Source organism: Jaculus jaculus, chromosome 8, assembly GCF_020740685.1.
Source record: "Jaculus jaculus isolate mJacJac1 chromosome 8, mJacJac1.mat.Y.cur, whole genome shotgun sequence".
In the NCBI taxonomy this organism is placed as follows: domain Eukaryota; kingdom Metazoa; phylum Chordata; class Mammalia; order Rodentia; family Dipodidae; genus Jaculus; species Jaculus jaculus.
This window is the reverse complement of record NC_059109.1, coordinates 135,801,696-135,943,824: the sequence shown is the minus strand read 5'-3', so window position 1 is coordinate 135,943,824 and position 142,129 is coordinate 135,801,696. Positions and strand designations below refer to the sequence as shown.

Below are 142,129 nucleotides of genomic sequence, written 5' to 3'. Positions count from 1 at the left end.
TCCCCCATGTCTTGAGCCCCAGGGTCACTGAGCTGTGCTTCCTTCAGCCTTTCCAGTCAAGTCCATTGCCCAGTAAGTCTTCTGTTGAGAAGTCTGCCAGTCAGTGCTCTCCAGCTTGAAGGGGCGCGGCTGCCAGTGCCACCTACATACGTCATGGTGGCTGCATGGCCTTGAACACCCCACCTCTCTCGTCCTTCATGTCCACTACCCCAGGCTTATGCCTCCCCCAAAGCCACTTAATGCCTGCCTTGAACTCATGGCGATCCTCCTACCTCTGCCTCCCAAGTACTGGAATAAAGGCATGTGCCACCATGCCATCTAAAATATTTTGCAAAAAGACATTTTTCAGTCCTGTGCAGGTTTGCACTGGGGGAGAGACAGGCCCAAGCGGAACCAATAAACATTTTTGAGTGAAGAAACTGACACTCTATGTGGCATCCCAGTTGCCCGCCGCCACCCACAGCAACTCCTGAGTGGGGGGTCTGAGCCCATTTCCTTCCCCCCGGGGTCAAGCACAGAAGGCGTTAGACACAGACAGCTCCAGAAAAGCCTCTCAGTGGGGCAGCACCAGAGGCATGCAGGGAGCCACTGGGCCAGGTGCCCGAACTTGCAGCCCTCTGTCGGAGCCATTTCCTGCCAGCACCGCGGGCGAGTGTGCCCGCTGTCCTCTTCTTCTGTTGGGCAGTGTTGTTCACACTCTCCACAAAGCCTGTACCCGGAGAGCGGCTTCCCGGACCCACCGCGGAGGAGCCAGCGGGAGCAGCCCCAGCCCAGGAGAGCTGCCAGGGTACGCTCCCCCGGCTGTGCGCAGGCAGCTCCGAAGTTGTCGCCTCCGAGACTGTATGGGCTGCCGCCTCCACGCGTTTCCAAAATGTTTGGCTGGAAATAGGAGAAGTGGAGCCATGCTGTTAGAGAGCAAAGCGGAGACGCTGGGCACATTCCCTCCGCGGGTTCACAAAGAGCAGCCACCTGCGCAGACCAAAGGAGATGCCCAGTCAGCCATGGCGTCCCTGGGCCATGCTCACAGGCTGACCCTCCGATGATGGGACAATGAGAGTGCCCGCCGCGCTAATTGCCACCAGGGTGGCGTGACGTGCTATATGTGGCCATGATTGGCAGGCCTTAAGTCTAAGTGTCCTTCTCCTCATCCCCGTGACTAATGGCTGGGGTACTCAGCTGGAGACTGTGCCGGGCATGGTGGTGTGTGTCTGGAATCTCAACCCTGGGAAAAGAAAAAAATAAGCAGGGCACACTGGCCTGGGGCACGCTGGCCAACCAATCTAGCCTAATTGGCAAACCACAGGCGAATGCAAGACCCTGTCCCAATGAGAGGTGCATGATGTTCCCGGGAGCATCACACTGAGGCTCTCCTCCAGTCTCCACACACCCCACACAGAATACACACACGGGCACACATGTGTGCACACAAAAGACAGTCTTCTTGTTGATCTCGCCAGTCGTGTGCCAAGAGGGTGTGCTTCCAGCCCCCTTGTCCTGGAGCAGGACTCAGAAGGGACATGGCCCATGGCAGTGACTGTCCTACCTGCTAGACCAGGAAAGAAACAACAAGTGAGAGCCCAGGGCTGCAGAGATGGCTCAGTGGTGAAAGGTGTTGGCTCACAAAGCCTGATGGCCTGGGTTCAACTCCCCAGCACTCACGTAAGCCGGATGCACAGAGCTGTGCATGTATCTGGAGATCATCTGTGGTGGCAGGGGGCCCCGGTGCACCCACTCTTTCTCTCTCTCCCTCTCTCTCTCTCCTTTTCCCCTAAAAAATAGTATTTTTAAGTGAGAGTCACAAAACTCGCAGGCTGACCCCACCGCTGCCACGGCTTGCTGCGTGTCTCTGAGCAGGTTACTTGGCCGTCCTGCTTCTTCCATAGGAGATGGGCCTCCCACCCCCACCCCTGTGCTGCCTCTTCCCAGGGGGTGGTCACTTCACATCTCCGGTGACCCCAGAGTCTAACATGGGGTGACAGTGAAACAATCCTGCAGGAAGCTTCCTGGCAAGTCCACATTGAATTCCAGGTCCACTTTGAGAGATGAGAGTCTGCTTGTGAGAGACGACGGTTTTCTGGAACGGCATGACCAAAGACCCAGGCGGCCAAGAGCTCATTTCATCCATAAGGAGGGAACCTAAGGCACAGAGAGGAAAAGAACTGGCTGGAAGGCACATGGCTTAGCAACAGTCAGAGCTAGAGCTGTGGCCCCCTCTTCGTTCCACATGTGACAGAGGGAAGGGAGCTCCCTTTTCTCTCCTGGAAAGCAAAAAAGAGACAAATAAAACGAGACCTGGTGGCACCCGCCCAGGCCCACCTCCCTCGCTCCCCCCACCCCAGCCCAGCACTTCTGAAAGCTAATGAGGAGTTTAATGGTCCCACTTGCGCGGTCACAGCAACAGCGGTGTTGCCTGGAGGAGGATGAAGCCCGTGCCCCCAGCCACCTTGTTTTTATTGATGTGAGCAGTTAACTTGTCTGAGAAAAGCCAGCGCACCGCCAGCGTCTCCAGGGTCCCCCGCAACGCTGCACCGCGCAGGCGGGCCACGGGGGCCTTGGTGATGCCTGTTCACAAATGCAAAGTTAACGACCTCCCCGCGCTGGGGGCTGCCGCACCGGCTGTGGCTTGGACGTTGTTCTTCCTCTGAGCACGTCTGTCTAGACGGGAGGCTGTGCTACCTGCCTGACATATTAAAACGTCACATGTTCCGCTCTCATGAGGGGCCCAGGGTTGTGCACACGCGAAGCCCACCAGGACCCCTTCCTCCTCTTCTCTTGTGCTTCTCTCTCCACCAGACACACGAGGCACAGCCAGAGAGGCCCTGCGCGGTGACTCTGCACCACACACTCCAGGCCTCTGCCGCCGTGTCCTGGGCTCCAACGGCTTGGGACAGGTGCTGTAGCTCCCCGACAGCTGTGTGGGCCCCAGTTTTCTCCTCTGGAAAATGTGTAATAATGCTGATGTCATCGGGTCCTTGCAGGGTTTGGCAGGGCCATAACAAGGTGGCCACTGTGCTTGGTGGAATAACACCCCCCCCCAAGTACCACCACCAATGTCCACTTGGAGCCTCAGAATGCCACAGTGTTTATAACGATCACTTCACATGTGAGAGATCAGAGGCAGCCATATTGGAGTAGGGAGGTCCTTATGTGTGACAGGTGTCCTTAGAAGAGGAGGAAATAGGGCTGCAGAAAGGGCTCAGCAGTTAAGGCGCTGGCCTGTGAACCCTAAGAACTCAGGTTCAATTCCCCAGGACCCATGTAAGCCAGATGCTCAAGGTGGTATGAGCATCTGGAGTTTATTTGCAGTGACTAGAGACACTGGCGCACCCATTCTCTCTCCCTCTCTCTCTCTTTCTCTCTCTCTCTCTCCCTCACTCTTTCTCTCTGTGTCTATCTTTCTCAAATAAATAAAATTTTTAAAAAATAAGAGGAAAGGGCTGGAGAGATGGCTTAACCATTAAGGCGCTTGCCTGCAAAGCCCAAGGACCTAAGTTTGATTTCCCAGGACCCACATAAAGCCAGATGCACAAAGTGGCACTTGCATCTGGTATTCGTTTGCATTGGTTGGAGGTGCTGGCATGCTCTCTCTCTCTCTCTCTCTCTCTCTCTCTCTCTCTTTCTCTTTCTCCCTCCTTCTACCTCTGTATCTCAAATAAATAAATAAAAATAAAATATGAAAAAAGAAGAGGAGAGAATACATAGAGATGCAGGGACAGAAAGACAGAAAAAGACACAGTAGGGCAAGCCACGTAACCACACAGGCAAAGAGTAGAGTGAGGGGACTTTAGACCCGGAACTGCCCCTGATGGCTGTTGGCAGGCATGGGAAGAGGCTTTCTCAGACACCTGACTTCAGTATTCTGGCCTCCAGAACGGGGGGACAGAATCAATTTCTCCAGTAAGTCATGGTTTGTGGTGTCTTATCCATGGCCCTGAAAGACTAGACAGTCATAGGGAAAATGCTAGGGGTCTGTGGGCTGCTTAGCACCATAGGCACAGCCCTGGTCCAGCCTGGTGGAGGAAGTGCCCTCCACCTCTGCCCAGACGCACTCGATGGCCTCAGCCCTTGGTTCTGGTGACAAAACAGGGTGGACGCAGGAACACGCCCTCTGCTGATGTCTTGAGTTCTCCCCGGAACCTGCACCTGCACCCCTCGTCCGCCAGCAGCGTGTTCCAGGACTATGGTTCTGTTGTTCAGGGGCACACTGTCTCACCGAACCCCTCACCCCAGGCCTGGGCACCCGCCTGCTCCCTCAACAAGACTGAGCCCTGGGCTGTCACTTCCTATGGCACACGCAGCCCTGTCCACACTGGGTGAGGAAAGCTACATGCCAGGACGAAGAGGGAAGGATGGCGGGGGAGATGGCGAGACCTAAAGATGGAGGCCCAGGCAAACTTACGGAAAGCGTAGCAAGCGGGACTCTGTGTGACTTAAGCTACACGTGGCCCCTTTGCCGGGAAAGCACTTAGCAGTCTGGGACCCTCACCCACATCAAGCTGCCACATACCCTTTTCTACACAGCGATGCTGGTCACTGACCTTCAGCTCCCCGGCAACCCTTGGAACCCCTTTCCCAGTCAGTTTCCATTCCAATACTATCCAGAAACTACAGCCAAGGCCAAGCTGGCCCGAACTGGTTGTGGGTGCAAACTGTGTCCTCTAAGTGAACTTTTAGGGAAAACACCCTGTTTGCCATGCTAACCCTATGCGTGGTGGGATAGGCATATAATTAAAATCAGGAGCATCAGGGAAATGGGCGCGTGCTATAAACAAAGGCTTACATAAGCCAAGCATGTCAATCAAGACAGAAAACCATCCTCAGTGCTCCCTTAGCAACCAACTCCTCCTCCTCTTAGGCCCCAGGGGAGGTTCCCCGGCAGGAGCCCCCACCCTTGGAACTCTGACTGAAGGACCAGCCGCTCCTTCGCTTATATTCCTGCTTTGTTCTGTGACAAGCCTTCTCGCCGCATCACTACTCCTGTGCGCATTTTCAGCTCTTTGCTTAAGATGCCAAGAGCCTGGAAACACCCCATCCAGACAAAATCACCAGGCCCAAAATGGAACACCAAATTCAACTTGAATTTCAGATTTAATATGTCCAGATACACATCCATCTTAACTGTATACTCTCAGCGCACAAATGTAAACGCATGTGCTGTGTGTTTTAGCAGATACAATGCAGATTAACCACTTTTAGCTTATGCGTGAGGCATGTTAATCTTCCAGCAAAGCATGCCGTGCTCTTTCTCTGGAGTCTGAAGTTCACCTTGACGCCCTGCTGTTTAGTCCGCTGCTGCTGCTGGTGGTGGCCATCCCAGCTAAGTGTGACTGTACCCTCTCTGAGGGTGAGCCTAGCCAATGTCACACATCCTGCCTGGCCTAGCTGTATGGCTGCTTTCAACACAGCCCCTAGCCAGGAAGGGTCTGTGGAGGCCAGCAAGGTGCTATGACTATGAGGAATAATCTGTCTTTCCTGAGGATGGCTAACCCTGGAGGCACACCACAAGGGGCACTGGGTGTCACCTTGGGAGGGGGATGTTCAGAGGATGCCATGCATGCCAGACGGGGAGGACTGGATCAGCTGTGCCGACCCTTACCTAAAGCAACTCTCACTTTGCACTCCCGGAGGACCGCAGAGCTCCGTGGATCCCCCGGAGTAATGAAGTCAGCTCTATCAGGGAGTTCTGGGAAGAGTCCATCTAAGCCAGCCAGCAGGAACCTGATGCAGCCCAGGCCGGCATCCAGATAAGATGGATGCCCACAGAGGATCTCTCTGTCCCCAAACACCCCACAGGCCACTGCCACAATCAGACATCTTCCCCGGAGGCCTGGAGATTAAACTGTATCAGTTTGGGCTTCACCGAGCCTGGAGGTTGGGTCCGCACTCGGACGCTTAGATCGACACAGGGCCATTTCACTCAACAGTAGTTGTCGTTGGGAGAATGCCTCACCTGCGCGCAGGCATCCAGCCCAGGTCCGCGTCCCAGGAGGGAGGCAGGTCTCAGCCTAAAGGTTCAGAACCAAAAGTTGGATGTGGGTGGGGGCAGAAGAGACATTCCACTTTCGGGAATTCTGGAGTTCAACCACAGGGCAGCCTCGTCAGTCAAATGAGAAGCAGATGAGAGGGGCGCTGGCCTTGCATGAATCCAACCACAGCTGCAGTCCACCAGGTTACCTAGGCTGTTTTTCATTCTTTCTTCTCTTTCTCTGTCATGTGGGGGGGGGGGGGTTTACACATGTTTGTATAGTGTGCAGGTACACATATGTGGGTGCAGGCCTGAAGTTGATATTGGGTGTCTCCTCTAATTGCTCTCTACCTTATTTTTTTTTTCCAACAGCATCTCTCGTTGGAGCCAGAGTTCATGAATTCAGCCAGAGTAGCTAGCCAGCAAGCCCCGGGTCCTCCTCTCCTCTCCCCGCCTCCAAGTGATCGAGACATAGGCACACTTGCCACAGCTGACTCTCACCTATGTGACTGGGGCCTGAGCTGCGGTCCGCAAGCTTACACAGCAAACACTTACCAACTAAGCCATCCCCCTGGGCCAGCATTTACCTTTCTGACTCCACCACTTGGCTGCATCTCTGGTGTGAAGAAGGCTCACCCACTGGAGAGACATGGCAGGTTTTGTTGCATGAATGAAAACATATTCCTGGGCTAGTGAGAGCTCTGCGGTGCCCTTGACTCTCCAGCAGGCCTGGGACAGGGACTCGTTGGGACTTGCCATGTGTGCCTGGACACTCACCATGCAGAGAACCATATGCAGGCTTATTCTTCTATTTTAATGTTGTACATATATGACCCACTTGTCCAAACAAGTCACACAGCCGGGTGTGGTGGCACATGCCTATAATCTCAGCACTTGGGAAGTAGAGACAGAGGATGGGGAGTTCAAGGTCACCCTCAGTTAAATAACAACTTTGAGACCAGCCTGGGCTACATGAAACTTCATATCAAAAAGAAAAGTCAGGCTGAAGAGATTGCTAAGTGGTTAAGGCACTTGCCTGCAAAGCCTAAGGACCCAGACTCGATTCACCCCCAAAACATGTCAGCCAGATGCACAAGGTGGCACATGTGTCTAGAGCTTGTTTGAAGTGGTTAGAGATCCTGGGGCACCCATTCTCTAAATAAATAATTTCTTTTCTTTAAAAAATAAAAATGTTTATTTCACGTATGAAAAGTAATATCCAGACATCCAAAATCTGTGTTAAATTTAACAAGTATAAACCAAGACTTCTGAAGAAAAAAAAAAACTAGAATTAAGTACAAAATACTTAAAATATACTTTGACATTCACAGTGGGCATTTCTGAAAGTTGTGCTAATATAATAAAATAAATATCAATTTTTAAAAAGAAAAGAAAAAAGTCAAAATGCAGAAAGAAAAGTTGGTAACTCCCATTTCCCTTCCACCCTGCAAGCCTCATGTCCTTCATCACACTTCCTCCACATCCTCCTTGGTGATCCCTAAGTGGTAATCAGACTTCCTACACTGCTCAAAATTGCTATTGTTCCTTAAAGCTCTGTGATGACATCTTTCCTCATCCTTCTGTATGACTGATGTGTCTCTTCCTAGCAGCCACCATGCCTGAGAACACGTGTGTCAAGATTGCCCCATGCATCAGGTGTAGGTGCTCCTGGTTTTGTTGTTTGGGCCACAGACACCATGCGATCAACATCTGTGCACAAGTGTCCAGGTCATGAGATTGACCAGCTGTTCTTGGCCCAGGCCCCCACGTGGCAGCCGGAATCGCTGGTCTTCCATGCCCTGGAGAACGAGCCGGCAGGCAGTTCGCAACTCTGAGGAGAACTTCGGTGTACAAGATTCCATGACTTCTGCCACCTTTGGTTGTGGAGGTCTATCGCCCCAGGAAGCTGAGGCAGGAGGATAGCCAGTTAGATCTGCCTGAACTCCAGAATGAATTCAAGGCCAGCCTGAAAAACTTAGTGAGATCCAGTCTCAAAATAAAAAGCACAAAGCGGGATAAGGATGCAGCTTAGGGGTCGAGTGTTTGCCTAGCATGTCCTAGAGGTCTTCAGTTCAATCCCCAATAAAAAAGAAAGTGAAAGAAAGAAAAAGAAACAGAGAAAGAGCAAGAGAAGGCAGGAAGGAAGGAGAAAAAAAACAAACATGATTTTATTCCTTTAAATTAAATTTAGAAATAAGATTGCTAGGTAGAGAATATGCATTTTCTTCTTAATATGAGTTGTCAGAATATTTTTTTCTGCAAATAGGATACAAAAATCTGACCCCAGTGCTAGATGGTTAGGTCACGGGGCTGAAATGGCAGCGGTCTCTGGCTGGCTGGGGCTGTGCACTGAAGCAGGAAGCACAAGGCAGCAGATCATACTGAGGCCGCAGTCAGGAAGCAAAGATGGGTGAATGCTGGGGCTCACTTCGCTTCCTCTTTTTGATTCATCATCTCCACTGCTTTATAGAGCTCACCTTGACAGCTTCTGACAACCTCTCAGGAACTCCGTGTGAGGACTCGCTCTGCAGGGCTCCAGCCGCTCCCAGAAACCACCATGATCCCCTTGCGCTTGCCCGGATCATTCCTGTAAGACCAGCACCATGGGAATGCTGCTGCCAAGCTCTGCGGCCATCTTGGAATGGATCCTGAACCTTGGACCCCAGTTGCATCAGCTTCTTTCCTTCAGGCTGACCCTAGGGAAGCTCTTCAGTAGGCAGGGTAACCTGGAATTCACTATGGAGTCTCGGGGTGGCCTCAAACTCATGAGGATCCTCCTACCTCTGCCTGCCTCCCGAGGGCTGGAATGAAAGGTGTGCACCACCACGCCTGGCTGGGCGGTTGTTTTTGATTGGTGTGATGGCTACCTTTCTAGCTGTGGGGGAAAAACACCTGACAAAAACCAGCCTGAGAGAGAAAGCCTCCTTCAGCAAGGTTTGACCAGCTGTGGATTGGGTGTAAGGCTTAATCACAAACATATTAGGCTAGAGGGGACATGTTACATTCAAACTACCACAAGGGTCAATTTCAGCTTAGAGCTTGAGGTTTCAGTTCGCTATGGAGGGGCTGACTTGGCATTAGGAGTTTGGAGCAGCTGGTCACATTGCATTCATAGTCAGGAAGCAGACAGGGATGAATGCTGATGCTCAGTCAGCTCTCCCCTTTGCTTGCAGCCCCAAATGCCATCCCTAGAATGGTGCTGCCCACAGTTAAGATGGGTCTTCCTACCTCAAGTAACCAAACAGGTGTGGCCAGAGGCTAGTTTCTTTGCTGATTCTAGGTCATATCAAGTTGACAATCTTTATAAACTATCATAGTTTGGGAGCTCTTTCAGTGATACTCTCGTTCAGGCTCTCCTGTCCCAGGGCAGAGCAAAAGGCTTTTTCTTTAACGATGCTAATCTCTTTAACAATCACAGCTGGCTTCTTAGCACTAACCTCTCCTGCGACTTTAAAAACTCCTCTTTCTCTCCCAAAGCACAGATGTTACAACTTTCTGCTCAACTTGCTGCTCTCTCAGTATAGACCTGGATGAGATAGTGAGCAGTACCTTACCCCAGCCTGAATGCTGTCCTGTCTTGCAATTTCTTCCGACAAACACATTAGTCCATTAATTTTTAATTAAGCCTCACTCAAGTTCTCAGGACATGGGCCGAAGGCAGCTACACTCTGACAGAAGAGAGCATGAATGGTCTCAGCCTGGTTCCCAATATTGTCCCTGTGCTCCTGAGAAACCTCATGAGCTGAGCCTTCTCTCTCCTAAGTTCTCTTGGCATCCTTGTTTTCCAAGCACACCAAATGGCACATTAAGCTCTGCTTACAGCATTCTAGGGCATTTCTAGGCTACAAATTCTTCCACATTCCTATCACAAACCAGCTCCAAAGACCTACGAACCACATGATTAGGCTGATCACAGCAACAAAACCCTACTCCTGGTGCCACTTTTCTGTATTGGTCACCTGTCTCCTTGCTATGACAAAACACCTGACATGAAGCAGCTTCAGAGAGAAACGGCTTCACAGTTCAAGGGGACACAGTCCATCATCTGGGGAAACAGAGAGGTGGGTGTTCATGCTTCCATGCTTACTTCCTTCTTCTGACTCAGCCCAGGACCACTGCCCATGGCACGGTGCCACGCACATCTTGTGTAAGTCTCCCCACTTCGATTAGCCCGATCTGGAGACTCCAAGACATCCCAGAAGTTTGTCTCCTAGATGACTCTAGATCTTGTCAAGATGAAGATCAATATTAAACATCACAATGGTCTATGGGTTCGGCCCCTAAAACTGAGATGAAGAAATATGCAGACAGGAAGAAGAGGGAGGAGGAAGTGAGAGACCTTGGAAGACCCTGGAGGGGCCCCGGAGGTCCTGTAATGAATCCCCATGTTCCAGATTTTATCTCAGAGCACTGGAAGTGCTACAAGGAAGTGCCAAACCCTCCTGAAGATGGCTCCGTCCTTGCCCCTGTTTCTCAAATAGCGAATTGCCCAAGGCCGTGGGCTGCGGTTGTTCCTGGTCATATAGGATGGGGCCAGCACAGGCTCCTCTCCAGCATGAAGGTGGAGCACTGAATTCTGGGTCCCATGAAGCTCCTCTTCAGAATCCCCTAGTCCAGTCTCCATAGACCCACCCCACAAGACCAGCAGATGGGACATTTCCTCTCTCTCTTTCCCATCACCCTTGGAGTAAAGACCAAGTCCTACTCCCCAACCCTTCCTTCTTTCCCCAGACCCTCCTGCTTCAATAGCCATCTCGCTTTTCCTGGAGGTTTCTGAAGGGGTTCGCACCCCTGGCTCTTTGCACGTGCTGTTCCTTGCCTGGACTGTTTCCACTTGTGGGCTGGTCCCTGCAGACTACAGAGAGCCAGATGTCAGAGAGCTCTCTGCCCCAACTGAAGGTGGCCTTGGCAGCACAATCCCAGTTTGTCATTATTCGGTATTTGTTTGCTGACATTGCTTGTCCGTTTATAAGTGTGTGCATGCACACGCACACACACACACACCTGGAGCCCCCTGCTATCGGTTGCACCCCAGAGTCTGGAACAGCAGCTGGAATGGAAGACGTGCCCAGCAGACAGTGGCTGAGCCACACTCCCTTCCCCTGCAGAACAGGAATCATGGGGCCCCCTCCGAGCAGGACACTACAGGAAACTCCTGGGAGGCCATGTGGACAGTGACACAGTGAGGTGACTACCAGCCTTCACTCCTAACTCCCTGACTCATATCACAATAAACAGTTGACTAAGTATTCTGGCCCTGAACTTCCTGGGGTCATATCCTGGTCACCCCTCGCCACCCCCCCCCCACACACACACATCAATGCTGGTGCCTGGGCGCACTGCTTCCCCGCAGGGGCGGAAGCTTCCTCAGGGCAGGAAGAGTCATTGGGTACCTGCCTCCCAGACTGCTTTGGGGAGGCCAAGAGGCAGATACACATGGAGGAGAGGAACAGAAGGACAAAGGGAGAGAGAGAGAGACAGAGAGAGAGAGAGCAGTCACAGTGACCGGCTTAGCAGGAACTCCCTGGAAACAGCTGGAGGCAAAGCTGCCCACTCACTCCTGGAGGAGCCCCAGGGAAGTGCGGATGATCGGAGGGGGTGCGAGGTCAGAGGAGGAAGAACAGTCGGGGGTGTGTGACCCCACCAGCCATGGGTGGTTTAGAAGACAGGAATGCTTCCAGCCAGACTGGATGTCCCCTGAGCTCCTTTGAAATCCCTGCATCCTATCCCAGCCAGACCCAGACCAGAGGCTAGCTAGGGACTAGCCTTTAGGCTCCTGCACACCATCTCTCGTCTTGCTCAGAGTTCTGTCCTGTCCCGTCTAATTCTCCTCTCTGACTTTTGGGGTATGTTACTCTACTCTGGAATGGCCTGTGTAAAAGTAGAGTATGTAAGGGTCCCTCTAGACAAAACTGGGACCGGAGCATCTGGAACCTCTGTGGGTACAATACGCCCAAGACCCACGCTCCTCCACAGGACACAGGTGCAGAGATGAGGTCCAGCCAGGAGCCGGGTTTCTCTCACCCCGGAAAGAGGACTGTGCAATGCTAGGGAATATTGTCTAGACCTGGGGGACAGGGGAGGCTGGGCAGCACTAGGGAACATGTGACCCTCCCCCACTCACACCCCATCTCCAGGATGGCAAGGTGACCACGCCTCACCATAAAGCGACCAGAGCTCAAGACCAGCCTGGGCTGCCTGGTGGTTTATTTCACATGTAAATAGGGCTCCTGGTTTCTGAGTTAGGTGCTGAGCTGGTTCGCTTCCCCCTGGAATCTGGGGTTGGTGGACGCTGGGCTGGGGTGACGAGTGCAGGCAGTGGGGTGGACAGATCCTGCGTAGCCCCTGACCCGCCCCTCACCTGAGACGCCGTCCCCAGCCCACTTGGCGGCATCAGCCCCTCCTCTGTCCCTGTGGCCGCGGCGGTGGCTGCCGTATCCTTCCAGACTAATGCTGACAGCCAGGGTTATTTAAAAATAAAATAAGTCAGGGGACTCGTTTGCTCTGAGACCGCGGTATTCTCCCAAGCTACCTGCAAGACGGAGCAGTAAAACATTTACCCTGAATTGCAGGTCACGTGACTTCAACACCAGAGAAGCCCTGCGGTGCTTGCAAGGGCTCACGTCTGTGTGTCTGTGTGTCTGTGTGTCTGTGCCACGTCCCGCCCTCCGTCACTCCGCATTCTGCTCACTGTGGTTGCCCTCGCAGCTGGTCAGCCTGCTTCTCTTCCTGCCTCCACAACAGAGATGTCTGGAACTATCTATAGCCACTCTGCCCTGAGCACCCTGATCTCGGAAGCTAAATGGGGCCGGGCCTGGTGGGTACTCAGATGGGTGATGTCTGGAACTGCCCGTGGCCTGGGGAAGTGGAAACTCAGGCAGCCAAAGTGATGGGCTTCCCTCCCTACCCTCCTCCCGGCTGCCATGCCCAAGTGACCCAACACAGAAAACAAAGGAGAAGCCAAATGGCCAGCAGACATCCGTTCCTAAGAGCTGGCTCAAAGGTGTTAAAAGACACTGTCCTCTGACTAAGCCACGGCCATTGCCATCTTGAAATTAGGGCCACTTGGTCACCCACAGGAGACCCTTGTGTTCCCTGGGAGAAGGAGAGAGTGGTCGGTCATAAGACCCTCACCTAACGTTCCAGCCTCCCGCCCTTCTCCCTCACCAGCTGCTGGTCACACTGCCCCAGCCTCACGAGGTCTCCAGAGGCTCTAGAGTTTACGGGAGGGTTAACGAAAGCTGGGAGAAGGCTCCACTCTGCATCTCTCTGAAGGTCGTCACCCACGCTGGGGTGGGGTTTCGGTGATGCAGTAGCTGTCTTTGAGTCACCCATGCTCCTGCAAGTGACCCCAGTGGACTCACCCATGCAAGACAGCCTTGCGTGGGATCACGTATTTGCTCTGTGGTTACAGCCCAAGCTGGGGTGCATGGACACACGCACACTTCTCCCAGGAGAGGTCATGCAACATGAAGGAAGCTCAAACTCTGCGAAGGGGAGGGAGGCAGCGAAGCAAAGTCATGAACAACATCCATGCAGCGTTTAAAGCCAGCGTGAGATTACAAGGGTGCAGGACGCAGACGCATGAGGGGAGCCTAGAAGGGCACGTTTTCAATTTGCGTTTGTGTATGTGTGTGCGTGGTGTGCATGCGCGTATATGGTATGTAGGAGAGTGTGTGGGGAGGGGTACAAGTGCATGTATGGTACACATATGCATGTGTGTATGGTGTATGTACATGTATGGGTGCATGTACACATGTGTACATGTATGAGGAAGCCAGACGATGTCTTCCTCAGTTGCTCTCCATCCTTTTTGTCTCTGTTCAGACAGTGTCTCTCCTTGAACCCACAGACCACAGCCCTGACTAGCCTGGCCGGCCAGCGAGCCCTGAGCAGCCTCTGTCTCCACCTCCCAGTGCTGGGACCCAAGTGCGTGTCGCCGCACCTTGCTTTTAACATGAGTCTGCAGATCTGAACTCAGGTCCCGTGTCTGTGCAGTGGCAAAACCCAAACAGGAAGAACGGAGAGCCTGTCTCAAGCAAAGTGGAAGGAGAGGCAAACACCCCGAGGCGGTCTTCAGACCTCTGCATGCGTTCTGTGGCACACACACACCATACCTGTCCACACATAATCAAAACTAAACTTGAAAGAAAAAGTATTTCCATTTAAAGTTTGGAGTGTGGATCAGGGCCACTCCACATGCTCCCAGCATGCAGTCTGGCTGGTCTGTGAGCTTCCAGGTTTTCCTGGCTCCACCTCCCCTTGCTCTACGTTCCCTGGGATCACAGATGCATGCACCATTTTGCATCCAGCTTTATGCGGGAGCTGGGGAATTGAACTTGGGCCTGAAGCCTTGCAAGCAAGCACCTTTAAACATTGAGGTATCTTTCTAGACACAGGAAAAAAAATAACTTTTTTTTTTGTTTTTTGTTTTTTGTTTTTCAAGTTAGAGTCTCACTCTAGCCCAGGCTGACCTGAAATTCACTCTGTAGTCTCAGGGTGGCCTTGAACTCACTTTGATCCTCCTACCTCTGCCTCCCAAGTGCTGGGATTAAAGGTGTGCATGACCACGCCCGGCAAAAATAACTTCTTAAAGAAACGAAAACTACTGGAGATGTAACTCAGTGATAGACCACGTGCCCGTTGCATCAATCCCCAGCCCTCCTGTTCTCTCTCCCTCTTTCCCTCTGTCCTGTCCTGTCAAGTTCAGAGTCCCTCTTCCACCTCCTGCTCTCTGGAGAGTTTCCTTCGACCTGCCCAAGCCACCCCACTGCCCCCCCACTGGGCCAGTAACAGCCTCACCTCCTCCCCCCATCAGGCTCACCCCTCCTCTCCCCCTCTGAGCCATGCCACACTCTCACTGGCATGAAGTCTGATGTTCTCCCCCCTCCTGCTCTGAGCCATGACACTGTCACACTGACGTAAGAGAAAACCTCCGTTGTCCAAGGAAGCCGCCACCTCAGTCCTCTATTTCCAAACCTGGCAAGGGTGTTGCCTTGGGGCGAATGGAGACAGATCCTGGGCAAAAGCAAGCAGATAAGGAAACAATGGTTGTCAAAGGTGCATGGCAGAAAGGGTGGGCAGGGGGGACTAGAGAGAAGGTGGCCGAGACTTGAAGGAGATGCAGAGGGGCTAGGCCGTTATCTGAGGACAGACGGCACAGCCAGTGCAAAAGCCTTGGGGTCGCTAAGTGCCTGGCATGTTCAAGCACTGCGGCAAATCTGTGGCACTGGATGTCATGAGCAAGAGGGGAGCAGAAGGAAGCGGACTGGGACAGGTGGCAAGTGGGGGGAAGGGCGTGAAATGGGAACTTGAGGAGTTTGTCCAGCAGTGGAGTGACCGACTCTGACTCTTGGGCATGGACATTTCAGAAGGGGCTACCAGCACAAGCTAGGGGATGGGATTAATTACCCAGCCAACCGAATAGAGGATATTTATGGTGGTTTGAATGTGAAGTGTCCCCATAGCCTCACGTGTTTGTGAGTAAGCTTCATGCTTAATCCCGCGGCGGTGGAGCTTTGGGAGGGGAAGCCTTGCTGGAGGAGGCGTGTCTCTCCACTGCCCCCTGTTGGTGCCAGTGAGCCTGTGCCGGCTGCTTCCTTCCTGCCGATGTGACAATGGGAGCCATCTTCCTGCTCCTGCCATCCTTTCCCTGCACGAAGAAACTCCACGGGAAACCTCAAGCGAAACAGACCCTCTCCTTGCATCAGCTCTTGCTGAGCTGGTGTTTCCTCTCAGCAATGACAAGGCAACTGCTACAATGTTCTAAAGAGAGAGAGCCGGCATGGTGGTGCACACCTTCAATCAGCACTCGGGAGGCAGAGGTATAAGGCCTCCCTGAGTTCCAGGCCACCCAGAAACAACATAGTGAATCCCAGGTCAGTCTGGGCTACAGTGAGACCCTACCTGGTTGGGGGGGCGGGGATTTAAAGAGACATGTCCTCATTTCCTTCTGCTGTCAGATTACTGAAACAATGAACCCCTAAGAAACTGGAATTTCCCCAGGAACCTCATGTTGTGAGAAAGAAAATCCCCCCTGCCTGGTGCCAGTCAGAGGGAAAACTCCAGAAAGGGACTTCACACGGTGTTGACAACTCATCAGGCTACCTTCCAGGAGAAATGGTGCCCAGACAGTGTTAGGGTGACCATACCTTGACCAGTAGTGCTCAGCTATGCATACCTTTGGCCCTCTACTTAAACCTTAATGCCATGTCAGGACAGCAGTGATGGACTTGGGGGAGGGCTCCTTGAATCACTTGGTCTCTCTTGCCAGTGTAGTTACATTGACTAAATCTCACTTCTCTGCTTTTCACTATTGATTTGGGTCTGAGTTGGCTTTTGAAGGATGGGTGACTGAGCCTGGTATGTTAGGGCAGCCAGGGCCAGTCTCTGACCCTAGCTCTAGTAACACTGGCGGCTGGACCCTGGTGGCAGCTCTGGAAGTGGCAGAAGTGTCGTGGCCTGAGTGGCTTTCAAAAAGAGCCAAAGGTAAGACCAGCAGTGCTCTGACTGGACTCGAGTCCTGCTCCATGGGAGGGAATTCATGCCTGGTACTGGAAACCTAATCACAAAATGATGGCTGGAAGGGCATAAGCCCTAAGGGGAAACTACTATTGTTGTCTGGCTAAATGGATATGTCATACCCACCAAACTGCCCTCTAACTATTTATGTTTATGCCCATATATTAATATTACTGTCGCTTTTGGTTAGAAAAGCTTCTCGGGCTGGAGAGATGGCTTAGCGGTTAAGCGCTTGCCTGTGAAGCCTAAGGACCCTGGTTCAAGGCTTGATTCTCCAGGTCCCACGTTAGCCAGATGCACAAGGGGCACACGCATCTGGATTTCGTTTGCAGTGGCTAGAAACCCTGGCGTGCCCATTCTCTCTCTCTCTCTATCTGACTCTCTATCACTCTCAAATAAATAAATAAAAAATGAACAAAAAAAATTTTTTTTTTTAAAAAAAGAAAAGCTTCTCTGTTCAAATGGCAGTGACTACTAGGGAGACTCAAAACTCACCAAAGTGCTGAAAAGAAATGACAGTGGCGTGTGTTCAGCGCCACTAAGGCTCAGGGACCATAGCAGAAGAGGTGGTGGAAAAGAATGTAAGACAGGGGAGTGCATCGCAGTTCTGTCCTCCAGACACAGCGGGGCTGCGGCACTCCTGAGCTCTCAGGCCGGCACTACCCCACGGGACCTGCATAACAAGAGGGGAGAAAGTGATGACATCAAAACAGAAGAGAGGCTAGTTGGAAAGAAGGGATTCAGTGGATTTTGGAGGGGGGGAAAGAGGGTGGTGAGAAGGGATTTTAATCATGGTACATTGTTTATATATACAGAGGTTGTCATTAAAAAGATTTTAAAAAATGCTGGGCATGGTGGCGCACACCTTTAATCCCAGCACTCAGGAGGCAGAGGTAGAAGGATCGCCGTGAGTTTGAGGCCACCCTGAGACTCCATAGTGAATTCCAAGTCGGCCTGGGCTAGAGCGAGACCCTACCTCAAAAAAACAAACAAACAAACAAAAGTTAGGAAAAAAAAAAGAGTCAAGGTGGGGGTGTGGCTCAGTTGGCAGGAACTTGCCCAGCACACACAAAGCTCTCTGAGTGCCCTCCATGTCACTGCCCATAACCAGGTGTGACGGTACGCACCTAAAATCTCAGCACTTGAGAAGCAGAGGCAAGATGAACAGATGTTCAAGGTTTGAGGCCAGCCTGGGATACGTGAGGCCCTGCCACACACACCAAAAACAACAAAGCAGTGTAATATTCTGTCCCATGGGCAGGGTGGGCACAAATGAGGCACTTGTATCTCTCAGGAGAGACTCAGCTCCACCAAACCAGACCAGCCCAAGGAAAGAACCTTCTGGACAATGGGGAGCTGCTGTGTTTTTGTCCCAGGAGACGGTGCCCAGCGGGGTGTGAATCTTCATCCAGCAGCCTGAGGTGGCAGACACCCCCTGCTCTGCTCCAGCTGCCTCCCTGGCAATTTATTTGTTTACAGAGTGTCTAAACTGTCTAGACAGGTTTGGGGGATCAGACACTGAAGTCCCGTGGTGGCTTCTGCGTGGGGCGAGGACCTGGAGTGGAAGGCCAGCCAGCCGGCTGTCTGGAAGCTTCTTATGCGGGAACACACTAATTCTCTTTTTATCAGCTGACAGCTTCTAGCAGATAAAGCTTACTTTATTTAAGCTTTCCCACACCGGGCAAGATCAACATTCTAGTCTCCATGGGAGAACAAATTAAACATGGATGAAGCCAGAATTGTGAGTGGGTTTTTGGAAATAGCAAGGGTGGCCCACAGATAGTGTGACCGAAGCCACACGTGCGGGGTGAAGGGGGGACCTGGGGAGTTGAAGGAAATAGACTCGTCCCAGTGAGGGACAAAACGTTCGGGCAGGTAGCAGTGGCTCTGAGAAACGGCTCTGCTGGCTTCTGTGAGGGCCTGAAGTCAGGGCAGGAGAGCGAGCGGCAGACCCCTGCAGTTGAACTGCCGCTGAGCACTTTCCACCCGTGAATGTGTAAGCATGTCCCTGTGCCTCAGTCTCCTCACCGGGGAGGCAAGAATGATAGACGATCCTCTTTGGATAGGCGTCTGTCTTAGGGAGGTGTTTATGTGCCGTCCCTCCTGGAGGCTGGCACCGGGAGCTGGATGGAGAGGCCTGGTGCCAAGGCAGTGGCGGATCCTGAGTTTAAGACGCACACCGCTGCTGTCCATCAGGACAGAAGTCGTTCACAGAGTGCATGGCAGCTCCCAGAGACTCTGAGGATTGAACTTGAGCTTAAAGGGGATGGAACAAAGCAGGATCCTACCGTGGAGAAATTCGTGCAGAGGCCCACTGACCACCTGGTGGGGACCAGTGGCTGCTACCAAGGTCAAGGTACAATGCGTCTTAGTCCAGACACTGATCCCTGCTCCCCCGAGCCATGGCCATCCACCAGGTTTGACCCAGGGCCCCTTAGCTCATGCACAAAGCTTGGAGAACCACCCCTCAGCTCACATCCTGGCCATTAGCACTGGACTGGGGCTTTCTGCTTTTCCCCACCTGTAGCATGAGTCCTGTATGCCCAGCATACACCCACAGAGACAGGCACAGAGCAGGGATCTCTGAGGTTGGGCACTAACACCAGGTATGACCAGCCACCTCCGCAGAGAGTTCTGAACTCCAGTGGTCTCTTCCCAAGTCTGGGCAGCTCCCTACAGTGGAGTCTGGTGACAGGCGCACAGACAGAAAGACAGGCAGTAGCCTCCACAAGGCCCATGGTTCAGAGGCCGCGGTGTCCCCCAGGCTCTGAGAAGGGATGCTTGCTCAGACACCACCCAGCCCCACAAAGCAAGATAGATAGAAAACACGAACAACCCAGAGCACACAGATGGATACAGCACCTTGGGTCTGCTGACTTCAAGAAGTCAAGACACAGGCTGTGAGCCCCACACTTGAGAAGCAGGGGCAGCAGGACCTTGAGTTCAGGGTGTCCTGGCTGCCTAGTGAGACCCTGTCTCAAGTATTCTCTCTAAAGGGAATGCCCTGGGGAGAAAAGGTAAGGAAAGAAACATCCCAGGGCTGGGCAGATGCTCTGTGGGTAAAATGCTTGCCACACAAGCATAAGGACCTGAGTTTAGAGTCCCAGAACCCACATAAAAATGCAAGGCTTCAGGCTGGAGGGATGGCTTAGCGGTTAAGGCATTTGCCTGCAAAGCCAAAGGACCCAGGTTTGATATCCCAGGACCCACTTTAGCCAGATGCACAAGGGGGTGCACACGTCTGGAGTTCATTTGCAGTGGCTGGAGGCCCTGGTGCACCCATTCTCTCCCCCAGCTTTCTCTGTCAAATAAATAAATAAATAAAAATAAAATATTTTTTAAAAGTGCCAGGCTTCATGGTGAGTACCTGTTACCCCAGTATATTGCGAGAATAGACCAGGAACCCCTGAGCCCACCAGCCAGCTATTCCAGCAAAATTGGTGAGCCCAAGGTCCAGTGAGAGACCCCCATCTCAAAAAACTAAGGTGGAGAGCAATCAAGAAGGCCACCCAGTGGGCTGGAGAGATGGCTCAGCTGTTAAAGCAGGATTCAGTGAAGTTCCCTTGAGTCTTGACTGTCCTATGTTTACATCAGAGATGGAGTAAGAGAAGGAGGGAGAGAGGGAAATATGGTTACTATGTAACCCCTACCACAAGCAGGGAAATATCAGAATCCTGATAAAAATGAGACGCTTTGCCAGGCATGGTGGCGCACACCTTTAATCCCAGCACTCAGGAGGCAGAGGTAGAAGGATTGCCATGAGTTTGAGGCCATTTTGAAGCTACCTAGTGAATTCCAAATCAGCCTGGGCTAGAGTGAGACCCTATCTAGAAAACCCCAAAACAAACCAAAAGAAGGCACTTAATGCATTCATGCCCTGTTCTAGTACTTTTAAATATAATAGGTTTCTGGTCAAGATGAAGGAATAGGACCAAAAGCAACAGGTAAAAATAGGAACAAGGCCACACACAATAAACAGTCTCTTCTCTCAAAGCACGAAGATGGCAAAGCAAATTCAGGCTACCCAGGATCCATCAACACAACACAATGAGATAGCTGACTGCCTACCATGGGAAGTGCCCTCTTGGCTGCAGCTTCTGGGGACCATGACAAATGGCACAGGAAGCACTCACAACAGTCTAGCTCCCCCTGGCAACCGGCTCCAGAGGAAAGATGACCAACGCCAGTCAATCAAAACATATGGCAGGGCTGGAGAGATGGCTTAGCGGTTAAGAGCTTGCCTGTGAAGCGTAAGGATCCTGGTTCAACCCTCGGCGCTCGATTCCCCAGAACCCACATAAGCCAGATGCACAGGTGGCGCATGCATCTGGGGTTTGTTTTCAGTAGCTGGAGGCCCTGATGCACCCATTCTCTCTCTTTCTCTCCCTCTTGCACTCTGTCTTTTGCTCTCAAATAAATAATAATAATAATAATAATAAAACATCTCACCAAGCATTTAATCCCGGGAGGCAGAGAACTTGGGAGGCAGAGGTAGGAGGATCGCCATGAGTTTGAGGCCACCCTGAGACTACATGTCAGCCTGGACTAGAGTGAGACCTGACTTCGGAAAACCAAACAATAAATAAATAAAATAAAATAAAACACATCAGACCAGAAACTTAGAACCTAAAGAGAACTCATCAGAAAACCAGATAGCTTTAACCCGCTCAGGCTCAGGGGCCACTGAGGAAGAGAGAGTGATTGTAAGAGTAACAGAGTGTGTGGAAATGGCCTGGGGAACAGCCTCCTCTCAGAGACTGATTGGGGTGAGGCCTCAATCACCCAACAGTGAACACCACACGCCACTAAAAGAAAGTGGGATGGGGAGAGAGGGCAAAAAACTATAATAACCTTTGTCATAAGAAAATAATTAAGAGCAGGGTGTGGTGGTGCATGCCTTTAATCCCAGCACTGGGGAGGCAGAGGTAGGTGGATCACTGAGAGTTCAAGGCCAGCCTGAGACTACACAGTGAATTCCAGGTCAGCCTGGGCTAGAGTGAGACCCTACCTCGAAAAACCAAAAAAAGCAAAATAAATAAATAATAATTAAGAAAAGAAAGATTGTATCTTAACATAAAGATTATGTTTTAATGTAATAAATATCACTTTCATCAAAAAAACATATAATAATATATCTTGTCAGAACATTCTCTGACCTCTTTCCACATGCACCCCTCTACAAACAGTAACAAATAAGTAAATAAGCCCACTTCTTTTTTCTCTTTTTTTTTGTAAACATGTATGTGTATGTGATATATATGCCTGTTTGTGTGTGTGTGTGTATAAGCCAGAGGTTAATATCATGTGCATTCTGCAATCATTTTCCACCTTATTATTTGAGACAGGGTCTCAAAGCAGAACCTGGAGCTCTAGCAAGCCCAGGGCTCCTCCTGGCACTGGCTCACCAGTGCTGGGATTGCAGGCGTACCACCTGGCTTGCTTTTCCATGTGGGATCTGGGAATGGAGCGTGGGTCCTCACGCTTGCTGGCTTTACTGACGGAGCCACTTCCCTTGGCCCTGGCTTTGCTTCCCAGCGGTGTCTTTTGGCCCTGTCCCCACAGGCAGGCTGGGTGGTGCCGTAGAGAGCAAACATGAGAGACAACAGCAGCCCCCAGGCCCCAGCACCGTCAGAGAGAGCCTCAAAGTAAGGGGGGGCACTGATAACACTGCTAAAAAGATTGACTCCATGAAGTGAGTCAGCAAAGAAAATAAAGAGAGCTGAAAAGGTGGCTTGGCAGTTAAGACATTTGCCTGTGAAGCCAAAGGACCCAAGTTCGATTCCCCAGGGCCCATATAAGCTAGATGCATAAGATGGCACATGTATCTGGAGTTTGTTTGCAGTGGCTAGAGGCCCTGCCATGCCCATTCTGTCTCTCTCTCTCTCTCTCTCTCTCTCTCTGCGCTCCCTCTCAAATAAATAAATATTGGAAAGAAAAGAAAGAGAACCGCAAGTCCCCCCCCAAGCAGAGAACGAGTGAGACAGGGCACGATCGGTCTGCTCATCTGCGGCCCGAGCAAACCCAGCGGGCTGCCTGTGCCCACCAGAGAGCAGGTGTGAACAAGCCCTGGCCCCTGGTACTCCAAGAGAAGTCACCCCTAAAGTGCTTGTGGGGGACTCTCCCCTGCAGGCGGGAGGGCTGCATGGGAGTGACCTTGAAATCATTTTGGCCTTTGCGATTTAAAAGAGGTTGATTCTAAGCCACTGACCTGAATGCTAACAGCTGGGGAGTTTCATTTGTATTCAGACAGGGAGAAAATGAGCCACTCGGAGGAGATGGAGCTGTTTAATTAGGTCTAGCAGTTAACTTAGAAGAAAGGCACCGCGTAGCCAGCAGGAAACCTCCCGGGAACTCCAGCTTCAGAGGAGCTGCGGACACAAGGCAGAGGGTTAGAAGTGATGAGTGTACTTCCTGGCACACACGCGTGCGCGCACACACACACACACACACACACACACACACACACACACACAAGGCCTCATGTCAGGCGCTGGGGCACCGGCTCCTGACATAATCACAACAGGAAGGGGACAAGTGAGGAAGCATAGCTCCAGAGTCAAGTGGAAAGCAGGGGAAGGAACTCCCAGCCCTGGGGAGACTGAGGCAGGAAGAGTGCTGCAAGTTCAAGGTGCCTGCACTGGGGCGCTCCAGGGTCTCTTGCCCCTGCCAGTTTTGTCTGGTCTTACATGAATACCGAAGAACTGTAAGCAAGTGCCTTTAGCCACGAGCCATCGCCCCTGGCTTATTTTTTAAAATAATTTATTTTTATTTTTATTTCTTTACTTGCAAGCAGAGAGAGAAGAGAGACAGAGACAGAGAGAGTGGGCACGTCAGGGCCTGTAGCCACTACAAACGAACTCCAGATGCATGTGCCCCTTGTGCATCTGGCTTATATGGGTCCTGGGGAATCGAACCTGGGTCCTCTGGCTTCGCAGGCAAATGCCTTAACCACTAAGCCATCTCTCCAGCCCGCAGGCTTATTTTTAAATATGATTTATTTATTTATGAGAGAGAGCACGGGAGAGAAAGAGAATAGATACACCAGGGCCACCTGCCACTGCAGACGCCAGACACATGCACCACTTTGTGCATCTGGCTTTATGTGGGTACTGGTGAATCAAAACGAGGCCACCAGGCCCCCAGGCTTGCAGGCAGGTTCCTTTAACTGCTGAGCTATCTCTCTAGCCCCAGCCTTATTTTTTGAGGCAGGGTCGCACTCACCCTAGAGAACACTGATTCAGCTACGCTAACTTTCCAACGAGCCCCTTCTCTGCCTCTCCAGTGCTGGGATTGGAGGAGTGCACCATTTTACACTCGTTTTGGGGATCCAAGCTTGGAGCCTCATACTTGTACAGCTACCACTTGACCCACTGGGCCAGATCCCCAGCTCCTGAATTATATGTCTTGCCAGTGCTCTGTGCCCATGTGACTTAGTGAAGTGGAGATTTAGTGCTTCCCACTTTCCTAAGGCTCGGAGGGGCCAAAGGCAACAGGTGCTATAATCCCACCCAGGGGACTCCTCAAGGGATCCCACACAACACAAGGGGCTGGGGGTGTGGCTCAGTGGGTAGGGTGCTTGCCTGGCATGCACGAAGCCCTGAGCTCCATCGCCAGCACTGAGTGTGGTAGTGTCCACCTGTAATCCAGCACCTGGGAGGTGGTGCCAGGAGGGTCAGGGCTCAAGGTCATCTGAGGCTACGTATCCAGGTTGAGGACAGCCTGAGATGTGTAAAACCCTACTGAAAGGAGGCAGAGACCACAAGCACAAAGCTGTCCATGGCGTCAGGGGGCGGGGAGATGACTGATACGTGTGGTGAAGATAAGGAAAAGGATTAAGACATGCAGGCTGTTTCCAACTCTGTGACTCCTATTTAAGAACACAAGGGTTCCCCAGACAGGAGTTTACAAGCAGGTGTGAAAACACTTCCACTGTCCCACCATCCCAGGGGCAGAAGGGGGGGTGGCGCCCATAAACTCCACATTCACAGACAACCAGACCAGAGGTAACGCACAGGCCCCATGAAAGGTGCAGCCACAAACACAGCAGGATGCCCCTCCGCTCGCTCTGCAGCCTCTCTCCCACTGGGCCGCCCTCTGGGCTTTCCTACAGGCACGGGAGGCTGGCGGTGGTTGGCACAAGGACTGCAGGGATATCAGGAGGCGAAGGTTGAGAAGCAGGAGGTCTGCGAAGCCACACGGAGGTGTCTTTGTTGCCATGGTGGAGGGAAATGTGGGAAGGACACAGGTCTGTATCCCAGTTCGAGGCTCGATTCCCCAGGACCCACATTAGCCAGATGTACAAGGGGGCACATGCGTCTGGAGTTTGTTTGCAGTGTTGCAGTGGCTGGAGGCCTTGGCACGCCCATTCTCTCTCTCTCTCTCTCTCTCTCTCTCTCTCTCTCTCTCTCTCTCTCTCTTTCTTTTTGGCTGTCGCTCTCAAATAAATAATTTTTTTAAATGACAGGGTCTCATTATTTTTGTTGCTGTATGACATCCTGCTATGGATAGAGACCACATTTTCTTTAGCCCTTATCCACCCATGGCCATTGAGGCTGATGTGGCATCCTGGCTGTGGTGAACAGAATTAGTGGACAAGAACAGCCTGTGTCTCTTCAGCATGCTGATGGCATTTCTATTGGAAGTAGGATTCTGAATCTATCATCGTTTTAACTTTTAGTTTTCTGAGGAATTTCCATCGTGTTTTCCATAATGGTGACACTAATTTACATTCCAGCAAGAGCAAATAACAGCCCCCTTCCTGTGCAGCTGGAGAGACGGCTCAGCAGTGAAAGCCTGAGGGCCCAGGTTCAGTGCCCTAATATCCCTGTAAAGTTAGAGGCACAAAGTGGTACATGCAAGAAACCCTGGTGCACCCATTCTCTCCTTGCAAATAAATAAAAATATTTAAAAAAGAATTCCCTTTCTTCCGCGTCACCCATATTTATTGATTTCCTTATTTATTTATTTACTTATTTTATTTTGTTTTGTTTTTTGAGGTAGGGTCTCACTCTAGCTCAGGCTGACCTGGAATTCACTCTGTAGTCTCAGGGTGGCCTTGAACTCATGGTGATCCTCCTCCCTCTGCCTCCCAAGTGCTGGGATTAAAGGTGTGTGCCACCACACCTGGCGGTATTGATTTATTTTTGATCATAGTCATTCCAGGTAGAGGGAGGTCATATGTCGCCATAGCTTCTGTTTGCAGTTTCCTGATGCTCAGTGTCATGAAGCACATTTATTTTATTTTTATTTTTTTAGCATGTGCATATGTGTGTACATGCTCATGTATGTTCACAGATGTGAATGTGGGTGCATGCATGCCACTGCATACATGTGGAGATCAGAGGACAGGTTTCAGGTCAGTCCTCCCTTTCCATGTGGCTGTCACAGCTCCATTCATGAACCTCCCAGAATCCTCCTATCTTCATCGGCCTTCTCACTTCAGGAGCTCTGAGACTATGGAAGCCTGCCACAGCACCGACCTGTTGTTACATGAGGTCTGGACATCCAAACTCAGAGGCTCAGCGTTGTACAGCGAGTGCTTTACCCACTGAGCCATCTCCCTAGCCAGTGGAGTGTTTTTTGTTTTCTGGGTTTTTTTGTTTTTGTTTTTGTTTTTTTTGTTTTTTTTTTTTTGTTTTTTTTTTTGAGGTAAGGTCTCATTCTAGCCAAGGCTGACCTGGAATTCACTATGTAGTCTCAGGGTGGCCTTGAACTCACAGCAATCCTCCTACCTCTGCCTCCCAAGTGCTAGGATTAAAGGCATGCACCACCATGCCCGGATCAACGGAGCACTTTTTAAAATATTTTATTTATTTGCAAGGAGAGAGTGCACCAAGGCTTCTAGCCACTGCAAAGGAACTCCAGATGCATGCACCACTTTATGCATCTGGCTTTATGTGGGTACTGGGGCACCATTGGGCATTGCAGGCAAGCACCTTAACTGCTGAGCCATCTCTCCAGGCCCCACTTTTTTTTTTTAATCATATATCTGTGTTGCAATTTATAGCTCCTTCTTGGAGAAATATCTATGAAGAAGACATTTTTTAAACTACGATTATTCATGATTTTGTTTTGATCGTGCTGTTTGGATTTCTTATAAGTAGATATTAATCCCGGGCTAGACTCGCAGTCTGCAAATATCTTCCCTACCCACGGGTCATCTGTGGTCGCTGTTCTCTGCACCAAGCAGAGGCCGGTGTTTGATGTCGCTTGACCTGTCAGCTTTGCCTTCGCCGAGGCAGCTGGCCCAGGTCGTGTTTTCTCCTAGCAGTTTTATTGTTTCGGGTCTTTAGTCCATTCTGAGCTGCTGTCCCTTAGTGAGGAAGGCCACACCTTCGTAGTTCTGAACGCGGTATTGTTTTCCAGCACCATTTCTACGCAGACTGCCCTGACTCTAGGTCTGTCCTGACAGTCCAGCTGTGAGTTCATCGTGTCTCCACGTCACACGATAATCTGCCCTTGTCCTTCCCTCCCCACTCTCTTGCTCCCTACCTCTCTCCATTCCTTCCTTTGTCCTTCTACTCTTCCCTCCCTCTCTCCCTGCTTTCCTTCCTTTTCTCCCTCTCTCACTTTCTTCCTCCTGTTGTTTTTCCCTTCTCTCTCTCCTTTCCTCTCTTCCTTTTCTCCTTCCTTCATTTTGTTTCTCCCTTCCCTTCCCTCAGTCTCTCATTCCCTTCTTTTTTTCCTCCCTCACTTTCTTCTTCCCTTCTTCCTTTTCTCCCTTCCTCCCTCCCTCATTTCCAGGACAAGCAAACTAGGACCCCCAAGTTTTGCTTGTGATGTCAGAAAAACAGTTGCCCTGCAAGCATTCATTACTTTCCCGTCCCTAGAACCAAAGCAACTGACAGAAACAAGTTAAGGGAAGACTGGGTTACTTTGGCTCACAGTTCTGGTGAGTCCCACGTTGTCACAGTGGGGAGGCACTGTGGCAGGAACATGACGCCATGGCTGTCACATGGCATGGATAAGAAGCAGAGACATGGCCAATACCAGGGATAGGTGTCAGCTTCGATGGCCTGTCCCTCGTGACTTGTTTACACCAGCCAAGCCCCACGTCCACAGGGTTCCACAGCCTTCAAAACAGTGCCACAAACTGGGGACAGAGGGACTTCCACATTCAAACCGTGTCACTACGTGAGAAAGAAAAGCCAGTGTGTGCCTCAGCTCACAGAGAGCGCACCAAGTTTGGGGGAGGAGTGAGGGCCATGCGCTCTTTGGGGTGGGAAGGTCGGGTTAACTACACCTGGGTGTGGGTCTGGCCAAGACACTGCTGCCTCTTCTAGCAGGCTGACCTCTCAACTACCGCACGCCTCTGCACAGAGGGACAAGGTCTTTGTCCCTGAGGTCACTCACTCAGTTTCAGCAGGCTCTCCTGGCACAAAGCCCCTTCCTCCAGCTGGTGGAGAAAGTTCCCTTGAAGTGTCCCTAGGCCCTGCCTGTGGCACGGGGTGGGTGACATCTGTAAAGGGCCCAGCAGAGGGCCAGACACAGAGCAGTGCCCTGATGTCAGAGCTGAGGACAGAGACCACCAGTGAGGCCAGAAACAAGATGTGCCTGGAACAAAATATACTTCACCAGGAACCAAGCAGAAGTCTATTATTGATGTATTTATTTATAGCATTTGCGTTTTGTTTTGAGGGGGTCGTGAGGTGCTTTTTGCTGTTTGTTTTTTGTTTATTTTGAGACAGAGTCTCATACAGGCTGACCTCAAACTCACTACATAGCAGAAAGAGGATGCCTCGGAACCTCTTTTTAAAGATATTTTATTTATTTATTTATTTATTCAAGACAGAATGGGCATGCCGGGGCCTCCAGCCACTGCAGTCGAACTCCAGACACATGCACCACCTTGTGCATCTGGCTTATGTGGGTCCTGGGGAATTGAACCTGGGTGTTTAGGCATTGCAGACAAGTGTCCTAACTTCTAAGCCATCTCTCCAGCTCTGCCACTGAACTTCTGATCCTCTTGTCTCCACCTCCAGGGTTCTAGGAGTACAGAATACATCACTGCTTCCAGTTCCAGGAAGAACTTCATAACCACCAAACACCGGACCAAATGCCCAAGACCTCCAAGCCCCAGGGAGATGCAGATTAAAATCCGGATGAGAGACGACCTCACACTGCTGGCAGAGCCATGAAGAAAGGTAGAAGGACAGGGCAGGATCTGCACAAAGGACACCCTGCATGCTGTTGGTGGGAATGTGAGTTATGTAGCCATTTGGGGAAATACCAGACACATCCCTCAAAAAATAAATAAATAAATAAAACCAGGGCTGAAGGGATGGATTAGCGGTTAAGGCATTTGCCTGCAAAGCCAAAGGACCCAAGTTTGATTCCTCAGGACCCACTTTAGCCAGATGCACAAGGGGGCGCACGCATCTGGAGTTCGTTTGCTGTGGCTGGAGGCCCTAGCGTGCCCATTCTATCTCTCAATCTCTCTCCCTCTTTCTCTATCAAATAAGTAAATAAATAAATAACAAAATATTTTTTTAAATGATCCCACTGTACCCCATCTCTCTGAGAAGAGCCCACAGCAAATGCAAAGGCCCTGGGGTACAGGCACAGTAGCAGTGCCTGAAAGAAATGACCATGAGATGGAGGACGTTATCAGGGGCAGGGTGGCACACAATGGCAGCGATGGGCCAGGGGAACGGGCCCTCGGGCCTGGACAGCCATAGCGAGTGCTTGGATTTGCCTTTGGAGGCCAGGGGCTACTCTGATTCTGATAGTTTGTGAGGCCATGCCAACTCAAGAGGCCTTGTTCCCTGGGCATCTGTCCCTGCAGGGCCTGAGAGCTGCCAAGCTTGGCCTGGGGCACCGCAAGTTGAACAACAGGTCACAGATCCAGCCCGCTCCGCTGGCCTCGCTTCTTCCCCATCCCCCAGCAGCTGTGTGCTTTTGGGGGGAGGGGGCCGCATGGGAAGGGCCCAGTACCCTGCTCAATAGCTCCCAGGGCATCCAGGAGGCTCCTGACTGGCCACATAGCCACAGGCCTGTGCTACTTCTGGGGTTCAACTGAGGGGTCCTGACCTCGGCAGGGCTCTAAAGAGCCCAGGCTTAAAGCACCCCTCACCTTCTCCGGTGCGGGACCAGCATCGGCCCCTCCCCAGAAACCGTTCCTTTCCTCTCCGGAGACACCACGGAGAACTGCAAGCCTTCTTTGGCCACTGATCACTTGACTCTGCTCACCCCCCCCCTCCCGGGCCTCAATGTCCCCCATCTGTTCAAATCACATCCCGCTCTGTCACACCTCCAGTCAGTCTAGAGAAGCCCCACGTCGACCTGCTGCTAGTTCACTGGGTGCAGACAACCTGCCGGGCCCTGTTTGATGGCCAGAAACAAGGTACAGAGGGTCAGGGTCCCACCTTCATGGGCCCAGCAGCCAGAGATCTGTAACTCAGGCCCCAGATGGAAAGAACTTTAAGAAGGGGCGGGCCGGGCGTGGTGGCGCACGCCTTTAATCCCAGCACTCGGGAGGCAGAGGTAGGAGGATTGCCGAGAGTTCGAGGCCACCCTGAGACTACATAGTGAATTCCAGGTCAGCCTGAGCCAGGGTGAGACCCTACCTCGAAAAAAAAAAAAAAAAAGAAGGGGCGGGAGCAGTGCTGGAGACACATCTGGAGAGGGATGGAGTGAGCAAATGGCCCTGACGGAGCACCTGCCACCTCCAGGTCACCGTGAAACCCACCTCTCTTAGTCCTCAGACAAGCCCTGAGAGAGACACAACTGTTACCATTTTACAACCAGGAAACGGAGTCACATGAAGGTGAAATAATCCCCCCCCCCCCCGCGCCCCAGGAGTGAGGATTCGCCCTCAGCGCCCTCCAGCCCTTTGGGTTCTCACACTGATGAACTGACCCCGCAGATGCCATGCTGACCTTTGAACCCTGGCAGCTCTGGAGAGGCACCACTCCCAGCCAGGAAGCCCTGGGCACACTGGGCCCGGCGGGAATGACTCATTTTTGAATCATAAAAACAAACAGAGGGTCAGAAGCCTGTCTGGCCAGGTGGCTCTCGCTGGAGGGGAGGAGGGGCAGAGAGTGGTGGCTGCAAGGGACATGAAACCACTGAGGGCTGGCAAGTGATGGCTACCAGGCAAGATGACGCTGACGGGAGCCCTGGCCAGTACTTCCCCTGCCGTCCACCGCCTCGGCTCCCGTTAGCCCCCTGCCCCACTTCCTGCGGCTGGCAGCTGATCGCTGAGCCCGACTGCCCCAGCCCTGCCACCCGGGCCCTGGGCTCGCTCCTTCTAGACTTCACCAGGCAAGCCAGAACGCCTGGGGAACGCTGAATTGGAGACAAACACCAGTCATTTTTAGTGTACCCATGATCTAAGTGTGTCCCACGCAGCACTTGAGACATGATTCCACCAAAAAGGTATTTGGCACTCACCTGAAAATCAGATTCCACAGGGTTTTCAGCCTGTGTTCTTCTTTGCTAACTCGTCACCCCTCCTTTCTATCTCCAGTCACGCCTTCCTTCCTCGGCCCCTCCCACACGTGCTCCAGGGCCCCTGACCTGCCTTTACTTCTAGGACCCATGATGCCCTCTCGCCACAGGGCTTGGGCCCAGGCTCTTGTGGCCTTCTCCAATCCTTGCCCTCCTGCCTGCCTGGCCACTCACCCTCAGAGCTCACCAAGCATCACCTCCTCTTGTCCCTGAACATACCAGGGCCGTGTCTTAACCACACAGGTGCCCCTTCCCCACCATTTCCCATGTACATGAGTATTCTCATGTCCAGCTCTCACACCAAATGTCCACTCTGTTTACTTATGTATTTATTTATTAATAAATACTTTATTTATTTATTTATTTATTTATTTATTTATTTATTTATTTTGAGCGAAAGAGGCAGAGAGAGTGAATGGGCACGCCAGGGCCCTCCAGCCTCTGCAAATAAACTCCAGATGTATGTCCCACTTTGTGCATCTGGCTTACATGGGTCCTGAGGAATCAAACCTGGGTCCTTTGGCTTTGCAGGCAAGCACCTTAACCACTGAGCCATCTCTCCAGCCCTCCTTTTGTTTTTTGAGGCAGGGTCTCATGTATCCTCGGCTGGCCTCCAGTGATACGTAGCAAGGGTGACCTTGTACTTCTGATCCCTGCTTTTATTTCTCCAAGTGCTGGGCGGGGCCACAGGCAAGCGCCACCATGCTGGGCTTGTGTGTCCTTATTTTTTTCCCCTTAAAGAATAGGAACTTTCCTTTTTTTATATTTATTTACTAATTATGTATTTATCGGCAAGCATAAAGGGATAGAGGGAGAGAACAGGTGTGCCAGGACCTCTAACTACTGCAAATGAATTTCAGATGCATGTGCCACCCTGTGCATTTAGCTTTATATGGGTGATGGGGAATTGAACCCAGGTCATTGGGCTTTGCTGGCAAGCGTCTTAACTGCTGAGCCACCTCTCCCGCCCCATGTTCTTTTTTTTTAACATTAGTGCATGCATAGGCACGTGTGCGTGGGGGTGTGTGGAGACCCAAACTTGATGTCGGGCGTCTTTCTTGACCACTCTCCGCTTTATTTATTGAGTCTGGTCTCTTGGCTGAGTACGAACGAGGCTCATCAATTCGGCTAGTCTAGCCAGCCTGCTTGCTCCCGGGATTCCTCCACTGAGCCCTTCCAGGTGCTAAGATCACAAGTGGGCTGCTGTACTGCTCAGCATTCATGTGGGAATGAACTTCAGTTCTCACACACTTGATAGATGCTTAACCCCCTGAGCCCTCTCCCCAGCCCCACATGTCCTTTCTTCTTTTTTTCTGAGGTAGGGTCTCACTCTGGCCCAGGCTGACCTGGAATTCACTATGGAGTCTCAGGGTGGCCTCGAACTCACAGTGATCCTCCTACCTCTGTCTCCCAACTGCTGGGATTAAAGGCGTGCGCCACCGCACCCAGCTCCACATGTCCATTCTTAAAGTCCTATTTGCTGTCATATCTCCAGTGCCCAGCAGGGTGACAGATACATGACCAACTTCCATGACAAGTGTCCACCAAGCAGAAAAATCCAGGCCTGGCCTTGAAGAGTGGATTGAGGAAGAGACCCCACCCAGGCCCAGGGCCCAATTCCACAGGCTCTAAGGGTCCAAGATGGAGTGGGGAGACATCCAGAGCCCTTCTCAGTGCCCTGGGAAGTGTCTTGGGGAAGAGCCCACTGTACATAGCTGGCTTGGGGAAATGTGTCACCGCACTGCATCAGAACTCAGGCTCCTTCAGGACACCATCTTTAAAGTTTCATTTTTTGTGGCAGCAAAAACATCCCCCTTTCCCAAGAGCTTCCCACAAGGAGGAATTTACCAGCTAGAGAGCTGCATGGCATTTAGTTTTGGGGTTCTTCTTCCATGAGCAGCAGAGGGGTGCTGTGAGAACTGAGAGGGCCAAGCCTGGGCCCAGCACTGTAGGAACACTACACTTCCTCCACTATTCAGACCGTGCCACTGGCATGGACCCCACAGCAGAGAAATCCAGACACTGTGGGCTCCTCAGCCTAAGGCTGAGCAAGTAAAAACCATAAAACAGGGGCTGGAGAGATGGCTTAGCGGTTAAGCACTTGCTTGTGAAGCCCAAGGACCCTGGTTCAAGGCTCAATTCCCCAGGACCCATGTTAGCCAGATGCACAAGGGGCACGTGCATCTGGAGTTCATTTGCAGTGGCTGGAGGCCCTGACATGCCCATTCTCTCTCTCTCTCTCTTGTTCTCAAACAAATAAATAAATGAAACCATAGAACAGAACAAAGGGCTGACAGCCCTGCTCTCCAGTAGCAGAGAAGGACCCCACTTCTGGTCCCTGAGCCCATCAGCAGAATGCCCTCGTTACTTTTCCTTCTGCTCGGATGAAACACCCTGGCAAGCCGGGCGTGGTGGCGCACGCCTTTAACCCCACACTCAGGAGGCTAAGGTAGGAGGATCGCCAACAGTTCGGGGCCACCCTGAGACTCCATAGTAACCGGTCAGCGTGGGCTAGAGTGAGACCTACCTCAGAAAACAAACAAACAAAAAAACCAGGTGCAGTCCATCCCAGCAGAGAAGCGCAGGGCAGGAGCCTGGAGCGCCGGTCACACGGCATGCCACGCCTGGAAGTGCAGAGATGGAAGTGTTCTCCTCTGTTCTCAGTCCAGGACCCCAGCTCATGGGATGGTGCCACCCGCAGTCAGTGTGGGTCTAAAACTCCCTCACAGACATGCCCACAGATCCGTTCCTATGGCGATTGTAAGTCCTGTCAAGTTGTCAGCAGAGATGAACTCTGGCCATCCCCTGTGACAGATGCAGGCGTGGGGCCCAGAACAACGCCACTGGGAAGCTGCCGAGCGCACCGCAAGGCCTGCATGCAGGCAGCCAGCGCCGGGAGCACTTGGCTTCGAGGCATCTGACCTGGGGCTAAGTGCAGCTGGCCGAGAGCCGAGCCCAGGGCTGCAGGGACACCGGGAAGATGCTCACTGTGACGGTCCAAGCTTGGACACTTGGTCCCCAGCTGATGCCATAGTTTTGAAAGGGGCACTGAGGGGTGGGGCCCGGCTGGTGGCAGTGAGTTGCTGTGGGTAGACCAGCTCAGCATCTTCTATGTCCTGGTCCAGGGCCACAGTGTGAGTGTCCAGTCCCCTGTGGGTGGAGTTGCTCCTTGTGACGATGGACAGAAATGCTCTGCAACCGCGAGCCACAATACATCTTTCCTCCTTAAGTTGCTTCTGCCAATTATTTTGTCACTGTGATGAGGAAAGTAACCAATAATGCTCTTATAATTACCTTGATATGAGGACACAAGCCCCAGCCACATGCGCCTTATGGAAGGAAAGAGTTTGCTTTGGCTTTTGGTGTTGAGGGGAAGTTCGATCAGGGGAGGGAGGGCACAGAGGCCTAAGCAGGAAGCCTGCGTCGCATCTCTCCTTCAGAGGGAAAGAGCTAGTCTTATTGCTAGGCTTGGAGCTGGGCTAGATTACCCCCAAGATCCCCCCCAGGGACACACCTCCTCCATCAAGGATTCATTTCCCTAAGGTCCCAAAACCTTCCCAAACTGCCACCCTCCAGGTATCTAATATTTAAAACACATGAGCTTGTGGGGGACATTTCATTCACACCACCACATATAACCCCTATAACCAGAACTGGGACTGGTGAGGAGAGAGAACCAGACGGTTCTGACTGGCAAAGGTAACGACAGTCGATCCCCACCTCTCTGATGACCCAACCACACACAGACAGACCCAGTCACTGGGACCAGAACTGCCAGCCTAGAAACAGAACGTGACGCACAGACTCCCCCACCGGCTGGGGATGTGACCCAGTGGGCAGAGGGCCTTGTCTAGAGGGCACGAAGGCCACAGTCCATCCCCAGCACCACATAAACAGGTTGTGGTGCACGCTCGTAACCCTAGCGTGTGAGAGACAGAGGCAGGCCGATTGGAAGTTCACTCTCATCCTCAGCTACATAATTCTTTTTTATTTATTTATAGAAGCAGAGAGCAAGCGAGTGAGAAAGAGAGAGAGCAAGAGTGAGGGCTTCTAGCCACTGCAAACAAACTCCAGATGCGTGTGCCCCCTTATGCATCTGGATAATGTGAGTCCTGGGAATTGAACCTTGGTCCTTTGGCTTTGCAGATAAGCACCTTAACCGCTAAGCCTTCCCTCCAGCCCCTCAGCTACATAATTTGACACCAGCCTGGGCCACATGACACTGTATCCCAAAAATACATGATACACACATGCATAGACACATACACCTATACATGTGTGCACACATAAACACGTGTGTACATACATAGACATACACACATGCATGCAAGCATACATACATGCATGTGTGCATATGCACAAACAAATATATATGTGCATATGCATGAATACACACATGCCTATGCTTACACATACATAAACACATGTATGCATATGCACATATGTACCTGCCGGAATACAGGGAACTTCCCTCATCAGAGAGGTGATAACAACATCCCAGGTCAGTGTCGTTCATTCCTGTCACCAACAGAGCACAGCACCACAAACTTGATGTCTTAAGAACACACCTTCAGTACTTCACAGTTCACTTTGTTAGAAGTCTACAATGAGGGCTGGAGAGATGGCTTAGTGGTTAAGGCACTTGCCTGTGAAGCCTGAGGACCCAGCTTTAATTCCTCAGGACCCACGTAAGCCATATGTACAAGGTGGAGCATTTGCCTGGAGTTCATTTGCAGTGGCTCAAGGCCCTGGTGTGCCCATTCTCTCTCTATCTGCCTCTGTATCTCTCTCTCTCAAATAAATAAGTTAAAAAATGTTTTAAAAAGAAGTCTACAAGTAATCAAAAAGGCTGCCATCTTTCTAGGGTCTTTAAGGTTAACTCCATTTCCTTCCCCTTTCCAGCTCCCAGAGGCAGCCTGCATTCCTCAGCTCACGGCCTTGCATCCCTCTCCCCTGCCTCTGGCTCTCCTGTTCCCCAGAAAGGGAAGATGTGGTGACAGTGAGCCCACAGGACAATCCAGTGACTTCTTTCCTCAGCATCTTTAATCAGATGGGGTGGAGGTGTTCCACTCCCCCAGGTAGCAGCTTAGATGCACAATAGGCCCTTCTCGCTCCAGCCCTGAGGGAGGCAGCTCAGGCTCTTGGACTTGCACAAACAGCGCAGCACAGGCTCCTCCCCGCCCCACGCCCCAAACCCTTTAGTAGCTCAGTGGAAAAAACAGAGGAAAGAGTGAGCTGGTGTGAGGCCCAAGCAATAGCGATTGTTGAGTGTGAGAAAAAGAGAGCCAAGGGTATGGTATGGCGCAGGGCAGAGCGGTTGTCTCCCACACATGAAGTCCTAGATTCATTTTCCAGCACTGCAAAAAGAAATTTTGAGTCTGGTAAGTGATGCATGCTTGTCATCCCAACACTCAAGAGGTGGAGACAGGCAGATCAGTGGTTCAAATTCATCAGTTACATAATGAGTTTAAAACCAGCCTTGGCTATATGAGATCCACCGAAAAAGAGAGAGCTGGGAAGATAGCTCAGTTGGTCAAGTGCTTGTCTTGCATGCAAAGACCTGAGCTCCTTTCCCAGGGCCCATGTAAGATGCCAGGCTTGGTGGCATGCACCCATAATTCCAGCACCGAGGAGGCAGAGACAGGAGGGTCCCTGGGGCTTGCTGACCCACAGTCTAACCTAATTAGCGAGCTCCGAGCCAAGGAGAAACGCTGTGTCCAAAAGAAGAGGGCCGTGTTCCTGAGCAATGACACCCAGGCTCGTCCTGTCGCCTCCATGCACACTGCACACACTTGCAAAAAAAGAAAAGGAAACAATAATTTTTTTAAAAAAGGAACAGAGCCTCAAGAATCCATTTAAATAATAAAATGCCCCAAATACATATAAATGGGACCCTAGAAAGAGAGGAGGAATAGAATGCTGCAGAATAATGTGTGAAAAAATAACGGCCCCAACTTTCCCAAGTCATTGAAAGACGGACATGGGCCAATGTGAAATGTCCAACAAACACCCAGAAAATTCAACACTGAGGACAGAGTCCCTGGCCTTGGTGAGACTGCCCAAAGCCAAAGTGGGCAACACAACTTGAAAGCCACAAGAGAAAACAGCACGCCTTATCCCAGGAGAGAGGGCAGAGTCGGCAGCTGGCTTGGTCTCCGAGACAGGGAGTCCTGCGGTGTGGAACACATCTTCACAGCGATGGGCAGGGAACAACCAAGGGAGAGCCATCTACCCAGGGAAAACGCCCTGTGGGAAGAGCATCTCAGAGAAGAGAAGCTCAAGCCACCACTGCCAACTCATCTGCTGTGCTAGTTCAAACGTAAACTGTCCCTGGTGTTTGGAGTATTTGGTCCTCAGCTGGTGGCAATTTGGGAGGTGGGGCCTGTTGGAGGAGGCGGAGCCGGATCGAGTCCTGAGGGCTATTGATGCAGGCCCACCGGCTGTGTGCTAGCTGGGCACCACGACTACTTCCTCTCAGAAGATGTGCCAGGGTATGATTTCCCCAGCCTCTGCCCTGGCCTGATTTCCCCGCCACAGCGAAACATCCCCTCGAAACTGTAAACCAAAATAAATCCTTGCCTTCCGCCAGCTGCTTCTGGCCCCATGTTTTGTCCTTGCCCCGCAGAAAATGCTGGAGGAAGTTCTGACCCTTGGACAGTGATGGCAGACGGACGGTGGATCTTCAGAAACAGGAAGTACTATGTCTGTGGGTGTCTGTGATAGGAAGTACTGGGTGGATGGGTATCTACAGTAGGCTGTGGTGCTATGATCTCCTTCCCCTTTCTCTTTTCTGAACTTCTTTTTAAAAACACCATGGAACTACTCAAAGGAAAAGCTGTCAACTTTGTGTTGTGGGGCTTATTAATTTGTGTATGGAAATATGAACTGAAGAATGCAGAGATGCAAATTCAGATGTAATCCTGGACATGAACTGTGAAGGTGTGTACACTCGAATCGCCGTAGCAACAGTTACCAATGGGGAGGAGCTGGGCTTATGGCTCAGTGGTGGAGTGCTGGTCTAGCGGGCCCAAGGCCCTGGGTTCAATCACCAGCACGGCAAAAAAGAAAAAAAAGCTTATGAAAGTGCAGCTAAAATGTTAACAGGAAAATAAAAATGGAATTCTAAAAATGTGCAGACAATCCAAAAATCAAATCACAAGAGGAACAAACAAAACAGAGGAGAGAAGAACATAAAAAAATAATACAATAATACACCAAACCACATCAGCAATTTAGTTAAATATTAATGAAACAAGCATTCCAAGTAAAAGCTAGAGACATAAGGAAGGATGAGGGGATAAAACTATGTGACCCTCAAGGGGACAGTCAGACTCAGACAGCCTCAGAGTAAATGGACAGGAAAAAATTCAACATGAAAAGCGTAGGCATCAGAATGTGCCTGTGTTGTGGGGTGTGGAGTCACACTTCTGTCATCCCAGCAGTGGGGAGGCAAAGGCAGGAGGCCAGCCTGGGCAATGGGCAACATACTATGAATGTGTTTCAAGAGGAAGATGAAGGAAGAAAGGAAGGAAAGAAGGGAGGGAGGGAGGGAGAGAAGAAGGAAGAAAAAAGAAAAGAAAGGAGAAAGAGAGGGTAGAAGGAAGGAAAAAAGGAGGGAGGTTGGTTAATAGTAGGTTAAATAGATATCAAGTCTAAAAGTATTTCTGGGGCTGGAGAGATTGCTCAGTGGTTAAGGCACTTGCCACGTAAAGCCAGATGCACAAAGTAATGTAGGCACCGGGAGGCTGTTTATAGCTGCCAGACCCTGGTGTGTCCATTCTCTTTCTCTCTCTCCCTTTCTCCTTGGAAATAAAATGTCTTTAAAAAATAAAAGTATAGCAGATATAAAGATGGAAAGCTCAAGATGATGAGCCAATTCTTCAGAAAGCCATAATGATTATAGCTATGAACATATCTAATATGCCATGAATTAGATGAAGCAAAAATAAGGGGGAAATAAATTATAGCATAATCGCAGTGGGGTTTTTTTAGTACCCCTCTCTCAGCACTTATAAAATAAGTAGGCAAAAAATAAAGATAAGGGCTGGAGAGATGGCTTAGCGGTTAAGCGCTTGCCTGTGAAGCCTAAGGACCCCGGTTCGAGGCTCGGTTCCCCAGGTCCCACGTTAGCCAGATGCACAAGGGGGCGCACGCGTCTGGAGTTCGTTTGCAGAGGCTGGAAGCCCTGGCGCGCCCATTCTCTCTCTCTCCCTCTATCTGTCTTTCTCTCTGTGTCTGTCGCTCTCAAATAAATAAATAAATAATGAACAAAAAATAAAAAAAAAAAAAAAAAAAAAATAAAGATAATAACAGTGAGCAAACGCGGTACCACAAACACCTCCGCAAACCACCTCCACTGATACCGAGACTACCACACTCACGCCAGCAGACCCACACTCGAGCGCACGTGTGCGTTCACAGGGGCAGACCACAGGCCAGGCCATAAACAAATTTCAGTGACTCTTTAAAAGACTGAAATCACAGAGTCCATTCTCTGACTCTAATGGAATTAAATTAGAAATCAATAACCAGGTCATCAAGAAAATCTCACATATTGGGAAAGTAACACTTCTCCAATTAATCTACAGACAATAAACCACAATTGAAGCTTGCAAGTATTTTGACTGTATGAACAGGAAAATACAGCAAGTCAAAATGTGTGTGGCCTAGCCAGACCAGTGCTTACCGGAAAAATGAACAGCTTTCAATAATTATATAAGAAAAAAGATCAGTGATATAAGTTCCTATCTTAAGAAATTAGAAGGTAGGGCTGGAGAGATAGCTTAGCAGTCAAGGCACTTTCCTGCAAAGCCTAAGGACCCAGGTTCAATTCCCTAGGACCCATGTAAGCCAGATGCACAAAGTGGCACATGCATCTGGAGTTCACCTGCAGTGGCTGGAGGCCATGGCATGCCCATTCTCTCTCTCTCTCACACACACAAATTAAAATAAAATAATTCTGGTAGTCTTAAGAAAGAAAAGAGAAGGTAGACATGGTGGTGCATGGTGGTCATCCCTACAGGATTTAGAGACAACAGGATTAGGAGTTCAAGGCCAGCCTATGCTACACTGTGAGCTCAAAACCAGCTTGGGCTGTATGAGACTCTATCTCAAACTTATATATATGTATATGTATATGTATATGTATATGTATATGTATATGTATGTATGTATATGTGTATGTATGTATATGTGTATGTGTGTATATGTATATATATATATATATATATATATATATATATATATATATATATATATATATAGAGAGAGAGAGAGAGAGAGAGAGAGAGAGAGAGAGAGGGAAGGAGGGATAGAACAGATTAATCCTATAGTAATATAAGGAGGAAAATGACAAGAAGATCTTAACTTAATGTATCAGGGAAAAAAAAATATGTAGTGGGCAACTGGTGAAGCCAGGAGCTAGTTTTTGGAATGTTCTATAGTGATCACTACAAACCCACAAACGTGATGTGGGTGGTGAACAGAAACCGTGAGCAGTTGCGTGCCCTTAAAGTCAGCAGCTTCGATGGGCTAAGAGGACTTCCTCCTAAAACGTCTCTCCAGGGCTAGGGAGATGCCTCAGTGGCTAAAGGCACTTGCTTCCAAAGCCTATCAGCCCAGGTTCAATTTCCCACATCAAGCCAGACGCAAAGTGGGACGTGCGTGGCTCCTATGTGTCCCCTGCCCACCAGTGCTACAAACACACAAGTATGTAAGTAAAGTTTGTGACGTCCTCACCCCAAAGGGGCTCCACAAGTCCAGAACATGATACTCCGAACCCACAGGTTAAACTCTTTGAGAAGATTTCCTCTCAAAGAGAACCTTTCCGATGTAGGCATCGACATTCGGGAGAGATGAGGCTGCACACAGATCACGGGACACGGGACAGCCGTCTCGCACCTGTGGTTCCCGGCTTCTTCAGGGACAACAGTGCCCCACACTGAGGGAGGCTGGTGGTAATGAGGATCAGCTTGGGAACCCCACGTCACCTCCGGAAAGGTCAGCAAAGAAGATGCTGAGCATGTTACCAGAGGTGGATGCTGAAACACAGCTTCTCAGCCCAGAGAAAGTTCCAGGCTTGTGGGAGGAATGGAGGAGGGTCTAGCTACTTAGTCAAACTCCACCTCTCTGCAAGGGGACCATCCTCCTAAAGGAGCGGAACTGAGGTGAGTCTGTGGATAACCTCAGCCCAGAAGCCAGATCCCTCCAGAAGATGGGGCACAGTTTGAATCACACCAAACCAAACGCTGCAGGGGCACCTGAATGCAAAGCCCATGGGCTCTCAGTTAGGTTTGACTTGGTAGTGCCTGCTGAAGGCTCCTCTGTGGAGAGCTTGTGGCTAACCAATAGGGCTCTGGGGAGGTGAATGTCTCGGGAAGATTCTGATCCCATCAATGTGTCCCTCCTTTTATGGAGGAGTAGTTGGATGGCATTGTTGGCCTGATTGGTGCCTGGTTGGGAGAAGTATTGCTGGAGTAGTCATTTGGGTCATGTCCCCCTTCCAGCCCCCTTCCAGCCTCTCTCTGCTTCTTGGCCTTGTCAGGTAAGTATCCCTGTTTACCAAAACCCTTCAGCCATGACGTTTAGCTCAACACAGGCCCAGAGCTGGCCAGCTACAGACTGAGACCTCTGAAACCATGAGCCAAAATCAGTCCACTCCCCACTCCCCTCCCTGTACACCACCCGAGGGTGGCTACACTGACTGACCTTTAAATGGACGACAACAAAGGCTGGGGAGGACATGGAGAAGTTGGTGGCTTCATACCTTATTGATAGGTATACAAAACAGTCCAGCCATTGTAGACACTGCTGGTGAGTCCTGGAAAGGTGCAGAGAATTCCAGGGCGATGTGGGAACTCTGCTCCCATATCCACTCATTTAAAACAGGTGCTCACACAATTGTGGATGCACCAATGCTTCCCATGGTGCTGTGCACACTACCCAAAAGGGACAGACCATCCCACATCCATTAGATCGGCTTGTGAATGGACAAGTGCAGAGAAATTCCCATATCCAAGAGGAGAGACGCATGGCTTCAGGCTATAACCTGGAGGATCCGCATAAGCCTCATATTGGGTGAAAGCCAGGCTCCCCGAGCACTGTGGCGTGATTCTGGCAATCTGAAACCCACCTAAGGGGAAAAGCCATAGACAGGAGGCCAGGGCCTGAGGTGGGATGAGGGAATGTCCACTCACCAGGTACCAGTTTTCTTAGGGGGGGATGGAAATGATGGAAGACAGAAATGATCATTCTAGACCATTATGAAAAATTGAAACCTCTAAAATAGTTAATTTGCATTATGCTAATTTCACCCTGATTTTTAAAAACCAGTACGAATAAATTCCTATTTGAGAAATCACAGAGGGGGATTAGCAAGTGGACAAGGACTCATAGACACAGATATTATGGTTTGGCCCTAAAGGTCCCCCAAAGGCTCTTCTCTGGAGGCATGATCCGCTGCCTTGACATGCCGAGAGAATGGGGATCTTTAGGAGGTGGAGCCTAGTGGGAGAAGATGAGATCACCCAGGTAGCATGTTCTTAGAGTACTAAGAAACTGTCCCCTTCCTCTCCTACCCCACATACTTCTCTTCCTCTTTCCTGCCCAGAGATAGGAAGTTTTCCCCACTGTGGGCTTCCATCCAGGAAGGAGCAAAGCAATGAGGCTGGAGCCCAAGAATGAACCCTCTGAAACCACAAACCTTATCAAACCTTGCCTGCTTTAAACCTTGTGCCTCAAACATTTTGTCACAGCAACACAAGCTGACGAACATACCTACTTTCTGATGCCTTATTTGTGGGGTATAAGTTACCCAAAAATTAGTAGCTTCAGGCTGGGGAGATGGCTCAGTGTGTTAAAGGCACTTGATTGCAAAGCCTGCTGACCCAGGTACAATTTCCCAGTGCTCATGTAAAGCCAGATGCACAAGTTGCTGCATGCATTTGGAGTTTGTCTGAAGCACTGGTGAGCTTACTTGTTCTCTCTCATAAATAAGTTAATTAATTAATTAAAGTTAGTACTGGGCTGGAGGGATGGCTTAGCAGTTAAGGAGTTTGCCTGCAAAGCCAAAGGACTCAGGTTCAATTCCCCAGGACCCACATTAGCCAGATGCACAAGGGGGCACAAGTATCTGGAGTTCACTTGCAGTGGCTGGAAGCCCTGGCACACCTATTCTCTCCCCGCCCCCCTTTCTCTATTAAATAAATAAATAATTTTTTTAAAAAAGTACCTTAAAGCAAATGGGAACTCAGTTGAGAAGAGATTCTTCTGGAAGGTTCTTCCCTCATGTACCTGGCTACTGGGCTGGGGCAGCACATAGACTAGACCTAGCTGGGTTCAGGAGCCCAAGCACCTGCCTAGGAACAACCCAGCTCTGCCTTCCTCTTGGCCCAGAGGCCCCAGAGTGTTGGAGCGTGCAGGCAGAAGCCCCATGGCCACTGACAGCCCACGACGGAGCCAGACCATTTCATTCTGCCGGAACCCATTGGTTCCAGCAGCTTCGAGCCCACCATAGTCCAGGAACCGGGCACAGGGACTTCCAGAGAGCGAAAGCAAAGAGTCCAGGAGTGGAGTCTGAAAGGCGCATGCCCACCATGAGTGTATTAAGTCACTCACAACAGGCTGAGCTTTAAAGTACTAAGGTGAGGCTACTAAGGACTGATTGGTCACTGCTCTGACGTGCGTGGACGTCACAGGGAAACTCAGGTGCACACTGCTCAGGAGCGTGTCTGGGGAGGAGCGGCAGGCTGGCCTGGGTTGGGGGAGGAAGAGTGGCAGGGACCTAGTCAGGGAAAGAGGTATTTCTTTTCTTTTCTTTTCTTTTCTTTTCTTTTTTGTTTGATATTTTGTTTTTTCAAGGTAGGGTTTCACTCTAGTCCAGGCTGACCTGCAATTTACTATGTAGTCTTAGGGTGGCCTCAAACTCATGGCGATCTTCCTACCCCTGCCTCCCAAGTGCTGGGATTAAAGGCTTGTGCCACCATGCCCAGCTTTTTTAAAAAAATTTATTGACAACTTCCATAATTGTAGACAATATCCCATGGTAATTCCCTCCCTCCCCCCACTTGCCCTTTGAAACTCCACTCTCCATCATATCCCCTCTCCCTCTCAATCAGTCTCCCTTTTATTTTGGTGCCATGATCTTTTCCTCCTATTATGATGGCCTTGTCTAGGTAGTGTCAGGCACTGTGCGGTCATGGATATCCAGGCCATTTTGTGTCTGGAGGAGCACATTGTAAGGAGTCCTACCCTTCCTTTGGCTCTTACATTCGGAATAAAGTATTTCGTTATCACTTTATTTCTATGTCCCAGGTGCCAGGAGAACATTTAAAGAAATTAACAGTGAAAGAATAAGAAGGCCAGCACTGTTCTGGAGGGAAACTGAGGCACTGGGAGGCTGGCCATTCTGCTGGCCACAGGGCCACGGCCGGGCGCACGCTCACACAGGTGCCATAACGGCGAGAGCACCCACGGGGGGGCTCCCAGGGAGCCCTCATCTGCCCCTCGCTTCTGAAGTTCCTCCCGTCGTCAGCGAGAACTAGCCTGCGCCATGCTCACCAAGCGCTTTAAGTAAGAAGGCACAGGGCTTTCTACAAGAAGCGGCATCATGCTACTGGTCCAGCCAGGACCGCAGGGCGGCCACCGCCTGCAAACCCCAGTCCCATTGTCCTTGCCTCTCTTCCCTGTGGCACGCATCTGTCTCTCTTATCGCCGGGGCTTTAGATTAATTAACAGTCGCTGTTTTGTGCCAGAGGGTTGAGAAGCACTTTGTCTGAACTCAAGGAGGAAGTCTATCATGATTAATGCCTCAGTTTTACAGATAAGGAAGCAGAGGCGCAGAGAGGTCAAGTGTTTTGCCAGAGATCACACAGCTGGAGAGCCCAGAGGTGGGATTTTAAAGCCCCTCGCCCGGCTCCGCGGTTGGGTTCTCCTTCTGCTGCCTCACTCCTCCCAAAGCCCCTGACCCCCGGGCCTGCTCCTCCTCCATCTCTCTCCCTGCGCTCAGCCTCTAGCCTCTCCCCTCTCTCTGGCTTCCTTCCTTAGAACTGCCAGACTGGCCTTGAGGGATGTCAGCTTCCTTGGGCAGACAAAGCACATTTTGCTAGATCAAGTTCTTGGAGGCAACAGTCCTCTCAAAACATTTAAAATTTATTTACCTAATTAAAAATCTCTCAGCAGCCCAACATGCTTGGAGACTGCTTCAAGTTGAACCAATAGCACACCAGGATGGATGGCCCATTCCAGGAGCATCCTTGGGCTCTGGGGGCTGGGCGGGGTAGGGCCACCGCGGCATTCCTTCACCACAGAGGCAGCCCCAGCAGCAGGCACCTGGGGCAGTGGCCCAGTCCCAGCCAGCTGTGCTTCTGGCCCATGAAGCTATAGCCCAAAGCCTCGCTTTTAATTAGCTCCTACCTCAGGCGGCCAGAGCACGTGGGCAAACTTCTGTCTACTTCACCACGAAGACTAAACGCATCCTGGTTCGCTTTCTAAGAATAGAAATGAGAGATGGTGGGGAGGGAGGAGGCTGGAGTCTAAAAATGAATTTGCAGCCCAGAGCTCAACAACCTATCCCAGAGAAGGGAGAAAAAGCAATGTGCATGAGTACACACACACACACTCTCACACACACACACCCTCAGGCACGTGCACACGAACACAGCCAGACCTGGTGGGGGCTGTCTGCTGTCTTCCGGGTGAGACTCAGCGCCGGGCCTGGCAGCCTGCCCAAGTGTCTGGCAGGGATGGGGGTGGCGGGTGACACTGCTCCTGCCAGGACCGCAGCTGGGGATCCTGGGGGAATGGGGCTGTCTTCTGGGCTGACTGGTGTTCCCGAAAGGCAGAGGTGACTCATGGGCTGGCAGGCTGGGCTCAGAGGTGCCCAACAGCCCCAGATGTGGCTCAAAGTTTCAGGGTCACAAATGCCAAAATGCTTCCAAAAGTAAGGTGAGACTCAGCCGCCAGGAGACCCTCCGCAGTGGGAGGATGAGATGAAAAGGGACTGGGGTTCCATCGCTCAGGGCACGTGGGAAGGAGTTCTTGGCTCCTAATAATAATAGTGCAGAGGCGGGCTGGGGCGCAGTGCACACAGGGACTGCCCGGCAGCCATGAGGCCCTGGGTTCCATCCTGACCACTGCGTAACTGCAGCCGCCTGTGATCTTAGCCCTGTGAAAGTAAAAGCTGGAGGACCGGGAATTCAAGGTCATCTTGTGCTGAAGAGTGAGTTTGAAGCCACCCTCAGGTACGTGAGACTCCGCCTTGACCTAAATGAATAAATAAATAAAGTTTCAAAAGCCGGGCATGGTGGCACACGCCTTTAACCCCAGCACTCAGGAGGCAGAGGTGGGAGGATCGCCATGAGTTCGAGGCCACCCTGAGACTGCATAGTGAACTCCAGGTCAGCCTGGGCTAGAGTGAGACCCTGCCTGGAAAAAACAAACAAATAATAGTAAGTAAATAAAGTTTCAAAAGCAGTATCAAGGAGAGTCTGCGCTTGTCGCAGGCTCGCTCTTCCCGGCACTGTCTCCAACGCCACCTGACACTGTTCCCAACACTCACCTTAGAATTTCATGCCTGAGTCTCACAAGGGCCACGGCTGCCCCTGTCTCTACTGGGACACAGGAAGGCCCAAGTTCACAGTAAGGCAGGGGTGCACTGGGATCCGAGCCACCCACAGTCACCTCACAGCCACACTGCTCCCCTGAGGCTGACTTCCCTTTGCCTGGGCATCAGGCCATGGGGTGCTCGGCGCAGCACCCAGCCACCATGGGCTTCCCAGGACCTAGGTTCAATTCTCCAGGCCCCACATAAGCCAGATACACAAGGTGGTACATGGGTCCAGAGTTTGTTTACAGTGGCAAGAGGCCCTGCAGTGCCCATTCTCTCTCTCTCTCTCTCTCTCTCTCTCTCTCATAAATAAATAAGTAAATAAATAAATAAATACATCTTAAAAAGAAAAAGAAATGATCCTAAGGGTCAGCAAGAAGCAGTTAAAAGGACAAATGACTGCAGCTATGACAATGGAGCCCAAATGACTAGTAGGGGCTTCCCATAACTCCGCTTGTTCTTCCTTCCATGGAACAGGGGACATGGACCTCACCTGCTCCTCCGCAGCTCTCCACCCTGGCCCTGGTGGTCCCTAGATAGGGGGGTCTGCTGTCATCTCTGCAGATCTCAAGGCAGGGCAGGAAGGAAGCAGAATCTCCCTGTCTTCTTGTTTCAATGATATCAAAGGGCAGCGCCCCCAGGAAAATCCCTGTGCAGCTGAGGGGTGAGCGGCATGGCCGTGCACAGACCTGCTGCACCCAGATCCCAGGAGGGCGGAGCTCTTGCTGGAGCTTGGAGTGGCCTAGGGACCTCACAGAGTGCATACCAGGAGCCCTTTAGAAAAAACATGAGGTTTCTCACCTCCTGCCCCCCATGTCAGATTCCTTCCACCTCAGCCCCTCCCAAGAGCGTTTCAAGCCCCCCAAACAACAAATACCCCCTTCATGTGAGCATTAGTTTCTTCACACATTTTATTATTAACTAGCAATTATTAAGTGTCTGCAGCATACTGGGTGTGGTTATTGGAGCTGTAAGTATGTTGATAAAGATACATCACATGGATTCATTCCAGTGAGTTGTTGGCCAGGGAGGTCCCTGATGCCCCCAAACATTACAAGCCATTTCCAAGGCCCTTAGTTTCCCACCAGGAATAGATAGTAAGACCCTGTCTGAAGACTCCACATACTTGGGCTGCAAAGTCACTGAGAAACCCTGCTGGAGCTAAGTTGAAAACCTCCTCCGTGTAGACCAGTTGACAGAAAGCTAGAAAAAGCCATGCTACATGCAGTTCAATGGTAGAGAGAGAAATCACCAGGGAAGATACCCAACAGTGGACGCTGCAAGCCTTATATTTGGCCAGCCAGGCCAAATGAGCCAACAGTTACAATAGTGGCATGCCTGTTATAGGGGAAATCAACTGCCCTCTAATTGGACTGGAGGCCCACTTCATGGGAAGGAATATAACCCTGATATTGAAAACCTACAACAGGGGTAATCATGAGCTCTAGGAGTGTAACGTCTGCTGCTTTCTGACTAAATGTATATACTATGCTCGCCAAACTGCCCAGTAAGCACTTCTCTTAATGTTCATACCCATATATTAATGCTACTCTCACTTTTGGCTAAAGAATATTCTCTTTTCAGATGGCAGTGATCTTGGGATGACTCAGAAGGCACCATGATGCTAAGAAGAAGTGACAGAGGAGTGCTCAACACTGAAATATCTCAGTCACACCTACCAAAGTCCAGGGTTAATTGCAGAAGAGGTAATGTAAGAATGTAAGAGCCAAAGGAAGGGTAGGACTGCTTACAATGTGCTCCTCCAGACACAAAATGGCCTGGATACCCATGGCCTCACAGTGCCTGACACTACCTACACAAGACCATCATAATAGGAGGACAATGCTCATGACATCAAAATAAAACAAAAACTAATTGAGAGGGTTAAGGGATATGATGGACAGAGGAGTTTCAAAGGGGAAAATGGGAGGCGGGAAGGAATTATCATGGGATATTGTTTACAACTATGGAAGTTGTCAATAAAAAAAAGTAAAAAAAAAAAAAAAAAAAGATACATCCCATGACCCTAACACTGAGGGGGTGACAGGGTCCACCATTGCCTCATGTAGGGGTACAGGACTGAGGCACTAGCAGATGATGGCAGCTCTGAAGGAAAGCAAGGCAGTCAGAGCCACAGGGACTGACCTACGGTGGCACCTCAGAGCCTTCACCCGCCAGCCACCTCATGAGGCAATGGCTGTACATGCTAAGCTGAGGAGCAAGCACTTGTCCAAAGCCACTCAGCTGGTGTATACAGAGCAGTAGGTCTGTGTGATCACAGTAACGGTGCGGTGGTTTCAGTGTAAAAATGTCCCCTGTAGACTCGTGTGTTTGGACACTTAATCCCCAGCTGGCGGTGCTCTTCTGGAAAGTCGTAGAACGCTTAAAAGCAGAGCCTTAGTGGAAGAGCTGTGTCACAGTATGCAGGCCTGTGGGCTGAGGGGTTACAGCCCAGCCCCCGCTTACTGTTCTCTGCTTCCTCCCTACAGGTGTGATGACCTGACACCAGCTTTCTGCTCCTGCCATGCAGTCTCCACCACGGTGAACTCCACTTCTGGAACTGTGAGCTCAAGGAGACCCTTTCCTTCCTTCAGTTGCTTCTGGTCAGGTCTTTTCTTCCCCCTCCAGGAAAAAAAAAAAAAAAAAAAAAACTGATATAGATGAGTTTGAGGCCACAACCAGTATCTGCGGCACCAGCATGCCAGGGAGGCAAGTGCCATATAACCGGGCCTTTGGAAATTAAGAAAACTGAGGCACAGAAAGAAACCAACCTGGCTCCAAAGTCAAGGGCTGCTGCCAAGTTCCAAATATCACCAGAGGGCCCTGTGTTTGGAGCCTCATTGCCCACTGGGATGGTGTGGTGGTTTGTATCAGGCGTCCTCCATAAACTCATGAGTTTTGAACGCTTGATCCCTAGCTGATGGCAACTTGGGAAGGGGAGTCTTGCTGGAGGAGGTGTGTGGCTAGGGGCAGATTTACAGGTGTTGTAGCCAGCTTGTCTTGGCTAGAACTTGGCTTACTCTCATGCAGTGGTGTTCTGCCTGCTGTGGCAAAGAGGCGATTTCCAGCCTTCACTCATGCAATGCTTTTTCCCCTTGCCATTGTGAGCTTCCCCTGGAGACCGTAAGCCAAAATAAACCCTTTACTACCGCAAGCTGCTTTTGGTTGGGTCTACGTGCTCGATATGTGAAGGTCTGGGTTGCCACGTGAGATGTCACTCATCTGAAATGAAATGGGGGACAAACTGATTCTCACAAAGTGTTTGGAAACAAAAGGAATATTAGGTATTTTCTGACAATATCTTATTTGATTGCATGTGGAAGTGAAAACATTGTGAGTATATTAAGTCCTATATAGCATTTGTTGCTATTATTTTAGAGCCAAGCTCTCACTATGTAGCCCAGGCTGGCCTCAAACTTGCAATCTTCCTGCCTCAGTGTCCCCAGGGGTGAGATGAAAGCTGTGTGCTGCCACCCCAACTCCTAAACACGTCTTTAAAAATAGTTTAATATTATCCATTTGCAGAAAGAGAGAGAGAGAATGGATGAGAATATGGGTGTGCCAGGGTCTTTTACTTTTAAATATGTCCACTGGATGGCTTGGGAAATGGCTCCATAGGTAAAAGGCTGGCCTTCCAAGCATAAGGACATAAACTTAATCCCTAGAACTCACATACAATGCCAGGCATGGCATTGTGTTCCTGTAACCCTAGGTGTGGGAAGGCAGAGATGGAAGGGTCCCTGGAGCTCGCTGGTCACCTAGTCTAGCCTATTTGGTGAGCTCCAGGCCAGTGAGAGCCCTGTCTCAAGGAGGTGGGTGGCATTCCTGAGGACGACACCCAAGCTTGTCCTGTGGGCCCACCCACATCCAAACACATGCACCCATCACACATACACACGTGAAAAAACAAGGAATGATTAAGTAGGGGTACTGGAAATGTTTAAGTGACAGATGTGTTTACGTTCATTTTCTTGATGAAGAAACTGTGGACATGGAGAAGAGAGAAGGGGACAGGTGCAGGGAGCAGTTTCATGGGCAGGAGATCCTTCTGGCTGCACAGGCCCCAGGCTCAGAACAGTTCTGTTGTCATCCTCTCAAAATTCCTGGTCAGTGCTAGCCGGGGCCACATGCTCACACTGTGTAAGCAGTGAGGCACATGTGCAGGGAGAGGCCTGGCCTGTGTTCCAAAGTGACAGCCAGAGCCCAGGCGCCAGGGACACGCGGAGCCAGGCCCCTGCCCTTCCCACCTGCTCTGTACTTGGGAGACCAGGGTTCCCTGAGGAGCCAGAAAAGGGCTCTCTCCTCAGGATGTACAGGTGGCTTCCCTTAATTTTTAATTTGACCAAACCAGGCATGGCTTCTCCTAGGCTCTAGAAGGTTCCAGAGCTCTCTGTCTGCCTTCTGGTGAATTCCTCACTTCCTTGGGCCAAGACTGGAGAAGAGGACTAATTGGGAGCAGTAGTCTGTGATAGGCAGAGATATTATTAAGGCACTTAAGAGGTTCTTCACACCTTTTATGAGCCTGTTGTCTACAAGCCTGTCACACTGAATCATTTTAGCACCATTAAAGCCATATTAGCAGCAGACATCACTCCAAAATGTCAGCATTTGAGAACACTCATGAAAGGCAGTGTCTCAGGAAGTCTCTCCGTGCCTTCTGCAAACATGCCAGCTCAGGTTGGCAGGCCCCAGACTAAAAGAGGAGCTTCCTACAGAACATACTTGAGGCTTTGGGATAAGACCAACCTCTAGGGTGTGGCCAAGGAATGGACAGAATGCTGTATCAGAGTTATATGGGCCCAGTCATATTTCATTTTTCATACTTATCAAACATATAGACATCTGCAAACTAAAATGTGTTTTTCCCCCCACAGTTAAAGATCCAAGAGACACAGGTTGGAACCCTACCTCTGCAACTTGAAAGCTGTGTGGCCTCAGGCTGGTGACTTCACCTGTCTGTACCTTTTCTTGTGTGGAAAGGACATCTATCTTGCAAAATTAAGCAAGTGGACTGGAGAAATGGCTTAGCGGTTAAGGCGCTTGCCTGCAAACCAAAGAACCCAGGTTCAATTTCCCAGGACCCACATAAGCCAGATGCACAAGGTGGCTCATATGTCTGGAGTTCATTGCGCCCTGGTGAACCTCTCCCCGCCCCCTCTCTCTCAAATTAAAAAAAATAAGAAATTTTGAGCCCGGCATGATGGCACACGCCTTTAATCCCAGCACTTGGGATGCAGAGGTAGGAAGACTGCCATGAGTTCAAGGCCACCCTGAGACTCCATAGTAAATTCCAGGTCAGCCTGGGCTAGAGTGAAACCCTACCTTGAAAAACCAAAAAAAAAAAAAATCAAAATTAAGCAAGAGACTGTGAGTTCAGCAGAGTGTCTCGTGTCTAGTTGAAATTCAGCAAGCTGTACTATGTCTGGCCTCCAGAGGTGCCAGTCAGGCGCAGCACAGCACGATCGCTCAAAAGTCCGTGCGCCCAGCAAGCTGACCCACACGTGGGTGTCAGTGGCTTCGCCCTGTACTTGCCGCTACACCCCTGTCTTTGGTATTTCTCCCACACATAGTAGGCCATGAGGAGAGCAGTGGTTTGAATCAGATGCTCTTCACAGACTCGTGTGTTCTGAATGCTTGGTCCCCAGCTGGTGGCAGTCTGGAAGGTGGAACCTTCCTGGAGGAAGACAGGATCTGGGCTGTTACAGCCAGCTCCCCCTCGATAGAATTCAGCTCGCTCTCCTGCAGCTGTTTTCCACTTGCTATGGCAGGGGTGATGTCCAGCCTCTGCTCTTTCCATGTTTTCCCCCTTAAGACTTTAATCCGAAATAAACCCTTTCCCCCCATCAGCTGCTTTTGGTGGCATGCTCTGCCCCAGTTAAGGACAAGGTAATTACAACAGGGAGCCTTCCACGTTGGTGGGTACTGATGTTGCCCAGTTGGTCAACAGAATTTTTTCTGAGCAAAAGATAAAAGGCTAGCATGTTAACTTTTGCAGACTTGTTTTCTGTGGCAGCCACTCTTCAGTGTGCAGACAGAAAACTGTCTGAGACAGTTTCGGAGACAAGTGGGCGTGGCTATGTCCCAATAAAACTTTATGGACAGAAGCAGGCAGGGGGCCAGGCCAGGGCTGAGGGCCATAGTCTGGGGCTCAATCCAGCTCGGCCCCTGTGGATAGCTTCTACTGTCCACTATGTGCTCCTTAGATGCATCTCCTATTAGTAGACATTTAGGTGACTTCCCAAGTGTGACTTTCCAAATGAGGCTCTAGACTGCTGGCCCAGGTCTCTGGATACTTGTGTCAGGAGACAGTGTCCTCCTCCTCAAATGCTGGAAAATGGGTGTGGGGCCCTGTCTCACAGGGCAGGAGGGAGAAGGGACGTATCCTTATCACTGTACTTGCAGCTCCAAGAACTGTCCCCAGGATGTAGCAGGTGCTTAATAATTGCTAGTTAATCACAGAATGTATCCATGCATAAGGAAACAAATGCCCACATGAAGAGTGTTTGCAGCCGGGCGTGGTGGTGCATGCCTTTAATCCCAGCACTTGGGAGGCAGAGGTAGAAGGATCACTGTGAGTTTGAGGCCACCCTGAGACTACATATAACATTCCAGGTCAGCCTAGGCTAGAGCAAGACCCAACCTCAAAAAAACAAAAGAAAGAGAGAGTGTGTGTGAGAGAGTATGTGTGTTTGTTGTGTGTTGAGGTTTAAGTTCTGTTCCTTGAAGGGGAGAGGATCTGAGATGGGGTACCTGTCTTCCTCAGACAGGGTCCTGCTGTCTGTGAAGCTAGTGACCTCCTCACAGAGGAGCTGCCGCCCCCCCCCCGCCCCCCCGTGACTATCAAGAGGGGATTTACAGGCAGAAAGCAAAGCCAGGCTAAAGGGTCCAGGAAACCAGGTGTTTCCTGGACAAGAGTCAAGGCTACTTCAGGAACATGGTGGTGCATGAGAGGTGGTGGGCAGAGGTGAAACAGGGCACACACTCAAATAACTACAGCCAACTGTACCCATTCCCCAAGGTGGGGACCAGCATCACATGCACTGTTAAACAGAGGGGCATAACCTATCACCACTCAGAACATGCCCAGTCACAGCCCACGGCTGCAGCTGGCCCACAGAGTCGGTCCTCCACACATGGTTTATTGTAACTTACTTTGAACTGGTGGCCAAAACTGACATATCAGGACATTTAATAGGATTTCATCTTCCTTTGCATCTCCAGAAGGTGTGGGTATGGAGCATGACCTGTGAAGAGCACAGACTCGGCTCCCAAACATCTGTAGTGAAAGGCCAGCTGCATGCTGACCAGCTGTGACTGTGGCAGAGAGTCATGCCTCAGCTTCCCCTACAGAAATCCCAGGCCACCAGGATTGTACATTTCCTCCACTCGCTGTCTGTTTCACAACAGGCCTCCTTCTTCCTTCCAGTTCCTCACCCACCAAACCTGACCCTTGCCACAGGGCCTTCATCATGCCAGGAGTCCCCACACCCCAGCTGCTTTCCCACAACTCCTTTTCCCTTGTTGGCTGGCTGAGCTCAGCTCAGAAGTCTTAACTTCAGGGAGGCCCCTCTCTCAGGTGCTACTGGCTTTCCTCAGTGGACATCCCAGAGTCCTGGCACCTCCGACGCCCTGAGCTCATCACTGTTTTCATTCCTAGCTTCACATGACGGCCTCTTGGGCCCCCACACAGGGATTCCAATCCTACCACACAGTTCCTGGCCCGCACAGATCTCCAAAACCTTGGTGCAGGCTCCAACCAGAGCCCTGTTCCTCCTCCTAAATGCTCACTCAGTACCTCAACCACTCACTCACCTTGGAAGAGGTGGAGCCAGGATTTGACCTTGCCCCTGCATGCCAACCATGACAGATCAAGCCACAGAGCCACCACAAGTCACAGTTCCAGTCTTTCAAGCTTGACATCAACATCTCTGGGTTCCATGGCCCTCGCTTGAACATGGACCATGGTGCCCATCCTCTGGGCTCCTACAAGGGCTGGATGAACTGGTACTGGGTTCTAAACAGCTCCCTGAGAACCAGGAACACACACCTAGCTACTATTATGCTCTCATGAGCCTCCATTTCCTGGCAGGTCCAAAGCATCCACCCAACCAGTTGAGCCAACTGGGACCTCTGGGTTTTCAAGGGCCTGGTGGATATCGGTCCTCAGAGTCTTGAGACCTTCTGCAGGCATGCACCCCTCCACCCAACCAAGCTAATCCATGGTACAGATAAGGAGACTGAGGTCCTGAGATTGAGTAAGAAACATGCCTGAGGGGCTAAGAAGATGGCTCAGTGGTTAAAGGTACTTGCTTGCAAAGCCTGTCAACCTGGATTCAATTCCCTCAGCATTTGTAAGCCAGATGTAAAAAGATGTGCAAGTGTCTGGCATTCGTTTGCAGTGGCAAGAGGATCTGGCATGCGTACACACACACACACACACACACACGCACACACACACACACGGGTTTTATTTTAAGAAGTATGCCTCAAGTAAGGTAGCTGATAAGACAAGCCCAGACCCACCACCACACCCTTGACTCCAGAACCCGGGGCTAGAATCCACAAGAGGGCACTGCACACGACCCGATAACATCCTGGGACACAGCATTTTCTCCTGTGACGGTTCATCCCAAGACAGAGGTCAGACGCTTACCTGCAGAGCAATGGGGATGGGTGTGCTCTGTTACAACACCCTGAGGGTCCAGCCACAGGAGATGGCGTCCCACATGGCTGCTGTTGCCAAAGGCGTGTGCTCCTTGGCCCTGAAAGATGACGACATACCTGTATTCATTAGCATGGAAAACTGTGAGAGTTAAGTGGGAAAAAAGCATTCCCAGTGTGCTTCTATTTTTGCTTCAATATATATTTAAACACACACATATCCACCCATGTGTGCAAAGATGCATAGAAATGAGCCCGGAAAAAGAAGCATCGGAATGTTAAATGTAGCGTTGCTGGGCACTGAAATCCTGAATCCTTTCCACTTTCCTTTTCCTTATAATTTTCTGTTTTCTTTCTTTTTTTTTTTTTTTTTTTTTTTTTTACCATGAACACATACTGCTTTTATAATTGGGGGTGGGAAGAGATTTAAAAAAATACTTAGCTATTTTCCCTTTCAGAAATGTGCAGCTTGCCGTCTGTCCTTCGGGGCCTAGCTCTACAGCCGCGGGGGCACGAAGCTTTCTTTACCCTATCTAGGCAATGGATGGACAGTCATGTGAGGAAGGGAAGAGCTTCAGGATGCCTCCATCTTGGAGACAAAGGGGTGTCTTGGGGGAAGAGGAAGAGACCAAGTGCATCAGGTCAGGGCAGCCTGAGCAGTGAGTCAGGCGCGGTCCCGAGGCCTCTGCTTGTCCAAAGCAGCCCACGTTTCCTGGAGCCTTTAGGTCATCAGGCCTCGCGGGTCACTCAGAGAGCCAATGGCTTACGCAGTGGCCTAGTAGCTGCCTGTAGCTTCCACTGATGCCGTCGCTGCCATCCTGCCCATTAAAATCACCCAGGGGCTCACCCAAAAATTCAGCCCATAGGCATTTACTCTTACAGTTTGTGTGGATCAGGGACTCAGGAGGGTGTGGTCAAATGGTCCTGCCCCAGGGAGCTCCTGAGGTCTCATGGGATGGCATTCATGCTGCAGCTGTCTGAAGACTCCAAGACCCCAAGCACTGTCTTACCGTAAGATCCTGTAAAATCAAAAAGTTAAAGACTTCCAATAGCATGATGACACAATGTAAACATTCCTGTTCCTAAAGAAGTCAGTGGGGGCGCAGCAGGGAAAGATCGTATTAAAGCAAAACCAAAACCCGGCAGGGGGGCTGGAGAGATGGCTTAATGGTTAAGGCCTATGACTGTGAAGCCTAAGGACCCAGGTTTGATTCTCCAGGTCCCACATAAGACAGATGCACATGATGGCTCATGCATCTGGAGTTTGTTTGCAGTGGCTAGAGGCCCTGGCATGCTCATTCCCACTTTCTCTATCTCTCTCTCCCTCTTTCTGTCTCTAATAAATAAATAAAAATAATTTTTTTTTAAAAACCAGCAGGGCAAACAGCTCCCTATCTGGTACCCACAGCTTATAGTGGCATCATCTGGCTGATGACAGCACCCTCCACACACATACCAGTTTGTCACCCCCAGCACATATAGCCTCTCTTTGGGGTCTACTCCCCTCCATGCTTGCAGCTTTCCTCAGTGGGTATCCCACAGTTCTGGAATCTCCAACACGCTGGGGTCTCCACAGCAGTGTAGACCTCTTACCTGCACAGCTTCCCCTGGTGGACTCTCAGCACCTCCTTGCAGGGAGACTGCACATCTGCACAGCTTTCTGGAACCTTGATGCCAGACTCCATGACTCCACAACACTCTATCTTGCATAGCTGGAAACCAAGACCATGTGAATGACACCAAGCCTGCTACCTGTCCCCTGGAAACTCAATTGAAGCATTCTCAGAGGGCCACTGCCATCAAGCCCAGGAAAACACTTCACTAGGCTGCTTTGGAACAGAAGACCCTTGTGGTAGCATTCTCAGCTCAGGCGCTCTCTCTCTCTCTCTCTCTCTCTCTTTCTCCTGTCTCCTTTCTAATGCATTTGCATTTTCACAAGCTGGAACCTGCCATGGGTGAGGGTTTATCTTCAGAACACCTTTTCTCTTGTCCCAGTGCAGAGTATAAGGTTTCCCCTTAATGCTACTAATCTCTTGAACAATTACAGCCACCTTGTCTGCACCACTGCTGTCTACCTTGTCCAAAACTTTAATCACATTCATGCTCCTTTCCTAACCAAACTGGAGATTTTTCTCATCTTCTTTTAAACAAAAAACAAAAACAGCAACAACAACAACAAAAAAAAACCAGTGAGCAGTAACCATACCTCAGCCTGAATGCCACACTGGCTTGAAATGCCCTCTCCCAAGCAAATGAGCCCAGTACTTTCAAATTCAGCCTAGAATCAGACTAAATTCAGTCACTCCAAGATTTGAACACATGCCAGATGCAACCAGGTTCTTTACCAAAAGATCACAGAATGATGTCGAGCCCAGTTCCCAAGAGTCCTTGTTCACTGTCTGCATTTCTTTTGGCACTCTGGTCTTTCAAACTCCCACCAGAATGACTCCTTGAGATCTGCTCATAGTATTCTGGGGCTGCTCTTGCCCAAAATTCTGAATTCTTCCACATTACCCCCCAACAAACCAATTCCAAAGACCAACATGGTCAGGTTTATCATAGCAATAGCTCCATTCCTTGTGCCATTTTTTTTTTTTGTATTAGTTAATTCTCGCATTGCTTTCAGAACATACCTGATAGGTAGGAACAGCTTTGGGGAAGAAGAGCTTATCTGTGCACTGTGGGAAAGTGTGGCTGTGCTCACAGCAGCAGAAGGATTTATTTCAGAAGGTTCATTTCAGGTTTACAAGTTCCAGGGGAAGCTCCACCATGGGGGGAGAAGCTGGCTCACTTCTATCATACATCCATAGCAGAGAGACTAAAGACAGCACCTGCAAGTCTGAATGATTAGCCAGAGTTCCAACTGGCTCAGAACACACCAAGTAAGTAGGGCTGTTCTCAAGATCCAGCCCCCAGTGACATACCGGCTCCAGCAGGGTTCTGCCTGCTGAAAACTAAACAGAAAGCTTAATCAAAAGTACTATAGTTCTGGCTGAAGAGATGGCTCAGCAGTTGAGGTGCTTTCCTGCAAAGCCTAATGATCTAGGTTTGATTCCCCAGTACCTACATAAAGGCAGTTATACAAAGTGGCACATGCGTCTGGAGTTTATTTGCAGTGACTGGAGACCCTGGTGTGCCCATTCTATCTGTCTCTTCTCTCTCTCTCTCTCTCTCTCTCTCTGCTTGTGAATAAATACTTTTTTAAGTGCCTGAGTCTATGGGGGACATGTATTTACATTCAAACCACCACAGCCTGCCTGTTCATGTTCAATTCCTAAGCCATTCACCTAAGCCAAATGCAAATGTAGTACAAAAGTCCGGTGTTCATTTGCAGCAGGAAGAGACCTGAGTGTGCTTGCGCGCGCACACATACACTTTAAAAGAAAGCTTCACCTAGTCAAGCTTAGTGGCATCTGGTTGTGATTCCAGCACTCAGGAAGGGGAGGCACCAGGACCAATTCAAGGTCATCCCACTACATAGCAAGTTCCAGGCTAGCCTGGGATATATGACACCCTGTCACCTAGAGATGGACGTGAATGGCAAAATCCCAGATGTGCATGTGAGGGCGAGGAGAAGCAGACAAGGAGCCTAGACCCAGCCACGGGTCACTTGTCAGCCAGGAACGCAAGCTGACAAGTGAGGAGCAGAGTGTGTGAGCATGTGAGCCACATGTGGGATACATGTGACACACACAGACGGGCACCACACGGGATCCCATGCACTCACAGCCCACAGCACATAGACCAGAAACCATACCCATGACACATTAATCACTGCAGAGAAAGCACACACCACTCATCACACACAAACACCACACGGAGACCAAACAACACACACCCAACACAGAAGCCCACAGAGACACACAGCGCACATGTGCACATACAACATAGCACTCACACATGTGGGCAGAAAGACTCAGGTGCATGACATGTTCACATTCATGATGCATGCCACATTAATCCACAGACAAAATTATGCACACCACCTGCACACGAAAGCACACATATACGTGGCACAGAGCAAAGTTACACATCCCACACAGCACATACACACATGCATACAAGCACGCATGGGACAACACACAGCAGTGCCTATATTCCACATGTATACGCATGTGACACACAAGACCACATATGTACCAGACACGTGTACATGCAATGCCAACAGTGTATAAGCAACCACCACAACATATACACACAATCCCATACATGCTTATAACAGACACATGACATATAAGCAGGCGTACTCACCCAACACATGCCCATGTCCACATATAAGCCCACAGTGACACATGTAACATGTACAGACCACATAATGCAGAAACGAACACAAAACAAAGACACACAACGGAGGCATCTGAACCCAAAGTAGGTATACAACACCCACAGCACACACACACATAGCACACGCTACCCAGAACACACACACAAGAGCAAGCACATGGTTGCAGACCCCGCACACGTGTGCCTAACTAACGTCGGCGTTTGTCAGGAAAGTGTAAGATGATATGCAGGGTTCTAAAAATAATTAAATAAATAACTAGAGAGGCCCGAATTAGCCGTCTGGTGGTTTTAGCATGAAGATTTGGTACAGCTTGCTCTGAGCATCCTAGTTGCCTTGGATACCTTGGCCACACACTAGCTGTCTCAGGCCAAAAATAAAGGATTTGTGAGAGAGGAGCCACAGGACGTTGCCACGGCCACTGCGGTAATGCTCCTCATTTGAGAAACAGGCCAGGTTCTCACTCCTCTGAGCACAGTACAGGGACTAAGGGTCCTGGAGGCAAAACCCAGCCTGGGTGGTAAGCACACGGAGTAGATGAAGACCCACTCAGACACTTACCTTCTCTGCTAGACCAAGGAAAACCTGCTCACCGAGAAGGACGCTGGAGGCTTAGGGTGCCATGTCCAGAACCTAGAGACACTTTCTGACCCACACCACCCCTTAGTCACAGGCTCAGATGGCCAGGCAGGTCACTATTACAGTGGCACCGCTATCACTTGCCCACATGGCGATGCATCCACGCACCTGTTGTCTCAGCTCCAGGGCCCATCCTAGCCAGCCCAGGGCACCAACTGGCTGAGATTGGCCTGTGTGCTCTTGCCTGCCTTTCATACCTGTGTTGGTTTTTCCTGATAACCCCACAATTGTGGTGTCTGCTACATGGAATATAGCTACAAGACAGCTCCTTAAATGGCATTCGCAGCTCCACCAGAATCTTCTGGAAGTTCTGATTCCCATGCCCAGGCTGCACCTTAAGCTTCTAAAGATCTCTGCAAGCAGGCCTAAGGCACTGGTCATGGTGACTCCCTTGTGCAGCAGCCACGTTGTAGTTTATAATCTGGGGTGGATAGTGTTTCCTTAATGGATTTTAGTTTTAGAGAGAGAGAGACACACACAATTGGCATTCCAGGGCCTCAGCCACTGCAATGGAACTCCAGATGCTTGCACCTCCTAGTAGGCATGTGTGACCTTGCGCTTTCCTCACCTTTGTACATCTGGCTTACGTGGGCTTTGGAGAGTCAAACATGGGTCCTTGGGCTTTGCAGGCAAATGCCTTAACCATTAAGCCATCTCTCCAGCCTGTGAACATATTTTAAGTTGAATGAGACAAAAGGTTTCTGTCACACTACTCCTTTCTATCACTGTGGCTCAAAAGTCACCACACATGATCCAATAAAACTTTATTCATAGACACAGAACTGCCCTCAGTTGTCACGTGTCACTAATGAGCCTCACCCTGACAGGCAGCAGAATGGAGGAGCCATTTTCAATGTGTGACTTTGATTCGATGCACCTAGCATCTGCTATGTGCAGGCACGGGGCATAGATGGTGTATCTGGAGAGCAGAGGGAGAATACAACAGAAGGGTTCAGGAGCCAGTGTGCAGTGTGGTCCAGTCATACAGTCACGTCTACACCGCTCTGCACACAGCCACTGCACCCCCAGCTGCACAGTGAGGTCCATATCCCCACTATTCCATCATGTGGCTCTTCCAGAAGTGTTGGTTCTGTCAATCCAAGACTGAGTGCGCTAGACAAGATGTGGCTGTGGCATTCGGACCTCACAGCTGCTCTTATTACCTGCACAACACTTTGCCCATTAACATATTGCCATGAATTATGGAGGTAGACAAAAAAAAGATATAAGTATAAAATACAAGGGGGTTAGCTGGAAAGAAAAAAGGGTTCGGTAGAAGGGTATGGGGGTTTGAATCAGATGTTCCCCCATAAACTCATGCATTCTGAATACTCGGTCCCCAGCTGCTGGCAATTTGGGAGGTGGAGCCTTGCTGGAGGAGGAGTGTTGTCGGGGTGCAATAGCCCAACTTCCCACCTGCCCGAGCTCAGCTCACTCTTGCTCGCTGCCAGCTAAGCTGTGATGTACAGTCTCTGCTCTCCCATGCTTTCCCGCCACGCTGAAAGTTTCCATTAAGGCTGTGAGCCAAAAGAAACCCTTTGCTCCTATCAGCTGCTTTTGGTCTGGCATGTTGTCCTGGCAACTGGAAGATAAGTACAACAAAAGGGGTACGGTGGCGGGGGGAGCCAAGGGAGGGGGTGTGCTCAAAATCCATTATGGACATGTACGAGAATTGTCAGTTAAAAGGTTTCTTGGCTGGGCATGGTGGTGGTGCACGCCTTTAATCTCAGCACTCGGGAGGCAGAGGTAGGAGGATCGCCATGAGTTCGAGGCCACCCTGAGACTACATAGTGAATTCCAGGTCAGCCTGGGCTAGAGTGAGACCCTACCTCAAAAAGCAACAACAAAAACAGTTTTCTTAGGGGCTTGGGCAGGAGCTCTGGGCTTTATCTCCTGTCTTCTCACAGGCAGGAGCATTCAGTACGCTCTTTCCTTCTCTTAATCTAACAAAATCTCTTTAAGCCATAAAAAGGATCTGTTTTCAATTTTTTTGTTTATTTTTATTTATTTGAGAGCAACAGATGGACAGAGAAAGAGGGAGAGAGAGAGAGAGAATGGATGCATCAGGGCCTCCAGCCACTGCAAATGAACTCCAGATGCATGTGCTACCTTGTGCACCTGGCTTACGTGGATACTGGGGAATCAAGCCTCAAACCTGGGTCCTTAGGCTTCACCAGCAAGCACTTAACCACTAAGCCATCTCTCCAGCCCTGTTCTTTTTTTTTTTTTTTTTTAAAGACTGACTACAAAATAGAAGTCAGATTTGGGCAGTTGCTATTCCAAGCATCTTTCCCTTCAGAGAGGGCCCCTATGCACACCTCTCCCATCCCTTCTGCCAACTCTAGCAGGATGAGGGGTGAAGATGGACAGGGGGTGGATCCAGCCCTTCCTCCACAGGAAGGAGACTTTGCTGAGCCTCCTGTAGCTCGGAGGTCCCTAACCCATGAGCTCACCTTCCGTTTTCTATTCTTCTCAGACAGGTGTCAGCTGAGTCCCCAGAGGTGACCTGATGTGCAAAGGGACTTCAGCTGGGTGGGTTGCAGCCTTTGAAAACCACCAGCTCACTAGACTGGGCCTGAAGGCACTTTCCCCCAGAGCCAATCATAGTGTCCCCTTCTATGGACGTACTTCCAGCCCTGGGACACACTGACAGTGTGTCGCTGGACATCTCAGTCTCTGCTGTCACCAGAAATACGCACTCCCTGCTGAACTCCTCACCCAACAGGTGTGCTCTGGGTAACACACTCGCTCTCTGTCCTTCTAATCACTCTTCCCCTGGGCAATTGCTAGTATTTCTGAACCTATGTCCAGGGACATGGAACCCTGAGGCTGCCCCTGCTGTGAGCCTATGCCCGCCTTGCTCGAGGAAAGGGAGTTCTCGTCCCCACCTCCCTCACCCTGGCTTTCGGTTCTAGCGACGAGGAAGGGTGGAGCGGCTCGCAGCCCCGTTCACCTTGGACAGCTGTTTCCCATTTTCCCACACAGGCTGCCCAGGCACTTTGGACCTGAAGTATCACCAGAAGGGGGATGGAGCAAATGGTGCTGTAAATGTGGGTAATGACCCACCCACAGGAGACAGCTGCACATGGGGTGGCCTCTCTTGGAGAGCCAGGTCTATGCTCACCCCACACCCACATCTCGCTCCACCGAGTCTTCTCTGTGCTGGGCTGGAAGCTAAGGTGACAAGTGAACCAGACATGTTCCCGTCTTCGCAGGGACTGAGGAAAGACAGCCAGCACATTAACAAGAATGCATGCACAGGTTCTTCTGACGGCCCGAGGGAAAGGAACAGAGGTGCAGGGGACAGGCACAGTAGCGGGAGGTAGGGGAGACTTCCAAGATAGTGACTCTAGAACTAAGGCCCACGGGATGAGACCACTGCAGACACACACTCTACAGCCAGAGCAAGGCCTGGGGATAGGAAGAAGTGGGTCGTGTTCAAAGCTGTCTGACAGTGGGCATTGTGTAAAAGGAAAACAGTGAGGAAATCAGGTGGTCCAGGTGGCAGCTGGGACGTGATAGCTTGAGCCCTGGGCACTGGGTGGGGACACTGCTGAAACCTAAGGGGTGGAGTCCCAGGGCCACAGCCTCTCTTGGCTCCTCACCCTGTCACCTGGAGGCACCTGGATGAAAGAAGTCCTTGTCTGCCTCACAGACACCACATCAGTCAAACCTGATTTGCCTCTGAGTCGGGGAAAGGTGACCTTCCTGCCTGTCTGTGGTCAAGGTCTAGAGTTGCAAGTTGCTGGGTCAGGCTTTGGGGGAGGAGAACGGAGCAGAATGTACAGTTTGGTCCAGAGCAAGCAGTTCTGCTTTTGCCGGTTTTCCTAAAAATTACTGCTACCAAAGGGACAAGGACAGAGCAAAAGTGGGGGGCACACGTGGAAGTCCCTTCTGTTCTCAGGACCACAAGCCTCACAATCAAAGAGTGGTCTGTTCTATTCACAATCTCATCACAATCTTATGGCTTGGGGCCTGGACGTCAAGGAATGAAGCATGGCTGAAATTGCCAAGTGCTGTCAGCAGGACAGGGGTCAGGTGGCGGGACAGTCACACAAGGAATATTACTGACCAGTGAGGAAGCAGCAGGCGCCATGACAACCACAGGATCAGAGACACGGGGCCTGAGAAACACTCAGGGTGTGTGTGAGTCCATCTCTGTGGGTTCAAGAGCAGACAGAAGAAATTCACAGGGGAAGAAGTCAGGTTCCCTCTGCACCAGCATCAGGGTAGGAGTCACGGGAACTTTCTAGAAGGATGGGAATGTTCTCTTTTGATCTGCCTGCGGGTGGCATCGTTCTGTTGACTTTAGACCTGAGCATTTTATCTAAGCCCCACCACAATAAGGAAGAAGGTCAGGAGGGAGGCTGTGTGGACAGGGGTGATGTGGGGAGGGATTCTGAAGCCAGGATTCACCTAAGCTGCAGCCGCAGGGAATCACAGAGACCCTGGTTCCCTTCCTCAGGCCCGGGTCACCTCTGTCCATCTGCGGGTAGCCCACCCCACCCCTAATGGTTCTGGAAAGTGCTGACAGCTCATGGACCACTCATGGGTGTGGGGCTGACTGTCACACGGGGCCCTGCCCTGCCCTGGGCAAAGCTGCTGCCATCTTGAAGCTTTTTGTGACATCTTCTTTTCTCCTTTGTGGGAAGGCAGGGTCTCATGTAGACCGAGCTAGCCTCAAATCCTCTCTGTAGATGAAGGCAACCTGGGATTCCTGATCCTCCCTGCCCCACCTCCAGAGTGTTGGGATTGCAGTGTGCCGCCACACCCAGTTTACGTGGTACTGAGGCTGGAACCCAGCGCTTCCTGCATGCTACAACTGCCTTCTCTCTGCAGCCCTGGCCTTTGGGATTTCTGAACAGAGCCCTGAGTTTTCAGTTTGCGCTCAGCTCCCCCCGTGTGGTGTTCGGCGGGGTCACGGTTCTGAAGCACTGCTCTGTGGAAGGAGCAATTTGTACTGCCAGTTGTGCAGCGTGGAGAACTTCCCACCAGAAACCGCAGCCCTGACTGAGCCCTCTCCCGTGTGTGTGTGTGTGTGTGTGTGTGTGTGTGTGTGTGTGTGTCTCAGAGAGAGAGCGCTCACCTGCCCAAGAAGCCTGTGAAGAGAGAGACAGAGAGAGAGAGAGAGAGAGAGAGAGAGAGCGCTCACCTGCCCAAGAAGCCTATGAGGAGGACACCATGGTCCCATTTTGCAAAGGAACAGCAGATTATGTCACCTTGCCCAGCAGCCCTCAGCTGCCTGACTGACAGAACTGCCATTCATGGCCAGAGTCCTCCAACATACGCTGAAGTCTGCAGGGCCAATGGGAAACCATTCATTGGCTGAGGCCTTCAGAGCTCCAGGGACATTCTGGAATTCCAAATGCACACAGAAGGTAAGGCGAAGAATGCCAGGCCAGTCATGGAGTGCCAGCCTCAGAGGTGCCTGCCTATGGGCTTTTGTTCACGCATAGACCAGAAGGCACAGCTACTTTATTACAGGCATTTGGAATAAAAACGGACAGACGTAGTGTAACAGGGAAAGGTGAGGATGGTGGAAAAGTTTAGAAACTGTTTGGAAAGCATGAAAACCAAACGGAAAGCCCCATGCATGATGACCAGCCTAATCTCGCCTCTTCCTGACACCACCATCCTGCCAGCTGAGCAGTGGGAGAGAGCAGGAACCAGCCCACAAGGCTGGCCTGACTGCTGCTCCCTCCTTCCCTGTTCTCTCCCTTCCCCAAAACACCAGTCTCATTTTTATTTTTCTCCTTCTTTTTTTTTTTTTTTGAACTAGGGTCTCACTCTAACCCAGGCTGACCTGGAACTCACACTGCATTCTGTAGTCCCAGGTTGGCCTTGAATGCAAAGAGATCCTCCGATCTCAGCCTCTCCAAGTGGGTAACAGAAGGCTGAGTGGCAGATAAAGACTGGGATTCCCAGTGGTTAGGTACAAGAGTTCTAGCTAGGCCTTGGTGATCTAAGCTCATGATCCAATTACTCACCAGACTGAGGCAGGAGGATCGGACTTTAAGACCAGTCGGGGGCAGACCATCTCAAAAACAAAAGCGAAGCTGACAGAAGGAGGTCTGAATATGATCCAGTGCCTCTCACTGCACCTCACCAAGCCTCAGTCTCCAGAACCATAAAGTGGGAACTATGGTAATACCTAATTTATTCCTTGTGAATAGTAAATGAGTTAGGACTTGTATAAATTTGGTGCGCATGGAGGCAAATAATGCCCTCGTACAGTGTCCAGAGCCTCTGCTTACACAATAAAGTGAATCCCCCAGGGTTATTCCTCCATCAGTCGCCGCCCATGTATTAAACCCTGTCCTAAAGATAAAAAAAATAAAAATAAAAGCTGGCGTTTGAAATCGTTACTCAAGAAGTAGGCCACGGCCTCCTCTGCGGAGTGGCAGCTATGATGGGACAGAACAGCAGACAGAGGCAGGAGACCAAGGCAAGCCGCTGGCCCGGGTACAGCCAGCCAGGTCGGGCACACCCATCCCTGGGCGGCGTGCCCATCCAGGCACTCCGGGGAACGTCGGCCCAATGGAAGGAGCCTCACAAACCCTTGCTGACGCGAACAGGCTGAGCAAGGCTGAGTCACCAAGCGGGGCAGGGGACCCGCCTCACCTGCCGCAGCCGCCAGCCGCCGCCGCCGGGCCGCCCGGGCCTTTGAACTGGCCGCCCGCTCCGCCCCACCACGTGAATTTAAGCCCGCGCCCGCCGGGCTCCGCCCCTCTCCTTCCATTGGTCGATGCAACCAACACTGGCGTCCAATCGAAATGGCCTCTCTGGGAATCCGAACTTGTGATTGGTCGGACCCCGGTGTCATTTAGGCTGCCCGTGACGTCATTGCTGTCTGGCAACCCCCGCCTTGCGAGGCCACAGAGGAAGAGACTTGGGTGGAGGCACGTTTAAGAAGCCTTGAACTTATTTTATTTTATTTAATTTTTTGTTGTTGTTGTTTTTCGAGGTAAAGTTTCACTCTAGCCCAGGCTGACTTGGATTTCACTATGTAATCTCATGGTGGCCTCGAGCTCACAGAGATCCTCCTACCTCTGCATCTCAAGTGCTGGGATTAGACGCTCGGCACCTTGAACTTTTTAAAATTAATGTTCTTTGTAGAAAACAGAGAAGACAAACTAACAGAAATAGTTACAGAAAGCCACCGGTGTTAACATTTTAACACATTTCAGCCTTTTTCCTATTAATTTTATTTACACAAAATTGTAATCTATTTTAAAATATTACTTTATAAAAGATATCTGTGTGTGTCCTCAAATCTTTGAAACTTGATTGTGAGCAGTTCCATTAACTTAAAAAAAAAAAAAAAAAGCTCATTTTGTTTGAGACCAGATCTCAAATGCCCTAGACTGGCCTAGAACAGGCTGTGTAGTGGAGTTTGACCTTGGACTCTCGATCCTCTTGCCTCTGCCTCCAGAGCTCTAGGTTACAAGAGCTCAGCTAGTTGTAGTATCTTTGAGCAACCGTGACATAATTTTTTCTTCATTTGGCTGCATTGCTGCTTTTCCAAATGAAGCTCGGGGTCTACATTCCTGCCTTCCATTTTTGTGCTGGGATTATTTTCTTAAGATACACAGTAGAAATGGAAGTGCTTTAAGATTCATGTCTGCAATTTAAAATTGATTTGGGGGGAGGGGCGGAGATGGTTGACAAAGGATTCACACCTCAGAATTTTGTGGCACAGCCTAACTATGAGCTTGCAGCCATCCTCCTGCCTCAGACTCTTGAGCACTTGGGGTACAGGCATATAGCGCCACACCTGGCTGCAAAATTGCTTTTAAAACTTTGATACACTGAATTTCTGGGTGCGTGTGTGTAGTATGTGTGTGCGCACTTACGTGTGTGGTGTATAGGTGTGTGGGTGTGCACACGTACAGGGCCAGAGGGCCTTAGGTGTCCTCCTCTGTCTCTCTCCTGTCTTATTTCCTTGAATCAACGGTTCTCACTGAAGGTGGAGCTTGCCAGTTTCCAGTTATCAGCAACAGACCAGCAATCCTCCAGTCTCTCTCCCCACCCCCAGCACTGGGGTTACACTTGGCACCCCACCCATCATTTATGTGGGTGCTGGAGATCAAACACGGGGGTCCTCATGCTTGCCCCAATAACAACTCTTACCCACTGAGCCCTCTCTTTAGAACCCCCCCAAATGCTTTTCACTCGTTCACTGGGCATCTGTTTGCTGCATACTTGAGCGCTGGCACTGTGAGGAGCCACATGGGCGCTGGAGGACAGAGCAGAAAGCAACACCTCTTTCAAAGTGCAGCACGCTTTCTTAGTGACGCTGGCGTGCAGACACTCTTGTCCGAGGCAGTCCTCTCGTGACAGGGCAGTGTCACCCCACAGGAGGATCCCAGTGCCCGTGCTCAGGGCTGAGTGCCTCCAGCAGGCACCGAGCCGCAGTACAGAGCCCAGCGTGTTGACCTGGCACCGCACTCTTTGGGGACTGTGGTGACAGATTTCTCCGGATTCTGACAGTATTTGCCTGGCACTCTGAAGGCCTTGGGGACATCTATTCCTGGGACTAGACACTAGCGGGCATGCAGAGACAGTCAGCTGGGGCGACATGCACTGAACAAAGCAAATCGCAAATGCATAAAAATTGCCATTTGGGGACTAGAGCTTGCTGTTCAGAAGTGAGGACCTGAATTTGGATCCCTCGTCCCATGTAAATGCCAGGTGGGTGTGGTGGCCCACCAGTAACCCCAGCACTTTGGAGGTAGACACAGAGGATCCCCAGGGCAAATTGGTTAGCTAGGCTAGCTGACTAGATGAGCTTTGGGTTCATGTGAGAGACTTGTCTCAATAAACAAGGTGCTGTCTACCTACGCAAGACCGTCACAATAGGAGGAAAAGATGATGACATCAAAATAAAAGAGAGACTGAGAGGGGGAGGGGATATGATGGAGAGTGGAGTTTCAAAGGGGAAAGTGGGGGAAGGGAGGGAATTACCATGGGATATTGTTTGCAATCATGGAAGTTGTCAATAAAAAATAAATTAATTTTATAAATAAGTAAATAAGGTGCTGAATGATCGAGGAAGATGCCTGATTCAGCCTCTGGCCTCCTCATGCACATGTGTGTGCACACATGGGAACATGCACTCACACCACACATTCACATGCCAAACTTCGTACAGTTTGAGGCGAGTTCTGCAAAGGGAAGAGAGGAGTTAAGTTCAATGTTTCGTGGTTGGGACTGACAGCCCTGTGTGCAGAAGCTGCCAGGAGCACCCAGGTACCTTCCCTCCAAAGCTGGTTCCCAGCGAGAGGCAGGGTTGTGTCCTCCCTCCGCCCCCCACTATCTCTCCAGTGCCCATGGCAGCAGGTACCTTTCAGGTTCCCATTATAAAGAGGAGGAAACTGAGGCATAGCGCAGTCAGTTGGTGCTCCTAAAGAAGGCGATACTATTTATTAATAGTCATAACTGATCCTTGTACGACATCACCATTCTGAGAACTCAGAACTAAAGGCTGGAAAATTAACCCACAAATGAGTGAGCCCCCCAGAGGGCAAACTCTGCAAAGACAGAGCCTGGCTTGACAAGGTTGCTGTGTCCTCCAACCCCCACCCCATCCACCCCCCCCCCCCCCGCCCCGGTCCCCCAAGCCTAGTGGAGAACCTGGCATGTGGTGTGAAATCTACATCAGCATAGGACCGAGAGCCACAGACACAACCATGCACGTGCTCTGCGGTGGACTGGCCTGTGCTGGCACCCTGGGCCCTCTCTACCTCCCTCCGCCAACACCGTGATAAGGCCCCAGGCCCCAGCCTGGCCCCAGTACCCTGAGGCCATTGAGAATCACAATTTTTGCTGGGTGTGGTGGCACATGCTTATAGCCCCAGCCCTGAGGCAGGAGGATAGTCACTTTGAGTGTAGCCTGGAGACTACCCCAAACAGAGAGAATGAAGGAAGAAGGCAGGAGGGAAGAAGGAAGGAAGCCACGCACGCAAAAGAAATTCACCATTTTACCTTATTACTCATAACAACGGTGTTATCTATTGTTCATGAGAACAGAGATTCAAGGCATTGTTTTTGTGTTTTGTTTTGTTTTTGTTTTGTTCTGGTAGTAATGGTCCATGAAATCAGCTTAAATGAGAAATAGTTCTGTTTGGAGGTGTTTTAGATGCAAGCAGAATGACTGGAACCTTCTCGCCCATCTCAGTCTCAAAGTGTCAAGGTAATGCACTAAGCTATTGACGGTGAGCAAAGCCCAGTGGGCACAGGCCTGGAGCCAGGAAAGGGTACCGGGCTCAACTTGACCTTTCAGGAGGACCTTGACCTTGACCAAACTATGCCCACTCCTGGGCCTCAGTTTTCTCATCTGTCATAAGCCAAGATTGACTCTAATGTTCTTTTCTGTTCCTCCTTTCTGCCTGCCTCCCACCTTCCTGCTGGAGTCCCAAACCGCACCTTCTCTTTGAATCAGCTTTCTCCTTCCCAGGAAGAGAGAGACAAGGAGGTTTAGGAATGTGTGACCATTTAGCCAAGAAGCTTTGGCGGGGAATTGGAGCATTCAACCATGTGACACTGGTCCAACAGCTAAGCTCTTATGTCCACATCTAACACACACACTATAACCAAGAAAATGCACTGTATACAAATACTTGTGGACAACATGCACCCACGAACTCATTATACATATACATGCATGCACTCATGTGTAACACACCCTGTGCATTTTCATAGGTAAGACCTATGGTGCTGGGACCAGGTAAACCCTTGTTCTTTTCTGGGACATGTTGATTGGGCTGCTGACCTCTGCACCCTTGCTCGGGATTGATGCTGGGAGTGGGAGGAGATGGGGAAAGGGGAAGAAAGACTTGTTAGCAAGTCACAAAGGAGTCCCAAATGCAGCGATGTGGAGTGTGAGCAGTCGGTGCTCAGGCCTCTACTCCACAGAGGACTGCTAAACCCCTGCTGCAGGAGAGATCTCAGAGGCCACCCGAACCACCAGAGAACAAGCCCTCTGGGCCTGCCCCACTGGACTGCCGATTAAGCGGAGGAGTTCATGAGCTCACAGGCATGAATGCTCCAGTGTGCTGAGCCACCACTTGTCCCAGCCCTGCACAGTTTCCTCCAGGTGAAATCATCAGGCTGGTCACCTACTTGGGACTCAGGAGCAGCAGCCAGAGGCTCCTCTCACCTCCCCAGCCACTGCCGGCTGCTCAGGCTCTTAAGTGAGCTTCTGTAAAGGAGAACCATCCCTCAGGAAGGCAAACGCCGATGGGGTCTGGAGGGCGGCTGTAGCCTGAGCCCAGCAGGAATGGTCAGAATCACAGAGACAGGGTCAGGCCTGGGCTGGGGTATGGAAAGCATCTCTTTATTTCTTTTTAATTTTTTAAAATATGTTTTATTTATTTATTTAAAAGAGAGAGAGAGGCAGATATATAGAGAGAATGGGCACGCCAGGGCCTGTAGCTACTGAAAATGAACTCCAGACACATGCATCATCTTGTGCATCTGGCTTACGTGGGTTCTGGGGAATTGAACTGGGGCTTTTTTTTTGGCTTTGCAGGCAAGTGCCTTGAGCATTAAGCCATCTCTCCAGACCCAGGAAGTGTCTCTGACAAAGCCAGGGCATTGTCTGGACTGTAGGGTACAACTACCCAATGTTCGCTTCTGTCCCACCTCATTCATGGATTCCCAGCCTCGGCGTCCTCCATGCTGACAGACGGGACCAGGGCGGGTGGTGGGGACAGCCAGTGTGCAAAGACAGCTCCCACGGCTCTCCAATGCACACTTGTTGGATGATGATCTGGAAGAGGATGAGGTGGGAGAACCAGAAGCATGGTGGTCCCCAGTAAACAAAGGAAAGCAAAACCAGAAAAAGTCCAAAGATGTTGGCCAAGGCTGACTGGGCCCCTTGAAGAACTGGGGTTGACATGCCTCAGCTGGAAAGAGTTTCGAAGGTGATAAGCCTGGAGAAGTGCTGGGTGTGCTGTTTAACCACGGCAGGCAGCCCAGAACGGCTTCTCAGAAGGCTGCTGTCTCTAGGCAGGGGCGCAGGGGGCAGTGGCCAGAGGTGAGGGGCCAGGACTGGCCCCAGGGAGCCCTCTCAAAGCAGGCCCTTTGTTGACTCAGCCTCCACTGGCTAGCGGGCACCCTGGGCACCATCAGGACATTGCCAGCCCCCATTAGTTGCAGCCAAAACCCACGCTGGCTCCCACCATCCCCAGTTGGCAGCCAGTTCGGGCCTGGCATACACACAAGACTGGCTGTCGAGTTTCCGAGGACCCTTGTTTAAAATTATTAATGATCACACATTTCCGACAGCATTCGACAGTGGAACAGTGAAGCAAGCTGGGGCTCAGTGATTGTGGGGGGGACACAATGTGAAGCCGTGCACACCCCAGCCCACTCTGTGCCAGTGGGAGCAAAGCCCCTCACCAGCCTGGACAAACCTTTTTCTCTCTGACTATTCCTCTGGAGCAGATCCAGCCCAGGGCACAGGGCCATGCTGTCTGGAGTCCCTGAAAGGCCTGTCCCGGCAGTCTCCTTGGGGACATAAACCCATTTCACAATCCCGAGACCATAGCAGGGTTGGGAAATGCATCCCGAACTCCAGACTTCCTGGGACTAGGAAGGCCCTTTAGCTCTGAAACCACCCACAGAGTTACTATTGGCAGCTGCTGCCCTTGGCCTGGGGCACCCTCTCAGCTACCCCTCGCATACCTGGCTCCCACTTCCCCGGGGAGAGGCCACCCTACCCCCCGCCCCCAGCACAGGGCACTTTCAGACCCCCTGCTCTCTGACCCCTCCCTCCAGCTCCTGTCATTGCCCCACAAGCACAGTTTACGTGTGTGTCTCACCAGGAGGCATATGCACCCCAGGAGAACCGGACACCTGACCCTAGAACGGTGCTCAGAAATAGGATCCAGAGAGATTCAGGGAGGACAGAGGGCCTCCCCTGCCTCCTCATGTGGACTGTGGATCTGCTTGGGTCCCTTCTGCTCTACTAAGCCTTCCTTGAGGACCAGGAGCTTGTTTCAGCCCAGCACTGGGCCCAGTGTGGATTAGGTGGGCCGTACCTGTTGAATGAACAATTAACCGGCAGCAAGGTCTGCCTGTCGTCCCTAGGCTGAGGCAGGAGGATGGCGAATTTGAGAGTGAGCTCTAGGATAGCCTGGGCAACTCCATGAGACTGTCTCAAAATAAAAAGTAAAAAGAGGGCTGGGGATATAGGTCAGTTACATTTTTCTAGTTCATTAACATCCCCTGTGCGGGTAACTACCAGAACCCTGAGGTCCCAGGCACTGAGATCAGTGGGTGAGCCCACTGCCCCACTGAGGGTCCTGGGGAAGAGGGAGATCAAGGCACAAGGTGGGGAGCAGTCCCAGGGGTAAAGAGTGCTTGCCTAGCCTGCGAGAGGCTCATAATTCAATCCCAGGTACCAGAAGAAAGAAAGAAGAAGGGAGTAAGAGAGGGAAGGAGGGAGGAGATCAAGAAAGAAAAATTGTTCCCCTGGCTTGTCTCATCTCTTTCTCCCAAGGAGGACTCTGGAATTAGCCTGATGAGGATCTGGGGACCTCCCTCTAGTGGGACACGAGCTTCCTCAGTGAGCCCAGAAAACCCACCACCATTATTGTGGGCTCCCACCTATCATCCGGGCCCTGCCTGATCCATTCTGAGCCGAATGTGCCCGTCCTGACAAGGGGCTTTGTACAGTGGACTCTGACTGTGGGTGGGTTCTGCCCCTCACAGCTGGATGCCCAGCACCACAATGCCAGACACACGGTTACCAGAGTCAGCAAGTACAAGTATGGAACACGCAGTTATTCTGAAGTTCTGGGGTGCACGACACGACATACATTTGTAATGTAAGTATGCCCCAGATCTTGTACAGGGCATCCTCACACTGCACAGTACCTGTGGTTTATCTGCATGGAATTCAGACCTAACCCGGCTTCTCTCGTGTTTTATAGCTGGCAGCCCAGTGCACCCTCCACGAACGCAGATGGTCCTTCTAGAGGAACTGAGTGCAGTCATGAACGAACATGCCTACCTGTAAAATGGACCATCACAGCCAGTAAGCCCTCCCCTTCTGGGTATGTCATGAGGAGTATATGGTGTAAGAGCTGACCTCCCAGCCTCCTCTTAACACTTGGAAGGCACCAGAACCTTCTTTCCCTGCTATCATGTTACCTGACGGCACCCTCTCTCTGCTGCCATATTTTGCAGAGGCAGAAACCGAGGTCAGAAAGAAGACGCTCAGCAGAGGTCACACAGCCACGTGTGCCCAGTCTGTGGTTCCCGCTCTGGCCACAGCGATGTCCACCCAAGCAGAACACCCAGAAACCATGAAGTGGGTCGCAGGTGACAGGTCCGCACAGTGGGTCACACTGTAGCCCTCAGTAAACGGTGGTCATTGCTGTTGCCCCAGACCGATCAATGGTAGGTCAGGGCCCTGGGGAAGGCTGCCTGCTTCTCAGTGCACTGCATTAACTTGGTTATTTTTGCTTGCTGACTTCAGCCTCCATTGTGTAAGAGCTTCCCCATTTCCAAGACAATCAAAGTGAGATTTCCCACTGCCAGCTTAGCTTGTCCTGCAGACTTCTTGAAGGGCAGGGCTGAGTCTGGCTTTAGTGAATTCCCATGCTCAGGGCCAGAGCGCCTGGGGGTTGTTGATTGAATGAGTGAAGGAATGAGAGATCGCAGGCTTAGCCATCTCTGTTGGCCTTGGAGTTGAGTCCGACCCGAGGTCACCCCAAGGAAGGCCAGCCCACACTTTTAGTGTCCTCACGGACAAGCTCAACTGAAAATTTTACCTCTAACGTGCAGGGACCCACCCCAAAGAGCAGCTGGGCTGGAGTATGCCTGTCCTGGTGGGGGAACTGCACCCTGACCTGGGTGGGCTGCTGCGTTAACACTGAGCTGCTCTTCAGCGACATCTCGAGCCTCCCTCGGGGCCTGGCTCTGGTTCCCTCCATGAGCTCAAACCCTTGGGGGAAGTCCAGCAGGCTTCCAGAGGGGACCTGTGGTTCACAGCATCCCAGCGGGGCAGAAACGAGCCCACTTCCGGGATGCTTTGCCAGGCGGGGACGGTTCTTGCCCCCGCCACTTTCTCCACTCCTCTTCAGTCTTTTAAAAATGAAGTAACAGTAACTTGTAAAGGCTCCCTTCCTCTGAGGACGACTCCTTGCATCACTGCACGTGGAGATTTAAAGAGTTGAAAATGCGTGGTGGTGGCGGAGGGGGGTTGGGTGCTCCACGGACCTGGGCAGAACTCCGTCTCCCCCATTGCGGCACCTCAACTCAACCAGCCACTTGGCAGGCCGGTTTTCCTGGTTGAAGCTTTTCTGCACACAGTAGGCATACCATAAGTGCTTGTTACGTGGAGATTTAGCCAAAGGATCAAAGAGTCACCTCGCCGAATCTTTGAGAGGTTGTGCTAGGGAGGGAGGCCTCTTACGTAATGGCATATATGTATCTGGAGGAGACTGTAACTCTTGTGTAATTAAAACTTAATGAGCTAAAAGCCGCCCCTCTTTTGGGCTCTCGAGCCACGCCCCCCCAGCCAGTGGCCCCTCGGGCCGCAGACAATGGGTGTGTATTCGCCCGGGGCTCCGCAGGCTGGGGCAGTTGACAATACCCTATTCCCGGACGCGAATTTACAAGACAAGGAGCCCCGGGCGTTTCTGCGAGCGGTCCCGGGCGGGTCCCGCGAGTTCCAGTCTTTCCCGAGCGGTCGCCTCGGGCTGGGGCTTCAGAGCGCCGGGGACGTGGCGGGCTGGGATGCCCGGGCGGCCGCAGAGCCGGGGGCGGGGAGTCTCCTGCAGAATCCAGCAGAGGGTGGTGGGGGGAAACGCTGCGGGGGCTCCTCCCCTTCCTCCGATTTCCCTGCCTTGGACCCCTAGGAACCCCGAAGAGCACCCCAAGACCCCAGGGGCGGAGGGGAAGACACCGGCCATCCACCGGAGGTGTCACTCGTGGGTGGGTGGGGGCGCGGCCAGGGCAGAGCGCGGGACCCCGGCGGACTCCAGCGCCACGGCCGCCACCACCGCGCGCGGGTCCCGGGTCCCTGAGGACCGCCCGGTTCTGGCCCTTTAAGAGCCCGCCCCGTTCCGGTCACCCCGCCCCCCGGGCCGGGAGGGGGGTGCGGGGGATCCTCGGCGGGGATTGGCGCAGCGCGCGCCCCCTCCCCGGCCCCCGCGCGGTGGGAACCGGCAGCCCCGTCTAGCGCTGACGTCAGACCGTCTGCCTGCCTCCGACCGCGGGCGCGCGGCGAAACCCGATCTCCTTGGACTTGAATGAGGAGGCGGCGGCGGCGGCGGCGCTCGGCGGGGGAACGCCAGCGGCTCAGGCTCAGCCCGGGTGGCGGAGCGCGCCCCGGCCGCCGGCCCATTTTCCGGACGCCACCCGCGGGTACGGCCCACGCCCCCGGGACGACCGATCGGCGGCCGGGGAGTGCGGAGTCCTGCGCGCCCTGAGCCCCAGGAGGCGTCCCCGGGATACTTGGCGGTCACCCGAGCCGGGCGCTTCCTGCATGCGGGGCCCGAGCACCGGGCGCCGGCCGGAGCCTCCCCCGGCCGTCCCCGCGCCCCGCGCCGCCCCGCCGCGCCGCCCATGTACCGCTTGATGGGGGTCAACGGCACCGCCGTCGCCGCCGCCGCCGGGCAGCCCAATGTCTCCTGCACGTGTAACTGCCAGCGTTCTTTGTTCCAGAGCATGGAGATCAGTGAGTGAGCCCGCGCCCCCGCGGGGTTCCCCCCCCCGATACACACATACCCCCCAGCACCACCCACACCCGGGGATCGAGGCACCGCGCAGGGGCTGGGCACCCGGGTCGTTGCGCGCCCCCTCGGGCCGGGCTTCCCGGCTGTGCCCGCCGCGCCCCGGGCGCGCCCTCCTGGAGGCTCGCGGCAGCTGGCGGCCGGCCCGGCTTTGTCCCGCGGCGCTGAGAGCCTGCCACGGTCCCCGGCGCCCCGCCCGTCCGGACTCGCACCCGGGGCTCTGCGGCGACATGCGGGGAGGGAGGGTCCGGGCAGCCGGGCCCGCCGATGAAGTTTCCGTTTGGCTTCCCCAAGGGGTCGTGGCAAGGGAGCTAGCTGGCCCCTCTCTCTATCAACTTTGGGCGGTGAAGGGGACCGCGGGGGGGGGGGTGGCGTGCGAGACACTGTCTGGCCGGCGAGGTGTCTGGAGTGTCTGGTGCGGTGTCCAGGTCTCCGTGAGTGGGTCCCCGTGCGTGCGCGCCGAGTGCGCGGCTCTGCGTGTCTGCCTAGGGCTCAGCGCGTCTCTGGTCGTCCGTGGGTCTGAGTCGGCCGAGTGTGTGTGTGTGTGTGTGTGTGTGTGTGTGTGTGTGTGTGTGTGTGTGTCCCCGAGTCGCCCTGCGTCTGTGGGTGTCTGCGTTTTGGCGTGTGGGCATGGGGGAGGGCGGGGGTCTGAACTGAGCCCCGCCGGATCCGAGGACCATCTGTGCCCAGGTTTCTGAATCTGGGGCTGCGCCTGGCCCACCATGGATTGATTCCCCAGTGAGAGTGTGTCATTGTGAGTGTCTGTCCCCGACGCGCCTATAAATAACCTTTGTCTGCTGGACAGCTTGGCTCACCCAGGCCGGGACGGGTGGATACGAAGGAGTGAAAGTTCGGGGCTGTCGGTGTACGGGACAGCCTTGCTCTGCCGGGGCCCGGTGGACCCAGGGTGGTGAGTGGGGTGCTTGAACCTGGTGCTGACGTCAGCATCCTGTACCACCAGAAGTTGACACCAGGAAGTCTTTACTTCCTTCTTCCGTGGCCCACCCAGGTGGACATGAGAGCGGGCGCAGGATTGAGTCCTCACCGGCTGCCCGACCCACTTCCACACGCGCCTCTACCCCAGCCCACCTTTTTTGAAGACCTTTTACCTCTCTGAGCTTTACTTTTCTCATTCTCATCCCGGAACATCCCAGGCACAGGGCACAAGATCCTCCGCCTCCACCACCCAGCCACCCTCCCGTCCAGACCCGGAGCCCAGGGGCAACAGGGCAGCTGCTAAGTGACTCATGCCCCTGAGCCTGCACAGTGAGACACAGGAGGTAAAAATACCCCAGGACCAGCCCAACCTGGTCAAGAATGGCCCAGACGGTGGATGGAGGGTCCTTCCCCACCCACTTCAACCCACTTAACCCATTCTGGAATTGGCAGTCTTGTCTCCTACCCCCACCCTCAGCCCAGCTGCCCTGAACCAGGCTGGGAGGTGCCAGGAGCGCCTACCCAGAGCCAGTGTTTGTGAAATTGACTTGCACGGACCCTGGGTGTTCCCCAGAAACCCTTTGTGAACTCTACAGGCTCAGGAAGTTCATGCGGATATTATTAATGTTTGTCCGCACATGTCTGGGGCGGGGCTCAGTGTGGCTTGTAGATTGCTGGCTCTGTACTTCTGTCTTATCTTTCCCCCTCAGGTTACCTAGGGGATCCCCTCCCTAAGGGTCCACATTTGTCTTAGCATTCCAAGATCTTGGCACAGTGGGACATTCCAGACTTTGAGACAACAAAACACACCCTGCTTATTTTTGTCCCTTCGTCTAATCAAATCTTAGTGATGAGGCAGAGACCAAGACGTCTTGTGAAAGTCCTTACAGGTGTCCTGTGCCCCCCCCCAACAGCATTTGTGTGGGACCCTTGGGGTTAGTGCAGGGAACCCTGGGTGGTTTCTCTTGTGCTCCAGTTAGGAATCAAGCTCCACGTTGCTTTTTTACCTACTGAAGGAAAGTGCAAGGCAGGGACCAAGTGTTAATCAGATTCGGTAAGAGTCTGGGGTAGGAAGCCCCAGGGCCTGGTGTTTCCTGGAGTTTCTTTGTATCACTCTCAGGAGTCTAGTGGGTTGCGGAGCTCCTCGCCTGGTGTGTGTTGGGAGTTTGCAGCTGTGGCCAGAGCTTAGCGCATGGACTTGGAGCTGGACTACCTCTTCTAAGACGCTCTGCAGAAGGAGACCCGCTTTGTCCCGTACCTTAAGCTTCCCTGGGCCTCAGTTTCTCTCGTGAAAAGCGACACCACACGGCCCCCTTCTACAGGCTTCCACGGTCTTCCAGGTTCCATCTTCTGGGTCTCCTCCAGTCAAAGCCAACAGTGCCAGCTGCCCGGGTGATGGGCATCTGTGCGGCCCTGCAGGCCTGGGAAGGCGCCTTGGTGTGGAGATGGTGGCAAGGCCCATCTCAGCCCACTCTAGTCCCAGGTTGAGTTGTTTCTTGAGGACCCCCGTGCACCCTCTCACATTTGGAACATGGCCCTGGGGACAGGTTTGTCTCGAACTTGGAGCTGAAGGAGATCTTTCTTCTGAGGGGAGAGGTTGGAGGTACTTCCTGAAGGTGGCTCCCAAAACACACAACTTAAACAGTTGAAGTCAGGGGTCCTGCTTTACTAAGTGCCTAATGCCCTCCTCCCCTCCCCACCTTAGACACAGCCAGGGAGCTAGCTCTAGGCAGCTGCTTCTGAGGAAGGGACACTCACCTGCACACGGTTTTCTTGGCACCTTCTCATCTCCAGTCTGTGGCATCTCAGAGTCAAACCTGTCTTTCTCCTTTGGTTTTGCCAACTGTCAAGTATGCTCTCTGGCCACTCTAAGGTCAGCCACTTCGGTTGGCTGGCACATACTGCCAATGGCCTAAGCTCACCTTGGTGGTGAGTTCTCGCGGGGTAGTTTTGATGGTTAACTTCACTGGCTGGCCAAAGTACTCTAGCCTTCTCCAAGCTGCTCCCCAAACCATTCCCACGGTTAGCCACTCACAGGACGCTCAGTTTTCCAGTGGCTTGCCTGGCACATACCAGTGTTTAACTCTACTTGAGTCCAGGGTGACTCAGCCTCTGCACTGGGATGTTCTGGGCCAGATCATTCTGTTGGGAGGGAGGGAGGGGAAGGCTGACCCATCCAGGTGGCCACTGGGACGCCAGAACTCCTCTTCCAGTTGTGACAACCTAAACTGTCTGAGTTCTAGAGCTCACGTTCTAGCTGAGCACCATGGTTGATTTCACCACAGAGAGATGAGGACTGAAGAGAAGAAAGACCCCTGAGAAAATGGTCCCCTAGGGCTGGAGAGGTGGCTTAGTGGTTAAGCGCTTGCCTGTGAAGTCTGAGGACCCCGGTTCAAGGCTCGATTCCCCAGGACCCACGTTAGCCAGATGCACAAAGGGGCGCACGCGCCTGGAGTTCGTTTGCAGTGGCTGGTGGCCCTGGCGCGCCCGTTCTCTCTTTCTCTCTGCCTCTTTCTCTCTGTTGCTCTCAAATAAATAAAAATAAACAAAAAAAAATTTTAAAAAAAGAAAATGGTCCTCAGAAGGTCTGTGGCCAATGCCCTTGAAATTGGCACCTGCCACTGTTCAACTCAGCCTTTATTGAGAGCCGGATGTGTACCACAGAGGACAAGGGCGGCCCTCCTGGAGCTGTCGTTTCTAGCTCTTTGGCAAGGGCATGGTCTCGGAAGGATACTCAGTCACCAGGGAAGGTGGGTGGTGCGAGATCTGTTGTTGAAGAGCGCGTGTTGACACAGCTGTTTTCCCTCTGGGTGTCTGAGCCAGGTCTGTAGCCCCCGAGGCCCTACTGTCTGGGTTTTAGGTCCTGGTGCAGCGAGCGAGCTGCATGTGGTGACTGTAGTCTTGGGTCAGACGGTGGCTCCGGTGTCCCCGGGTCTGGGATCATCCAGCGACTAGCGAGCGCAGCATGACCTTGGGTCAGGGACCAGTTTAGCATTTGTCAAGATGTGAAATAACAGTTTCTGCACGCACACATGACCTTGCACACATGTACACACACACACAGCCACTATCACTTTCTGCCTTCCCTGTGAGTTTCTCTCTGGGTTAGAAATGCCTAAGGCATCCAGGGAGGAAGGTGCTGAAAAGGGGGAGTGTGTACATTTGTCCTCTGTAAGTTGTGCACGATTATTCACTGTCTCTTGTAAAGAGGAGAGGACCCCAAAAGTGGCAACTGTCAGCAGGACTAGAGTCTTCTCCCAAGGGCCCCACTTTTAAGATGCAATCACCCAGACATCCCCAGGGCCCTGCCTCAGGCCTGCCAGTTATTGGCCAATTGTCTAAAAGTTTTAAAATGTCTGAGCCAGGTGTGGTGGTGCACACCTTTAATCCCAGCACTCGGGAGGCAGAAATAGAAGGATCACCATGAGTTTGAGGCCACCCTGAGAATACAGAGTGAATCCAGGCCAGCCTGAGCTAGAGAGAGACCTTACCTCAACACCCCCCCCAAAAAAAAATGCCTGAGAGGTGGGTGCTGATGGAACCCAAGGGCCTGTGTGGCTTCTCTTCGGTTGTTGCCATCCAGTCAGGGTTGCAGACAGCTCCAGAGCCAGGAGCTTGCCCAAGGCAAGCAAATCCTACAACTGAATTTGGGATGCTGAGCCCCCGCCAGCTTCTTGCATGGTGCCCATGCTGAGGAAAGAAGACCAAAGCCAGAGCTCCCAAGTTTGCTTTCTGAAAGGCGTTGTGTAACACGGGCGTGGTGAGTACACGTGAAGAGCCAGGGCTGGCGGTTTGTTTGAGTGTCCTGGGGAGTCCCGGGGAGGCCACGGTGCTATCTGGGGCCTGTCTGAGGCCATGACTGCACGGTTCAGGGCGATCAAAACCGCCAGGCAGGCTGATGCACACCTTTGATTCCAGCACTCCAGAGGTAGTGGTGGGAAGATTGTTGTGAGTTCAAGGCCACCCTGAGACTACATAGCGAACTCTAGGTCAGCCTGGGCAAAAATAAGAATCATCTAATAGTGCCCTTGGAGCAGGACTCTCACCTAAAGGGGCTCCCATGAGCAAGGGCATAGCTGGGCAGTAGAGTAATTGCCCAGAGTGTGAGAAGCTGTGGGCTCCATCTTTAGCGCTAGTAATTAATTAATTGTTGGACAGTTTTCCCTCCACTTCCACTCAGCCCATCACTGTCATGGTGTCCTGTGTAGGTCAGGTCTTCAGGCACCAAGAGCCCAGGGTGCTAAGTGTTTGGTCAGACTCTTGGATGGACAGGATGGAACCGAGGACCTTGCTAGGCAAACTCTCACAGCCTCGGCTGCTCCTGGGTATTAAACGCCACTGGGAAGCCCTATAGAGCTGCACGTCTCCACGGTCTGTGCTGTGAGTGAACTGTCCTGCGGGGTAGCTGAAATGGCCAGAGGGGACCAAAGTTGCCTCTGCATCGCCTTTTGCATGTCATAAGGCCTGTTTGACCTGTAGGGTCGCAGCACTGCCCTTGCCAAGATGGGGCGAGGATCTGGTGGATGTTGCTGTGGTGGGCACAGGTGACTGGCACAGGTATATATTCTGGGGGTGGAATGATGGGCATGGGCGTGGGTTAGATGCGACTGTATTCTGCCTGGTCTCCCGGTGGTCATTCCCTGGCACTGTGACTAATGAGAACGAACGCCTTCGCCAGGGAGAGGTTTCCCCATCCTGGGACCTGCTGAGAATGTTGGAATCCACAGGCCCACCTGGCACGCCGACCTTGAGTGTGGAGGTAATTGAATAGTGGTGTTATAATCCTTGCCTTTGCCAGGTCCACCGCAGACAGAACTGGCAGAAGCCCCAGATGCTCACCCCAGCATCGCAGGAGGCCCAGTGTCTTAAGGCCTGCCAGGCAGCAGTGCTCCCTTAATCCCGGTAGCTTTGGGGTACAGAGGCTGGGGTAGAGACAGCAGGCAGTCATGAGCTGTGAAGTCAACCACCCTGGCAGCCAAGTACCCCACTGGGTCCAGTTCATGAAATACCAGAGGAGGAGAGAGCCGGAAGCTGTGAGGGTTGGAAGCTTGCAGTTTGGAAATCAAGGTCAGTAAGTAGTTAAGGTGTCAACATGAAGGGCCAGTCTTTGCATAGCTCTCTCTGCAGGGATGGTGGGATAGGAAGGGCAGGTCCCCACAGTTCCACTTCCCCCAGCCTTCCAGCCCCATTTCCTTGCCTTTGTGAAGCCAGGCAACCAGCAGCCTTTTCCCATTGGGTGACACTACAAAGCCAAACCCTGACACCTAGGGGGTCTCACCAGTCACTAGCAGAAGCAGCTGTCACCCGGCTAGGGGACATTCCTGAGATGCATGCTTACAGGGCCAAGGGCTTCAGTACCGCTTGGGGAGCCTGCAGAACTCTCAGGGTGCATGCTCACAGAGGTGGGGACTTCAGCACCCCGGCAGAGCCTGCAGAAGTTTGAGGCATCAACTTTCTGAGATCTGCAAAGTGGCTTCTCTCAGTTCTCCTTTTCCTAGTTGGATGTGGAGACTTCTATGGGCCAGGTAGTGGTGATGCATTTTATTCAGTACTCCAAACAACTCTGAGAGGTCTATTGTTTTCAACTTGCAGATGCAAAAAAGAAAAAAAGAAAGGAAAAAAAAAATATATGGGGTGAGAGAGGGGAAGACACTTGGCTGCAGGTCACATAGCCAGGAGCTAATGCTCGACCTAAATTCTTGGCCCTGCACACCACCCACACTTGCTTGCTTCTGCCCCCGCCCCCCCAGCAACCCCAGGCTCCTGTTGTCTCTGTAAGACTGGCCGTTGCGAGGTGCCTTTGGGTCTGCTCCAAGGCGGCAGGCTCAAGTTGGATTGTTTGCTGGGGAAGAACACCGACCAATGAGCCGTCAGCAGCTGGGGCCATTCCACTTGGCCGAGCATGGCTGCCATTCCCTGGAAATGTGTGTCCCGTCAGGCCGCGGAACCAGAGACTCTGCCTCCAGGACACCCGCACCAGCAGATGTCACGGCTGAACTTGACACGTGGCTGATGAATGTCTGTCTCCAGAGGGCCGAATCCAGACTTGATCTGGGGACATCACGGGACACGGGGCGCCCTTAGGCACTCAAATGCTCAATTGTATTTGTCTTGCACCTGCTGACCTGTGGTGTCGAGGTGCCGGAACAGCACGGGCAAACTTGTGCTTGCCCAGAGCTGCTGAACTCCAGGGAGGAGTCAGGCAGGAAAAGCGGGGTCCCTCCAAGCTTCTGTGGAGGAGACCCTGTGTGGGTCCCAGGATCTTCATCCCATTACTCTCACATCTATCTGAGACTGTATTTATTTGTGTGATGAGTCCTGTGACATCCATTTTCTTTCTGGTCACCAAGCATGGAGAGATTAGGCAAACTTCTAGAATATTCCAAACAGGCCAGTATTCAGTCAAGCTTCAGGTTAGAAGCAAGTAAGAGGGTCCTTCCTGCATCCCCACCAGCCCCCTAAGATAGAGGAAGGACCAGCGCCCACTTCGTGGGTTTATGAAGACAGCAGCTGAGATATGACAGCTCACCTGGCACAAGTCATTTCTCATGTTCTGAAGAAGTTCCCAGACTTTGGGCGGGAAGCTGCCTTGGATTCCTGCCTTCCACTCAGATGTCGCAGCTGACCCGAGAGGCAGGGACCTCCTTTTACAGCCCATACCATGGGTGGTTTTTGGTTGTCTTTCTAACCTGTGTGCCTCATGGATGGAGGTCCTAGTGACTCCCAACACAATGTCCAGACCCCGTTAATTCGAAGGGAGTTCTTGGCTGTTGTGACTTACGAAAGGGGTCAAGTGCTGATGCACAGGCTCTGCTACTAAGCTGCACCCCCAGCCCTTACTTTATTTTGTTTTTTTGAGACGGAGTCTCACTGTAGCCCAGGACAGCCTTAAACTCATGGATGGAGATCTTCCTAACTCAGCTTCTCCAGTGCTAGGATTAAAGGCATGAGTCACCATGCCTGACCCCCAGTCTCTTCTTTTCTTTGTTAAGTTTTTACTTTGAGACAGTGGCTCAGTAGGAGGCCCAGGCTGGCCTTAAACTCACTAGATAGTCCAAGCAAGCCTTGAACTTGTGATCCTCCTGCTTCAGCCTCCACAGCAGTAGACCTGTATGAAGAAGGCCCAGCTTTTGCATATGTGTTGGTTTCTCTTTGGGGTGGAGATAAGAGGAAGAGGGTGGCTGGAAGCTTAGGCTGTGTTAACTTTTTCCTTCAGTCACATTGTGTCCGTCGGCTGGGGAAATGGCAGAAAAGAGCTGTAGACTCTACTCACTCTAGCCCAGGCTGGACTCAATGTGATTCTCCTAGCTCAGCCTCTCAGGTCCTGGGAGTGTAGACACCACCGCCGTGTCCAGCTAGAAAGCAGCTGTACATATGTGCACTTTTTATTGTTTGGTATGTATGTGCACATGTGCGCGTGTGTGTGCACGCTTGTGTGTGTGTGTTTGTGTGCCACAGCATGTGTGTGGTCAGAGGACCCCTTGTGTGTGCTGCTGGTCCTCGAGTCTGTGTGCATATGTCTGTGTGCTGTCTCAGCCTCCCTTCTCGCTATAGGTATGCTGGGGTTACAGACCTCTGCTACAGAGTCTGTGCATTATGTGGGTTCTGGGGGTCCAAAGTCAGGCATTTACCCTTATATGGCAAGTGTCATCATCCCAGCCCTAGATATGTGTCAGGAGTTTAAAGTCACCCCCCGACTCTGACACTGGATGAACTGGGCATTTGGCCCTCACCAGGGGACCCTTCCAGTTCCACTGTCCACTAGAAACAATGTCACTGTCCCCTTCCTTTGGGCGGTGGAGGTAGGTCTGCATAGATGCAGCTCGAACCTGCAGAGTCACATGGCTTGGGTTTGGAGAAGCTGTCCCCTCTTGACTGTCGCTAAGGCTGGAGTTCGAACCAGCCGTGGGCTGGGCCAGTAGGACCGAACACTGGCTGTGCTGTGCTCCAGCTGGCCGAGGAGCAGCTGGTGAGTGGATGGGTTTATGCTGTCCCTCAGTTTCCCCGTGGCTTGAGTGTGGTTCTGTGAAGCACCGCACAGGTCTGTCAGCGGCAGCTGTCCCCAGCACAGTGACACTCGTTCCCATCGGTCCAGGATAGGAGAGTCTGTTGACCCTAAAGTCTGGCTTTGAGGTGGGCAAAAGTGACAAACCCCATGGCTGGATGTCAGTGAACACTATTGAAAGATGCACTGCGGTGTCCTAAGAACAATGGCCTATGTGTAGGTACTTAAACCAGACTCACGTGCTCTGTAATTTGTATGAGGTCCGTTGCGTTCATACTGGCGGTTAGCAGTGTGCGAATTACACCACCGAGGTTGGAGGCTTCTCGGAGGTCCTAGACTGGAGCCCACGACTTACCGCCTGCAAGTAGGCCCTGATGTGGTCCTGAGCCTTCTGCTGCCAGCCTGAGAACCCAGCTCTGTCCTCAGTGGCAGGGTAGTGGGAAGCTGTGTCCTTTTTTTTTTTTTCCCAGAAAATTTGGGCAAAGTAATCTGCCCTTCTTCTGAGGGTTCTTTCAGCCCAGGGATTATGCCCTGCCAGCTTACCCACTGCTCACCAAGGCTAGATTCTGAGACGGGCGACTTGAATCCACTCACCTCCCCTACCCAAGGGACTTCCCAGGCCGTGGGGTCCCACAGGGCAGGGTTTTGCAAAAACACTGGCAGTGTGGGCTTTGGCGAGCTGGTTCCTCTCCCCTTTGTAGCTGACTGTTTATTAAGGAGAGTTCTTAATTCCTGCTCTGAGGGAGTTGAAGAAATCATGTGTTCAGCTCCTAGCACGGGGCTCAGCTGCCTGCACACAGAGTACTCAGCAAATGGGGGTGTAGGTAGCTGGGCCTTGGGGAGTGGGATCTTGCTTTAAAGGGCCAGGCAACTGGAAGCTCCAGTCCCTTCCCAACTAGATAAAGGCAAACCTCCCAGTCCTATATTGGCTGCTAATTTAAAGAATGAAAAGTAACTGTGTGCCCAGGACTCACCGATACTTTGTATCTAAGCATTGACTACCCCATGCCCACAGGTGGCAGGCAGCCCGCTGGCCAGCTTGTATGTAGCAGGTAGAAAGTGAAGTGGGAGGCGGGAGGGAGGAGGTCCCCCAGTCAAGAAATCTTGAAGAAACGCCCCTTCCCCATTTTGCAGATTCCTCACATCCTGGCTGGTGAGATCCAGCGGGTCACAGCTCTGTCCTCCCCCCACAAAAACAATGTAGTGGGTCATCCTTCTGCAAGCCTGTGAATCAACTTCGTGCAAACACCCTGAGTAACTTCTTTGTTCTTTTTTTTTTTTTTTTTTCCTGCTGTAACTGGTGTCTGTAAAAGCCAGAGGTTTGGTCCTGCGGACAGCGTGATTCATTTCTGGGTGTCTGCTTCCCCTCTGTATCATTCACTCGTTTCAGATGCCGCCGCGGTGAGCCACGAGTGATTCACTCCATGCCGCGCTGAGCTTAGCCGCCGCAGGGTCATGGCCACTGGAGGAAACGGCCTCTCTAATCTGTTTATGGGATGGGAGAAAGAGGTGGGAGGATGAGCTGAGGAGCGTCAATTCCACTGGTGAATATGACCACCAAGCCGGGCATTGAATGCCCACTGGTGTCTAGCTGGGATGACGGAGCCCAGCTACATGTGTCTCTGCTCCGTGAGCATGGCTCGGGGGTCCACAGGCTGGCAGTAGAGTGGTCCTCACTGAACTTGGAGGGGAGTTTTAGATGAGCCACGCATTCAGAGAATGCTGCCTTAAAAAAAAAAAAAAAAACTGTTAACTTGTACCGGAGAGATGGCTTAGCTGGTTAAGGCGTTTGCTTGTGAAGCCTAAGGACCCAGGTTCAATCCCAGGACCCATGTAAGCCAGATGCACAAGGTGGCATATGCCTCTGGAATTCGTTTGCAGTGGCTGGAGGCCCTGGCGCGCCCATTCTGTCTATCTGCTTGAACCCTCCTTCTGTCTAATAAATGAATAAATCAAAATTAAAAAAAAACACCTGTTAAGGGGCCTAAGTGTAGTGAGGGCCCTGATCTTGCCACCCTGCCTCTCTAATGCCTCAGTGTTCAAGGTGGTGGGCTCCGCGTATTATTCTGCAAAGTTTATGAACTTATATGAGAGGCTCCTGATGTTGCCTAATTTTACTAGTTGCTTTGGGCCCTAAATAAAATGGTCACTTTGGTCCTATCTACAGTGTAATTAAAGTTGCTTGCCACGTGGCCCAGAGGTGTAATTATACAGCCTGCTTCCAGTAAGCCCGTCAATCTAGGCACTGCCTGTAAGTTCAGATCCAGGAGTTGTTGTGGCTACCTGAGGGACATGTCTTCCTGTGGGATGTCTTTCCCGCGGGGCCGCCTCGTGAATCCCCATCGGAGCAGCTCCACAGCCCCCGGCTACCACCCTGCGCACTGAAGGGTGCTCAGGAGTCTCCAGTTACGGGCCTGAAGGCGTGAGAAAGTTCACTGGAGATGTGCTGGTGACTTGTTAATTAGAGGCGGGCCCAGCCAGGGTTTGTTGACCTGTTTTGTGACTTTCAAAGTGCAGATTGGGTTTTTGGAACTCACCCCAGATCACCCTGGCTAGCGTGGGATATGAGACTTCCCAGCCCCTCCTTCAACGCAACATCCGGGTGCGATTCCGGGGTCACGTTTAGATCAGAAGGAAGGTGGTAGTGAGTTCTCGTGATTGAGCCTGCTTCATGTGCTTTTTCTTTTCTTTTTGGTTTTTTGAGGTAGGGTTTCAGTCTAGCCCAGCCTGACCTGGAATTCACTGTGGAGTCTCAGGGTGGCCTTGAACTCACGGCGATCCTCCTACCTCTGCCTCCCGAGTGCTGGGATTAAAGGCGTGTGCCACCACGTCCGGCTTCATGTGCCTTTTTCATAAGCGTGGGTCACAAACCACTAGGGCACACAGAAGCCTCTGTTTTAACTTTTAATCTTGAATTGCACCTAAGCACTGTGCCGCATTCCTCTACACTCCAGTGACAACAAGCTCTGTCCCTGTCCCCAGTCCCCAGAGTAGGCTCCGAGGTGAAAAGGGTGGGCTGTAGGAAGACAAGACAGGGAAACCCTAGGAGGCCTAGTCAGGGTTCAGGGAACAAACCTGACAGTTCTCTCTCTGCTGGGGGTTGCTCTCAAGAGTTCCCCACGGCAACGTGGTGGCTTTTTAAACCCTAGCAACTCCTACCGACTGCAGCAGACGCTCCTGGAGCGCTTGGCACGCCCTCCCTCATTAATCCTCATGGCAACCCCAGCGCACACGAGGAGGCGGAGCCAAGTCACTTGCCAAAGATCAGTCAGCGGTGTGGCAGGGCAGATTTGAACTTGGGCTGTGGACTCCCAAGACTGGTATTTGCTTATCCAGGCAGGGCTGGGTCTCAGAGCCACCTGTCGGGGGTGTGAGCCGTGGGGCTGACTTGGGGCAGCTCTGCTCCTTTGCCCTCTCCGACATTTCCAGCTGGGCCCGGCCTGTGTGTGTGTCCCTTTTTGGCTGGCCAAGAAACCTTCCCCTCCTCCACAGGCTTCTCTTCTTGGAAAGATCACCAGGCCAGTGGCTTAGAGCAGGAGAGAGCGGGAACTGTCCAGTATCGGGTTGCAGCTGAAGGAAAGAGGAGTCACTGTGACCCACAGGCCAATGGGCACGAAGTGGAGGGAGGACCACCATGAAGCAGGGACGGAACGCTGACAAGCCCACTATGACGGAGAATGTTCTGGAAGGGAAGCTTCGGGATTGTGGCTGATAGGTGGGACATGATGACTGCAGGCTCCTATCTCCCTCCTTCTGTCTCTTCCTTCTCTCTCTCTCTCTCTCTCTTTTTTTGGTTTTTCAAGGTAGGGCCTCACTCTAGCTCAGGCTGACCTGGAATTCACTCTGTAGTCTCAGGGTCGGCTCGAACTCTTGGCGATCCTCCTACCTCTGCCTCCCGAGTGATGGGATTAAAGGCGTGCACCACTACGCCCGGCTTCTTCCTTCTCTTTTTTCTAGGTTTCTTTCTTTTCAAATGGACACAAGCAAGTCCCAAGGCAGGCAGTGTGCAATGAGGCCCGTGAGAAGCCCGTCTCTGCAGAGCCCAGGCTGCCTGTTGTGACAGTCTCTCGGTGTGAAGTACAGATGCAAGGCACGCTTGTCTGCCACCCACCGATTCGCCAGTTGTGCGTGTGCAAAGCCACTGCCTTCGTCCCCTGAGGGCACCTATCCGTCCTGCTTCATACATGTCCCCAGTGCTGTGGGTTCTGTGGTCCTACAGGACATGGCCCCATGGGCCACTTTGCGTAAGGAAACCACACTGTGTTTACCGTTCTTGCCTGGCTCCTTGTCTGTCACTTGGCCTCATGACTTAGTGACCCATCCAGTTGGCCTTCACTGCTGCTCTGGTCACACCCGAGTGAGACCCAGGGAGTGGCTACTGTCAACATGGCAGAAGGGTTGTGAGGACCAGTCTGGGCTGGGAGGAATGACCATGGTGGAAGTCCAGGTTTCTCTGTGGGAAAACATGGTGTATCCTGACCCCACGCCCCGCGGACAGCCCCGGCTGGGGCCCTCAGCAAGGTGGAGCAAGCCCAGCACCCTTGGGGCTGCACGCCGCTGACACTTGAGCGTGCTAGCCCAGAGCACCTCTGCTGGAGGCCTGCCTCACCTGGCCCGCGTGCCTCTGCAGGGAAGAGGACGTGGGTGACCCCAGACGGGTGTGAGTCATGTCTTGGGAGGTGCTGACTCAGGGGCGGCAAGCACCAAGCCGTGCTTCCAGACGGCTTGGGCAGCGGGATGGAGCCACGCGTCCTGGGGGAGGGGAGGAGCCGGTCCGGGACATGACCATCCACCTCTGTGGAGTGGGTGAGGCTGGCCCGCTGTGGTCTTTGTTCGCTCCACTCTGACGTTCTCTGATATAACAACAGAGTGGCCCCAGAGTCAGACCCCTGGCTTCAGGGCTGTGGCTCTCAGGCCTCAGTTCTTCATTTGTGAAATGGGTGTGCTGAGTGGAAGTCAGCCCCACTTCCAGAGGCTGTGAGGAGAGCATGCAGCTGACTGCTGTGGCACAGCGCTGCCCCTGTGGGGACCTCTGCACCCATTTCACAGATGAGGACACTGAGGCTCAAAAAGAGAAGGGCAGGTGGCTGGTGATTGGCTGACCTGGATCTTGGAGTTACATAATGCCCTTGCCACCTTCCACCAAAGCTGTGGGGGCTCATGAGCCCAAAATGGGCTGGTCCTCCGGGCACACAGGTGGGCACCGAAACTTTTACAGTCATGTGTGTCCACGATGCATGTTAGGTGTGTGCTAGGAAAACTTGGCAAGCACAGTATTGATTTTTGTAAGGATCTCTGTTTTAAGACAAGGCTTAAGAGTAAAAGTGAATCGATCAAGTGTTTGTTTCGGTTGCGTGCTGAGCAGTTTCAATTCCTTTCACGGAGTGTCTAGAGGTGCCCCAAATCAGGAAGGCTCAGTGACGCTTGGGAGCTGTGTTCCAGGATGCAGAGCGCCTCCTGGGTCTTTAATAAGCCTCTGTACCACCCAGGGTTCTCTTTCAAGAGGGAAGCCTTTGCTCTTTGACCTTCTGAGGTCGCCAGCCATGCGAAGGTCAGGGGCAACTTGATTCTAATGAGATCAAGGTTGCAGGGCCAGATCCTGAGGGAATGTGGGAGAGGGGGGTGTGACCCAGACCAGAGCCCCGCGTTGGGGGTGAGGTATGGGGTGGGGCGTTCTGGGAGATGTGGACAGTACAGGGGCCTCCCTCACCTGCAAGGGGATAGCAGAGATGCTGGGGTGGACTGCCTTCCCTCGGATGGCATATAAGATGGAGTCCTCAGTGTGCCACCGTGTGCCCCACCTGCATCACCAGCCCAGTGCCCCCCCAACCTCCGCACCTGGCCCCAGCATGCTGTGCGAGGTCCTGATCTCTTTCTTCTGGAAAAGGGGGAAAATCATTTTACATAAATTGTGCTAGTGCCTGAAATGTTCCCCAGCATGGACGTGTGACTTGCCAGCCAGATTCCTAAGGTGTCCCTGTGTATCTCTGGGACAAGGGAGGTATCTGAGAAAGCACCTGTGCTGGCCCTGGGCTTCCAGGGGTGAGCGGCTCCTGGTCTTGCAACTGCCTCCGCGGCCCCTCTCTCCTCGTCTCTTGATTCTGCAAGGAGAGGCGGGAAGACCCACAACCAACCCTGGCTTCTATAGACTTTCCTCAGCCAGGCCTCAGATCCTAAGCCTTGCACGAATCCTTGAATCCTTGGAGCGATTCCTCTGGCCCTTGTGGGCAGAGGAGGGAGTTCCCGTGCCTCCCGCCCTGCTCATCCGGCCTCCTACCTGACTACCTGTCTAGGAATTTTTATTGCAGCCCACAGGGGCACTGAGGCTGGCTGACTGGCATGCCAGCGCTCCTGGCTCTGGCAGGCCTGGAGCTGGCTTTGGACAGACAGCGCCTGGCGCTTGGCCGCAGCAGAGGCCCAGGGCCCGTGTTCAGCTCCCAGGTCTGGCGGGGGCGTCCTGGGTCTGCTGCTTCAGAACATGTCTGGGTTTTACTCTGTGCTGTGATTCTACCAGGTGAATTCGCATTCTACTTTGGTTTGACCATTTCATGGGAGACTGTGACCTTGGGGGCTGAGATGAGCAGTGAGGCCACCCAGGACAACAGGTCCAACAGTAGCCGTGTAGGAAGCCCCTTCTATCTCTGGAGCGAGGCTGTCTCGGGCCCCACTATGGTGTGGACACTGAGGCTTGGGAGGTGCCTTAGGCCCACAGTCTGGTTCACTTATCCACTAATTTTTGTAAGTGTGGGCCAAGGAACAGTCAGTGTGGGTCTGGGATCGATAGTGGTCCAGGGCACCATGAAGAGAAGGGACTGAACAGACCCTAACCTGCTTCTGCCTCTCCCTCTTCTCTCCAGCCTGGACTGTTGAGGCAGGGGCTGGATCTTACAGCAGCAGGTTGGCTGGCCAGGGGTACCAGACAGGGAGAATTGCCCTGCCCCTAGTTTCAGGGGCACGTCCACCCTTCGCTCCTGGGGTTCCTGACTCCCGCAGCCCCCCACAGCCTCACTATTCCATCAACACACTCACTCTGAACACAGCCCTCTGCAATAGTTGCCATCCGCACCAGGTGAGGGCAGAGGCCCAACCCATGCCAAGCCAGTGAGACCTAAGAAGGAAGCGTGATGACCGGGTGATGGTGCGCTTGAGTCCCACGCCTCCCCAGGAGCTTGTCCATGAGCCCCCTTTCTCCTCTGTCAAGCGGGTGTGATGATCATCACGCTGGCTTGAGAGTCTTCTGGAAGACCGATGGTACTGTGATGAAGCGTGTGGCTTGGTGCTAGGTGCTCCACAGCCTGGGAAGTTTTTTTTTTTTCTATTACGCGGTGTCCTGGATGCAGGAAGAAACAGCTACGTGAGCCCCAAGACTTTCCTACGAAAAGAGAATGGAAGAGGTAGGGAGCCTCTGGCTTTGATGGAAAAAGTGAGGGGACTCTTGGGGCAGGAGGTGATAGGGTTCTGAGGGATGAGTAGGAATTCCACCCAGGGAGAGGCCAGTCCTTGGTTTACGTGCGGGCCCAGTGGCCCCCAGTCACACCAGGATTCCTTTCTCCCCGCTCTGCTGAGAAAGGATGTTTTGAAGACGATGGCGGGGGTGGTGCCAGAATCCAGTCTGTGGGGTCAGCAAGGCGGCTCCGAGCCTTCGTGTCAAGTGTTGGCAGTATTGTGACTGGCCTCTGCCCGCTGTGGGGCCTGGGTTCTTCCCCCCATTTTGTGAGAGACGAGGGTAACCCCCAGTCTGTTGAGTTTTCCAGAAAGGGTAAAAACCACCTTTAGGAAAAAGCTCCTCATCCCACCCTTGGGGACCGAGAGGAGCGTTGTGGTACAAAAAAGGTGGCATCGGCCGAGGGGGTGAGAGGCAGCAGACAGCACTGCAGACCACAGCCTGGGCTCATCAGGCCCCCGCTGTCACCAAGCCTAGCTCAGCTCTGGTCCCCACTCTGTTCCTCCTCCTGAGCCCATCTGGGACCCAGTGTGGCCCTGCTGCTGAGGGGACTCCATGGCTCTTTCCAGACTGGACCTGGAAGGGGGAGGCTTCTCACGTCCCAGCATCCTTGCTGGGGAGGTTCTCCATTCGTGGATTAACACATGCATTGAGCACCTACTGTGTGTCGCGGCTCATTCTAGAAGCATCTAGCCACGAAGTGCCACCGTGGGCTTGGAGAAGCCTGCTGCCCAGGGTGGCAGACAGGAAACCTGTGAGTGTTCAGCTCCAGGCCACAGGATTCTACAGGAAAGGCCGCCAGCACCAGGCCTGACTTTTGCTGAGGTCTCCTTCCCTCCATGTTGTAAGCTGGGGTCGGGATCCTGAGAAGCACTATCGTTTTGGGGGGCACACTGGTTCTTAGCTCAGGCATGGCTGTGAAATGGGAGGGATAGACCTGCATTCTTTTTCTCTTTTATATGTGTATGTGACGTATGCACATGTTCTCATGTGTTGGTGCACATGTGTACCATGTGCATGCATGTGTGGAGGCCAGAGGTTGGCATCAGCTGTCTTCCTCTAGGGCTAGTCTAGCTGGCAAGGCTGCCCTTGGGCACCTCTCCTGTCCTTCTTTCAAGCGCTGGGATAATAGGTGGGCCTCCCTCCACATCTAGCCCTATGTGGGCACTAGAAACCCGAACTTGGCTCCTCACACTTGTGTGGCAGTTCCAGACATGACAGTGCCACCCAGAGGTGGTGATGGGTTGGAGACCTTTCACCTAGAAAGGTCAGAGACATCCCCTGTCCCCTGCCCCCGTGTGTCCTAAGACAGATCCCAGCAGCCAGTGCAATCCCGGCCACCGTGCGTGCCTGACACATGCAGCCAGCCCACCACGTCCTCACACATGGAAAATACCTGGAAAGAAGCTTTACTGAGCACATATAGACTTTCCCCTCGCTCTCCTTCCCTAAAGGACCCCATGTGACACGTGTGCGCTCACACTGCCGCTACGGTACCAGGGCCAGGACCAGGGCCTCCAGTGGGGCAGGCAAGGGCTGTGTCCCCAGTGACACTCCATTCCCCCTTCCCATTCTTTCAGGACTTTTAAGTCATCTAGAGGTGATTAAGGTTCAGGGGAGGGTTGTGGACAGTGAGGGACTCTTCTCTCAAGTGACCCATACCTGGCCACCCTCTACCTGTGAGCTAGCGGCACAATCAACATGGCCCGGCTTTGCTTTCACGTCTTAACTTGTATATTGTTTGGGTGTGTGTACGCATGCACCTCGTGTGCACACATGCGATGCACAGGCCAGACGAGGACATGACGTGTCCTTCTCTGCCCCTCTTCTGCCTTATGTCTCCGAGAAAGTGCCTCACTGAGCCTGGAGCTGCTGTTTCTTGGTTAGGCTGGCCGACCAGGGAGTCCTCGCGTCCCTCTGATCTCTGCTGCTACCTTGGTGCTGGGCTTCCAGGCATGCATGGCCGTGCCTAGCATTTTATGAGCTGGGGCTTGAACTTGGGTCTTCACGCGTGCACAGCCAGAAAGTGTTCTTACCCACCGAGCCATCTGCGTGGACCTCCTCGTCCCAATGAAAATCTTAAGAATTTGGTAAATGATTCGATAAGAGTCCGAGTGCCCAGGCCTTGGGCAGAGCTGGGACGGTTCTACAGACGGTGTTCTCCAGTGCATCTGCCCTGTGGTTGGCAGGGGGTCGATAGACACCGGAACGTGAGGGGCCACAGGGCCACCAGCGGCCACAGGGAGCCAGAAGCCACAGGAATGGGCAAATACAAAGAAGACCCCCCCCCCATAGCAGTTTCTGGGAAGAGCAGGGCATGTCCGCACCGGGTTCTAGTGCCCCAGTCAGTCACTACTGCCTCTGGGCTGCTCCCTTGCAAGTGGGTGGTTGGGGACTCCACGAGGGACTCCCTGGTGGCAGGCTGGCTGGAGCAGGGAGTCCAGCTTGGTGGCCCCTAGTGTGGAAGTGGCGCGAGACAAGGCTCTTGAAGTCCTAGATGGCTGTCCTGGACCTTTGGCCTCCTTCTCTGTCACATGGGTGACAGTATCGAACCATGGCTTGCCAAACAGGGCAACTCACGTATTTAGAGCAGCAGGGGAGACCTGGCGATGAAGGTTTACCCCCGGGACCCCATTCTGTACCCATGTGGCAAATGGTGCTCCCAAGTCTGGCCTTCATTCAAAGCCAGAAGTTCAAGCCTGAGATGTGGTCAGAGCCTGTTTCTACAGGTAGAGACCCTGAGACTTGGAGAGGGTGAATAGAGGCCTGAGATCACACAGCCGTCCAGTAACTAACATAGCCCCTGCCCTGCATGAAGCATCAAAACCAGGTACAGGAAGACCCCTGGGTCCCTGCGTCACCCTGGCCTGACTCCCGGAGGCTCTTAAGCTGAGTGGGACTGTGCACGAAGCTGCCCTGCTGTAGGCACTGCTTGGAGGACGTGGCAGTGAACAGTACCCAGACTGAGTCCCTCTGCTGGGTTCCAGTCACGTGTCTGGCCCAGAAGGACACGCCGTAGGTGCTGGCCCAGAGATGGTGTACCCCAGAAACACTCCTTCCCTCACACTGCGCCCAGCTCCCCAGCCAACCTTTCTGTTTGGAAAGGCCTTGTCCCATCACACAAAGCCCGTCTCACATCGAGACTGGCGGTCTAGACGCAGTCACTCCCTTTGTTCTGAAGGGTCAGAACTCGGGGGAGGGCCCCAGAAAGTGGGACTCGGGCCGAGACAAGTAAAGGGTGGGTGGTGGGTGAGGGAAGCTGGCTTCAAAAGGGGCAGCTTGGCGCATGACCGGCCCCGCCATTAGAACACTCAGGATTTATAGGGATCCAGGCAGCTCCCACCAGAAATGCCCTGAGTAACCCAATCCAGTGGCCGCCCACTGGGCCTGTGTGCTCAGAGCTTCGCTGACACCAACTAAATAAAACCTACGGCCTGTGCCAATAAGTCTGGGGCAGGCTGCCAGAGAAACCAAAGGCCTAGAGGCAGCGCCGATTCAGGGCTGTGCCAAAGAACCCCCCCCACCCCAGGGGAGCAGGCAGTCCAGCCATTCTGTACCCGCCTCCACCGCCCAGGGGAGGCCAGGGTGTCTGGGTCCTTTGAAAGAGCAGGGCAAGCAGGAAAGTCCCCAGTGAGAGGAACCATAAAGCCACCTTGTCACCATGGCCATAGGCGGCAAGATCCAGAGGATGCCACATGGGAACCACTGCTGGCCTGGGGTGGGGTGGGTGGGCAGAATCTCCAGTTAGGTGCGCCGCCCATTTCCTCACCAGCAGGGCCTCAGTTGCACTGTCTGTGGCAATGAGCACGGGCCCATTGCCACAGTATCCAGAGAAGGGGCCCGAGGGTGGCGACCTCATTCGCTCTCACCTGGAGTTTGCTGTTATTGTTTAACCCTTCCTGGCACCACCCCCAGCGGCTTGCTGAGACTGTAATCGGCCAGACCTCCCCTGACCCCTGCGCCCCCTCGGTACTGGCAAAGCCTGCACATGCCGAGAGGGTGGTGCGTGCAGGGTGTTACTAGCACCCCGCAGAGAGAGCCTGGGGGTGCAGCCGAGTGCTCTGGCACCCTCGCACCGCGGCCACGCAGACTGCGCCCTTTCCAAGGGCCGTCATCCCAGGAACTCAGATCTCACACAATCCGGGCCCCAGAGAGCCCGCCCACAACTTGATTGGGTCATGGTCACTTAAGTGAAGGTTGTTCTTAGCTCGGCAGGCTCATGGAGACATCTTAGAGCAGGGAAGAAGCATGCCATGGGGCATCTGCAGAGGCCAGGACAAGGCGGCCGGCTGCCATCAGAGAGGGCCATCTGGAGGCTGGGGCATTAGAGGAAGAGGGTGTTGTGGAGGCGTCCATCCGTAGGACAGAAGTCAGGCTCCGTGGAACACGGGTGAGCCACTGTGACACCACTCAGTCGCCTTCTCTGAGTGACCTGTCCCTACCAGAAGGCCCCTCGCAGCTCTGCCGTGTCTAGAGGGAGCTCCGAGGGAAGGGGGTGTCACAGGAGTTCATTATCCAGCAAGGCTAGTACCTTGGAGGAGGGGAGCAGTTCATCTTGGGTTGAAGGTCTGTGCCCAGAGCCTCGGGGTGGCTGGAGCAGATGGAAGACACATTAGAGGAATGGCTGTGAGCCCTGGAGCCGCTTGGCTACTGAAAGCCCTGCAGGCTCAGAGCGGGGGGGGGGGCGGGGGGGGCTGTCGGTGCCACCTCCAGTAGCTTCAAGTTGAAGGGCTGCAGCAGGGCTGCGGCGAGGTGGGCATGCTGTGCTCCGAGACACCGCGGTGGTGCCTGGGCCGTGTGAAAGAGGAGATTCAGTGAAGACAGAGGCCACAGAGAGACCTGAGACACCCAGGCCCCTGTGAGGTCAGAGCATGGTCCTGGATCCAGGCCCAGAATAGACCTGCGTTCCCGATGAGGAGCCCACAGGGTGGGGAGAGGAGAGGTATATGGGGCCACCGTGGGCTTGGAGAAGCCCGCTGGGCTGGGAGGCTGCTGTGCCTGGGCTTTGCCACCTGTTTCCAAATGGCCTCTGGGTCCACCTGCTTCCTTTGCTCCCCAAGTGATCACATCTCCCTTTTAGATTGGAGACCTCATGGCTGTGTTTGGGGAAGACTTAGCCAGAAAGGCTTTATTTGTCTGATTGGAGAGGGGAGCTCCTGAGTCCTTGGCTGAGCTATTTGAGAAAGGTGTGGTAATTGATTAGTTATGTCTGCCCTGGTAACTGGACAAGGAAATGGCAGTCAGTGTGTGTATCAGGAACTCACAAGTGCATAACAGAAATGGGTTCTTTATCATCGAGGTTGGCTCACCCTGAGTAAGTCACAGCCCCTCTGGTTTTGATGGGCAGCTGCTAAATGGCAGACTGAATGAGCTAGCCTTGCTAGGTCTGATGTCCATCATTGGAGAGGCTGGGGCAGGTCTAGGACACAGTTTGGAGAAGGAAGTCTCTCCTGCTAAGCCCCTTGACAAGTCTTGATTCATATCCTCTCATGGGCAATGCTATCTGGGGACCTGCCTGGAGGATCCAGGGTGTTAGCCCCAAGACAACAGAGCCCAGGGGCTATCGGCTTACCACAGGAAAAATACATTAGTCACAACTTTAATAATATTTTAAATATTTTATTTATATTTATTTATTTGATAGAGGCAGAGAGAGAGAACAAGAATGAGTATGCCAGGGCCTCCAGCCACTGCAAAGGAACTCCAAATGTATGTGTCCCCTTGTGCATCTGGCTAACGTGGGTCCTGGGGAACCAAACCTGGGTCCTTTGGCTTTGCAGGCAAATGCCTTAACCACTAAGCCATCCCTCCAGCCACAGTCACAACTTTAAAATGAGAGTGAAGACACCGAAAAACAAAACTGGACAAGCAGTCGAGGCTTTGTCTTGTGACAGGTATAGTCTGTAGCCTTTCCCCACGTGGAGAAGGAACACTGAGAATTCTCCAAGGGTCTGTGAGAGAGACACAACACGTTCCCCAGTGGTTTTGGACCATCATTCCCTGCCAGGACATCCTGGGTCTGAGGACCTTGAAGCTTATAGGGTGCTCCCAGCACCCAGTACTCTCCTACTTTCTGAGTTTTCCCACTTCATCTTCCTCATCATGTGGGACCCAAGGTAGATCTCACTGCCATCTTCCTAACAGATGATGCCAGCCGCACACAGGTATGAGAGCCTAGTTGTAGAAAGAGGCTAGCGGTCTACTGAGCACAGGGCTGCTCATACAAGGGCTATAGCTCTGACGAGAGTCCTCCAGGTGGTTGGAATATGACTCTACAGTTGGAGAAACAAGCTCAGGAGTGACTGCTCCTTGGAGAACACAGCCTGTGGTGGTGGAGCTAGGCTTTGGTCTGTGTGGGTCTGGTCCCATGTCAGGATTCCTAACCTCTGAGAGGGAGGAAACGGGGAGGAGGGAGGACAAAGGGCAGAAGCAGCTCTCTCCCATGGCTCTGTGGCCACATCCTTTTAGATGCCATGTAGCCGCACCTTGGCATAGAAGGTAGCAGAGACTATAGGAACAAATGATTCTCGTCAGTCACTGACAAGAGCCACTGAGCCTTGCTTTAGAGGTCATCCATCCAAGGGGAAGAAATGAGAGACCCTCATTTGGGGGTTTTGTTTCTGGCAGCCTCTAGGTTGTGACTGGGTGGAAGTGGGCACACAGCCTGTGCTGGGGCCCAAGTGCTGCTGGGCGCGGTTCCTCCAGGTCAGCTGAGAAGAGGGCTTAGGGTCATCATGAATGCGCCCCAGAGACACGGTGCATTCACTGCACCTCCAGTACCATCCTTCCTGAGGTGAGGGGTAACTCCTTTGTCAAAAAAAAAAAAAAAAAAAAAAAGTTATTTGCAAGCAGAGAGAGAGAAGAGAGAGAATGGGCACAAACCAGGGCCTCCAGCTTGCTGCAAACAAGCTTGAGATGCATGAGCCACTTTGTGCATCTGGCCTTACGTGGGTACTGGGGAATCGAACCCAGGCCATTAGGCTGTGCTGGCAAATGCCTTGACTGCCATCTTTCTCTCCAGCAGGTAACTCTTTGTAGTGACCCTTCAGACCGCGGAGCCAGGGCCCCAATGCAGAGTGTGTTGTTGGAGGTCCGCTACAGCTGTCCTCCCGTCCTTGCTGTGTCCCCCGCGGCCTGTGCAGGCCAGTGCTCTCCTGCGCGCCCTACCCCAGTCCTGTGCCCCACCCTCGCCCTCAGGTGAGGCAGTAGCGCCCTGCAGCCTTGCTGTTCAGCAGTGACTTCTCACTGCTGGCGAGGCAGCCACAGACAGTCTTGTTTCAGGGGCAATCAGGTGACGTTTTCTATTTCTTCCATCCCCCTCCCTGCCCACCAGCAGACCCCAAAACCAGACCCATAACTTAGCGTTTTCATTTAAGTCCATCTGACAAACTGTAGCCCGAGAAAGTGATCCTGTGTCTTTAAATGGCTACTTTGTCAGCGTGTCTCTGCGTGCTGTAAAAAGTCTTTTGTTGTGTGTCTAGACAGCACGCCAGCGGAATATTTGGTCTATGTGAGGGGAAAGAGACCTGACAAGGTTGGATTCATTTACCGGCTTATTTCAAGTGGGATTTCAAAACACTTGCTCATAGACTGCTGTGGGCCCACTCTCTCTCCTTGGCTTCCACCGGGGCCACCCTGGCCTTTCTCGTCGGAATAATTTTTCGCCTGCTTGGGCCGTTAGCGACGGGTGCCGCGGCGGCCCGGCCGGGGCTGAGGGACCGCCTTGTGCAGCGTTCTTCCTGTTTAATTGTCCTCTTTATGACTGTCTAGACGTCCCGCAGATGTACGCTCTGGGGGAAATGGCTTTTCCCGCTGCCTGCACTAAGTGGGGAGGCTGGAGCTGCGGCCGCGCTCCCTGGTGGACTGCCCTGCCCCTCCCCAAAACTTCTCCCTAGCCGCGCTCCTCACTTAAATTCAAGCACTTTGCCTCCTGGCAGGGTCTTTGTGTTTATGACACATTTACTTGGCTGTGCTAATTTTATACCAGAGAAAGAGAGGGAGGAGGGAAGGAGTTGATTGATTCTAGGACAGTCTAAGATTTCTCCTTTCTGAGTGGTGGACAGGGACCGGCCCTCCTCCACAACTTGTCTCACTTCTCATTGCCTTTTGTCCTGTTTCTCTTTTCTTTTGTTTGTTTGTTTGGCCTTTCTTTCTTTCTCTCTTTTGCAACCGAACTTGGCTTTTTAAAGAAGAAACTATCGAGGCTACTTAAATGAGTCTAAGGTTTTTTTCTTCTGCCAAGTAAATGCATTAGTTGGTCTAATTGCCATAGTACTCGATTATTGTTGTCCTAGTGGAAATGGGGTGAGTGTTGGAGTAGAGAGTGTGGGTTCCCTAGCCACCCACCACCCATCCCCACAGGAGCCAACGCACTGGCCAAGTCGTTCCCCCCCACCCCCGTGTCAGAGAAGCAGCACCCCGAGGCTTTCTCAGACACTCTGATGAGAGTGGGGGTGAGTCTTAAGCACCCCGTCCCTGTGGGGTCGCCACAGCCCGTGGACTGGGGAACCCAAGTAGAATTGTGGTCTGGCAGGCTCCAGAGAGTCCCTTCTGGATGGATGGCTAAGGATGGAGGACTGGCCTTGCTCTGCAAGGTTCCCAGCCAGACCCCACTCCCTCCCTTGAGAACTATTGTCATTACTGTTGACCAGCCCCAAAGCCATAAATTTCCACCCCAACCAGCTATCATGAATCTCCTGTCTGTTTTTTTTTTTTTTTAACATAGTCAGAGGCACAAAAGGTGGGGAGGGACCCGGGGGTGTGTGGCTGACCAGATGTCTCCAGAGACCCCTGGGCTGCATCTCATTCTGCCCCACAAAGCCGGTCCGCGTGGCGGTCGGTTTTCTGTCTGTCTGCAGGAGATGGAGGAGCCTCAGGTCCGCACTCCCAGTTCCTGGGCCTGACCCCCTTATTTCATCCTCTGTGTCTAACTTCAGGCAGGGCCCGGCTGTTCAGTCTTCGTCCCATTGTGCCCCGCATGGGTTGATTGCAGCCTTATGGGGCAGCCCCCCAGTGGGCTCAAGGCAAGGCAGTCTTGCACAGCCCGCGGCTTCCTGGGGAACTGAAACAAAGAACTCACCCGCCAGATTTTCAACATGCTCAGGGGTGAAATCCCTTAGGGTTTTCTCCCTGACCCTTATAGCTATAATGTCTCAAAAGTCCAAAAGGAAGTCTTCTGAGGGGAAGGTGGTTTTAGAAACAAAACTCAGAGGCCAGACATCATCCCAAGTCTGTAAGGAGTGTGCGTGTGCACGGGTGTGCGTGCATGTGCGTGTACGTGTGTGACGTGTACACACATGCTCGTGGCTGGCCTTCATGCTCTCTCTCGGTGTTCCTCAGCTGGAACTTGCCTTCAGAAAGACGGGCCATGACATTCCAGATCCTCAGGCTGGCAGACGACTGTGTCCTAATTGGGTCTGTCCTGGGGTAATTAAAGGAGCAAGATGACAGTGACCCAGTCACCAAGCCAGCATGGCACAGAAGGGCAAGTGGCACCCGTGCTCAGATTTCCTTCCCCTCACTGGCCTTGCTCAGCACATTAAAACTGCACCCTCAGCTGGAGTTGAAGGGCCACGAGATTTTTTTTTTTGACACTTTTCACGATGGTCCTATGTCTCCTGTTCTTTTTATCAAGTATGTGTGTGTCGGGGTCGGGGGGGGGGGTCCGTGCTCCTTCAGATGTGATCATCTGCTGCCAGGAGGCCTGAGCTGTAGGAGGACGCTCAGGCCAAAAGCACCCCAAGAGATGACTTTGGGAAAGGTCTGGCTTTTGCAGCTCAAATCTGGAAGGCCTGGGCTTTCTTCTTCCCTCTTTCTTGTCTGTAGAGTTGAGAAACCAGACGGTCTTGGTGCACCGCCTTACTTAGGAGGCAAATTTCTGCTCATTTGTCAGGCAAAACAGATGTGGCGGGGAGACAACATCTATTTTCATAATTCGAAACAAATCTGGCGAGCCGCCTTCCTTTTCAGTGGGGCCTGCTCATGCAGAAAGCCCGACTCCCCAAGCAGCCTGTAACAGAAATATTTATAGCTAGACGATTGAACTTTCTTTCCTCCAGGAAGGCCTGCTTTTGGCTGCAGAGGGGACCCAGCCTCTTGGGGGCGGGGTAATGGGCAAGGGCGACGGCGGCGGCAGCTGGCCCTTGTCTGACATGGGTCTTCCGGGTTGTGGGATGTTGGCTGAGGCCGTTGAACTTTGGGGGAGCAGTGGCACCTGATGCTACAAGAAGATGCAGGACCTGAACCCCCAGAGCACAGGGATCTTATGCTTGGGGTTTGAAAGGAAACTTGTCCTTATTTCCTATGTGAGAACACCCAGACTTGCTTGCCGAGGGGCTCTCGCTGGGCTTCCTGCCTCTGAGACCCCTCAGATTCCACACAAAGCTCCACGCTAGCCAGGCCTCCGTGACCATGCCATCTCCAGTCCGTGTGGACAGGCATGTTGTGTGTGTCGAGGGAGATGGAAGGTGGTGTGGGAGGGACGGTCCAGCGTGAGCAAACCTAACCAGTAGGTGGGCTCTGTCCTGCCGAGGGGTCTGGAGTTTGCGCTGCTGGCAGTGAACACTTGTCCACAGGGACTCTGGCGTGGAGGTGGGAGGCAGGCAGAGCACTGTCATGTGACAGCGTGGCATGGCTGTGTGTGTGTTCCGGGGATGGGGCGTGGGCTTAGCCGGACTGTGGGAAGATCTCCAGAGACAGTGTCTGGCCGAGGGAGAGGCTAAGAGGGCTGGGGCTCAGCTAACATCTTTCTGCTTATCCAGGTCTACAGCCAGCTGTGAGTCCTTGGGGAGGGACTGGCCAGCTTCCAGAACCTTCCTGTGTAAAAGCAGGACTTGGCTTAAAAACACAGGCGTTTAGGATTTGTCTGAGAAAGCTTCAGTGATGCCATGATTGGGGAGAGCAGGGGCAAGGGTCAGGGCATCTTAACAGTGTATGTTGGAGGGCTGGGAAAGCGGCTTGCTTTGTAAAGTGCTTGCCACAGGAGTGTGAGGGCCCGAGTTTGCATCCCCAGCGCTTATGTAACTGCTGGCTGTGATGGTTTGCGCCTGACTCCCTCGCATTTAGGAGGTGGGTACAGGAGGATCCCCAAGGTAACCCGGCTAGCTTGACTTTACAAATTGTCAAGCTCTAGATTCAAGTGAGAGAACTCTTGGCTCAAAAAAAAAAAGTTGGAGGGCTGGAGAGATGGCTCAGAGGTTAAGACACTTGCCCACAATGTCTAACAACCTGAGTTTGATTCCCCGGTACCCACATAAAGCCAGATGCACAAAGTGGCGTGTGCCTCTGGCCTCCCGAGCCGTCCCCCTTAGGTCTCAGGAAGAGCCTGAGTACTGGCCCATGCAGGCAGCAGCTCTGGGCTCTGTTTAGGTTGCCTGCTGCTCCTTGCTTGGTGAGGGAAGTCCACACTGGGACACAATGCTCCAGGGGTCCCAGACAGGTGACCAGTTTAGGGAGCATGGGGCGGGCAGTAGCAGTGGTGAACTCTGGAGTTTCCTATTCGACCTTGCCGTCGTGTGGGTCGACTGAGTTGAGCCCTAGAAGCTGAGGCATAGACACTTGCTTCACACCTGCCATGCTGCCCTCCGAGCAGACGTCCCTAGTCAGTCACGGCATGCTTTGCTGCTTGGCCCCGATGCAGCCTGAGACTCATTCCTCGCATGCCGCACAACTTGGAGGAAGTGAGGTGGGGCTGTGGGTGTGGCTCAGGCCATGGATGTTGTTCCCAACACGGGGTTGAGGAGGGGGGGAGTAGGTGAGACAAAACACTTCCCCTGGGAGCACCAAGTGGGTGGATGGGTCTATCACCATAGCAACCCAGCAGTACCATCCGTAGGTGCTCAGTGTATATGACTTTGCCACCCAGGGCCACTGCGGGTCTTTATAAAGACTGGCAATTGAGCCAGGTGTGGTGGCACACACCTTTAATCCCAGCACTCGGGAGGCAGAGGTAGGAGGATCACTGTGAGTTCGAGGCCACCCTGAGACTCCATAGTGGATTCCAGGTCAGCCTGGGCTAGAGTGAGATCCTACCTCGAAAAAACAAACAAAAAAGACTGGAGATGACAGTGTCCCCCGCCCCCATAATCCTGTAACTCAGGAGGCCGAGGCTAGGGGATTGCTGAGCATTTGAAGACAGGAGTGTAATCATTCCAGCTGGCTCTCTGTGTGCCTGGGGATTTGGGTCCTGGGACCCTTGGGAATGTGGAGTCGACAGACACTCCAGTCTGAGTAGATGCTGTGAGGTTTGCTGAGGTGTCCCCAGCTCCCCAGTGTCTCTGGGTGACTTGGATACCTAAGACTATGTGAATATTACGTGGTAGCTGTCACACTAGATTACTTAGGGAAGAGTGACCCAGAAAATACGGCCATGCATGTTCAACATAACACTTCCCCACAATGTTGATCTGAGGTTGGTTGAATTCGAGATGCCTGAAGGCCGATGCTCTTTCATACAGTCAGTTTTGGGGGGTGGGGGCTCAGGGATCCTTTTTCTGCAATGGTGGGGACCAGGAGTAACCCAAACCCTGGTCTCATATGTGACACCCCCTCTTCAGAAACCTGTCTTCCACTCTTTCCCATTACCTGCACATGTTGGTTTGTACCCTCCATCCTCAGAGAAGGGCCTGTGAGGCCAAGTTCATCCCACCTCCTGCCGCCATGTCACCAGCACTTAGAGGCTCCTGCAGTGTCCCCAGCCAGGCTCTGCTATGGTGGTAGAAGGGGCAGCTCTGCTCCAGACCCCATAATTTCCACTCCAGAGGTGAGGAACAAGCACCTTCCCTCATGGCTTTGAGGTCAAGCTTTCAGGGATTGGGGGGCCGTGGTCTTTGGTTGTGATTCTCTAAGCCTGTGGCGTGCATGACTGTCATCCCTGCTGCTCCTTATACCAGACTTGTCAGGAGCCCGGCTGGTGTCAGCTAAGTTTGCTGCGTCTAGACTCTGCTTTGTGTATCGACTGTCATCCCCCAAGGCCAGAGTTCCCTCCACTTGCTACTGCTGGCCCTTGGGCTGTGGGGCAGACAGACCCCTGGGCATACTGTCTTACTCCTAACAGCTGCCTCTGGATCACCCCCTAGGTCCAGGCAGGCTGCCCACCTAGTTGCTCATCTGTCCAACCAAGGTGATAAGGAGGAGTTGGGAGCCTTGAATGACATTCATGTGATGCTCTTCACCATCTGGTGACACGGTGCTGACGGCGGCATTTCCCCCCATTGGAGTGTCTGATGAGTTAAAGTCCTTTCGGGGTTCTCTGGGGCTTGCAGTGTGAAGCAGGCAGTGTGCTGTGTGCGCGTCCTGCCTCGCAGTGCTCCTTTTGGGCACGGGTGCCAGTGTGGGTATCCTGTGCACAGGGGACCAGCTTTGCTCGGAGTGCCCTGTGACTCTGGGTGTATTGTTCCCCTCTCGGGTCTCTTCATGTTTCTTATTTGACCCATTTCCAGGGCTCTCAGGCCCCCCAACCCCTGAGAGACCTATCCTCTTGGAGGCTTGCTCTCCCCCACCCCCCGAACCGTCCCCTGGGTCCTTCCCGGTTTATTGGCTCTAGTCGTTCCTGTCCTAGAGGCTGAGCCTGGGAGATCATCAGCCCTGCGTCTGGAGGATGGATCTGCTGTTGGACATGGGACGCCCCATCAGTGCTGCTCTGCAGCCTGGCCTGGGAACACACTGGAAAATTCTGCCTGAATGGTTTACCAACAGCTATCTATGCTGTGTGTCCCTTAAATACAGAGACAGGACCACCACTTAGTCAGTGTCCCTACACAGCTGTTTCCTCAATCCGTGCCCCAGAAACCTCCACTTCCTTTCCCTGAATGAGGCAAACCGTCTGTCCGGGGGTGTCCCCTTCTACCTCCACCCATCCGCCATCTTTCAGGCGTCAGTTTAAGGCCACCCCGTCTAAGGACGTTGTCCTCCAGGATGCTCACTCATCGAGCAATCCCAGCGGGCTGGGGCTTCCTGAGACCACAGGGAACGAGACCTCCTCTCCTAAGACACTGGGGCTTGGAAAACCCAGAAGTCTTGGCTTCTCTGAACCCTATGATGACTGTGAACCCGATGAGGAGGGCGCAGTCGGCCTCCCTGAGGGGTCCTTGATGGTCGACAAGATGTCTCTTTGAAGGACGCAAGCATGCTCTTGACACATGGGATCCAAGATGAGCTCCTCCCGGAGACACACTGGCAGTTCGCAGATAGCTTGGGCTTTGCTCCGTTGTCTGTGGCTGTTCGAGCTTATGGGGGACTTTTTCTGTATGACACTGTCTGCTTTGCTGATGCGTTGACACTTTGTTTTGACATGAGGTACTTGAATGGAGAGTGTCGTGGTAGCTTTCCCTGAGGGAGCCCACTCTATTCTCCTTTCCCAGGCTCTGCTCTGCCCTTAGGAGTGAGGTTGAAGGTTCTGACGATGCTCTGAGGAAGATGGTAGGTGCCAGTGTTTCATAAAGGTGACGTAAAGGCTCCTTCGTGTCTAAATTTTAAGTGGTGTGCTTAGAATTTAATCTTCAAACCTGAGAGCCAGACTTCCAGCTGAAGGATGACAGCCAAAGCCTGGTTCCACGTGGCTAGCTGCAGTGGCCAGATGGCAGGGGCTGAGAAGGGGAGGGGGGACTGGGCTGCAGAGAGGGAGGCTAGGAGGGAAAGAGATGGAAGTTGGGATGGAAAGAAGGTAGAGGCTTGGGTGGAAGGAGGAGAAGGCTGAGATGGAGAGAGGAGGCTGGTGTGGAGACAGGGAGGGGCTGGGACAGAGAGGGCGAGGCTGGGGTGGGGAGAAGGGACATCCGTTCGGTTCCTGCCCTCTTCCTGAAGCGTAGCAGGCTGATTGGTACCCTAGTACCACTGAGGTGAGTCCCAGTGTCAGGGTAACCCTAGTGACAGGATTGGACAGACCCTCCCAGACAGTTCACTTAAAAGCAAGAGATTCTCATGTGACGTCACTGCTGATGGGACAGCATGTGACTGTGGGAAGTCGGGAGAGATGCGATGTCCCCACAGTCCGGTTTCCAGCATCTTCTGTGACTGTATCCAGTACAGCACTGGCCTGCAGCAGGCACTGGTCTAATCCATCAGCCTTATTTGGGTTTCGCGCTCACACGAGTGTGTGCGTATTCAGTTCTGTGCCATTTTATCACACATGGAGATTTGTGTAACTGTAACACTCGAGACACACACATTCTTGTTCTTTTCTACCCATGGCCTCCTCCTCCTCTCTTGACACATCTAATCTACCCTTCTTCTCTATAATTTTGTCATTTCAAGGATGTTACATAAATGGAATTACACAGTATGTAATTTGCTAAGATCAGTCCAGGGTGATGTGTGTTTCTCCAGCTGGTCTCACCATTGACCTGGGCTGGGCCTAGACATCAGTCAGACATCTGTGGATGTGCCAGCCCGGGGTTCTGGGTGAAGGGATGTCTGCCTTTCTGTGGGATCAGAGCTTGGCAGTCAAGTCGGAGCCTTGCTCATCCCATGACAAAGGCTTTCTGCCTGTGGAATTCCCTTTTGGAAAGGAAACAGTGGCTGGGGCAGGGTCATCCTAGACACCTTCTTGGGGTCTGGTTTTCTAGTTGTGTGGAAAGGAACAGGAAGAGCTTTACACCGTCAGAGGTGCAAGGGAGGCCCTACTGGCTTAGGCCTCAGACGGTCTCACACAGGAGACAGACAGGCCTGCAGGCAGGAGGGACCCCCAGGTCCTCAGAAGCCCTCACACGTGAGCTCTGCCCTTGGCATCTCTGAGTCCGTCTTGGTAGTGAGGCCACCTGCCCAGCCGCACCTCCCCCTGCCAGGGCCCCAGTCCCACTTGGTGGCCACCCTCAATGTGACCCTGCACTATTTCCTGGCACCTTCCTCACAAACCTGACACTCACGGGCAGGAAGGCGAGTCTGTTCTTCAGGTTCATAAGGGGACAAGCTGGGTGCAGCCTGGGGCTAACAGGTTAGCCTGGGGACATTTGTGTCCCTGTGAACATGGCTTTCCAGTCCAGTTGGCTCCCGGGACTTGGACCTCTAGCCCCTGTGGCCGCTTCTAGGCAGTGGTAGCGGGAAAGCCCAGGAGGGGGACGGCTTGGGAGTGGTCACTATGAGGCCGTTTTGTGCAAAGGTCCTGAGTCTGCAAATCATAGCTGACGTCCCTTCTGTCTACACATTGTCACCAGTCACCTGAAGCTGCTATGTAAAATGCCACAGGCCTTATGGCTGTAGTAGTACAAATAGTTTATACCCTCATGGTTCCGGGACAGGGAGTTCAAGACCAAGGGGCTGGTAAGTGTGGGGTCAGGCAAGGCTACTTGTCCAAGGGGCTTTTCCTTCGTGTGTGCAGGCAGGGTGGAAAGAGGGAGAGAGGAGGAGAGCTGAGTTTTCTGGAGTCTTCACTACGGCGCTAATCCTGTTGGGTCAGAGTCCCACACTTAGGGTGACCCTGTTACCCCACCCTTTCCTTGCTGTGTACTGGTAAGGTAGGAGAAGTTATGTTATATTTACACGTACCATCTCTGAAAACAGCCACAATGTGGGGAGAGGGTTTCAGTATACAGATTCTGGGGAGACAGATGTATAATACAAGCCTCCTTCCCTTCTCGGGGAGGTAAGCGTGAGGGGTCACCTGCGTTATTAGTCGCATGCACCACACCTGTCCACCCACCAAATGCTGTAAACCTTGTAGGGTTTCTTGTGAGAGGGGCACTGTGTGACTCATTTTCCCAAGAGATTCTTGTGGCTGTGGCATGAGCAAAGCACCGTTTTGCAGTGGGGTCTGGAGGTGGGGAACCCCCAGCTTCTTACCACGGAGGTGGGCACCACCTATGTATGGCTCGATGATATGGGTAGGAGTCATGAGGAAGTCTGCAAGCAGAATGGTTTCTGAAGCGCACAATGATCCGAAAGTGGTTCACGATGCAAGGTTCGCTGACCCTGCACGTTTTCTGTCCACACTCGCCTGTGCGGCGTCACACAAAGTCACTGCCGCCTGGGGTGTGACACATGAAGTCATTGCCGCCTGGGGTGCGACACACAGGTGCGCATTCTGTCGCATGGTGCAAAGCCAGCGAACACTGCCAGGAAGGCCTGCACTCGGATCCCACACTACCTCCCGAGTGTTAGCAACTGCAGGGTTGTGTTTTGTTCTTTTTTATTTTTTTAAACCGTTTTCTGCTCTTGTGGAAACACGGTGGATTAATTACAGAAAACAAAGACTTAATATTTTCCTACTGTCATTTCTCAGCATGTAAGTATCAAATTAGTATATCTTTGGGTTGGATTGTCTTAGAATGCTTGGTCTTAAAAATAGCTGTTTGAGTTGCTGACTTGTATTTCATTAAAAAAAAAAATGTGAATTGAATTTTGACTTGGATTAGGACAGAATTTCCAACAACTTCTGAAGTGGCCCTAAACTTATTTCTGCCATTTTGAGCTGTATGTGCATGCAAAGCAGGATTCCCAATATTGACGATGTGCTGTGTCCTTCAGGGTTAAATACTCTGTTCTTACATATGTTTATTTATGTATTAGAGAGGAATGGGCACACGGGTCTCTTGCTTCTGCAAATGAACTCCAGATACATGCCCTACTTTGTACATCTGGCTTTACCTGGGTATTGGGGAATTGAACCCAGGTCTGTAAGCTCTGCAAGCAAGTGCCTTAACCACTTAACCCCATCCCAGACATTCTTAATGTAAAAGTCAACAAGCTCATCATTTCATTAGCATGTGAATTTACTTCCCTGTTTAACAGATGACAAAATTATCGGTATCAGAGAGTTGTTTTAAAATTAATTTTTTCATGATCAGTAAATGTTTGATTTGTGTACCTATTTTATATACTGATAGACCTGACATTGTGTAAAAATTTCTCTTACAAAAAGAATCATGGATAGAAAGCCTCTAAGAAGTCCTGGGGAGTGGGGCCTTCCTCGAAGGTCACGGGGTGGGCAGCACCATAGCCGTCTTGAGAGGTGTAGCTGCTCTCAGGCACCTAGTGCTGGTTTTGAGGGTTGGAGAGGAGTCTGGCCAGTTAAGAGCCTGGACAGGAGAGTTCCCGCTTGCCAGGCTTATTCCGGCTACGCTGTCCACTGAACCAAACTGTCCTGGCTGAGTGGCTGTAGTAACAGGTTTCCAAACAGGCTGGGAAGCTCTCACTTCTGACTTACCATTTTCTTTTCTTTTTTTAAAGAATTATTTATTTGAGACACACAGAGAGAGGTAGACACAGGGAGAATTGGCATGCCAGAGCTTCCTGCTATGGCAAACTCCAAATGCATGTACCACTTAGTGCATGTGGCTTTACATGGGTACTGGGGAATCAAACTTGGGTCCTCAGGCTTTACAGACCAGCACCTAAGCCACTGAGCCATCTCTCCAGCCCCCTGACTTAACGTTTTCTAAGAACATGCCTAAGCAGATGGCCCAGGTGGTGTTTACAAACTAGGCCTCAGGCGAGAGAGTTTAAAACTGCCAAAGACAGGAAGGTCGTGGCTGTACTGTTGGGCCATGAAAGAGCCAGGTGGCCAGCAGGGAGTTGTCCCCGGCGGCCTGCACACTTGGCAGTGAAGCCACCAGAAGACCACCTATGAAGAAGAGTGGCATACTTCAAGGGCTCTTGGGGTGCCCTGCGGGGCCTGGCAAGTCTACCTCAATAAGGACAACTGATTTTTTTTTTTTTTAAGAGAGAGAGAGAATGGATGTGTCTCTAGCCACTGCAAGCAAACTCCACATGCATATGCTTCTGGTTTCTACGGGTTCTGGGGAATCAAACCTGTATCCTCAGGCTTCACAGGCAAGTACCTTAGCCACTAAGCCATCTCTTCACCCCAGACAACTGATTTTTGTCGCCCACTTACCTCTCTGCACAGGGCTATCCCTTAACATGGAGTTGTGGCACTCTGCCCTGTCCACATGGAGAAGACGCCCAGGGAGGAAGTGACATCCTGATGTCACATTCTTGGTCTTTAGCAGAGGTGGGCTTGGGTGCAGGCAGGCCCCCCCTAAGGCTCCCTGTGACCAGTGGACCTGACCATACTGCCCTGAGTCTCCCGAGTCAAGTTCAGTCCCTGAGTGCCTCCGGGTGGGTCCTGTCCAGCTCCTCACTGCCCTTTAGCGTCTCTTTGGTCATCAGCCCACCTCTCCCACTTTGTCCCAGGCAAGACCAAGAACAGCTGGTCCCTCTCACTCCCAAAAGGCAGAGCCGCCCCTGGGTCAGCACCAAGAGGCCATTGCAGGCTGACCCCTGGCTCTTCAGCACGTGGCAGGCCTCAGTGAGGCTGAGGCGCTGAATGAAGACATTGAGAAAGGGGCTCAATACCAGCCGCATTGTGCCGCAGGTTTCCGAGCCCAGCTTTTGTCCCTAGGCTTAGACACAGAGCTCCAGCTCCCTTCCCTTCTCCTGGGGGCCCAGGTCCAGGCTCTTGTCAGCAAACACCAGGCACTAGAAAATCACTCATTGTGAAAGACATCTGCAAGCTTCCAAGGAGCGGCCTCTTATACAGCCAGTACTTGTAAACTCGCCTGCAGACACAGTGCACACGGGGGGCTGTCAGCGTTTCTAAAATTAAAATTAGGGATGCTTTGCTTTTAAAAAGATATGGACATAGGAATATATAACAGCTAAAAAGTCTCCCTCCTTCTATAACTATAGAAGTTGTCAATAAAAAAAAGTTATATAGAAAAAAGCCTCCCTCTTCCAGAAGTAGCCAAATTAATGTCCTTTTGACTCTTTTTAGTTATAAGGATGGGTTCCACCTCTGTGCACTGCCCAGCTCCTCTCTGCTCGCCTGTCCCTGCCGGCTGCCGTCGCTTGGCACACCTGCGAGCCAGTGGTTCTCAGCTAGTGACCTGCTCCCAGAGGACAGCTAATAGCGTTCCAGATGCTTATGACAGTGTCTGTAGCATCTGGTGGGTGGTCAGGGGCCAGGGGTACCACTCAACACCTTCAGAGCACAGAGCAGCCCCACAGGAAGGTCTGTTGGGACCCTGCACCTCGCTGGCTGAGGCTGAGCGACTTACGTCATCCTGTGACTCGTCCCATTATATCCCATAATGTCACGCACTGGGTTTGTCTGGTGACCTTGAATAGTGTCTGATTGTCCGTGGTGGGGGGTGGTCATGCACACTGCCCACTGTCCTTTCCTCTGGCCTCCTCAGCAAACTCGACTGGCTTATTTAAAATAACTCTGCACTGCGCCCTGACGTGCCCGTCAGTGGAAGCGGCTCTTGCCGTGAAGTCCCTCCACCCTGCCAATAACTCACGGACAGAACTGATGCTGTGCTGACAGAAGGCCTTTCAAGACGGTCCATGTTGGTGACAATAAGAAAAAAAACCACATTAGTCCTTTCCCTGTGGGCTAACAGCAAGCAAGATAAAAGGCCCAGCTTTGTCCTTCTGCGTTGAAGACGTGTTTAATCACAGGCTCTAAAGTGATGAGACAGACCCTTTGCCTCCCAGAACTTATTTCCCCATCCTGCTACACACACATTTGCACACGCATACACACACATGCATATGCACACAACACAAACACACAAGGACGCCATGCCCTCACCGGCTGAGGCAACAGCCACCTTTTCTGCAGCATGGCCTCCGCGGCTCGGGGTGGAGGCCGGAGTCCCTAGTGCTGTGAAGTTAGTGGGGCTCTGTACCCCTAGTCACCAGGGGAGCAGAAGGCAGCCAGCTCCTACCTCACAGGTCCACCCCCAGCCAGTTGCAGGCAGTTTAGGAGAAGCATGCAAAACTCCTGAGTGCGTGGAAGCAGAGCCAGGAGCCTCCCCGTGGGCCCTGTCCTCGTGGCGCAGTGGCTGTCCCTCCACTGGCCCCCGAAGGTCTGCTGGTGCCCCTGCCCCCACCAGGGCTGACCCCTGGGGGTCCTTGCTGGACCCCGGTGGAATGCACTGCAGTGTGGAGGGAGCCCAGGGCGCCCGTTTACTCTGGGAGCTTGCAGGAGAGGGCTGACCTGGTGGGGAGGGTCCGGAGTGTGGAGAGCAGGGGGAAGGAAGATAGATGGATCCACGGGTGGATGGATTCCTGAGGGGATAGAGGCACGGATGGATGGGTGGATCAGTTGAAGATGGGTGAACAGGTGGGTGGTGGGTAGATACATGCATGGATGGACGAGAGGAGAACCTGTTGAGCTCAGTGAGGCCCGGTTGGGCCTGGCCCCCAGCAGAGTGGAATGAGCTCCAGTGTGGAGTGTGCTGGTGAGGTGGCACCTTCAACCTCCTCTCTCATCCCCACTCACCGTATAGCACACAGAGGCTCTAGAGGACACCTTTCCCCCGGAGCCACCCAGCATTAAAAGAGCCCATGTCGGAGAGAAGCAGCGGGCATCACAGGGCGGCCAGAATGCAGCTGCGTGTGCCACTGCCCCCTTCTGGCAAGGAGAGGGAAGGTTCAGGGGAGAAGTGAGGTGGCCTGTGTTTAGATGTCCCCTTGGGATGGTGTCACTCCTTGCCCCACTGAGGGCACTCACTGTGTGACAGCTAATATCACCAGAGCCAGTCAGAGGCCACCTGATGTCCTGACCTCCCCACCCTCGATCCCAGTGCCCTGCAGCTGTCCCTGTCACGTGGGAATGACCTCTGCAGAGAGATGGGTCTGTGGGTCTGTTTTGGATACTGACAGATGTTTCTTAAACACTTTTTTCTCTTTTACTATAAATATAATCGTGTGCTTGAAGCAATTGAGAATATGCAGTGTGTTCTGGAACCCACAGGTGGTAGTGTGTTGGTACAGAGTGTGGGGTGGCACAGAGGTCCTACTTAAGCAAAGCTCTGTGTTGAGAAGTTCCACCTGTGTTTTTTGTTTTTCTTTTCTTTTTTAGATGAGGTCTTGCTGCATGTAACCTAGGCAGACTTGGAATTCACTGTGTAGTCTCAGAGTGGCCTTGAACTCACCTACGTCTGTGTCCTGAGTGCTGGGATTAAAGGTGTGTGCCACCACGCCCGGCTTCCACCTGTACTTTCAGAAGGATAACATTCGCAGTTCTTAAAGCCAAAGGTTTCATCCTGTCTCCCCTTGTCATTGCGTATGCAGTGGCCTCCTGTATTGTGCCCAGCCCTTGTTGGAGTGGTTAAGTGGCTCCTAGAAGATTCTGACCATTAGTGCAAACTTCTGAAGGCACACTCACTTTTGCATAAGAAAACACACCTTTAATCCCAGCATTTCAGAGGCAGACATAAGAGGATCACCATGAGTTCGAGGCCAGTCTGAGACTACATAGTGAATTCTCAGTCAGCCTGGGCTAGAGCAAGAACCTACCTCAAAAAAATAACATGAAAGAAAGGAAGGAAGGAAGGAAGAAAGGAAGGAAGGAAGGAAGGAAGAAAACATGTGTTCATTGGCGTACCTTATACACAGTCACTCTGGAGGGGAGAGGCAGGAAGTGACCTGCTGGGTCGTATAGAGCCCTGGGGATGAGTGCTGTGGTGAGAAGGAAGTCACACGTAAGGCGTGGAGTCTTGGGGTTTGCAGACAGGAGACTGTTCTAGGCAGCGTGCCCTGCCTGAGGCAGAGATGTTGGAGCAGCGGCTGGAAAGTAATGAAGCGAGGGAGTGCTGTGAGTTCACGGAACCACCATTGCTGGGAGCAGAAGTGGGAGGCGAACGCCTGAGGTCGAGCTTTCTCAGCACCGAAACCAGGCGGGCCAAGGCAGGGTCTCAGGAGGAGTGGACACCCGGGCTGAGTTGACCTGCAAAGGCCCACACCGGACTTAATTGCTGGGCTGGCACCACCCCTTGCAGAGCCCCAGGCCTGTGTTGAGAACAGGTGTGGGAGAAATCTGCCCCAAGCTTGGAGTTCAGAGCCCAAGAAGTTCCTCCAGGAAGTTAACTCCAGTGTCAAACAGACTAAGTGGCAGAGCTGAGACTCGAACCCAAGACCCCAGGAAGCAAATGTCCTTTATGACAGCTGGATTTGGTGGTGTACTTCTTTATTCTAGCACTTGGGAGGTAGAAGCAGGAAGATCAGGAGTTCAGGGTCATCGTCAGCTTCATAGTGAGTTTAACATTAGCCCAGACTACGTGAAACTGGATCTCCCTCCACCAAAGAAAAGTCCACCAAGAACAGTACACAGGAGGTCCGAGGCCTCTCACTGACCCCGTGGGGCTTAGCCCTCAGCTTCTGCTTGCTCGGTTACCTGTGGCCTTGGGGAGGCTCGCCTGCCTGTCTCCAAACCAAAACACTGACCCACATCTGCTGCCTGCTTCCCAAGCCTCCAGAGAAACAAGTTTTTTTTGTTTTTTTAAACTCATAAAAGTTCTTACCCTAAGAAATCAATGTTCAGTCAGGTGTATTTGAACCACCACCCAGAGTAATCACAATGTTATTCCTTTGACGTCTGGTCCAATTTTACTTGAAATTTAAGGGTGTGGGTGGGGGAGCAGGGTGTATATTCAAATACCATTGGGCTGGTGGGGGAGGGGTGGTCCTGGAGCGGCTGGGGCTCAGAAGAATGACAATGAGGCCCGCCAGGCAGTCCTGCCGAGATTAGATTTTCATAAATCTCAGACAGTGTCATTCCTAATTCCTCCCTGTGCAGCCAGGAGGCCAGACAGGACCACGTGGGGCCTGCTGGTTAACCAGAAAGAGCACCACCGCCTGCCCAGACCCAGGGATGGGCTGGAAAACCCTCTCAAGGCTGGAGGGAACCGGGGGACTCTCTCTGCCCAGCTCTCCCGCTGAGGGAGCTGCCTGAGCTATGCACCACCGGGCTCCAGTGGTAGCTAGATGTGACCCAGGCCTCTGCAAGGCCCTCCCCCGTTGGAGCTGGCAGGAATTCGAACCCAGGTCCTCCACCAAGAGCAAACTCCAAAGACGTGGATGGAGACCGCACTTTATCTCGACTGACCCAGAACTGCGTTTGCGCAGCCGCGCTGAAGTGCAGTACTTGGCTCACAGTCACATTAGCAGCACCCGGGGCATCTCACTCGTGTTATGGCCACACACCCGTCATCCTCCCTCTCTCCTGGCTGAGGGTTTGAAAACTGTATTTTGATGCTGTTGTCTTCCTTTTTGTTACTGTCTCTAGTTTTGTTCTTTTTTTTTTGAGGTAGGGTTTCATTCTAGCCGAGGCTGACCTGGAATTCACTATGTAGTCTCAGGGTGGCCTCGAACTCATGGCGATCCTCCTACCTCTGCCTCCTAAGTGCTGGAACTAAAGGCATGTGCCATCACACCCGGCTTTGTCTCTAGTTTTTATGAAACAGGGTCTTACTCTGTACCCGAGGCTGGCCTTGAACCCACAACAATCCTCCTGCCTTAGCCTGCCTCCCAAGTGTTGGAAAGGCAGGCATGAGCCACTATGCCTTGTTTCTTTTTAATTTATTTTATTTTATTTTTATTTATTTGAGAGGGACAGACAGAGAGGCGAAGGCAGATAGAGAGAGACAGAGAATGGGTGTACCGGGGCCTTCAGCCACTGCCAACGAACTCCAGATGCGTGTGCCCCCTTGTGCATCTGGCTAATGTGGGTCCTGGGGAATTTTGAGCCTTGAACTGGGATACTTAAGCTTCATAGGCAAGCGCTTAATCAGTAAGCCATCTCTCCAGCCATGCCCTGTTTCTTTAACTTGTGCATTTTGTCATGAGAGCAGTGTTAGGTAAAAGAGTATGCTTGCGGTTTCATACATGGAGGTGACATGGGCCTGACATTGTGTCTTTGCTTGTCTTGCCGCCTCGCCTGGGACGATTGTGGCGGTAAGAATCAGCAGAGGGGAAGCTGTCCCCATGTGGTGGGAGGACAGCATCTTATTCCTGGTCAAGGCCCCTTGCATGTGGCTGGGCCCTGGGGTTGGTCTCTTCTAAGCCAGGCTTCTTGCTCGGCATTGGCAGTGGTAGGTACCCCTGAAGACCCTATGGGGCAAAATGTTCCAGATATACTTGTCAAATATTTTGTTTATTTATTTAGGAGACAAAGAGAGGCAGATATATAGAGAGAACGGGCACACCAGGACCTCTAGCCAATGCAAGTGAATTCCAGACACATGCACCACCTCGTGCATCTGGCCTTACATGGGTCCTGGGGAGTCGAACCTGGGTTCTTGGGCTCCAGAGGCCATCTCTCCAGCCCCTGTTCCAGACCTTTTTTTTTTTTTTTTAAATTAACAACTTCCATGATTGTAAGCAATATCCCATGGTAAAGCCCTCCCCACCCCCCACTTTCCCCTTTTAAACTCCACTCTCCACATCTCCTCCCCGTCTTAATCAGACTCTCTTTTATTTTGATGTCATGATCTTTTTTCTTCCTCTTATGAGGGTCTTGTGTAGGTAGTGTCAGGCACTGTGAGGCCATGGATATCCAGGCCATTTTGTGTCTGGAGGGAGCACGTTGTAAGGAGTCCTGCCCTTCCTTTGGCTCTTACGTTATTTCCGCCACCTCTTCCGCATCAGACCCTGAGCCCTGGGAGGTGGGATCGAGATATTGCAGTGCTCAGCGCTCCTTGTTCCTGGCATTTTCGACTTCACTTGTCACAGTCACTTCCAACGTGAGCCCTTCTCTGGCCCACACCACGCTACTCAGGACAGCGCTTTGGGCACTTGCCATAGAATCCCAGGCCTGGGCACACAAATGGGGGCTCTGGGCTCCTGATCTGTGCCTCTAGCCAGTCGCCTTACCTCTCCCAGCCCTGTATTCCTCCTCTGTAAAGAGGACTCCTATTGAATCTACTTCACAGAATGAAGGTGCATGGTTCAGACCCTTACCTGGCATTTAGCGACCCTTGACACTCAGTGACTCCTTACAACTACAGGACCTGGCCAGGGGACACACACTCACACAGTGCCCACTGCCTCTAGAGAACCACCAAGGGTGGAGGGGGGGCGCAGGTCACTCCAAGGAGCAGATGGACCTGTTTATTTGAACTTAGTCACAGGAAAATGGACGCTACATTGAATGACAGTAGCCTTACCATGCGTGGGGAAGATGGGCTTTGTTGCCCCTGAGACCTTGCCACGTTCATCCCCCATCCCAAGGGGAAAATGATAAACGTAGCAGGTGCCACTCTGAGCACTGGGCCTTCCCCACACTGATCACAAGGTGCAGCACAGGACTCCATCAGAAGAAATGCTGTTTCTCTCCCAAGGGTTTACATAGCCAGGCCCTCAGAATGCCCTCAGTGGAAACTCTCCACCTCAGGGGACAGGGCTGTGAGGGTTCTGGACCATGGCTGCTTTTCTTCATTTCCAGGGGCCATTAGCAGGTATAAGGAAGACTTTGTCCCCAGAAGAGCCTGGCGACTGACAGCTTACCCAGTAACTGCCCGTTAGCACCTCCATCACCTCCTTCCTGCACGCATGAGGGATCTGCAAGCATTGGTTCTGGGATCTGGGCTGCTACCTGTCCCTGCTGGCTGGGAGCCCTCTCCTTCCTGCACCCCACAACTCCTGTGTCTGGGACTGCTTGTCAGCACAGTTCTGCTTCAGTTTCCTGCTGCCCACCTTCTCCCTGGACCTGTCTTCCCAGCCCTTCTCTGAGTGTGTGGTGTGCACGTGTGTGTGTGTTTGCGTGTGGAGGCCAGAGATCCACATCAGCTATCTTCAGTCTCTCTCCATCTTACTTTTTGGGTGTCTCACTGAACCTAGAGCTCACTGATTTGGACTAGCAGACCAGCAAGGCTCAGCTCCTCATTCTTGGGTGGTGACCACCTTATCCCAAGCCCCCTCCTAGCCCCAGGAGGCCTTCTTGAGTCTTCCTGACGACCTTCTTCAGCAGCTCCACAGCTGTGCATCCCAGTGGGCGGCTCGTGCCGAGACATCCTAGCAAAAGCACAGCTGCTCCTCGGGGCTTCTGTGGGTGCAGGGAGACTGATGGACTCAGAGGTGGCCACTGAGCCGGGCTGAGACCCCACACACCCGCGAGCCAGTTTGTACCATGTGGCCCAGCAGCCACGTCAGTTACTCTTCTTGAAAAGGTGTCCTTTCTTACTCACGGATTTTCCAGGTCCATATCTAAATGAAGCTGGTGGCCTGAGGACCACGTGGCCACATTTGTACTTATAGAGCCCTCCCCTCTCTTCAGGAAACAATGCTCCCAAGTCTGGACACAAGGACCTGGGTTTGTTCTCCCTGACTGGACCTACAGGGGTCTGTCCCTTGTCCCCAGTCCTGTCAGCCTCTGCTGGCCCGGCTGTCTCAGCTACTGTCTGGACGTCAGACCACTCCCAGGAACACAACAGGTTGACCAGAGTCCCTCAGCACACACTCAACCCCCCTCACCCCCCTCCCCACTTGGGATAGGAACAAAGACAGCCCACAACATCCCCCTTGCCCGGGGCCAGGCGTGGGCAGAGGCCCTGGACACAGCCAAAGGGGGTGTCCCAGCCGGGGTGAACAGTGCACAGGGCACAGGGGTCTGGGAGGAGCTGCGGGCCCTCTGGGGTAGCGTGGGTGTTACACAATGCAGCCCTGTATGTCCTCTGAATACAGAGCTTTATTCGGGCCCAACAGCCGGACCTGCATTCCCGGCACATTGTAGCCAGGCTGCTCGGCCCTGGCCCTGCACCCTCCTCTCCCAAGGAGGCAGGGAGACAGGAGGGGGGGCCATGGGGACCTAGCCCCAGCCAAGCTCTATGGTCTTAGTGAGCATATAGGGTTGTCCCACAAGCACATGGGGGGAGCCTGAGTACCCACTGGACAGGGCCCCTGACCTTCCTCTCAAAAGTATTAGGGAATCTTACCATATTCCTACAGTTTTTTTACTTGTTTGTTTTTGTTTTTCAAGGTAGGGTCTCACTCCAGCCCAGGCTGACCTGGAATTCACTATGTGGTCTCAGGGTGGCCTCGAACTCATGGCTATCCTTCTACCTCTGCCTCCCAAGTGCTGGGATTAAAGGCATGCGCCACCACGCCTGTCTTCTCACCATAATTCTTACAGCTCACCTCTGCCTGGCCCCTTCAGGGTGAGCTGCGCTGAGCTTGACTTCTAACTCTGGGTATTTAGGCTTTGCAGTCCTTTCCTTGGTGAGCCCATCCTCCCTGGAACATTCCAGATGGGCTGGGTAAAGCACCTGCATGCTGGGCTGCGTGGCTGTGCGCCGATCCGGTTGTGTCATGGACATTCCTGGGCAGCGTGAAATTGCTTACCGGCATCTGTGGACTCTCACTAGATGCCTGTCACATCCCTCAGCTGTGCCACTAAAAGTGTCCCCAGCACTGTCACACTGGTAGAAAAGCAGCGACCTAATGGCCAGGGTGGACACTGGTGCAGGTGAGGGGAGCAGAGGGAGGAGGCGGAGGCTGGAGACCTGCTGGGGACAGGCAGGGCGGAGTCTGGGGGACATGGGTGAGCAGCCAGCTCTGCGGCAAGAGTCCTCCGTCCACTTACTTGCTGTAAAGCACCGCCCTCGCCCTGCCCAAAGCTTCGAAGAGACTGGTGGCTGGCAAGAGAGGTGTGGGCCCTAGCAGCCACTGCCCAGTCCCTGTCTCGGGTGGACAGGGAGCTGAGCCAGCGGCCGTGCACTTGAACCTGGGCCTTGGGGGTCGAGGACTTCTCTAATCTCTTGCCGGTGGCGCTGGGCAGAGTCTTCCTGCCAGGCTGGGGAAGCCCATCCCTGAGCCTCAGCTGGAGACTTCCAGCATGGCTGCTATCCCTTCGCTGCGTCCCAGTTGAGGCACCAGGCATCTTGCCGGGGGGCTCTGCTGGCACCAGCTGGTGCCAGCTGCTGGGGCCAAGGCCCGCCTGAGTCAGCAAAACCGCCCGCTCAGGCAGGATCAAAATAGACCTCTTCCTGTTCGCCTTGAGGGTTACTCTGCCTTCTGGGGGAGAAATAACCCCAGACCAAGAAAAAGAAAAAGGAGGAAAGAAAAAAACTAAAACAAATGAGAGCTGCAGCATTTGCGGTGTCTGGGATGTGGTTTTCCTGAGTCCTCTTCAAGAAGGAACCACAAACCCTGTGCTCTGGAGGCTGGGGGTGGAGGTGACAGAGAAAAGTGCATGTGGAGTGGCTGTCTGTGTGTCTGCCTGTTGTGATGCATGTAGGTGGGTTGCCATGTTCTTTGTTGAAGTGTGTAGGAAGTTGGGGGGGTTGTTTCGGGGGGAGTAGGAGGGTCAGGCCGTTACTTGCAGGGATGTGTGTAGGAGTTTTGGGTGTTTGTTGGTATGTGTAAGGGGGTTGAGGTGTATATTCCTGAGGTATTGTGGGACTGTTAGGGTATCTGTGATGTGTAGAAGGCTTGAGGTATTTATTTAGGTGTATGGGAACGTTGGGGTGTACAAGAATATTGTGATACTGTTTGGGTAGCGGCAGAGTAGTGTGTTGTTGTTTGGGGGTGCTGTAAGAGTGCTGGGCGTGTGGGGGTGCTGGGATAGATGTGAGCACCAAGGTATATTTGGTTCATATACACGTGTCCACACGTGCCTTCCCTGCACTCAGTCCACATCCGCTCCAACGTTTCCTCTGTCCACTCGAGCCACCACTTCCTCCCCCGGGCCCCTCTCCAGGTCCCCTGGCAGGTGATGGGACCCCAGCCACAAAGGCGGGGACACGGGTTCCTTTCTATGATCCACTTGTGCATAACATGGAGAGGAAAGTTTACCAGCGGACCCTCGGGCAGAAACCCCGAGCTCTCCACATGTGCCTGGCTGGGATTTGACACCATAGTCGAGGTCTTGGGCCAAAGGCTATGCCCCGGACAGGGTCTCTGAGGCATCCTTTCCACCAGGAGACCCCCACACACACACTTCCATGCACCGGAACCCACACCCCAGTCCTGAGCCTTCCTGGTCCCAGGGGTGGAGATCTTGGAGGGCTGCCCTGAGCGGGTGGTCCCCATCCCCTGAGGTCTCACGTGTGCCCTTGTCCCACAGCGGAGCTGGAGTTCGTGCAGATCGTGGTCATCGTGGTGGTGATGATGGTGATGGTGGTGGTGATCACCTGCCTGCTGAGTCACTACAAGCTGTCTGCGCGCTCCTTCATCAGCCGCCACAGTCAGGGCAGGAGAAGAGACGACGGGCTGTCCTCGGTGAGTGTCTCCAAGCCTGTAGCGCCCTGTCCCGAGTCCCTGCAGGAACCTGGATTTGGAGCCCCAGAATACTGCCAGCTTCTTTCATCAGCTGGGGTGGAAGCCACCAGTGGCTTCAGTGGGTGCTCGGGCCCCCTCACGTCTGCACACCCGCCGAGAGGCTGCGGGAGGCTGAGCGGTCTGCACCCTCGGGGAGGTGTCTGCCCCGGAAGGTGTCAGATGCAGTCATACTGTGTGTGCTGGGGCCCGTCAGAGCCTTTGCAAGGAGCCTCCGTGTGAGAGGCAGGGAGGGGGCCAGAGACAGCAGGCTGACATCCTTCTTCACCTTGATGGCGGGATTGGGTGGGGGGCAGAATGAGGAGCGAGCAGGGGGGCAGCTGGGGCCAGTGGTGGTAGAATTGGCACTACGGGGACATGGAAAGGCTTAATGGACAGGCAGAGGGACAAGCAGCTGGCACTTGACTCTGTGCCCACCAGGACAGAGGTGCGGGAAAGGTGCCCATGGTGCTGTGGCCATGACCCAGATAGAAGGGGGTGGCAGTCCTACCCTCTCGCCAACACACCAGCATCTGGGCCATGTGGTCATCATGCCTTCAGAGGCTGTGCAGCAACCGGACACCCGAGAGGCCTCTCCCTTGGCTGGAGTCTCATCCCAGCTTCTTGGGTATGAGAGGGGCCAAGGAAGGCCACTCCTCCTTGGGAATCAGGCTGAGCCTAGAGAACTGGCCCTAGCCGGCTTGAAGACCCCTAATCCATGTGACACCATGGCTGTCTGCGGGTACGCCCAAGCTCCCCTGACGCTGGAGGTGGCCCAGGAAACAGAAGGGCAAGTGCACACAGAGGCCTCCAAGAGGCCTTGAGCTTTGGGGGCAACCAGGAAGCAGTGTCTGAAGTACTAGGTGAGGAACTCTTACATCCTGTCCTGTGCATGGACAGCTGGCCCTTGGGATTCCAGGTTTACCCACTGGGACTCAGCCACCCTCAGAGACAAAAGCAACAAAAAAAGACCAGCATCCTCGCTAACAGTTACTCCGCTCTGAGTGACATCACTTATGTTGCCTTGGGATAAGCCACCTGAAGGTGATTTAAAGACTGGGAGATGGCTTAGGCTCTCTGCAAATATGGAAAGGGCTTGAGCAGTGCGGATTTAGGTGCCAGGGGGCCGTGGAGCCCACCACCATGTGGTTATCAATAGCCTTCACGCTGTACCAAAGGAACCCTGGGCATCATGGCAAGCCTGCGTCTTGGCCCATCAGCACTGTGGACATCGGTGACTCGCTGGAACCCAGTAGCGCCCTGTCAGGAGTCCACGGATTCTGAACCTGGGTGGAAACTCAGCCTCAGTGTGACAGCTCTGTCTTCCCACAGGGTGCTCCTTACCGCTGCCCTCGGGACCACAGCGCAACAGACTGTCCCCGTGGTTCCTGCTGTGTGTCTGAGGCCCTGGAGTCCTCCACACGGGGCAGGCAGGGAGAAGCAGCATGTTAACAGCTCACGGCAGCAGCCTGTCCCCGGGCTGGAGCTCATCAGGTGCAAGGATGGTGACAAAATGAACTGCACTGGGCAGGGCTCTCCAGTTTGGGGGGGATGCCAGCCAGGGCTGGCAGGAGCACCCAGTGTGTGCCTTCTGAGCCAAGATGCGGCCTGAGCCAGCAGGGCTGTCCCTAACAGGTGTGGACATCTCTGCTTGCGTCAGGCCCGGCCTCAGTGCGTCACCAGGTCGTCAGGGCAAGAGCGTTTATTAGCTCCGGCACCTGGGACGGGGCTTCGGGCACTCCTGTCAGCCCAGCATGGGTCCAAGACCTCTGCTCTGAAGGAATCCCTCCTCCGAAGCCGGCCCGCCTGGCTCATGTTCGCTTTCACTGTTTCTGGGCAACAGGGAAGCCGTCAGCATGGCGAGTGGCCCACGTGCCACAATTGCTGCCTGTGTGACTTGCAGGGCTCACCCAGTCCACAGAGGAGAAGCCAGGGCTCAGAGGGCCAGAACGCTTGCCTGCGGCCACGTGGCTGTCTGTGGGGTCCACCTGGGGAGAGCCCATTTAGCCCAGGGTGGGGAGCATGCGCTGCTGAGACTTGGGGCCATGGGGCATGTCTACCTTTCCTTGCCACTGTGGCCGGGAGATGGCCCCTAGGCAGAACCTAGACACGGCAGCTAAGACCACAGGATTCTGCAGGTTCCCAGACACCTGCGGCTCTCAGTGTCGGTCACTGCGTCCTGGCTGGGTCAGAGCTTGCGCAGGCCTGAAGCAGAAGGGGGTGGCTCCCCTGGACAACTCCTGCCCTTAAAGAAAAACCAGGTTGGAGCTGGAGAGACGGCTTAGCAGTTAGGTGCTTGCTTGAGAAACGTGAAGACCCAGGTTTGAGTCCCCAGTACCCAGGTAGGCCAGATGCACGTGGTGGCACGTATGTCTGGAGTTTGTCTGCAGTGGCAAGAGGTCCTGACTCACCCATTCTGCCTCTCTCTGATAAACAAAAATTTTAAAAAAAATTCCTATAGTTGAAACAGGTGTCTTATGTAACAAAATGAAGGCTTAGTTTTGATTCTTATGTCACATTCAGATAGAGTTTAAATAAATAGACAAAATTAGGCAGGAACTCAGGTCTGGATCTGCACCAAGGTTCCAAGGGAATGCAGACCCTCCCCAGCCCTCATCCTAGATAGGGACACCTTCTCCTTCATACTGTCACAGATGGCACTGAACTCTTGCTCTTGCTTGGCTGTGAGCAAGGGGGACAGGATGGCCACCGCAGAGCTAAAGGAGACACTCAGAGCCCCGGCTGGCTCTTGAGTCAAAGACCCTGAGTGTCCAGTTTGCCTGTGCGCAGCACCAAGTGAACCACTGGGGTGAGCCAGCAGAAATGACTTTCCTCTGGTCCCTATGGCGATGGCTGGCAGACCCCTGGCCTAGGAGGGGTCCAGAGGGAGAGGCAGTGGACGGGCGAGGTGGAATAGCTGTGGGGGAACTGGACGCCCACATGAGAGGTGTTTTCAGATCAGGAGCCAGAACCCCACCAGAGATTGATGGCAGGCAAGAGGAGACAGACGGAGCTCACAGAGGTTGCGGGGGGCAATGGGGAGATAATGGGGACATAATTTCAGAGGGAAAGGCTGGCATGGGAGGTAAGCAGCAGTTTCCACAGAAACAGACAGACCTTGCCTTCCACCTCCCAGGAAGTTTGGAGAATTCTGAATCTATTGCTTAGGTCACAACCAGAGGATGACACAGTGTCACCCAGCAACTTAGACATTCGGGTCATAACTTGAGCATATGCCGTCCCCACCCGAGGTGCTGGGGACACGCGTTGCACATTCTACAAGGGGAAGCCCTGGGCAGGAGACACTGGAACAGTTTGGCGGGGTGCGGTGGGGGAGGGCTGGCTGCGTGGTTGGAACCCTGGAGGCAGCAAGGAGCTCCGGGAAGTTTAAGCAGAGGACTGACTGGAGCGGGTGTGGGTGGGGAAGTGTGAGCTGGAGGAACTTGTGGGAGGAGGCGTGGTGAGAGCGGAGGCAGGGCCCTGCCAGCATCACGTGTGGGCCCGTGGCAGCCTCTTGCCAGCCCTCCCAGCTCTCTGATAGCTCCCTGCATCTCCCTCGCTCTGCAGCCAGCTTGTCTGCAGAGGCCCTGACTCAGTCTTCCATCCAGCAAAGTGGGCCAGCATAGCTCATACAAGAGGGAGAATCGAGGGAGGCTCGGGTGGGTGGGATGGGGACAGTGGGGGGCGATCTGACAGAAGCCACCCATGGTTCTGGCTTATGTGACTACACGGCTGCCATCACCATTCGCCAGGAGCCAAGCCCGCAGGGTGAGGAGGCTTGACCACCACTGACACGTGCTGGCCCAGACTCCCTAGTGGCCATTTAGGGAACTGCAGTCCTGGGCCATTTCAGTCCGCCCAGACTTTGACAGGAGACAACTTCCTACCTAGGAACCCTTCCTCAGAGAAGTGCCCAGCAAAGGAAGTTTTGGATTGGTGGATTCATTACCTTGCTTGTGGTAGTAGGATGTTGGTATATACGTATGTCCAAGCGTATACACCAGTTACATCCCAATGACAGGAAAATTACAATAAGATAGGAGGGAGCCCCGTCTACTCTTAGTAGGGAAACTAAGACAAACTGAGGTCCTAAAACGGAGTCGCTCTTTCCTGGGAGATGCTGTTTCCCTGCTGGGATCCCAAAGTAGATAACACATTTCCATGGTGTGACAGCCGTGTCCGTGTGCCTGGCCCAGAGCTGGCCCAGAGTGACACTGTGTCCATGTTTGTTAATAAGGACGTCAGAGAGTCTGGAGAGACTGAAGTCCACAGGGAGGTGGCGCATGCCTCGAGGCAGGCCATACCTGGTCCCTGTGACTGGGGCTGACTGGTGGCAGACGCCCAACATCGTCTAACGGTTCCCAAGGGCCAGGTGATGGTGACATGCAGTGTGTTCAGTCATCTGCATGTTCAGATGCTGAACTGCTGTGGCCAAGGTCACACAGTGTGAAAGTAGTCCCAGGTGGGGCTGGGAAACAGAGAAGGGGAGACCAGGCTGGGCTTCCTTATAAGGCAGATTTACTTTAAGCTCCAAAGCTGCTGCCCACACAGGCTCTTTGCTTTTAAAGAGAGGATTGGCGTGCCAGGGCCTCAGCCACTGCCATCAAACTCCAGATGCCTGCGCCACCTAGTGGGCATGTGCGACCTTGCCCTTGCCTCACCTTTGTAAGTCTGGCATATGTGGGATCTGGAGAGTCAAAGGTCCTTAGGCTTTGCAGGCAAGCGCCTGAACTGCTAAACCATCTCTCCAGCCCACACACAGACTTTTTGAGTGGGGCGGCCCACAGAGCAGATTTGTGTTTGGGGGAGAACGATGGGGCAGCAGTGGTTGGTGAGAGAGAGGTCAGTGAGAAGGCCGTCGTGGCTTATGCCTTTAATCCCAGGACTTGGGAGGCTGAGGTAGGAGGATAACTAAATTTGAGGCCATTCTGGGGCTACAGAGTGAGTTCAAGGTCAGCATAGACTACAGTGAGAACCTGCCTAAAAAAATAATCAAAATTAAAAAAAAAATAGCAGTAAGAAGATCAGTGTGGCCATATCTCTGAAAAATGGCCAGGGCCAGGCTGGAGAGATGGCTTAGTGGTTAAGGCGTTTGCCTGCAAAGCCAAAGGACCCAGGTTCAATTTCCCGGTATCTGCTTAAGTCAGGTGCACAAGGTAGCACATGCATCTGGAGTTCATCTGCAGTGGCTAGAGGCCCTGTCACGCCCATTCTCTTTCTCTCTCTCTCTCTCTTTCTCTCTCTCTCTCTCTCTCCTTTCCTCCTCCTCTCACACTCTCTCTCAAGTACATAAAATGTTTTTAAAAAGTGGCCAGCCAGGATCGGTGGCGTACACCTTTAATCCCAGCACTCGGGAGACACAGGTAGGAAGATCGCCATGAGTTCAAGGCCACCCTGAGACTACAGAATGTGATCTAGGTCAGCCTCAGCTAGAGTGAGATCCTCCCTCAGGAAAACAAACAAAAGGGCCACTGCCAGGATGAGGCAACCAAGAAAGAGGAGCAGGACATGTCGGGCCCAGACCTCCTCACTCCGCATCCAGATTCTAAAGGGGATAGAACCTTGCTCCCCACCAACTCTGTCCACCCTGCTGACCTGTGTCCTTGTCCACCCTGCAGGAAGGATGCCTCTGGCCCTCCGAGAGCACCGTGTCAGGCAACGGAATCCCAGAGGTGAGACCCATTCCAGCCTTCCTTCCCTCACCTACCCCCGCCTCAGCCTTGCCTGCTCCCTCCCCCCGCCCCGGTGCTGGCCATTGAGGTTCCCGGCATCTTTTGGGAGACATGTACTTGCAGGCTCAGAGTCTTGCTCGCGATCACACGCCTCTGTCCTGAGAGGCACCCGCGGCATCAGCAACAGAAAAGATGGAGACTGGTCCTATTCCCAGGAGTCTCTGGGCTCAGCCTGGGACAACCCCAAGCTGAGACTTCATGCCGACCGGCCCTTCTCCCTCCCAGCCTACTGTCCTATTGCCCCTACTGTCCCCTGAAGCACAGCTCTGCATTGGGGGGACCCCATTCTGAGCCTGTCACCCTCGCTCACCTTCCTCCTCTCTTTCCTCCAGCCACAGGTCTACGCCCCGCCTCGGCCTGCTGACCGCCTGGCCGTGCCCCCCTTTACCCAACGAGGCCGTTTCCACCGCTTCCAGCCCACCTACCCCTACCTGCAGCACGAGATCGCCCTGCCGCCCACAATCTCACTGTCAGACGGGGAGGAGCCCCCACCCTACCAGGGCCCCTGCACCCTCCAGCTGCGGGACCCTGAGCAGCAGTTGGAACTGAACCGCGAGTCTGTGCGCGCACCCCCCAATAGGACCATCTTCGACAGTGACCTGATGGACAGCACCATGCTGGGTGGCCCCTGCCCCCCCAGTAGTAACTCGGGCATCAGCGCCACCAGCTACAGCAGCGGTGGGCGCATGGAAGGGCCTCCCCCCACCTACAGCGAGGTCATCGGTCATTACCCAGGATCCTCCTTCCAGCACCAGCTGAGCAGTGGGTCTTCCTCCCTGCTGGAAGGGACCCGGCTCCACCACCCACACATCACCCCCCTGGAGAACAAGGAGAAGGAGAAACAGAAAGGTCACCCACTCTAGGAGCGAGGACCAGGGCACCTGTAGGTAATACAGCAAAAGACACTCCGCACTTCTTAAAAGAGAAGAGAGGAGGGCAGGGGCCTCACAGGGAATGCAGCGTGGGCCACACCGCCTCTCCATGTATAAATATTTACATGTCTCGTCTGGTCTGAATGCAGAAGCTCAGAAAGCTTGCAAAAAAAAAAAAAAAAAAAAAAAATTCCACGTTTCTTTGTTAAGCTGTGTCTTGAAGGCAAAAGAGAAAAAAAAAATTCTCCAGTAGTCTATTTTTTTTTTTCTTTCTAGTTGAGCTGTGTGTGTGAATGCTTAATTTCCTTTTGTTTATGATGGTTTCACTTAACTTTAAAGACATATTTGCACAAAACCTTTGTTTAAAGATCTGCAATATTATATATATAAATATATATAAAATAAGAGAAACTGTATGTGGGAGGGCAGGAGTATTTTTGTATTAGAAGAGGCCTATTAAAAAAAAAGTTGTTTTCTGAACTAGAAAAGAAAAAATGGCAAATTTTGAGTGCCAACTCAGAAAGTGTGTATTACCTTGTAAAGAAAAAAAAATCACAAAGCAGGGGTTTAGAGCTATTTATATAAATGTTGAGATTTTGCACTATTTTTTAATATAAATATATCAGTGCTTGTGTGGTGGAAACTTCGATCGCGTGTGTTGAGACTTGAAGGAGAAATGTCGAGTGTCAGAGGCTAAGTACAAGGGGTCCCCTTGGGTCTGCAAAGGGGCCCCCCAGTACAGGAAGGGCAGGACCCCAGGGCCACCCTCCTGCAGACCCAATGCTTCTGTCCAAATGGGCTGTGAGCAGTCACACATTCCCTGCCAAAGGGGACCCACGCTGTCCCTCCGGTTTGCAGACGGATCAAGAGTGTCCCCACAGAGGCGCCAAGTCCTACACGGTGGGTTTTGCCTTTCCCAACATGAAAATAAACTGTTACTGAAGGAATCTTAGTCTAGCTTCCTCTTTCTTTCTTTCTTTTTTTCGAGGTAGGGTCTCACTCTAGCCCAGGTTGACCTGGAATTCACTATGTAGTCTCAGGGTGGCCTTGAACTCATGGTGATCCACCTATCTCTGCCTCCCGAGTGCTGTGTCTGACCCTTTACCTTCCTCTTTCTTACACCATGAAGAGCCTCGTGGGAAAAAGCAAGGTGATTCCTGGAGCTGCAGGCTCCCACACTGTGGTGCCAGGGACAGAAGCCAAAGGGCAAGGTGGCAGAGGCTTTGTCGGGGCTTGGCCGGCCCTAGGGTTCTGGCGGAGAGGCTGGGAGTATCAGCGGCCTCACCCCATCCTCGCCTGCTTCCTTCCCAACCTCATTTTCACTGCTGAGGCCAATGATAGGGGACAAGCCCAGGTTTCTCCCAGAATGCCCAAGAGCGTGAACTTGGAAAGAGACAGTCAAAGCAAACCAGGCTTTGGGGTCTAGAAGCCCCTGCCTTCCTCCCCACATGTTCACTCCCTTCCCAGAAAACCAATTGGAGTTCATCCTTCCAGAAGCTCCTACAAGATCCTGGACACCAGGCTCAGGCCACACACGCGTCTTTGGTGTGGGACCCCTGCTGCGGGTGCGCAGGAAGGAAGGCGGTGCGCAGCGGGGTCCCGCGGGGACACAGGCTGAGCTCTGGCTCTTCCCTCCTGGGGTTGGACTCGCAGCTCGAGGCCTGGCTGCTCACCCCTCCCCATCCCACAGCTGTTCTCGTGAGTAAGTCAGGCAGTCAGTGGATTGTACGTGGAGTCTGCCCCCACCCGGGTTCAGAGAAAGTGCCAACCCTGGGCCTTATCTACCCTACATTTCCCCCTAGAAAAATCACCCCCCCCATATAGTCCGTCTAACCATACGACATGGCAAGTGGCATTAAGGAACATTCATCTTTGAAAAACTCAGTGTTTTTGGACAATGCTTAAGCAGCGACCCCCTCTTCCACACAGGCAGCAAAAACTAGGACTGGGACAGAACTGGAGCCCTTTCCTGCCCTGTCGGTCACCCTGGTGAACTACAGGTTTCTGTTTTTTTCCACATATAATTTAGCTTTCAAAACCACAGACTACCCCAAGGGTAGGGAAGACAGTTCTGTTCGGTTGCTTTGTGGTCCGGACTCTGTCACTGCCCCAAGGTGCTCACAGGGTCATGGACTGCTGCCTGACGCCCCAACTGTCCCACCTGCTGCGCCTGATCTTGGTGTCAGAAAGCTCCTTCACAGCCCTGTCCCAGGTTCGGCAGCATCTGAGAGCTCTCTGCTCATGCCTGTGCGATGGCTGAGTGTCTGCTGCAGGATGCCCGTCTCCAGGCCAGAGGCAGCTGCCAGTCATGTACCCATTCTCCTTGATGGTGGCGGAACCACTCTGCAAAACTGAAGAACTTGCACTATAAATTTTACAGTTACATTCAGCGAGGTGTTTCTCGCCTCTTTTTGTCTGGGGTGCTCTTCTCTTGCTCCCCCTCCCACTCTGGCCATCCCAGGACGCACGGTGCAGATGTAGAGATAACACGGAGCTGACGAGTGCCTCTGACAAATGTGTGTGTGTGAGCAGATGCACATGCGTGTGTGCGTGTGCCTTTGGAGGTCAGAGGTCAATACCGGGTGTCTTTCTCAGTCTCTCTGCACCTTATTTTCTTTTAATATTTGTTTATTTGAGAGAGAGATTGGGAGTGCCAAGGCTTCCTGCTGCCACACATGAACTCCAGACACGTGTGCCACTTTGTGTATCTGGCCCTATGTGGGTACTGGAGAACTGAACCGAAGCGGTCAGGCTTTGCAAGCAAGCCCCTTTAACCACGAGGTCATTTCTCTGGCCCCTTATTTTTTGAGACAAGTTCTGTCACTGAACCCTGAGCTCAGGGTCAGCTAGACTGCCTAGCCAGTAAAGTACTGGGGATCCACCTGCCTCTGCCTGAAATTAAAGCACACACCTCCACAGTGGGCTCTTACGTGGATGTTGGGGACCCAAACTCAGGGCCTCATGCTTTTGTGGCAAGTCCTTCGCTTACCCAGCCATCTCCTCAGGCAACTTCTCTGCTTCAGTTCCGACAGTACTCCGGAACGCCAACACAAACACTTGCTCTGGACGGTGGTTCTAATGAAAAGCTAGTGGAGCTAAGAGGTGACAAACATCATGTACCTTTCTGCCCTCTTGGGAAATCATTCATTGCCCAGTGAAAGCTCTTATTAGGTGTGCAGTAAAGAAACTCTTCCAGAGGTAAACCCTAGGGCATGGGCTTGTGCACAAGGGAATCCAGTATGGACATACCCCACCCTGGGGAAGAAGGAGAGGAAGCCAAGGAGATGGGGCGGTAAAGCCAAGCTCTGCTCTTACATGGCCCGCGGGGAGCTGGAGTCCAGGCATGGACCTTTCTGGCTCGTGGTGTACAAAAGTAGAGCAGAGAGGGTTCCCAGCAGCCACCAGCTGCCCTCCCTGGAGTCAGGCCTCATCACAGGGCCCTTGGAAGCTGGCAGATGGGGCACATGGACCCCTAAAAGATTCCACTGAGGTCAGAATGGCATTCAGAATCTGTCTCATTTACTTCTCTGTATAGAACCATCTTTAATGTTTGACAGGGTTGTTCAAACCATCAGCCAATACAGACGTGGAAACCCCAGGGGTGGCTGCCCTTTCAGCCTCAATCCACAGTTTTCTCCACTTCTAGTCCACAGATGCTCTGAGGACGTCTATGCTCTGGACCACAGGGACATAACCATCCACCTTCCCTTCTCCTTTCCTGCTAGGCAAGGATTACAGAGGCTTGGAGAGGAGCCATTCTTCCCCATGAATTAGGGACCTCCTGGGCACCCCAGTAGCTCCTAATCCCAGCCCTCACTGGGGTCTTCCCCACAGACCCTCAACCACTGAACCTGTGGAAGTGGGTTGTAGCAGGCCATAAGGGGCTGCCCCTGGTGTCTATGGCACATGCCAGCCCCCACACACATCAGCCCCTCTTCCCAGCTTCCTGAGGGCTTTCCATCAGTGAGATGCTCCCTTGAACTTCTGGGCTGTTTGGAGGTTCTGCTGGGCACATGTAGGACTGTCCCCCCCACCCCCAACTCAAGACAGCAGGGAATCTGGTACTTGGGCTCGAATCAAGGAGTAGCCCATTAGGCGTTACTCAAGCAGACAGCTGCCTCAGTTCGAGTAATGACCAAGGTGAGGACTGCTGGTCCTAACCAGGTGCCCAGCACCACATCTGAAGTTGGCAGCTCCAATATTGGGGATGCCCTCATATTCCACTCATCCCCAAGTTTTGTTTTGTTTTGTTTTTTAGTGTGTGTGTGTGTGTGTGTTTTGAGCAGTGCTGAGTGCCAAGTATTGAGCATGGCACTGGAAGATACTCAGGGACTGATTCCATCTGACACCTCCTCACCAGGGTGAGGACAAAAACAATAGCTGGAGATCTGGCTTAGTGGTTAAGGTGCATGCCTACAAAGCCTAAGGACTCAGGTTCAATTCCCTAGTAGCCACATAAGCCGGATGCACATGGTGGCACACGCGTCTAGAGTACATTTGCAGTAGATAAAGGCCCTAGCATGCCATTTCTCTCTCACTGGCTCCTAAATAAAATATATATATATTTGAAAAGAAAAAAAAAAAAGAGTGGCTGCAGAGAGCGAAAGCATGGTTTCTGGAAGGGTGGACTTCCGGTGGGAACTCACGCCCACCAGCCCACGTGGACGGAAATACTGCACCCTGAAAGCAACTTTCGCACGCCTGCGCGGCCCACGCAGAGAGAGGCCGGGCTGATGTCGGTCCTCGCTCAGGTCCGCTGGGGTTCCGCCTCCTTTCAGCCATCCTACAGAGGAGAAAGCACACTGCAATCCCATTGGTCTCGCTGGGGCCATGTGCTCGGGCCTGAGCCAATCACTGCAGCCACCCGAATGGCCCGCTCTCATTGGCCAATCCGGAGCGTGGAGTTGGCGCCAGCTTCGGTGGCCACATGGTCCAAGCACGGAGAGGCTGTCGTGCGGGGCGATGGGGGCCGGTCGTCCCGCGGTGGACGGCGGCGGTCACTGGAGGCCGTTCCCATGATGAGTTGGGAACGAGGCGCTTTGCTTCCTGTGGACTCTCTGCTGATACTTGTTGAGATCATCTCAGCCCGCGCCCTGGCGCCCTGGCCCAGCTGCGGCCCAGTCGGAACATCCCCGGAGGAAGAACGTGTGAGCCGGCGAACGGGGCAGCGCGGGGCGGTGCCAGGCGCTTCGTGCTTGCCGTCACACCTCGTGCAGTTGTTCCGAAGGGAGAGAGCTTTCTCTAAAAATAAAGCAAAATTCTATAAAAGCCTCCGATCCAGCAACTTGGAACAACTTTGAATGTGTTAATCAATTGAAGAAATAAACATACATCCGCGTGCAGGCACACCTGTGCGTGCCTGAATGTCTCTGTGTGTTGGGGGGGGGCTGTGTGTGGGTGGGTGTGTATGTGTCTTGGGTCTGTATCTGTGTGTCTGTGTTTTATGTGTGTGCCTTTTTCAGCTTGTTCTTTCTTTATTTGAGAGAGAGAGAGAGAGAGAATGGGTGCGCCAGGGCCTCCAACTGCTGCAGACGCGCTCCACACACATGTGCCACCTTGTGCATCTGGCATATGTGGGTCCTGGGGAATCACACCCGGGTGCTTTGGTTTTGCAGGCAAGTATCTTAGCTACTAAGCCATCTCTCCAGCCCTATGTCTGTGCCTGTTATCTGAGTCTACCTGCGTGTGCCCGTGCATCTGAGTGTGTCTGTGTGCTTGCACACGGGCCCCTCCTGTATAGCTTTTCTTGCCCCCACTTCCACCCATGCCCCCTGAGTCCCTCCCCACCATTCCAGAGGACTCCAAGGGCAGAGAGCTGTAACTGATGCTCAACTTATTAAAAGGCATTTTATTTTCTTTAAAAGCATCTGTTCTGATTGAGTTTAAGCATGACCCTGGTTGTTTTTATTTGGTTTGTTTTAAGAGAGGATCTCTCCAAGTAGTCCAAGTTGACCTCAAACTAACGGTTCTCCTTCCTCAGACTCCTGGATGCTGGGATTGTAGGAGTGTACATGCCCACCTCAACAATGAATTTTTGAAGTTCACAGAGTGAGGCCTAGGGAAGGCTCTGCAAGCACTGCTGTATGTTCAGTTCCTCCAGCTGCTGCCCAGGCTAAGTTTCTGTGCAGGGCCTGGGTGCTAAGAGGAATCCTTCTAGGACTTTCTTCTGGCTTCCAGAACCTTCATTCCACAGCCTACCACAGCCTACACAGAAGACTGGGGGGTGGGAGTGGAGTATCATCATCCTCCATGAAGATGACAGTCAAAGGCAGGAGTCCAAGCACTCCGGAGGCCCCTTCGTGCCTGAGTCCTGGCCCCCGCCTCTGTAGGGCATAGCAGAAGTCCAGCTGTCCCCTGGGGCCTAGGGACATGGCTCATATGGAGACATGCTCTTGAGAATTAGTGATGTTTACCAAGTTTCTTTTTTTAATTTTTTTTTGTTTATTTATTTGAGAGCAACAGAGAGAAGGAGGGAGGGAGGGAGGGAGTGAGGGAGAGAGAGAGAGAATGAGCACGCCAGAGCTTCCAGCCTCTGTAAATGAACTCCAGATGCATGTGCCCCTATGTGCATCTGGCTAACGTGGGTCCTGGGGAATTGAGCCTTGAACCGGGGTCCTTAGGCTTCACAGGCAAGTGCTTATACCACTAAGCCATCTCTCCAGCCCCCAAGTTTCTTAGCATAAGCGAACTATCATGCTTTCCCTGTGAGCATAACAGCCTGGCATGGCGGCTCAGGCCACAGACCCTTCCCTTCCACCCAGCAGCTTTTCAAGTGAGGACAATAGCCTAACAGCCTCCTCTTTAGCAATGGACCATAGTGACAGCCCTCCTGGCAGCCTGGAGACACTGGACACTTCACCATCGCACTGAGAACCCGGTGGTACCTTTGCAGACCCTATCCCCACTACTTCAGCCTGAAAGACAGCCATGTCTTGCTGAACTCTTGAGAACCTGCCCACCTGCACTTATTCTCACTCAGGCCCACAGGAGCCTGCTGGTAGCTCAGCAGAAAGCTTGTGATTTGTGCAATTCCAGGTCTATGATTGGTCCTTGTGTAAACCCTGTGATTGGTGCGACAGAAAGTTGTGCTATGATTGGTACAAAAACAACCTTTCATTTGCATGTCACATCCTCCTGGCTATATAAGCTGTTAGCTCACTCTGTGTGTGTGCATGAATGTGTGTGTGTGTGTGTGTATGTACATGCTTGTTCATGTGTGTGCATGTATATGGAGGCTAGAGGTCAACACTGAGTGTCTTCCTCAGTCATTCTCCACTTCTTTCTTGAGACAGTCTCTCACTCAGCTTGAAGCTCAGCAATTCATCTAGTCTAGCTGGCCAGTAAGCCTTAGGAATGGACCTGTCCGTGCCTCCCCAGAGCTGGAGGCCCAGGTACACAGCATCATGCTCTGCTTTCATGCGGGTGCTGGGATCTGAACTCGGGTCCTCACGCATGCATGGCAAGCACTTTACCCACTGAGCAGTTTCCACACCCTATGCGCTCACTTTTCAAGTAGCTGGAAGATACCTTCCTGCATTACCCAGGAGGTTATGACACTAAGCTTAAAAAAAAAAAGGCCCCTCCCAAGTAGCCTTGCCTATTTTTATCAAAATCAGAATGTACCAGGTGTGGTGGCGCACGCCTTTCATCCCAGCACTTGGAGGCAGAGGTAGGAGGATCACCGTGAGTTCGAGGCCACCCTGAGACTCCATAGCGAATTCCAGGTCAGCCTGGGCTAGAGTGAGACCCTACCTCGAACAAACAAAAAAAGCAGAGTGGATTGAGCTGGTAACACGAAGAGGTCAGTCGAAGGGTTTCACAGAGGAGCTGGTGGCAGAGGTGACAATGATGAGAAATCTATAGAGAAAGAGATACAGAGCTGAAAAGGGAGGGATGGTGGACTGTGCTCAGCGGAAGAGCTCCGGGTAGCCGCTAAGCCCCAAAGCCCAAAGCTGCACTGCTCGCCACAGTCAGGGCCCAAGTCCCCAGGGCTGCCCACTGCTGCCACCACCTGCTGTCCAGGATTCTGCCAGCCACTGGGGGCTGAGCCGTTGGGCAGCAGAGCCCGGAGCAGTAAGCCTCCTAAGATGCAGCCATGAGCCCCTGGACTCACGGGCTTGGAGCTGTATGCCGCAGAGTCTGGTAGCCCAACTCCTAGCCTTTGGTACACGTGATCTGCCAGTTCCTTGCCCACTAGGAATCTCTACGTGGGTGGAGCAAAGGGCCCAAGGCAGCTGGTTGGTAACGGCACCACAGAGCTCCCCCAGCTCCCGAGGTGACCAGCTGGTTGTGTAACTGGCAGGGAGTGTGCTTGAATGCCAATCTATGGAGGGCAGAGGGGAACCACTACAAAATAGAATCAATAAATGTTTAATTAAATCTCTGGAAAATCAAAGATCATGTCAGGTTCATTAACTGCTCCATTTAATCATCATAAAAGTTTCATGATACTTCATTATATTTGAAGGGAATTTATAGCTTAAGTCCTCCACTTGGTGAGAGTACCCAAGAATAACACTTGATAGCGAGATTACAACTGATTGTGATTAAATGGATTTCTTACGGACAAATAATTGGGGTGCAAAGTTATTCTTAAAAACCATAGCTGCTCAGGTGATACATGACTGTAATAACAGCACTCAGGAGGCTGAGGCAGGAGAATTGCTACAAGTTTGACTACAGTGACGCTGTTTCAAAAAGCCAAAAAGAAATTTTTTATTCAATTATAAAAATCAAAGTCAGGGGCCCGGCATGGTGGCACATGCCTTTAATCCCAGCACCCCGGAGGCAGAGGAAGGAAGATCACCTTCAAGGCTACCCTGAGTCTACATAGTGAATTCCAGGTCAGCCTGGGCTAGAGTGAGAACCTACTTCAAAACAACAACAAAAATAAAATAAAATAAAAATTCAAAGTCAGGGGCTGGAGGGATGGCTTAGTGATTAAGATGTCTGCCTGCAAAGTGAAAGGACCCAGGTTCGATTCTCTAGGACCCATGTTAGCCAGATGCACGAGGGGGCGCATGATTCTGGCATTCATTTGCAGTGGCTGGAGGCCTTGGCACACCCATTCTCTCTCTCTCTCTCCCCTCTCCTTCCCCTGTCAAATAAATAAAAATAAAATAAAACAAAGTCAGCCAGACGTGGTAGTGCATGTCTTTTATCCCAGCAAACAAGAGGCAGAGGTAGGAGGCACACCATGAGTTCAAGGCCCCTCTGAGACTGCATAGTGAATTCCAGGTCAGCCTGGGGTACAGCAGGCCCTACCACGAAAAACAAACAAACAAACAAAAAACCCCAAAACAACACAACAAAAATCAAAGAACCAAAATCAAGTGTGAATTGAGGCCAGTGCAGACCACATGTTGGGAAAGGTAGAGAAGGAATTTCCAAGAGAGTGTGGGGAACAGAATAAGGGGGAAATCCGTCCACTGGACGTCCTCCCTGTGCCCCGTGCCACTTCCCGTGGACCCCTCTCACTCAGGGCCGTCTTCCCTGTGTCCCGCGCCACTTTCTGTGGATCTTTCTCACTCACTGCTGTCCTACCTGTTCCTGCACATCCTGTGGATCTCTTGCCACCATTCAGAGCCATTGTTCTAAGCCTCAACTCACTGAGAAGGAGAGCTGTGAGCATCTTCTTTGCCTTGGGGGCAGTCTTGGGTCCCTGGAGTCTCTTGATGTGCTAGCTTAAAGTTTCTAGTTTGGTCCACATCCTCCTGATACAAAGGTGTCTGAACTTGTTGGTGAGTAACTGGGTAGATAAAAGGATGGCTTTGTTGAGCAAAGAGGAACAGCCGGGGACATTCAATGCATGTTTAAGGGTTTGCCTCTGCTCAACTCTATGTATGGATTCTGTATGCTATCACACCCTCTAACCTCTGCTACACCCTATGGGGTAAGTGCTATGGGATCCTGCTTTCAAAGGGAAACTGAGGCCTAGGTTAACAAGTGGAGATGCCCAGAGTCCCTGACTCCAGTGGACACAGGGGGCACTGAGGCCCACCAATAATTTTGCTGTACGGAAAAGAGACCAGAGGTAGGACCCACTTGTCTGAGTGTTTAGGGGACACGCCAACATGTGAGATCTTTGTGTCTCACTCTCTTCAGGGTCCAGAGAGACCCTGGTGATCCCCACATTGTGGCCAGCCACCTTTGGGTCTCTGACCAAAGCCCAGCTCACTGCCCAGGACCACAGGTTTCCACCCCTCCCCAAGAACTTCACAGAAGACTCTTAAAATGAAATGCTGGTACCAGGAGAGAGGAGTCGGGTTTGCCAACACGATGTGCAGTAAAAATATCTCTCTTTTAAAAGAGAGCGAGCAAAACTTGAAGAGTTGAGATCGGTAACATGTAATTATCTCCTGCTTTGGGCGGTGAGTTCTAATAGTTTCCAGAAAAACATGAGCCATGCAAGACTGTGCTCTCCAAGGCAAAAAGAGACACTGGCTCTGCAGACGATGGCGCCATGTTGAGTCTCTGGGTCTTTCAGCCCTTCCTAGTCTGAGTGAGGAAGCACCACGCTCCAGTCTCCTTTATTTCCCCACTAGCTCCGAGGTCATACAGCTGACCTTCTTCCTTTTACATAATTTCATTTATTTATTCTTGAGACAGATTAAGTGACAGAGAGAGAGAGAGAATGGGTGCACCAGGGCCTCCAGCCACTGCAAATGAACTCCAGAGGCATGTGCCACCTTGTGTATCTGGCTTACGGGTGTTCTGGGGAATCGAACCTGGGTCCAGGCCTCACAGGCAAACACCTTAACCACTAATCTCTCCAGCTCCTTAATAAAATAAAATAAAACTTAATCATGAAATGGGGCACCCACAGTTAAGTGGGGGGGGTCTTCCTACTTTAGGAGCTGTGGAGCTGCCTTTCTCTTCTGCCTCAGTAGGGCTCAGTGCAGCACCTGCTAAAGAAACAGGCCTTAGTGGATGGACCAAGGAACAGACAACAAGTCACTTCCTTGCTGCCTCCTTGGAGGAGAATCTCAAAACATCAGTCTACTGTCTCAATGCTGCAACCAAATACTTGACCAGAAGTAAATTAATTCAGGCCACAGTTCCAGGTTACAGACCATCATGGCGGGGGAGCCGTGGCAGCAGGAGCTGGAGGCAGCTGGTCATATTGAATCCACAGGGAGGAGGCAGACAGAGATGAAAGCTGATTCCCAGGCAGCTCTCTCCTTTTTACACAGTGCAGGACTGTGGCCCATGAAATGGGGCACCCACAGTTAGGTGGGGGGGTGTCTTCCCACTTTAGGTAACTTAATCATGAACTGGGCACCCACAGTTAAGTGGGGGGTCTTCCCACTTTAGATAACTTAATCATGAACTGGGCACCCACAGTTAAGTGGGGGGTCTTCCCACTTTAGATAACTTAATCATGAAATGGGGCACCCACAGTTAGGCGGGGGTCTTCCCACTTTAGGTAAATTAATCATGAAATGGGGCACCCACAGTTAAGTGGGGAGTCTTCCCACTTTAGGTAACTTAGTCATGAAATGGGGCACCCACAGTTAGGCTGGAGTCTTCCCACTTTAGGTAACTTAATCATGAAATGGGACACCCACAGTTAGGCGGGGGTCTTCCCACTTTAGGTAACTTAATCATGAAATGGGCACCCACAGTTAAGTGGGGGGGCTCTTCCCGCTTCAGGTAACTTAATCAAGATCATTCCCCACAAGTGATTCTATGTCCTGTCAAGTTGACATAGACCATCACAGTCAGGGACATGGAGGTCTCCACCACTATCTGCTGTGCCCTGCTTTGAAGTAACCCACCCCTAACATTAGCCAAGCCCCAGATAATGAGAACACTACCTTTCCTAGCTTCCTTTGCACATAAGGACCACAAGACCAAGTTCTTGCCAATGGGACCTCAGTGGAAAGTATGTGCAACTTGCAAGATGTATTTTTTCCAAACATTTTATTTGTATTTATTTGAGAGAGAAAAAGAAACTCAGAGAGAGAGAGAGAGATGCAGACAGAGAGTGAATGGGCATACCAGGGTCTCCAGCCACTGCAAATGAACTTCAGACACATGTACCACGTTGTGCATCTGGCTTATGTGGGTCCTGGGGAATGGAACCTAAGTCCTTTGGCTTTGCAGGCAAGTGTCTTAACCACTAAGCCTTCTCTTCAGCCCACAAGGTGTATTCTTCAAAGGAAGTTAGACACCTGCCTTTACTCCTTCCTGTGGGATAAGAGGCAGATGTGATGACCCAAACTCTAGCAGCCACTCTAGAGCTTAAGGCAAATCCAGGAAAAGAGGTCACAAATGGCAGCTAGGCCTGGTGACCACCCTGA

At 52.5% G+C, this 142,129-nt stretch overlaps 1 protein-coding gene across 2 annotated transcripts; it reads left to right on the top strand.

Annotated features, from left to right (window-relative positions):
* Positions 1–76,414: 76,414 nt before the first annotated feature.
* On the top strand, positions 76,415–130,779 carry Pmepa1 (prostate transmembrane protein, androgen induced 1). Of its 2 annotated transcripts, none has more exons than XM_045157743.1 (4): positions 76,415–76,497; positions 123,033–123,187; positions 128,842–128,895; positions 129,288–130,779. In XM_045157743.1, the coding sequence occupies exons 2-4, from the start codon at positions 123,074–123,076 to the stop codon at positions 129,816–129,818; spliced, it is 699 nt and encodes a 232-aa protein (XP_045013678.1). In that variant the 5' UTR covers positions 76,415–76,497; positions 123,033–123,073; the 3' UTR covers positions 129,819–130,779. The 2 variants fall into 2 exon arrangements, with proteins under 2 accessions (XP_045013678.1, XP_045013679.1); XM_045157744.1 differs by lacking the exon at positions 76,415–76,497 and adding an exon at positions 76,698–76,810.
* The last annotated feature ends 11,350 nt before the right edge of the window (positions 130,780–142,129 follow it).

What these genes read in the sequence shown, in the direction of transcription:
- Pmepa1 (XM_045157744.1), top strand. Translation starts at nt 76,699, where the DNA reads ATGTACCGCTTGATGGGGGTCAACGGCACCGCCGTCGCCGCCGCCGCC. An exon ending in GAGACGACGGGCTGTCCTCG is followed by an intron (nt 123,188 to 128,841) that starts GTGAGTGTCTCC and finishes TCCACCCTGCAG; the next exon opens with GAAGGATGCCTCTGGCCCTC. An exon ending in CAGGCAACGGAATCCCAGAG is followed by an intron (nt 128,896 to 129,287) that starts GTGAGACCCATT and finishes TCTTTCCTCCAG; the next exon opens with CCACAGGTCTACGCCCCGCC.